Source organism: Phacochoerus africanus, chromosome 10, assembly GCF_016906955.1.
Source record: "Phacochoerus africanus isolate WHEZ1 chromosome 10, ROS_Pafr_v1, whole genome shotgun sequence".
Classification (NCBI taxonomy): domain Eukaryota; kingdom Metazoa; phylum Chordata; class Mammalia; order Artiodactyla; family Suidae; genus Phacochoerus; species Phacochoerus africanus.
Genome location: NC_062553.1, coordinates 40,854,798 through 40,998,976, shown reverse-complemented (window position 1 = coordinate 40,998,976; position 144,179 = coordinate 40,854,798). Strand labels below are relative to the sequence as shown.

Below are 144,179 nucleotides of genomic sequence, written 5' to 3'. Positions count from 1 at the left end.
AAATTATTTTCGCATACATTTTCTCATTTAATACTCTCCCAACCCACTGGATTAAATACCACAGACCTCGTCATCCCCATTTCACGAATAAAGACACCGAGACACAAAGAAATGTAAGTAACTCGTTCAAGGACATGCAACGGGTAGGTGGCGGGACTGGTTGGGATCACCTTTACGAGAAGCAGGAAAGGAGGGCACTGGGAGATGATTATACACTTGTTAGAAATCAAAACTACAAAGGCAAAAAGAAGATCATGTAAAATGCCTGTAATTCCACTTATCAGAGAGAAACACGTGTAGCACCTTGGAGGCACTACTCCCGGATATAACCATCTTTGCTTCATAGTTCACTGAACTTCAACTGCACATCACTGAGCAGGTTGAAGCAGTAAGAACGGAACTTCTGCATTCTCCCCCACCAAGTCCCAGCCCCACATCTGTGCCCACAGGCTCTGTCTTCCCTGGTGCAAAGGATGAACCGTCCGTTCCTAATGCCGCTGCCTCCATACTGAACCCCCTCCAACTTCCTTTCACCTGCTTGAAGATTCGCTCTAATGCACTCTGCAATTAGCCTCCTCTTCCTCTTCTTCTTCTTTTGTTTCTTCTTATTCTTCTTCCTCCTCCTCCTCTTCCTCTCCCTCCTCCCCCTCTTCCTCTCCCTCTCCTTCTCCTTCTTCTTCTTTTGCTTCTTAGGGTCTCATTCTGGCATATGCATATTCCCAAGCTAAGGGTTGAATCGGAGCTGCAGCTGCCAGCCTACACCACAGCCAGAGCAACACCAGATCTGAGCTAAGTCTCTGACCAACATCACAGCTCATCAGCAACGACTCATCCTTAACCCACTGAGTGAGGCCAGGGATCGAGTCCGCATCCTCATGAATACTAATCAGATTCATTTCCACTGTGCCACAATAGGAACTCCTGCAATTCGTTCTTATCAATTGTTTCCCCCATGTCAGATCATGTCCATCAGTAAGCAAACATACTGCAAGCTCTCCCACCTGAAACAAAAAAACCAATGATGAACAAACCTGAGTTGCCCGCACAGCCCTCTTCCACTCCAGCCCCATTTCTCTGCTCCCCTCTATAGCACACCATCTTTAAAAAGTTACTTAGATTCTGCCTCCTGCTGTCTCTTGAACATATTCCAGGCAGGCTTGCACCCTTACCACTCCACTTAACTGCTCTTGCTGGGGCTAAGGCCCTCCCCACATCCAATCGAATGATCAGTCCTCAGGGCTCCTCTGAAACCTGCAGTAGCTTTTGTCACCACAGATGATGCTGTCCTTGAAACGCATTCTTCCCTTGGCTTCAAGGATACCAGCTTCTCTGGGTTTTACTCTTACCTTAATGGTCACATCTCACCTTAAGAAAAACAAGCTCTCCCTGACCTAACAATGGCTCATTTCCCAGCCTTTTCACTGTTTTGTTTTCCCCTTTACATATAAATCTTTTGCATTCCCCCGTCATTACAGATTTTCGCAAAAAGTGATTTTTAATGGCTGCATAATATTCCATTGTACAAAAACACTATGGTTTCACATCTTTCCCTGAGTTTTCTTTCTTTTTCTTTCTTCTTTCTTTCTTCCTTCCTTCACTTCCTTCACTCCTTTTCTCCCTTCCTTCTTTCTTTCCTCCTTTTCTTTTTTCTTTCTCTTCCTCTCTCTCTCTCCCTCTTTCTCTCTCTCTCTCCCTTCCTCCATCCTCCCTCCCTCCCACTCTTCTTTCCCTCCTTCTTTTTTTTTTTTTTTGCTGATAATGCCACAATAAATATCCTCATGCATAAGTCTGGTCATCTCCATTTCCTTTAAGAGTTGAAAAGTCAACAATAAGATTTTTTTCAGGCTCTTGCTACATTTTGAAAAATTGACGTTTAGAACTATCATACCAATTTATTCTGCCACTGGTATCCCTAGAGTCTTATAGCTTCAAGTTGACAAAATTGGGTCCATATTGCATCCATTTGCCTGAGTGGAGGAAGTAAGTGTGTGTGGCCCCCCTGTTGGGCCACCATTTGCTCAGTGCTCAGTGTACCTGAGACCCCCATGATAAAATCTCGTTGACATCTCTTGATTGGACCTTCCGTGTCTGGTAGAGTAGAAAGTGTGCAGGCTCAGAACCACTGTGAATGGGGGAAGGAATCCTAACTCTTTCACTTGTGAGCTGAGCCACCTTGGTCCAGGTGCTTCATCTGTCTTTCACGGGAGGTGGCCACTCCCCACCTTGCAGGGCCGAGGTAAGGTCTACATGAAATGATGGTGTGAAGCGCCCGGCCAGAAGCTTGTCCTTGATCAAGACTGGTCCCCATCCCCATCCCCACCCCACCAGATCCTTCTCTTCAGTATCCACCCCCAACAGTGCCTTCATCTCGCTTCTCACAAACTGTACCAACTTGTTCTCTGTTTAGGATTCTGAGTTTAAAGAAATGGCTTAGACCTCTTTGATTTGATGTCCAAAGTCTGATTAAAGATGAGTTTAAAGACTCAGGGAGGAGTTCCCGTCGTGGCGCAGTGGTTAACGAATCCGACTAGGAACCATGAGGTTGCAGGTTCGGTCCCTGCCCTTGCTCAGCGGGTTAACGATCCGGCGTTGCCGTGAGCTGTGGTGTAGGTTGCAGACGCGGCTCAGATCCCGCGTTGCTGTGGCTCTGGCATAGGCTAGTGGCTACAGCTCCGATTTGACCCCTAGCCTGGGAACCTCCATATGCCGCAGGAGCGGCCCTAGAAAAGGCAAAAAAAAAAAAAAAAAGACTCAGGGAGAGGAGTTCCTTCTGAGACATTTCCAGACCCCCCTCCAGGCTGGAGTTTACTGCATCAGCCCTCAGAGAATAACCAGGCTCTTTGGGCTAACAGCCTCGCAAATAAACTCTTCCTCCAGTTTAAAAAGAGCCTCCTTTGGAAGTTCCTGTTGTGGCTCAGCAGTAACAAGCCCAGCTAGTGTTCATGAGGACTCGGGTGTGATCCCTGGCCTTGCTCAGTGGGTTAAGGATCCAGTGTTGCCATGAGCTGTGGTGTAGGTCGCAGACTTGGCTCGGATCCTGCGTTGCTGTGGCTGTGGTGTCAGCCGATTCGACCCCTAGCCTGGGGACTTCCATATGCCATGGGTGCAGCCAGAAAAAGAAAAAAAAGTAAAAAAATAAAAAATAACTTCTTTTGGTGAAATGCCTGCTTGATGCTTTGAAGACGCATTGAACATCTACAAACAACAGTGGAACCAATGCTGAGATATTTTTAGCCATTTACATAACGGCCACCTGTGTTCCATTTCTCTCCATTTGCAATTGCTTAACGTACGCATTCAAAATGAACTTGTGACCAAATATCACTTGGGTTCATGAAGGGTTTTGGAGGGGTGGGGGTTGGAGGGAGGCAGATTTTTATTCAACACTCATTAGATTGTTCACTTGGTGAGGGTTTATTTAGCACTTGCTATGTGCCAAGTGCCGAGATCAGCACTGCAGATCAGTGGTGAATAAGACAAGCAGGGTCTTGTCCCCAAGGACCTTGTAGTCCACACCGGAGATGAACAACAGACAATAAACAGCACACAAGAATGCCACAGAAATCATTGCATGCAATAAAATCACTATAAGAACCAGAGAGCGGGAGGGCGGTGGGGGGGGGGGTTGGCTTGACTATTTCCAAGGCACCTCACCTAGGGAGGTGGGTGACGTTGAAACTAGACCCTAAACAATGACCAGTAAGAAAAAGAGTAAATTGTGAGAGAGGTACTTTCCTAAAATTATCAGAACCGGGAGTTCCCATTGTGGCGCAGCAGAAGCGAATCTGACTAGTAACCCACATTCCTGTGGGCGGTGACACCCACCTCCCCGGTCTCTCATCTCCACCATTTCTCTTCTCAGAGATTCCTAAAGGCAGGACGTTAGCTCCCCTGTAAGATTTTAATCTGTGACTAGAAGGCTGGGAGTCCCTGTCATGGCGCAGTGGTTAACGAATCTGACTAGGAACCGTGAGGTTGCGGGTTCCATCCCTGGCCTCGCTCAGTGGTTCAGGGATCCAGCATTGCCGTGAGTTGGGGTGTAGATCACAGATGTGGATCGAATCCTGCCTTGCTGCGGCTGTGGCATAGGGCAGCAGCAATAGCTCCTATTCACTCCTTAGCCTGGGAACTTCCCTATGCTGCAGGTGAGACCCTAAAAAGCAAAATACATACATACATACAGTTAAAGGGTCAGGACCCTGTATCTCTCCCACATGAATTTCGGGGACCTGACATTCCTCCATCAAGCAGCAGAGCCCAGACTTCTCCCTTAGTTCCTGGGCAGGTCTGTATGACTCTTGTAACCAATAGGGTGCGTCGGAAAAGACACTTTGTGACCTTGGGGGTGGGCCGTCAAAGACAGTGCAGCTCCCAATCAGCCTTCCCTCTTGGGAGCTGCCCTGGGAACCCAGCCACCTGGAGAGACACCCCCCCCCTCCCCGAGGAGAACAACTGAGCACCACCTACTCCCACCCCACCCCCCCAACACGCATACACACACCGTCCTGAGACCTGGCTGGGGTGACAGCAGCAGGTGGTGAGTCAGGCAAGGGAAATGCAAATGCAGAGAAGTGTGTGGGTTCAGCCGGTGGGAAGAGCCTGGCACCCCTCTTAACAGTTCTTGTTTTCTCTGAGCACAGTTAAAGCTACGTTATCAGCCCAGAGTGAGGGAGCTTGGGGGATGGGGAGGCCTGGCATCTGTGGAGTGAGAGAGAATAAGTGGATTAGAAAGACAATAAGAACTGTAAACCAGTTATAATGGAAAAAATAAAAATCATTATAAAATTTTTAAAAAAAGATTACTGGGCTGCATAGAGATTATTGAATATTATTGAAATGAACATATATAGAATGATATCAGGGAGTTCCGAGCGTGGCTCAGCAGTAACGAACCCTGACTAGTATCCATGAGGATATGGATTTGATCCCTGGCCTTGCTCAGTGGGTTAAGGATCCGGCATTGCCATGAGCTGTGGTGTAGGTCGCAGAACCGTCTCAGATCCCACGTTGCTGTGGCTGTGGTGTAGGCTGGCAGCTACAGCTCCAATTCAACCTTTAGCTGGGAATTTCCATATGCCTTGGGTGAGGCCCTAAAAAGCAAAAAAAAATATATATATATATATATAAAATAAAATGATATCAATCTAGGAGATTTTCTTCTGGATCTCTCCATAGTTTGGGAGCAGGCACAGAGAAGGTAACAGAAGGAAGAGACCATATTTACAAGAGAATAGCTTGAAAGCTATTCTGGGGAAAGCTGAATCAAGGGAACACAGGGGGATCTGATGGAGCAGGAGAGGGGTCCAGGGGCCCAGCTGGAGTCAAAGAACAGCTTCCACGCAGAGGGCCTTCAAAAGTCAGCAGAAGAATAGGGACAAGTGGGGTTTTCACGGGAGAATTTCAGGATGGGGTTAGAACGGCTGCATTATTCATTGGCCCATGTTTGCAGCCTCATTCCTTCTTTATCCATAAATTTCTGGTGATTCTAAAGGTTTTATGGTAGAAAACACGGTTTGGTAGGAATTCTCGTCATGGCACAGTGGAAATGAATGTGACTAGGAACCACGAGATTGCAGGTTCAATCCCTGGCCTCGCTCAGTGGGTTAAGGATTCTGTGTTGCCGTGAGCTGTGGTGTAGGTTGAAGATGCTGCTAAGATCCTGCATTTCTGTGGCTGTGGTGTAGGCCAGCAGCTATAGCTCTGATTTGACACCTATCCTGTGCCCCGGGTATACAGCCCTAAAAGGACAAAAGACCAAAAAAAAAAAGAAAGAAAGAAAACATTGTTTGGTAAAAAGAACTCTCCTGCATTAGACACACCTGGGAACAGGGCCCTGCTGCTGAACTTCCGTGTGACCCTGGGCAAGATTTTTTTACCCATTTTCAGCTTCCATTTCCTTTTCTCCGTATCAGTACTGAAACAAAGCTGTAAAAGAGTTCCCGTGTGGCTCAGCAGGTTAAGGATCCAGCATCGTTGCCGCTGTAGCTTTGGTTCCAGCTGTGGCACAGGTTTGATCCCAAGTCTGGCAACTTCACACGCTTTAGGTGTGGCCCAAAAAAAAAAGTTGTAGAAATAAAATAAAATGTTGGGAGTTCCCATTGTGGCTCAGCAGTATGCATGAGGACATGGGTTCAATCCCTGGCCTCACTCAGTGGGTTAAAGATCCCTCATTGCCATGAGCTGTGGTGTAGGTCACAGACATGACTCTGATCCCACATTGCTGTGGCTGTGGCGTAGGCCGGCAGCTACAGCTCCAGTTCGACCCCTAGCCTGGGAACTTCCATATGCTGCAGGTGTGGCCGTAAAAAGACAAAAGATTAAAAAATAAATAAATAAATGAAATGGATATATTGATGGATATTCAGATATCAATAAATCTTCAGATTTATTGAATATTGATACATATTCAGATATGTTGATGAATATTCAGATATTGATAAATCCTCAGATTTATTGAATATTGATACATATTCAGATATGTTGATGTATATTCGGATATCTGAAATACATATATAGTTATTTATCTGAATACAGGTATGCAGGTATTTATATTTATCTATAGATACATTTGTAGATAGGGACATATAAATTGACATCTGTGTATTAGAGGTATACCTATTAGATGCAGATATCTATCAATAGACATCAATTGATGCATCTGATAGATACATAAAGTTTTCAGCCCACAGCGCTTTCTCCACAAATACTAGCCCATCACACACACACACATGCACACACTCCTAATCACCCGCCTTTTTTCATACTTAAGAAAGTAAGAACCAGCTGATTTAAATTATAATCCCCCGCCTGAAGAATTGGTACTTTCAAACCCTGGGAAGGCTTCTCAGGCGGCTGGGAGACAGAAGCAGTAGTGTGAGGCTTTCCCAAGCACTTGCTTTGCATCAAGCAGATGCCCACAAACCTTTCATTCATCGAGGGCCTGAGCCCAGGCTGGGGCAGCAGAGCAGCCTGGAGATAACCAGGTCTTTCATGCACTTGGACACTGAATAGAATTTCTGGGTTCCCCACCCCCGGCCTGCGGCAAGTCTACTCTTTGCAGCAATAATACATTTTTTATTTTTTATTATCATTTTTTTAATAATACATTTTTAAATGTGGGTATCGATTCAGAAAATATATCCTCAGGTTTCATCAGTGGGTACCAAAATTAGCCTCATTGTCTCTATTGTTTAGAAATGAGGAGTTCCGGAGTTCCCGTCGTGGCGCAGTGGTTAACAAATCCAACTAGGAACCATGAGGTTGCGGGTTCAATCCCTGCCCTTGCTCAGTGGGTTAAGGATCTGGTGTAGCCATGAGCTGTGGTGTAGTTTGCAGACACGGCTCGGATCCCGCGTTGCTGTGGCTCTGGCGTAGGCCAGTGGCTACAGCTCCAATTCGACCCCTAGCCTGGGAACCTCCATATGCCATGGGGGCGGCCCAAAGAAATAGCAAAAAGACAAAAAAAAAAAAAGAAGAAGAAGAAGAGAAATGAGTTCCTGTTGTAGCTCAGTGGGTTAAGAATCTGACTAGTATCCATGAGGATGCAGGTTCAATCCCTGGCATTGCCCAGTGGGTTAAGGATCTGGCATTGCCATAAGCCATGGTGTAGGTTGCAGAATCGGCTCAGATCCCAAGTTGCTGTGGCTGTGGTGTAGGAGGGCAGCCGTAACTCTGATTTGACCCCTGGCCTAGGAAATTCCATATGCTGTGAGTGCGGCCCTAAAAAGCAAAAAGAAAAAAAAAAAAGAAAGAAAAGATAATACTGATGAGGCATCTGCACATGGCAGTTAGGATGCCCAATTTCGTCAGACAGATACCCCCATTTCAAATATTTTATCTCAGATCAAAGTTGAGGTTACCTTACTGGAGCAGATGGGGTGGGGATAGGGAGGAGGCCCAAACAGGTAGGCGGGATCACTATATGGTGACAAATGGAAACTAAACTTTTGGCGGTGAGCAGGGTATATAGAAGTAGAAATAGAATGCAGTACACATGAAATTCACATAATCTTATAAAGCAATGTTATAGCAATGAAAAGAAATCTAAACACACACACACACACACACATAGAGACACACAAATACTCTCCCCTCAGACTCCCTATTTCAAATATTCTGCGAGGCTATGCATCAGGCTGTGGTTGGGTTTGGGTCTTTGAAAACAGGGTCATCAGTTAAAGACAGAGGAGGAAAGTAGGACATCCTTTTCCTCTCCAACTTAAGAGAAAATTATTTATGACAAAAACAACATCCTCACAAGCAACATGCCCAGAAATGCTACTGAAAGAAAACCTTACCCCTGAACCAAACATACCAAGAAATCAAAATGTTTTCTTTTTTTAGAGGTGCCCTTCGCCATCCCTAATTTGTGACCGATTTGTGATCAAGCATTAAAAAAACAAAAACAAAACCCAGGCAATGCCAAGGCTGTGTGAGCACGCAGACCTACACTCTCCCACCCTCTCCTCCAGCTCTTCCGCCACATACACAGAAATAAACCATGAGATGCCGCCTCTTCCTCCCCAGCCCACCTGCAGGTGGTCCAATAACCACCTGCCTCCCCAAACTCTCAATCAATCAGTGTTTAAAAACATCACCTATCGTGTGCGCTCAGCGCTCTTCTGTACACAAAGGGGGAGGGGGTGGGTGGGGAGGGATGCAGGAAAGAAAAAGAGGGCCTGGTCCTAACTCTCCAGGGGCATTGCCATGGCAACGGAAGGGGGTGGCAGAGGGGGCAGAAAAGGGCATGGTTTCAACGAGAGGCCAGGGCCCAACTGGGTTCTTGCCCCGTTTCGTGGGTACAGGACGCAGCTGCCTTCTTTGTCCTTTGTGAATCAAGCCACCGATTGTCGTTTCTAGGGCAATTTCCCAAAAGTGTGTCATGAGAAAGAGGCAAGATGTGAATGTGCAGAGCAGAAGAGAAAAAAAAAAAAAAATTCCAGAGCCAGAGTTGTTGGGACATGAGGGTTCACGAAAAACAAACAGGTTTTCTTTCCGAGGGAGATCTTTGCCTCCTGAGAGGCAGCGGGAATCTCTGCAAGGGCACAGAGGCTGGCTGCCTTTCCCAAGCTTGCAGGGACCCTGAGGACAACATCTTGGGGAAGCCGCACCTAAGAAATTCACTCTGGGGAAGGCAGGGCAAGGCTAGTCACTCTCATGCCTACCGGAGACCAGCTACCAGATTCTCCAGGGATTTCTAGGTCAGAGGAAGCCATTCCCTCACCTGCCTTCCCGTGCCTGGAAAATAGCAGATCCCACTAAGATCCATGAGGACTCGGGTTCGATCCCTGGCCTCGCTCAGTGGGTTAAGGATCCGGCATTGCCATGAGCTGTGATGTAGTTTGCAGATTTGGCTCAGATCCCTCATTGCAGTGGCAGTGGTGTAGGACGCCAGCTGTGGCTCCGATTCGACCCCTAGCCTGGGAACTTCCATATGCCAAGGGTGGGGCCCTAAAAAGACCAAAAAGAAAAAGAAAAAGGAAAGAAAGAAAGAAGAAACAAACAAACAAACACTTGGGGGTGATGATATAGCACCTTTAGAAAAGGTCTAGGGAGTTCCCGTCGTGGCGCAGTGGTTAACGAACCCGACTAGGAGCCATGAGGTTGCAGTTTCGATCCCTGGCCTCGCTTTGTGGGTTAAGGATCCAGTGTTGCCGTGAGCTATTGTGTAGGTCGCAGATGCGGCTCGGATCCTGCGTTGCTGTGGCTGTGGTGTAGGCTGGCAGCTGTAGCTCCGATTTGACCCCTAGCCTGGGAACCTCCATATGCTGCAGGTGCGGCCCTAAAAAAGACCAAAAAAAGAAAAAAGAAAAAAAGAAAAGGCCCAGGGATCCCCACTTTAAGTACTGGAAGGGAAATAAGATGTTAGTCTGGAGTACACCTGTGCAGAGAGGCCCAGAGAAGATTGAGAAGGAAAAGGATCCAATAAGAGATGCCATTTATGAAGCATCTTCTCTGCATCCCAGCTACTATTGTAACCAAGACCAACAGCAGCCCCCAAATAGAAGGGTCCAGGGCCGCCTTTCTGAGAAGCTGTGGCGATCCCAGTCTTTGCCCCATTGTCATCTCTTTCCAAATACCCTCTTCACAGTGTTATGGGGGCCTGGGGAATGAGGTTACAGAGAGCTCTGTGGTTCAGCTTCTGGGTTACTGTTCCAGGTCCCTTCTCTCTCCTTCAAGCTTCTTCCTATAACTCTTCGGTCACTCCATTCTTCTACCCTCTAGTCTAACGGTCCCCAGCCTTGGCTGCAGGCTGGAATCAGCTAAAGTCTTAAAAAATTCCAGTGACCAAGGCTCGGCCCAGACAAATGAGGTCAGAATCTCGGGCAGAGGGTGGGGTGAGACACAGGCGTCAGTAAGTTTAACAGCTCCTCAGGGGATTCCCAGTTGCAATCAATGCTAAGACAGGCTGACAGAGTCCAAGAACAGAAGTCTATCTTTCAGCAAGCCTGTCTCTCAGGAAGCAGGTTCCTTTTCATCTGGAACCCAGCCCATTCTTTTTTTTGTCTTTTTGCCATTTCTTGGGCCGCTCCCATGGCATATGGAGGTTCCCAGGCTAGGGGTCCAATCGGAGCTGTAGCCACCGGCCTACACCTGAGCCACAGCAACTCAGGATCTGAGCTGCATCTGTGACCTACACCACAGCTCACTGCAATGCCGGATCCTTAACCCACTGAGCAAGGGCAGGGATTGAACCTGCAACATCATGGTTCCTAGTCGGATTCATTAAACACTGAGCCACAACAGGAACTCCCCAGCCCATTCTTTAATTGGAGCCCCAACTGTCCTCCCCAGGATACCCAAATCCTATCTTGCTGGTGTGTCTCAATTATGACCAAAGAATTTTCTGGAACATCATGTTCTCTGATTTGAGGATTCAGCTTCACTCCAGTTCCTCTGACATCCCTACAGCTCAGTACGTTAAGGAGCATAGTTAGGCAGGCAGTGCACAGTGCCTGCTGCTAAGAGCGATGCCTCTCAATGATCCTTGCCAATCCCCAAATCCTGTTGCTAACCCCAATTTCACCATCTTGGTGCCATTAACCCACATTCCTGCGGGCGGTGACACCCACCTCCCCGGTCTCTCATCTCCACCGTTTCTCTTCTCAGAGATTCCTAAAGGCAGGACGTTAGCTCCCCTGTAAGATTTTAATCTGTGACTAGAAGGCTGGGAGTCCCTGTCATGGCGCAGTGGTTAACGAATCTGACTGGGAACCATGAGTTGCGGGTTCGGTCCCTGCCCTTGCTCAGTGGGTTAACGATCCGGCGTTGCCGTGAGCTGTGGTGTAGGTTGCAGACACGGCTCGGATCCCGCGTTGCTGTGGCTCTGGCGTAGGCTAGTGGCTACAGCTCCGATTCAACCCCTAGCCTGGGAACCTCCATATGCCGCGGGAGCGGCCCTAGAAAAGGCAAAAAAAAAAAGTTTAGATGAAACTATTCTAAATAATTACATTATGGGAGTTCCCTGGTGGCCTAGGGTTTAAGGATCCAGCATTGTCACTACTGTGGCTCTGGTCTCTGCTATGACTGGGTTCAATCCCTCACCCAGGGAACCTCCACATGCTGTGGGTACAGCCAAAATAATAATAATAATTATTATTATTATTACATTATAAAATCTCAATATACATAGAAATTCAGTGGTCAATTTGGAATGAGAAGATGGTGAAAATAGCAAAAGTTGATCAGTATTTATCCAGCACTACTGAGAAACAGTATCCTGACCAGAAGAATACCTATACACTCTGTATGTCCAGCTATTATGGCTTACATGTCAATTCCTCAGAGTTACCCTGTGCCCACAGTGATACTCACAAGGCAACCTTCTGGTAGTAGACTGACTTTCCTTGCAGACTTTCCTACAGGGAGATCACATATAAACTAGCCAACAACTGATTCCAGGTCTGTTTGGAGATATTGAAAATCATAAAATAGCCTCCTGACCTATCAGGTGGTTTGATGGTTTGGGTCCGAGTTTCTAGTAAGCTGAGTAAACAGGTCAAGTCTCAGTAGCCTGATCACCTCTGAAAGAACGTGAGACTCTGGACCTCTCAGGAGTTCTGTCCTGAGCACTATCTTAACACAGGACTTGACACATACAGCACTTAATTTGTGTGGATCCCAGAGAGACCAGGTTCTCCTAATCCATGTATGTCTTCAAGAAAAGGAAATAGGTCTCATTGTTAGGTGTTAATAGTAGAACCCCAGACACTTCAGGATACATAAATGGAAATAATCCAAATGTCCTTCTGACAAATGGATAAATAAGAAATGGCAAATCAATACACTGTTAATACAATGTACTAATATACATAGTACAATAGATTATAATACACAGATTATACACCACTGTATATAAAATGGATAAACAACAATGATTTACTGTATAGCCCAGGGAACTATATTGATATTTTATAATAACCTATAATGGGAAATAATATATATATTATATATATATAAACAACTGAATCACTTTGTTGTACATCTGAAACTAACACAATATTGTAAATCAACTATACTTCAATTAAAAATATAAAATGGGGAGATCCCATCGTGGCTCAGTGGTTAACGAACCCGACTAGGAACCATGAGGTTTCAGGTTCGATCCCTGGCCTTGCTCAGTGGGTTAGGATCCAGTGTTGCTGTGACCTGTGGTGTAGGTCACAGATGTGGCTCGGATCCCATGTTGCTGTGGCTGTGGCATAGGCTGGTGGCTACAGCTCTGATTTGACCCCTAGCCTGGGAACCTCCATATGCCACAGGAGTGGCCCAAGAAATGGCAAAAAGACAAAAAGACAAATATATATATATATATATATATATATATATATATATATATATATAATGGCTCATTTGATCATAAAAAAGAAATAAAGATTTTTAAAATTTTATTGGTGTATAGTTGATTTACAATACTAAACAATACTAAACTAGTTGTATTAGTTTCAGGTATACAGAAAAAGAATAACATTCTGATATATGCTGCAACATGGATACATCTCAAAAACATAATAAGTGAAAGAAGCTAGTCACAAAAGACCATGTATTATATTATTTCATAAATATGAAATATCCAGAATGGAAATCTACAGATACAGAAAGCAAATTAGTGAGGAGTTCCCATTGTGGTGCAGTGGAAACGAATCTGATTACTATCCATGAGGAGGTGGGTTCGATCCCTGGCCTTGATCAGTGGGTTAAGAATCCAGCATTGCTGTGACCTGTGGTGTAGGTTGGCATCTGTGGCCCAATTCAACCCCTAGCCTGGAAACTTCCATATGCCACGGGTACGCGCCCCCCCCCAAAAAAATGAAGTCTAAGATGAAGAGATGATCAACAGTTCTTGTGGGTTTCCTCACTGGGATGGTTTTCTCCTAGTCACTGTTTTGCTTCCTGAAATTGCTCTCTAAGTGCAGAGAGAAAAATCCAAAGGATCATGAGGTTCAGAGTTCCCACAGATGTCCGTACAGCTGACCACTTGTACCTCAATTCATGATAGAAAAGGTCATTGGGAGCAGAGGAATCCTGATCCCTACCTCACGCCCTCTGTAGTTCCTATAATCCCAATAAGACAGATAGTTTACAATTGGAAGAAACCCAGAAAATTCCAGCTAAGATGATAATCTGGACTTTTAAATATCCACCCAATCTGCCTAAGATTTAGAATCATAGAATTTCAGACATGGAAGATCTCACAGAATTTTAAAACTTAATTTAAGCCCTTCATTGTACAGGCAATTTGACAAGCTCCTTTCCCACATAATATGGGATAGAAACTTTCTCTGTCATCTCATCCCCAAACCTGCCCACAGAGTGGGTGTTGCCCACCTTCTCCCAGGGTCCTTTGCTTCTTCTTGTCTCTTCTCCCCCCAAATCTTCTGCTCCTAGTTCAGAAAGTTTGAAATTGCCTTCCTGTATGGCAGAAAATTGAATTTGTCATAGCCTACATTCTCCTGGTTCTTTAGTTTACAGAGAAAAAAAATTATGCTCAGTGCTCCAAGCTCTGGTACTGAATATTTAAAGAAGGGCTTTTGGAATTTGGAAGAATATGTTATTTTTTCTCTCAAGGGCCTGGCTCTTGCAATTCAATGTGTGGTTTCCCAATTACTATTGCTGCAACAGGCACCAGGAGTCTATCTTGGCCATCAAATCTTCAACTTCAACTCCTCATTTTTCTGTGCTTTCTGTCTATAAAAACTGACCATCTCTGAGGGGAGCCTCTGGTTGAATTTTTGGAAATGTACCAAATGCATCCCCAAAAAAATGGACCCAAAAAAAGGCACACACAAAAAACAAACAAACAAATAACAAACCACATAGCATTATTTATACATCTAAAAACTATCCCAGGAGTTCTCTTGTGGCACAGTGGGTTAAGGATCTGGTGCTTTCACTGCGGCAGCTCAGGTTGCTGCTGTGGTGCAAGTTCAATCCCTGACCCAGGAACTTCCACATGTCTAAATAAATTAATTTAAATTAAATTAAAAAGTAGCCTACAACTCAAGCTGTCTATCCTAATGTTTTACGATTTGATGACTTTAACCTAACCAGCCCTTGGTCTTCAGTGCACTTTCCATGGCAGTAGATTGAGCTCCCCACAACCAATTCTTCAGTCTTCCCATAAATTCCTAGGTGGAAGCTCCTCCTCCGTTCTCCCTTTCCTTTCCTCTTCTCCATACAGAGGGGCAATGGTCTTCTAAAACCATCTCCCAGTGGGTTGCCAGTGGTAGAAAGAATGGTCACATGGCCCCAAAATCGTGTGTCACAGCCTAAAACAAGTATATAAATGCTTTGAAATTGCTTGTTTTTGTCTTGAAGATTCCTGCGTATGTTCAATTCTCCTCCAAAACGGACCACTATTTCCTTTAGCTATGACAAGTATGTTTTAAATGACATATCAAAAGCACTTAGCTTATTCTCTTAATCGCTGAATAAAATTAATCCTCCAGTATAAAGCACTACTTTGATCCTTTGACTTTCTAATAGACGCTAACACATTGCTGAGGGCCTCTAGTGATGGGCACTAAATTTTTGAAAATGGGTAGATGCTTTGCCAATACTAAATCTGGGGTGCTACCAGGTGTTTCAAGCCACTGATCGTATCAGGGAGTAAAGACAATATTTGTGAAATAAATTATTTGGAAGAGAATATTAAAAAATTAGCCACTTTGAGCAGGGTTTAAGACCTACTCAGAAAATAATGAGTAAAAATTGTTTTGCTCATTGTTCAGAAACAATACCAGCTTTGCAGCATTTACGGTAGGCATATGTAATATTTGCATCTTTGTAGTATACAAAGGAATACCATTTGGGAAATGGTAAACTACTGTATTAACCTTTGATGGTCTTCAGTTCTAAGTCATTCTAGAACATTCAGGGCAGGAATCATTTCATGCCTAGAGGTTTCAGGTCATAGATTTCCTTCTTGTAGAGCAGACAGTCTTTTTCACGTGGCAGTGGGGCCACAGGACTGGCTGTCCTAGGGGAGGAAAATCCTGACCCTTCCAATTGGAAGAATTGTGGGGAGGAAAAGGGAAGAAGAGGCTGAGAAGGAAGGAAGGTAAAAGGAGCTTCCCCTCCCCACCTCGGAGCCCTGCCCCAAAGCAGGGGTCTCATGTTTGTTTGCTATGCTGGATAACAAAGTACCACAAATATGGTGGCTTCAAACAAATCTAATTTATTGCCTTAGTTTCCGTGCGTCAAAAGCCCAGCATGTTTTAGCTGGTTCTCAGCTCAGGGTCTCACAAGGCAGAAGTCAAGCTTGGCTGGCTCTATTTCTTTTTTTTTTTTTTAATATAATTTTTTTATTTTCCCACTGTACAGCAAGGGGGTCAGGTTATCCTTACATGTATGTATACATTACAATTACATTTTTTCCCCCACCCTTTCTTCTGTTGCAACATGAGTATCTAGACAAAGTTCTCAATGCTACTCAGCAGGATCTCCTTGTAAATCTATTCTAAGTTGTGTCTCATAACCCCAAGCTCCCGATCCCTCCCACTCCCTCCCCCTCCCATCAGGCAGCCACAAGTCTCTTCTCCAAGTCCATGATTTTCTTTTCTAAAGAGATGTTCATTTGTGCTGGATATTAGATTCCAGTTATAAGTGATATCATATGGTATTTGTCTTTGTCTTTCTGGCTCATTTCACTCAGTATGAGATTCTCTAGTTCCATCCATGTTGCTGCAAATGGCATTATGTCGTTCTTTTTTATGGCTGAGTAGTATTCCATTGTGTATATATACCACATCTTCCGAATCCAATCATCTGTCGATGGACATTTGGGTTGTTTCCATGTCTTGGCTATTGTGAAGAGTGCTGCAATGAACATGCGGGTGCACGTGTCTCTTTTAAGTAGAGTTTTGTCTGGATATATGCCCAAGAGTGGGATTGTGGGGTCATATGGAAGTTCTATGGATAGATTTCTAAGGTATCTCCAAACTGTTCTCCACAGTGGCTGTACCAGTTTACATTCCCACCAACAGTGCAGGAGGGTTCCCTTTTCTCCACATCCCCTCCAGCACTTGTTATATGTGGATTTATTAATGATGGCCATTCTGACTGGTGTGAGGTGATATGGTAGTTTTGATTTGCATTTCTCTTATAATCAGCGATGTTGAGCATTTTTTCATGTGTTTGGCTGGCTCTATTTCTACTTGGAGGATCGACTCTGGAAAGATCTGCTTCAAAGCTCATTCCAGAATTCCTTTCATTCTTTTCCTTGCAATTGCAGGATGAGGTCCCGAGGTCCTGCTGTGCTGCTAGGTCCCCCAGGATAACTCTCAGCAACTAAAGGCTGCCCTCATCTCCTTGCCAAGTGTCTCGCACTTCCAATCTCTCTGACTCTGCTGTCTCCAACCTCCAGATCTGCTTAAAGGGCTCATGCGAGTAGATCTGGTCCACTTGGCTAATCTCCCTCCCTTAAGGTCAATGGATCTGCGAAATCCCTTCACAGCAGCACCTAGATTAGTGTTTTATTGAATCCTAGGAGCAGGTGTGAGTACACCAAAGGCTGGGGACCCCTGGGTCATCTAAGAGTCCTGCCTATGCCCAGGCAGTCCTAAACCCCCACATATGAATGAGGAAGCCTGAAGACATCTGGACTGGTGCAAGCTTCCCCTGGCACCCTGCAGGAAGGTTCCAAGCCTCTGGGAAAAGCCCACACCTGATGCTGTCACTTCTAATCTAACAAGGGCAGTGATGGGTGTTGTGGAAAAGGCCACTATTCAAATGAGCCTGAGGCAGCCCTTCCGGTTCCCAAGTTCTCCCCATGGTGAGCAGGTGATTGGAAGTACCCAAGCTTAGAGAGTCTGCAGGGGCATTGAGGGCTGGAGACCCAGCCTGAAGGCAAAGCTAGGGGAGTGGAATCAATGGAGACTTGGAGATCAAAGAACCCAAACAAGAACCGGAGCAGGGACCCTAACAGTCTCCAAAGCTGCCAGGTCCTGCCTCCTGCAAGACAGCCAGACGGGACCCAGAGATGCCCACAGGGGTTCTCTTTACTGTTCTCAGCCCAGTGAACCACCTTCCCCATTCACCAGCATCCTCGTGGAAAGAGAGGGGAGCAGGGGGATTGGAAAGCCTGAGCAAGGGTCCCAAAGAGACTGAATCCTGGTTTCCTGGCACTAACGGGATTCCCAGACGTAGGACTTTGAGTTTTAAAAGTGGGAAAATCCTGGTGAACCAGACAGTTGGCACCTGAGTCAGAAGAGATGGTCTAAATGATTAAATTGAGCTAAGATATAAACTCCGCTGCAGCAAATTGTGTCACACACACACACACACACACACACGAGTGTGTACGTGCACACACACTCACTACCCACCTCAGAAAGATCACGTAAGTATAGAGAAATAACCAGCGGCATTTTCTTTGCTCACGTATCTTGCAGTGCTAGTCAGTTTCCACTCCTGTGTTACCATTTTCCTAAGTATTTTCACCCATATTCTCTTACTTCATCCTTGCAGTAGCCCTGTAATACAGACAGAAAGACACCACGGGGACCTCACAGGAAGGTAAGGCTAAAGGACATGGCTGAAAGCACATGGACAGTGACCACAGGGCAGGGCCAGCGCTGGAGCCAGATCTTCTGATTCCCCCTTTTCGGCACATGATGTATCTTCAGAATCTTGGAATTTTCCACCTATGCTTACCTCTTCCAGCGACTTGTTTAATTTTGTTAATACATTAAATCATGCATATTCATGAATGTTAATTACTATTCATTGAGTGTCCATTCACTGTATGGCCATGATAGGACCACAGGCGGCCATGGTCACGGCTGAACAGCAGCCGCCTGCTGTGGGCCTCACCTGCCTTCCTTTTCGTGGATGACAATAGGAAAGCCAGAACAAAGAGCAGGTCCAGCTGAGCGCTAGCTCTGTGTGATGCTTCCCCCTTGTGGCCAACTTGCTGCTTTGGACAGGAAGAGAAGAATTCTCCAAAGGTCTTCCATGCTTAGGGATTACCTACGAAGTCACTCAGGTAGGGCGTGAGGGGCTAGGTGGGGCTCCCTCAGCCCCCTGCCCCAAGATTTCACATGAAATTCCTGTCTTTTGGATAGGGAGATGGAGAGATCTGGGTGTCCAAAGATTAAGACCCAGGAAATGAAGTCTCTGACCTCCAAATTCCAGCCAGGGACTTTCTTGTTGTTCCTGGGCTGATTTTCTAAGATACAGCAGCGCTTGGCTGCCAGCAGAGGCTCCTTACATCTCGAGGATGTCAGTAGGTTGTAAGCAACAGCTGATGTCCAAGAATGGTTGGTGTGGAGGAGAATTAGTGGGTGGTTAACCACCCCACGATCTTCATCAGAGCTGCCCTCAAACCCTCCTTGGTGTTATTCTTTCATTATGTATGTATATATTCCTTCAATTTCAAATACACTCAAATAAAAGCACCTTTAGATACTGCAATTTTTGTGTGTGTAAAGAGAGCTTTAAGGCCAGTCCCCTAGGACCTCCTGCCAGCTCCCTCACCATCTCTAAGCCCCTCTTGTTCATCATCCTGGGGCCGCCACAATCTCACTTACCCATGGTGACCCAGTTCAGGAGCCTAGGGGATGGTGAATAGAGGGGCATGCAGAGCTTGGTATATGGAGCTTTGTTCTACAGAGGTTCCAATAAGAGCAGAACCAGCCTAAGGTGGCAGAGAGAGTCTGAGGGTAGAAAAATGGGCAGGAAAATGGTGGAGGAGAGACAGGCATTAACTGCAAAGTCCTCAGTTATTTTTATGAAATCAGAAGTTATGAGAAGACAGCGCCATGGTAACGCATGGGTTAAAAAAGGTTTCAACTGAACTTGTCTTAAACTTTTGTCAGCCCCAGTAAGGTTCAGGAAGGGGATGAGAGGAGGGTTGAAGCTGAGATAGCACAGATTCCCATTTAAGTCCTTGATCAAAAACTCCTTTTCCTTTCTTCTCCTTGGCGCTCCAAGACAAAGTTGGATCCCTCTTTTATCTACGCTTGTAATGCCCTCTCTTTTATTTGCAGCCCTGATCTTATGAAGTAACTATTGGTTAACTATTGGTTATGCTATAAGTTATAAGTAACTACTTGTAACTTATTTCACAAGTCTTTCTCCACCACTGAACTATAGATGAGGATGGAGAGATAGACAAATACTTTTGAGTTAATGAATAAATGAATGAAGGATTGTATCATCAAATGCAAGTGTGCTAAGTGCCCGGGGAATACAGAAAGGAACTGGACACCAGGGCCCTGTCTTCAAGGAACTTACCATTGAGCAGTTAGTTAGAAAAGTGTGGTTCGCAGCCTCATCGACTCAGATCTGGCCTTGCTGTGGCTCTGGCGTAAGCTGGCAGCAACAGCTCCAATTAGACCCCTAGCCTGGGAACCTCCATATGCCAAAGGTGCGGCCCTAAAAAGACAAAAGACCAAAAAAAAGAAAAGAAAGAAAGTGGATGAAGCCTTCAAAAGATAAGCATGGTGAGCTGGAGGAGTCAACAGCAATCTGGCACAGTTTGGGCGCACATGGATCTGAGACCTCAAATAACACATGGCAACTCACTCAATGAAGAGGTAGAGACCCAAGAAGCGAGCATTCCTGGCAGCAAGAACTGTGCATGTTGAGACATCAGAGAGAGAAAGAACTTAGCTCATTAGCGAGACCATCCTGGCTGGCCAGAGTGAAGGGAGAGTGATGCAAAGTGATTTGGGCAGGGGTAGGACCACTCAGGGCCATTTAGTCCCTGTTATTGACTTAGACTTCTCCCTAAGGACAACGCAAAGCCATTGATTGGCAGGAAGCTATGGAGGGAAATAATTGGGCTTGTGGGTTTTTTAAATAATAGTTTATCTGGCTGCTGTGTAGAGCATGGATTGGAGGGAAGGAAGAATGGCCCAGGCTAGAGCCTTGGTGGCTGTCTGGGTGAGAGGTGATGCAGGCTTGACCTTGACAGTGGTGGTGGAGATAGAGTTGGGGGGGGGGTGTTCAGGAGTAACTTAGGAAGCAGGACTTGGAGAGCATAGGGAATCAGGAGAAGGAGTCGAGTTGACCTCCAGGGCTGGGGCATGAGCAGCCGACCTGTGGGCACTGGAGGAAGAGCAGGTTTCCAGGCTCATTTGGGGGCCTCTTGAATTTGAGGGGTCTGTGTGTCCTCCAGAAGGAGATATCAAGTTGGTGATTGGCTATGTGGGTCTGGGGCCCAGGAGAAAGAACAGCACTGGAAATAGAGACCATACTGACAACATGTGAAGCTAGGTGAGTTCAAGACAGGAGAGGCGGAGGGGCTGTACCTAACAGCTACTGAATAGATAGGCATTCGGCAACTGTATTAAGACAATACAGTAACTCTCTGTGTGTAACTCCTCTTGCATTTTGTTTTCTAGTCTCTGTACTTTCCTGGGCATCAGACGATTGAATTCTTACATGTGGTAGAGGCTGCTTGCTGCCCACCCCATAGCCATTCTCCCCAGATAACAGCATAACTCTATGCTGTCAAGAGTCTCCATGTTTCCAGCTAGAAAACTACATTTCCCAGCATCCTGTGCAGATAGGAACTGTAAATGGGATACAAATGGAATTTGGGGTATAGGACTCCCAAGGGAGCTGACTCAGCAAGGAGGCATGTACATTTTGCTCTTCTACCATCCTTTACTTTCTCTCTGGAACTTGGGTCTGATGGCTGGGGCTCCAGCGGCCATCTTAGACCAGGAGGTAATTTCAAAGATAGAAGCTGCACACAGAGAGTGGAGCAATGGACAGGAAGATAGTTTCTGGGTCTCTGGTGACTGTGGGGCTGCTCTACCAGCCTAGGTGACTTCCAGGCTGGTTTGATGTGCAAATGAACCTCTAGGGAGTTCCTGTTGTGGCTCAGTGGTTAACGACCCTGACTAGTATCCATGAGGATGCAGGTTCCATCCTGGCCTCACTCAGTGGGTTAAGGATCTGCCGTTGCCATGAGCTGTGGTGTAGGTTGCAGACGTGGCTCAGATCCCGTGTTGCTGTGGCTGTGGCACAGGCCAGCAGCTATAGCTCCTATTCAACACCTAGCCTGGGAACCTCCATATGCTATGGGTTCAGCCCTAAAAAAAAAAAAAAAAAAAAAAAAAAAAAGGCAAAAGAAAGAAAAAAGAAAATGAGCCTCTATACTGTACAAGCTACTACTATTTGGATTTTGTGATTCATGCAGTCAAACGCAATCTAACTGATAGATGGTTCTTACGGTATTCAGACAAGACAGTGAACTCCAGAAGGAGCCTGTGTAGGAATGCACAGGAAAGAATAAATCAGGCTAGGCTGGTGCATGAAGGGACAAAATGTTCTTTCATATATCACCAGGGGAAATGTCCATGTTTCCTGCAACGACTTGAACTGGCAGGGCAACGACCAAATCAGATCATCCTGAATACTTCCCCCTGGGAGTCTACTAGTAATTGAGCAGCTTTGCATCACAAGGGAAGGTTCATTCTACATCCAGAAAAGAAATGCAAAAAGAGTGCTCATTGTGATTAAGACCTAACAACTATAAGTGACTCAGGGCAACATTCAGGATATTTCAGACCATTTGGAAAGTGCAAGTGTTTCCGCTGCTTGGGGGTCCACTCAAACAAAGTTCCCTCACAACATTTCCAGAAAAGAATTTTTGAAAATATGTATATCGACCTCCTTTATTCTCAGTTGCCTTTGGTCCACTAATTCTTCTAGAACTCTGTCTGCAGGCTGCTTGGCCAAGGATGTGAGTGAGGGCTGAAAGCCAGTCTGAGCTTAGCTCCAAAAGTCTACCATGGGCTCAGGCCAGGTCACCCCAGAAGCAGTGGAACTTTTCATCTTTTGTCTATAAGAGGCTACCTTTAGCAATTGACCCAAAGATGCTTGCTGTGCCAGCTGGTTCCCTGGTGGATACGTAAGCCAACCTTATTCCTGTCCTCTGAAACCCGCATGGGTTTAATTAATTATTTTTATTGTCTTTTTTATTTTAGGGTGCAGCATATGGAAGTTCCCAGGCTAAGGGTCGAATCGGAGCTGGAACCACTGGCCTACACCACAGCCACAGCAACACTGGATATGAGCCGCATCTGCAACCTATACCACAGCTGGTGGCAAGGACAGATCCTCAGCCCACTGAGGGAGGCCAGGGATTGAACCTGCATCCTCATGGATATTAGTCGGGTTCCTTACCACTGAATCAAAACAGGGTACCCAACCACATGGGTTTAGACTTCATTCAAGAAGCTGAGGAATAGGAAAGCTTATTCAGAATCCCTCCACACAGCAGAGAAGACAGATAAAGCTCTTTGAGGGGTTGATGTAAAGAAAATAACTACAAGCAGACAAATGTGGGTAATTCACAGCAGAGCTGTATACACTAAGTAAGTGTCACCCCAAATGGAAGAAAACATCTTACTTCTACCAAACCTAAGGAAATGAGGTTGCGGCCAAAAGGGGAACTTTTACAGAAGTTTCTTTAGAACTTCTGTTGCTCTCTAGCAACCCCTTGTGGTACTTGAAACAATCTGCAGTCCAGAGCCTCTCTTCCAGGCTGGGTTCTTAGTGCCAAGAGATTTGAACTCCAAGAAACAGATACCTTGAATGCATTATAGGCACAAGAATCTTCTAGACCTTGTAAGAAAAAGTTAACAGTGACCAAAATAAAGCTAACAGTGTGTCCATTTCCTGAGCACCAGTGAAACTCAATTCTTTAAGAGAACCAATATGGTTAAGAATTTCACTTCATTTCTTTCTCTCTCTTCCTCTCTCTCTCTTTCCCTTTATCTATTTATCTATCTATCTATCTATATATCTATCCATCTATCTTCATTCTCCAAATATTTATTAAGATGCTATTATGTTGGACTTCCCATGTGGCTCACAACAAGATGCTATTATACACAAGCCCAAGGATAGTGGCTCAGCTCAGTAGATGGACACAATAAAAATAATAAAATTAAAGTAAAAATTTAAAAATTACTTTTAAAAATAAAATAGATGTTTTGTAGGACAGACAGCTAGGAGATGAGCAAAAGTCAATGCATGAAAACGGTTTTATATTCTGCTGAGAAATGTCAAGGAGTTAGGGAGGCTTGTAGGATGGAAGCAAGGAAGTAGAGACAAATGCGTCATTTACAAAAGCTCATTCTGGAAATGGGATGAAGCTGGGTTGGATGTGGGTATAGGATTATGAGACTGAGAATTCAAGACAGCCTGACCCAAGGCAAGAGTAGAAGGCATAAAGAAAGAAGAGGACAAATTGAAGAGATAGTGGGAGTAGAATTGAAGGCTATAGTAGATGAGTCAGGTTTCTAACTAAAGCAGCTAAGTGGTCAATGGTGTCAATAACTAATGTTGCAAATTAGGAGGTTTGGAGTGAGGTAAGGGATTTGGAGACTGGAAGAGGGAGACCATGGTGAGGCATTTAAGTGGTTTCACGGAAAGAGCTTGAGCTCCAGAGTCAGGTTCCTGCCCTGATGCCATTTCATTCTAACTGTGTTTTCTTGGACTGTGTTTTTCTATTTGGCATTCATTCATCACAGGGCCAAACTAATGACCAAAGATGGCTACATCTCCCCTGCAATCCAGCTTCCTCAGGTGTACAAAAATCACCTTACAAACTCTCCAGCCAATTTCAAGCCCATATCCCCAACCACCTCCTTTGTCTCACTCACACACACCAGGTTGGTATTTCCTCTGTCATAAAGCAGCTGAGGGCCAGGCATCTCAGGATGGCCTCTAAACCCCCAAGCTTGCTGGAGTTATTCAAACTAGCCAATCCCAAACTATTTAACCCACCCTGCCTTGCCTTTCTGGTAGAAACCCCAATAAGGTTGTACCTAGACATTTCCCATTTCTTTATGCCTCCTGATCTTCTCTGATACTTTCCCACGTGGCCCTACATGGCATGGTGTGCGTGCTCTCTCCAATAAGGAAATGCAAGTAATAAAAATCTCCTTTGGAGTTCCCATTGTGGCTCAGAGGTAACAAACTTGACTAGTATCCATGAGGATGTGGGTTCGATCCCTGGCCTTGCTCAGTGGGTTAAGAATCCCACATTGCTGTGGCTGTGGCATAGGCTGGAAGCTGCATTTCCTATTCAACACCTAGCCTTGGAACTTCCATATGCAGCAGGTGAGGGCTTTAAAAGGCAAAAATAAAATAAAATAAATAAAAATCTCCTTTCTTTCCACGCCCACAACATGTGGAAATTCCTGGGCCAGGGACTGAACCTGGGCCATAGCAAGGACAATGCCAAATCCCTAACTTGCTATGCCACAAGGATACTCCAAAATTCTCCTTTCAGTGACACTAACCTCTCTGTCCTCTTTATAAATTAACACCTGGTCACGAATCACAGCTCTTCCTTTGTAATTCCAGACCTCGCTACATTCTTTGAATTTTCTTTTGCTCATATAAAATAAATAATGGTGGGAGTTCCCACTCTGGCTCAGTGGTAGTGAATCTGACTAGTATTCATGAACGCAGGTTCCATCCCTGGCCGCACTCATTGGTTAAGGATCCAGTGTTGCTGTGGCTGTGGTGTAGACTGGCAGCTGCAGCTCCAATTCAGCCCCTAGCCTGGGAACATCTATATGCCATGGTTGCAGCTCTGAAAAAAAAAAAAAGTAAGCAAAACATTTGAAAAAATAAAATAAAATAAATAATGTTGACCCTTGAATAACATGTGTTTGATCAAGAGTCTACTTATATGCAGATTTTTTTTCCAGTAGTAAATACTACAGCACTACATGATCTGAAGTTGATTGAACATATGGGTTGGTACAGCATATATAGAGGAAGCTGATATAAGGAGGGTCAACTATAAGTTATGTGTGGACTTTTAACTTCATGGAAGGTTGGCAGACCAAAGCTTTGTGTTATTCAAGGGTCAACTGTATGAGAAAAAGAAGTGTAAGTTCATCAGATTATCATTAGGCTTATTTAAGATACTTGATAGCAGTCTTTGCACATTAAAGTATATTCATTATAATTATTAGCCCTAAAGACTCTGATCTGCTAGTGGCTTTCCCCAGCACAATCAACTTCTGATTTTTTTTCTGAAAATGTATTTGATTGATGAATTGTGTTCATCCTTTGTAGACTCAGGGTTTCTTACCATAATCGGAGTCATGAAGAATTTCCATTGTAGTGTCATTAACATAGAGGAGCTCTATTAAGTGGCCATAATTGTGTTCATCCTGTGTAAAGACACAGGGTTTCTTACCATAACCCATAATCTGACCAAAGCAGTAGACACAGAGCTATAAGGAGCTAGATTGGTTGGTCTTTCCTAAGCCAATATCATATACACAACTCTGCATTTAAAAAGAAAAATCAGGAGTTCCCGTCTTGGCGCAGTGGTTAACGAATCCGACTAGGAACCATGAGGTTGCGGGTTCGGTCCCTGCCCTTGCTCAGTGGGTTAACGATCCGGCATTGCCGTGAGCTGTGGTGTAGGTTGCAGACGTGGCTCGGATCCTGCGTTGCTGTGGCTCTGGTGTAGGCCGGTGGCTACAGCTCCGATTCAACCCCTAGCCTGGGAATCTCCATATGCCTCGGGAGCGGCCCAAGAAATAGCAACAACAACAACAACAGACAAAAAGACAAAAAAGACAAAAGACAAAAAAAAAAATAAATAAATAAAAAGAAAAATCAGGGAGTAAAAGACTCCCCTAATGTATTTTTAAAAAAATGGGATTTATCATCATTCTAGTGAGAATTTTTCAGGAATCCAACTAAAAAGAACTTGACACTTAAAGCCTTTATTTAAACCCAATAGCTAATTTATAAAAACTTTCCCACCAGATTCTTAATTACCACTGTGATAAACATATAATGATTTGGCAACAGAAATGGAATAAATGATATTTGGGGGAAAAGGTAAGAATCTACTGTGGGGAGAGAGGGAAGTCAGAGGAAAATGCCCCTTTCCAGCAGCAAATGATATTATTGTTATTCAAAAAAAAAAAGGAGTTTCCACAGAGGGCTCTCCATAGTTCCAAGATAACTAATTTGGAAAGGCTTGTTCAAGACCAGAGACTATCAGAATCAAGATGGTGATAATGGCTTTTTTTGTTTTTTGTGTGTGTCTTTTTCGGGCCACACACCTGCAGCATATGGAGACTCTCAGGCTAGAGGTCAAATCAGAGTTTCAGCTGTCAGCCTACACTGCAGCCACAGCAATGTGGGATCTGAGCTGCATCTGTGACCTATACCACAGCTCAGGGCAACGCTGGATCCTTAACCCACCGAGTGAGGCCAGAGATGGAAATTGCACCATGAATACTAGTCAGATTCATTACCACTAAGCCACAAGGGGAGCTCCTCAAGACGGTGATACTATTTAAAGGAATCCAGAATGAAGACATTCTAGATTTCCTGGAGTATTTAATGCCAACTCCAATTGATTCAAAATGAGAACAGATTACAGTAGGACCGTGACAGAGGGTGAGAAAATTGCGATGCCAGAGTAGCAACATAAACGTTGCAACTTGGAATTTCCAGCTCCATGAGGGCCCTCTGGTCCCCACCCTACAAGGATAAAGAATTTCCATTGTAGTGTCGTTAACATAGAGGAGCTCTATCAAGTGGCCAGCCCTCAGCTGGAGCATAATCATAAGGCCGACTCTTGTGTGCTGTACTCCAGGCTGAAGCATGCCTCTATGGATGGACTGGGTTCTTTGCCAAGTAGCCCCCATCAAAACCTAACCAGAGTCTTGAGTTTGAAGAGGAATTGAGACTAAACAATGTTTGCTTATTCATACCAGAAGTGGAACAAATTCTCAATCTTAGTGAGGTAGAAGTCAGTGTTTCTGAGAAAGTCACCTCAAGTTCTGCAAATACACAAGTGTATTTCTTATGAAAATAGCCACCTCCCAAGACCACCCACGTACTTAATGGCAATAATGCTCAGGATGAGAAATTCTTCTGCCCTCTGGCTCTTCTTGCTCTTGCTTCACTCCAGGCTTGGACAGGTCATCAGCCAAACTCTGGGTTTGATTTAAAATAGGAATTTGATTGGTTGTGATGATTGCTGTTCAGCTATAAATATAACAAAATTCATTGAGTAATAAAAAATTTTTTAATTAAAATAAATTTTTAAAAATAAAATAAAATAGGAATTTAATCCTTCCCATACATCAAAAATGTATGTTATGGTGGCAAGTGGCATTCAAGGGAGGATTTGAGTTTTCTGGATTCAAGATAAGCTCTATTTAAAGTCTTTCAATACTTTTCACATGTGTCCCTGCTAAAAACCTCCCATACATTCACTATCATGTGTGTCCCTTTTTTCTCACCAGATGGGAGCCTAGCCATTATGTCAGAGATATTTTGGATTGACGCCCATGAGCAGGAGATTTGAGTTACCATCGCATTTGACTTCTACAGTTGCCAAACACTTGAGTGTTGCTTTCTCAATTTGTCTGTTGCCCTATAGCCTCCTGTAACCCCTTCCTCTGTGGATGGGGGATATTTAATAAACATTCCAGACCAGGCACAGTTCTAGGCACCAGGGATATGGCAGTGAGGAAAACAGATACAAATCTTGCCATCAGGTATCTTACTTTGTAGCAGAGGACAATGAGCTTGGGGATAAACTATACAGTGAGTTAGAATGTTACAAGTTGGAGTCAGGGGAGGGAGAGAAAGAAGAGCAGGGTAAGTGGGATAGGAAGTGCTAAGGGCAGAGCCACCATGGCTGGGGTGTGGATGGTACCAATGTCGACATTAAATAGGACAGTCAGGGTCAGCCTCGTGGAAATGAAGTTGAACAAACACATGAAGTGAGGAAATTATCCAACCATAGCTAGGAGAAGAGCATTCCCGGCAAAAGGAACAACCAGTCCAAAGACCGTAACACGGGCGTCTCCTTCTTGTGTTCTGGAAACAGCAATGAGCCCAATGGGGTTGGAAGGGAGTAAGCAAATGAGAGAATGGAACAAGCTGGAAAGGTGGCTGAGGCCAGACCTTGAAGGGCTTTGACAGCTATTTTTAAAACTTTATGTTTTACTCTGAGTAAAATGGGGAGTCATGGCAGGATTTTGAGCCAAGGAGGGACAAGGATCCTACTTCATGTTAAAAGGAGGTGCCAGCATATGGATGCTATTTGAAGCCATGAGGATAGATGAGACCAAGAAAATAAAGTTCAAAGACTTAGCCCTAGGACACTCCAACATAAATAGAGACCAGGAAAAGAGAAGGCTCAGCCAAGAGGCTGAGAAAAAGCAACCTATAGTGCAGGAGGAAAACCCAAAGAGGTTGAGGTCTTGGAAGCCCAGTGAAGAAAATACGTTAAAAATTGAAATGACAGGACGTTCCCTTCACGGTTCAGTGGTTAACAATACCCACTAGGATCCATGAGGATGCGGGTTCGATCCATGGCCTCACTCAGTGGGTTAAGGGCCCACCATAGCCATGAGCTGTGGTGTAGGTCACAGACACAGCTCGGATCTTGCGTTGCTGTGGCTGTGGTGTAGGCTGGCAGCTACAGCTCCGATGTTTGCTTTTTAGGACCACAACCGCAGCATACAGAAGTTCCCAGGCTAGGGGTCAGTTGGAGTTACAGCTGCCAGCCTACACCACAGCCACAGCAACGCCAGATCCTCAATCCACTAAGTGAGGCCAGGGATTGAACCCACATCTTCAGAGGGGTCCTTAACCCCTTGAGCCACAATGGGAGTTCCCCTCACAATCAGCCTAGATAGAAATGGGAAACTCCTGTTCTCTGTGGAGTTGAGACATAATTGTTGGATGGAACATTTGTAAGAATAGAAAATAACTTTATTTATTAATGTCCCTTAACTCCCCCTACATACCTACTCTCTAGACTTCATTCTTCCTATCCCGCTGGACTTAAAATCAAACCACTGAAATTTCTTGTCATGCTTAGGTAATAAAAATATTCTCTACTTCCTTCAGTATTATAATTATTAACTCTGAACTTCATGAGAAGTTTTTATTTCTATTTCTCCACCTTGGAGCTCCTGAAGAAACAAAAGCCGAAGCGGTGGGAGTTCTGCTGCAGCATGTTGGGTTAAGGATCTGGTGTTGCCACAGCTATGGTGTAGATGGCAGGTGAAGCTCAGATTCAAACTCTGGCCCAGGAACTTCCATAGGCCACAGATGCAGCCAAAATAAAACACTTTTTAAATTAAAAAAAAAAAATAGGATCAGCAATTAATGAATCTGACCAGCATCCAGGAGGACACAGGTTCAATCCCTGGCCTTGCTCAGTGGGTTAGGGATCTGGTGTTGCTGTGAGCTGTGGTGTAGATCATAGATGTGGCTCAGATCCTGTGCTGCTGTGGCTGTGGCACAGGCCGGCAGCTGTAGCTCCTCTTTACCCCTAGCCTGGGAGCCTCCATGTGCCACAAGTGTGGCCCTAAAAATCAAAAAATAAAATAAGATAAAATATGCTGAAGTAGTAAAGAGATGATGTGATCAATTTCTTCCCTATATTCCCCAACTAGAGCTTCCTCATTCCTATCCTACCCACTTGGTTGCCTCTGGGCCCTCCAAAGTTGGGGGATGGGGGTGATATAATTTGGGGAAAAAAGTAAAGAAGATAAGGAGTTCCCGTCATGGCTCAGTGGTTAACGACTCTGACTAGGAACCAGGAGGTTGCGGGTTTGATCCCTGCCCTTGCTCAGTGGGTTAAGAATCCGGCATTGCCACGAGCTGTGGTGTAGGTTGCAGACGTGGCTCGGATCCCGCATTGCTGTGGCTGTGGTGTAGGCCAGCGGCTATGACTCCAATTTGACCCCTAGCCTAGGAACCTCCATATGTCGAGGGAGTGGCCCAAGAAATGGCAAAAAGACAAAAAAAAAAAAAAGTAAAGAAGATAAGAGAGATTTTGACTGGTGCAATGTTGAATTAGTGCCAAGACTGGAAATTCTATCCTACTTGCAAGCTAACGAGTTGGCCCCCGACGGGTTCACGGATGCTGCCAGAAGATGCAAGCAAGGCTCCTGGGTCAGAAACAAAGGACTTTATGACTCATAGTACAGTGAATAGCACAAAGGTCATGTTGTTACCCTTAGGCCAGTTCTCCCTGTCCCCCAAACCCTATGGGGACAATGCAAAGTCACCTGGTGGATGGTATACAGGCAACACGTTAGTTCACAGCTGAAGAATCCTAAGTTTAGGAAACACCAGTCTTTTATGATGGGCTGCAAGAAATCTGAGCAAAATCTTTGTCCCAGAAGGAGACATTATCTTTATTACACAAACCATCAGACAAATCTGCCCTCTGCTCCACAGACTATCTCTTTCTTTCCTGATATCGAGATTGTGTCTATTGTATTAATTTCTTTTTATTCTTTTTTGGCTGTACCCCGGCATGCAGAAGTTCCCAGGCCAGGGATTGAAACTACACCACAGTACTGGGACATGCCAGACCCTGAACCCACTGAACCACCAGGGAACTCCTCCTCTGGCTTTTGTTACCACCAGGAAAGGACTGTGCCCTCCACCTATCACAATTTTCTGCTCCATGCTCCTCTACTGTCACAGAATGTTCCCCTTAGGTAATTAGCCGGAGGGATGCAAGTCTGCCAGCTGCCTCATTTAGGCATGAGCGTTCTCACCATCAACAAAGCAAAGAAAAGGCTGTTCGTTGAAGGAATTAATTCAACGTGACTTTCTGGGGCTGGATCAATGCATCATGTTCTCATGCACTTTCTCCATCTAGGAAACCAAACTCCAACTTTTCTAGGAAGAAAGGATGTCTAATTATCTCTGGCTAATGAAAGACACATCCACTCTGGAATTGTCCTCATACCCACAAGATATCACATGCCATCTTGTCAGATCACAAGTGCAACAAAACTAGAAATGCAATGCAAACCTCAGGACAGAGAACCAAAAGGTTTTCTTTCATTTCAAAGAGGAACTTAATGCCTCAATCAAGCCTAAAATTTTGACCCACCAAATGATCTTAAGCACCACACAGAAAATACTGGATCTGATTCTGTTTGGAGCCATCAGCATAACATGTAATGAAATTCAAAATAGACAGGATATACATGCTCCAGAGGGAAGTCATTAATACCCATGAATAATGATAAAGCAAAATACCATCTGCCAGGATAATGTGGCAAATCTTTTTAAAATTCCAATTAGTCTATAAACCAGAAACAGGGAGCAAATATGCTCCCCCAGCCACGTGAGACCATGTGTCCATCGCTTTGTATGTAGATGAGTAGGTGGTGAAACCTCATCCCTGTATGCACACATTTCGGAGGATATATTCATTATTCTTGGGGCAGGGGTGCTACTTATGTAACCGGGTGGAACACAATGTTGTAATCTGAAAATTAAGACCACATATGTATTTTCACATATAGTTGAATGGTGAGCATGAAAAACATTGTGTCTGTTAAAAACACAGTATATTCATTTTGCTGTAGCGATGTGGTCGAACTTAATCTTTATATGTACTTGGCGTCATGGATAACAAAGTGTTTCTATTGCCCTTTTATCCCAAGAAAATTACCTTGTTAATGATGGTTTCAGATATTCTAAGCCATTTGCCCGAGCTGCATTTCATGAAGCACATAGCTATTAAAATCCTAATATCCATTATTAGAACTATTGTAGTCGAGCCCAAAAAGAAATTGTTCTTGATACAAATGCATAAAACTGTTCTCCTGGTCGGCTCATCCATCACTTGTCTTTTGAAATCTTTCAAGAAGCAAAGAACTTGCTTCTTCTGAACAATGACATCTCTTAGTAACTCTTGTTTTTCCATGGTTTGTTGTAGCACAAACAACACAGCGATTCATATATGAGGGGTTTCTAATCCCAGCGCGCTCATGATGGAGCTGTGTGAGTTTTAAAAAATCACGTGGTTTCCTCAGCTTTAAAAATCTTCCCTGCCTCCAAGGGCTATTGTGAGACTCAAAATAGGATCTTTGAAAAAGTTGTAAAACCTTCTGATAGTAAATGTCATTTTTTGGGATGGTGACTGGGTGAAGTAAGCGGAATTGCCTGTGTTAAATGAAGAGGTAGAATGATACATTAAAAAGAGCAAAAAGACCTCTCCACAGGCCTGGAGCATTGATTTGATGCTAGATTAGGCAGCTATTGTTTAATCAGCAGGATTATTGTTCCAGATGATCTGCCTCCCTCCTGGGGTTGGAATACAGGCTGAGCCAGTACCAACTGGCAGCCAAGCTCCTTGCAGCTTTAACTCCGAGGAGGGATGTTTGATCTGTGGGGCACCTGAACGTGGGCAATAAGGAGTTATGTTGGAATAGGGGGCTGTATTCCAATTACTAACTACATAATCAATTTCCATTATCCTTGAGTTGAAAATAAGATACTGTGTCTTTTTTGGACAAATTCTTAGAAAGGTACAATCTTCCAATACTGAACCAGGAAGAAATAGAAAATATGACTATTTCAAGCACAAGTAATGAAAGTAAAACTACATTTTTTTTTCTTGCTGTTTTTTAGGGCCGCATCCTTTGCATATGGAAGTTCCCAGGCTAGGGGTCAAATCAAAGGTACAGCTGCTGACCTACACCAGAGCCACAGCAACACAGGATCTGAGCTGCATCTGCAAACTACACCACAGCTCATGGCAATGCCGGATCCCCAACCCACTGAGCAAGACCAGGGGTGGAAAGTACATCCTCCTGTATCCTAGTCAGATTCATTTCCACTGCGCCATAATGGGAACTCCTGAAACTATGATTTTAAAACTTCCAAAAAAACGAAAGTCCAGGACCAGATGGCTTTACAGGCAAATCAAACATTTAGAGAAGAATTAACACCCATCCTTCTAAAACTCTTCCCAAAAATTGCAGAGGAAAGAAAACTCCCAAGCTCATTCTATGGGGCCATCTGTTACCTAGATACCAAAACCAAAGACATGACAAAAAAGAAAGAAAGAAAGAAAGAAAGAAAGAAAGAAAGAAAGAAAGAAAGAAAGAAAGAAAGAAAGAAAGAAAGAAAGAAAGAAAATTACAGGAGTTTCCATGTGGATCAGCAATCTGGCATTATCGCTGCAGTGGCTTGGGTCACTGCTGTGGCATGGGTTCGATCCCTGGCCCGGGAACTAATGTATGCCATAGGTGCCGCTAAAAAAATTTTTAACTAAAAAAAAAAAGAAAGAAAATTACAGACCAATGGGAGTTCCTGTCATGGCTCAGCAGAAACGAATCTGGCTAGAATCCTTGAGGATGCAGGTTCAATCCCTGGCCTCGTTCAGTGGGTTAAGGATCTGGCTGGTATTGCTGCGACTGTGGCATAGGCCAGCAGCTATGGCTCCAATTTGACCCCTAGCCTGAGAACCTCCATATGCCATGGGTGTGGTCCTAAAAAGACAAAAAAAAGAAAAAAGAAAAGAAAATTACAAACCAATATCATTGATGAATATAGACACAAAAATCCTCAACAAAATATTAGCTAACTGAATCTAACAGTAAATTAAAAGGATCATATGCCCTGATCAAGTGGGATTTATCCCAGGGATGCAAGGATTCTTCAATACCCATAAAGTGATCAGTGTGATACACCACATTAACAAACTGAAGAGTAAAAACCATACGACCATCTCAAAAGATGTAGAAAAAGATTTTGACAAAATTCGTCACCCATTTATGATTAAAAAAACACTCCAGAAAGTGGGCATAGAGGGAACCTACATCAACATAATAAAGGCCATATATGACAAACTCACAGCTAATATCATTCTCAGTGGTGAAAAGTTGAAAGCATTTCTGCTAAGATCAGGAACAAGACAAGGATGTCCAGTCTCACCACTGTGATTCAACATGGTTTTGGAAATCTTAGCCACAGCAATCAGCAAAGAAAAGTCATAAAGGGCATCCAAATTGGAAAAGAAGTAAAACTGTCACTGCTCTAGGACACTATACATAGAACATCCTAAAGATGCTACCAGAAAACTACTAGAGCTCATCGATAAATCAGTAAAGTTATAGGATACAAATTTTTTTTCTTTGTAGGGCCACACCTGCAGCACATGGGGCTTCCCAGGCTAGGGAACAAATCAGAGTTGCAGCTGCCAGCCACAGCCACAGCCACGGCCAAGCCAGATCCGAGCCTCGTCTGTAACTTACACCACAGCTCATGGCAACACCGGATCCTTAACCCACTGAGCGAGGCCAGGGAACAAACCCACATTCTCATGGATCCTAGTTGGGTTCATTAACCACTGAGCCACGAAGGGTACTCCATCCTGAAGTCATTTGAGTCAGTGTGCATCAGAACACAAAACCCACATCTTCCCACACATATCACATCACAGTGGGAAATGCAAAGCAGAGATAAGAAACCCTAGAAAACTACAGGTAGTCAGCAAAGCATGTGATTCACATGCAGAAGTTCAAGAATTTACTATGACAATCTTATCTGAAGACTTGGGCTCAACATCAATTTATATTCTGCACATCTTTTGGCCTTTGTCATTTATTTCTAAGACTCTATCTTAATAAAATACTATTTTATGTGCACAAGGATGTATGTGCAAGGAGGTTCACAAAGGTTTTTTTTTTTTTTTTGTATTTTTAGGGCCACACCTGCAGCATATGGAGGTTCCCAGCCTAGAGCTCGAATTGGAGCTACAGCTGCGAGCCTATTCCACAGCCACAGCAAAGCCATATTCGAGCCATGTCTGTGACCTACATTGCAACTCATAGCAATGCCAGATCCTTAACCCACTGAGCAAGGCCAGAGATTGAACCTGTGTCCTCATGGATACTATTTGGGTTAATTACTGCTGAGCCACAAGGGGAACTCCATGAGTCATTTAATAGCAAAGGGTTGGAAACTATATATCTATAGGAACATGATAACATAAATTATGGTATGTTTACATAATGGGATGTTAAGCAGCTGATAAAAAATGAGAAGGGGGTCTCTCTCTATACACTTCTGACAGAGATCCAAAATATATCATTCAAACAAAACAACACTGGAGTTCCTGCTGTCCCACAGTGTATTAAAGATCCTGCATTGCTCCAGCTATGGCATAGGTTGCAGCTTTGGCTCAGATTCAATTCAACTTTCACAGGCCTCGAATGCAGCCAAAAAAAAATTAAATTTTTTTTTTTTTTTGGTCTTCTTAGCTATTTCTTGGGCCACTCCCTCGGCATATGGAGATTCCCAGGCTAGTGGTCGAATCGGAGCTGTAGCCGCCGGCCTACACCAGAGCCACAGCAATGCAGGATCTGAGCCACGTCTGCAACCTACATCACAGCTCACAGCAACGCCGGATGGTTAACCCACTGAGCAAGGGCAGGGACCGAACCCGCAACCTCATGGTTCCCAGTCGGATTCGTTAACCACTGCACCACGACGGGAACGCCTAAATTTTTTTTAAAAAATAAGAGTTCCCTTCGTGGCTCAGTGCTTAACAAACCCGACTAGGATCCATGAGGATGTGGGTTTGTTCCCTGGCCTCCCTCAGTGGGCTAAGGATCTGGCATTGCTGCGAGCTGTGGTGTAGGTCACAGATGCAGCTCAGATCAGGCATGGCTGTGGCCATGGCGTAGGCCGGTGTGGCTGTAGCATATGGAAGTTCCTAGCCTGGGAACTTCCATATGCTGCAGGTGTGGCCCTAAAAAAAATAAAAATTAAAAAAATTAAAAAGTGGACTTCCTGTTGTTGCACAGTGGTTGACGAATCCAACTAGGAACCATGAGGTTGCAGGTTCAATCCCTGGCCTTGCTCAGTGGGTTAAGGATCTGGCGTTGCCATGAGCTGTCACAGATGCGGCTCGGATCCCGAGTTGCTGTGGCTCTGGTGTGGGCTGGTCACCACAACTCCGATTAGACCCCTAGCCTGGAAACCTCCATATGCCGCAAGAATGGCCCTAGAAAAGGCAAAAAAAAATTTTTTTTAATTAAAAAAATAAAAAAGTAAAAAAATAAAACCACACGGGTGGACTCTGGTGATAATGATGTGTCGATGTAGGTCCGTCAGTTGTAACAAAGGTGGCACTCTCTGGTGGATGGTGATAATGGGGGAAGCTATGCATGTATGAGGGTTGAGTATGAGGGAAATCTCTGTACCTTTGCTCAGTTTTGCTGCAAACTTAAAACTGCTCTGTGGAGTTCCCCCTGTGGCTCAGCGGGTTAAGAACCTGACAGGTATCCATGAGGATATGGGTTTGTTCCCTGGCCTCAGTCAGTGGGTTAAGGATCCAGTGTTGCCATGAGCTGTGGTGTAGGTCACAGATGGCTCAGATCTGGTGTTGCTGTGTCTGTGGCTGTGGTGTAGGCCAGCAATTGTAGCTCGGATTCAACCCCTAGCCATGGAACTTCCATATGCCTTGGGTGTGGCCCTAAAAGGAAAAAAAAAGAAAAATTGCTCTAAAAAAAGAAAAGTTAAAAAACAAAGCACATTACAAAGCATTACATAAAGTACAATTCCAGGTAGGTAAGATATAAAGCAAAAATAGAGATGAGTATATATGTATATAAGCAGATGCACAAAAAAAAAGAGGCTGAAAAGATAAAGGAATACACATAAAAAGATACAGTTTTGCCTCTTGGAAATGCGAAAGGGACAGGGAAGAAGATATGAAAAGTCTTTAACCTATTTATTGATTTGTTTGTTTGCTTGCTTATTGTCTTTTTAGGGCCGCAGATGTGGCACATAGAAGTTTCCAGGCTAGGGGTCAATTTGGAGCTGTAGCTGCTGGCCTACACCACAGCCATGGCAACTCAGGATCCGAGAAGCACCTGCAACCTACACCACAGCTCACGGCAATGCTGGATCCTTAACCCACTGAGCAAGGCATCATCATAGATACCACTGAGCCATGACGGCAACTCCAAAAAGTATTTTTAACCCTTTATTTTACACACTCTACAATGTCTGAACAGGGCCCAAAGTAAATGCAGCCCTATATTCCTAGTTCAGGGAAAATGCAGAAAGCATGACTCTAACAATCAAGCGACAGGAAGAGTCAAGAGCCAGTCATCTTTAAGTCAAAGGCTGAGTCGGAGAATCAGCTAGCTCTGATAATGTTTAAGTCTAGAATTTTCTGTTGGTTTCATTAAAAGCAGAAAATGTAAGTTCCCATCATGGCTCGGCAGAAACGAGTCTGACTAGCATCCATGAGGATGTGGGTTCAATCCCTGGCCTTGCTCAGTGGGTTAAGGATCTCGCTTTGCCGTGAGCTGTGGTGTGGGCCACATACTCAGCTCAGATCTGTTGTGCTGTGGCTGTGGTGTAGACTGGCAGCTACAGCTCCAATTCGACCCCTACCTTGGAAACCTCCATATGCGGTGGGTGTGGCCCTAAAAAGACAAAAAAAAAAAAAAGAAAGAAAGAAAAAAAAGAATATGGCTAAGAAAATAAACAGGCTTGCTTTCATTTATATGGTTAAACTAAAGACAAACATGCTGGAACCTTAGCATAACTTTAAATTATATATCTCATTTATTGAAATATAAAGATCTTCATTTACACGTCTTAAAACAAAAACATGAACAGGGGGCATTTGTGATACAATTGTGTCGGCAGACCCTTCCTGTCGCGTTAGTTCTCGAACATTCACCACACCACCGTCTGGGGAACATTTACGTATTTTTCTCTTTATTATTTCTAAAATATAAATTTTGGACATTCAAAAGTGCAACAGTTAATGTGCCTGTGGGGAATATCACAGTTAAAAAAATATAAACAAAGGCAGTGATACAGCTTGTCATAAATGTTTTGGCAGTATTCTCCAAGTCTATATAGAAATACATATATACATATTGATGTATAACATCATTTTAATCTCACGTCCCTCTTCACACAAATAGGACCATTTTGTACAGATTGGCAGACCACATTTTAAGGACATCACCGATCATTTAAACAAGTCACAAATTGTGTTTCTCAGGCCAACTTTGATTGTCTTCATAAAACGAGAAAGCGGGAAGGATTGACACATTTTCAACTGGGGTCTTGGCAGGAGGTCAAAAAGGAAACAGATCTGTGATACCCTGAAAACACGATTTTTTAAAAAAAAGGCAGCTCCCTGTGAACTCGGGTAAGAGCATTTCTTAGGACTAGAACCTGCTGGGCTGAGAATTTTTCATCCAGCCTCATGATAACGTGCAAGGCTCACAGGACATGAAAATGCAAAGCACCAACAGAAGAAGGCTGAATGAGGGAGAGGGCGTGATAAACAGAGTGCTTGAGCTGTGACTCTAGAAACACAAATGTATTTCAAGTCTAGTGGGCGCTACAGAACCTGGTCGGGTTTTCCTGTTTCATTGGCCAATCCGGCTTCAGTCTTCACGCTTAGCACGAAAAAGGTGGGGCTTGCATTGTGATTACACCTGTAGCTAGTCAAGTACCTTGTTACTGCTTCTACCTCGTCCTAAGCATCACCTGCCAGGAGCACGCACGGTGATTGCAGTAATCACAGCCCATGTTTCATGCATACGGTGTCAGCAATTAAGGGGTATCGCAAAGAATACCAATGAGTCCACGCCAACCGGTTTGACAGTTTGGGATGGATGTGACAATCTGTCCTCCCATCTAACCCCCAAATATCACTAAAACTAGAAAGTCTGTCACAAAAATACTGACCTGGCTGTACAGAGACGTGGTGTGCTCAATTGCATCATTTTTGCACATGGCTTTTGGGGGGGAGGTTGGTGGGGAGGGAGTTCAGTTCCCCCACCCAGTGTGAAGATCTGCCAAACCAAGACTGAGCTTGCTCCGTCTCAGCCAAGACTGGAACGTTAAATTACGGGTAGCAATTGCTAGAGATATGGCATTAATTGTCAATGACCCAAAGCCAAAGCTTTAAATAGTAGGCTTCCTCCATGATTTCTACCCCAGTTTCCTAATTTCAAATGTTGGTTTTTTTTTTCCCATGGCCTCTTCCTGTCATCCACATTGGTATTTCCCCAGCGTGGCTGATTAGAACAGCCTGAGTATTTATAAAAATACAGGTCTCTGCTCCCCCAGACCTGGTATTCAGAATCTCTAGGATGGAGACCTAGAATCTGATGATTCTCATTGCCAGTTCCACTGAGGATGCAGGTTAAGGCACACACAGCCTTCACTAAACAAATGCCTTTATTGTCTCAGAGTTTCCATGTCTTTCTCTTGTGGGGAAGAGATAAAGGAAGGGGCCTCCTGTTCAGGACCCGCTCCTGACTCTTTCAGGGTTTGCAGAATTAAAAATATATATATACACATTGAGATCCACCAGAATTATCACCAGGCATGAAACAAACCCTCTGCAAATCCAGTCTTTTTGTTGATGATTATCTTTTCGACTGGGTAATAAGATGCAAAGTCACATGAGGCAGACGCATGCCTTCATATTGAGACCCTTTAGGACGTAGGGGTTTTATTTATTTCAAATCCCATCACTTCAGAGGGCAGTTAATTGTTTTTAGTACAGTGAATTAGGGAGCCTATTCAGTACACAGTTAAACACTCTTGACTTCCTGGAAGACACTACTTTACTTTGTTCTCTATGTTCAACTAAATTTAATCCACTAAAGCTACAACTGTATTTTATAGAGAAACAGATTATTTAATATAAATGTCAAACACTGTCAAACTTGTCACCTACTTAGTAAGGAATTTTTTTTTAATTGTGCTTTTTCTGTAGGGAAAACGTGTTACATGTTACAGATTTAGCGTTACTGATAACAGTCGCATTGTTATAAAGACAGATTATAATATGACAATGAATTGTTGGGCTTATAAATGACCCAAACCTAATAAACAAGGTTGGTTACTTATTATCCTTTATCTCTTCAACACTAAAAAAAAAAAAAAAAAAAAAAGTAAAATGCTAGAGTACCAGTACCTTTTAAGGTTCAAAAGTGGTTTTGCATGTACTTCGTAAGAAAGTTCAACAGCAGCTGATACCAGGTTTCAAGCGGGAAGTACATGGATGGATTGAGTGGTCTCTCCAGAAGTCCAGAGAAGATAGTTAACACAAATCAAAACACATCCTTGGTTAGAGTTATTTACATAGTTACAACGCTGGAGTTTTGTTGCCGTAAAAGTTGCGGAGGTTGGATTCTTACCAATGCCCTTGAAACACAAAGTTCATCTTCTGTGGCCCATTATCTATTTCCATGTCCATCTCCCTCCAACCTGCCTGCGCCAATGAGATGCTACGGAAGCACTGCCAAGAGGCAATGCTGGAGAAGTTCATTTCCAAATATCCCATTCATTCATATTTAGAAGGCTCCCTGAGGCCCTTGGCTGGGAACTTCTCTTTAGACCGTCATCCAAAACCTCCCTTCAAACTGTGCATTGCAATGAAGTGGTTTTCTTAAAAAGATCCAAGGTGGTTCTAGGAGTTGGAAGGTAGCCCCCGAATCTGCCAGTCACAGGAAGCTGTCCTCCACCAGGTCCGAGGAGTCTATGCCAATGTCATCCATCATGTCAATGTCCTCGATGGTCTCGTCCTCTCTCTTGATGAAGGTAGAACTGCTGGAGCCCGTCTCAATGGCACTCTCTTCAGAGGTCTGAGAGCTGGAGAAGGGCAAGAAGAGACAGATTATGGCCAGGGGTCAGGGGTCAGGGGTAAATGGGGGGGGGCTGGGACTGGCATTTGCACACTGAGGTTTACGGAATGATTGGCCAATGGGGTTCCTGCAGTAGAGCATAGGGAACTCTACCCAAGATTCTGCGATGGGAACAAAAATCTGAAAAAGAAAGGATGTGTGTATGTGTATAACCGAATTGTCTTGTTGTACTGTAGAAATTATCACAGCATTGGTTTTGGGAGTTTGCTTTTTGGTGTGTTTTTGTTTTGTTTTGTTTTTTGTCTTTTTGCCTTTTCTAGGGCCACACCTACGGCATGTGGAGGTTCTCAGGCTAGGAGTCGAATCCGAGCTGTAGCCACCGGCCTACACCAGAGCCACAGCAGTGTGGGATCCGAGCCACGTCTGCAACCTACATGCACCACAGCTCACGGCAACACCAGATCCTTAACCCACTGAGCAAGGCCAGGGATCCAGCCCGCAACCTCATGGTTCCTAGTCGGATTCGTTAACCACTGCGCCATGATGAGAACTCCTTGGTGTTTTTTCTTGAGAGTTAAATTTTACTGGGGGTAAAATTAAGACTTAAGCCCGGTAGCCCTGAGAAACGGCTCTGAGGAGGTCAGGAGGTAAGCTAGGATACACAAGTTTTTGCAAAAAAGGGAAGGTAGGAGGAACAAAAGATTTACAGATAACCAGATTTACAGAAAAAGACTGTTTCTATGGGAAGACGAGAAGGTCTGGGCTTACTCAAATCACTCCTTTGATATGCACCTCAGCTGCGGGCCATTCTTCTTTCTTTCTTCCCTGAGTTCCCTTAGGGCTGAGGCCTACCTTGGGAGTGGCTGTTCTCACAGACGACAGTGACATCTTTTGTTTTGTCCACTGAACTATAGCCCAGGAAAGGGGGGAATAGCAAGATATGAGTGATTGGATTCCCCTTGTGGCTCAGTAGTGAATGAACCCAACTAGTATCCATGAGGACACAGGTTCGATCCATGGCCTTGCTCAGTGAGTTAAGGATCCATGAGCTGTGGTGTAGGTTGCAGATGTGGCTTGGATCCTGCACTGCTGTGGCTGTGGCGTAGGCCAGTGGCTACAGCTTGGATTCGACCCTTAGCCTGGAAACCTCCATGTGCCTCTGGTGCAGCTCCAAAAAGACAAAAAAATATATATATATACATATATATATATATATGATAAAAGTGAAGGGGGAGGCGCCTGCATCCATGCACTTCTTACAGAAGTTTGCTGCTGGTCTCATGAAGGTTGCTACTAGTCACACACATCAGTCATCATTAAAGGATTTTAGTGTTTATCTACATATGAGGAGATGCAAGAATTGGGCTCATAAAATCTCCTAAAAATATGTGACTATCTGAAGACCTGTTCTTCCAGTCTTCCCAGAGCACAGAGCACCTCGCTCCTGGTCTCCACCCTGAGCTCTGCTCAGGGGGGGCTCTGGGTCGGCAGCTGCAGTGGCTCATGTTTTACTCCATGCAGAGGCTGATGGCAAGGGCCAATCTCCAGTTCACAGGGCTCCCCCATCATCATAAATTCGACCATAATCCTGGGAGGCATTTCATGACCGTTTCGTCCCACAGTGCCAGGAATGCTGATTCCCAGGTCTGGCAAAGATTTTGTTGACAAGCCATTCACTCAATGTGCTGCTACTGGACTAGGCCTTATTAATAGTAGCTAAGTCTCTGGAGTTCCCGTGGTGGCGTAGTGGTTAACGAATCCAACTAGGAACCATGAGGTTGCGGGTTCCATCCCTGGCCTTACTCAGTGGGTTAAGGATCCAGCGTTGCCGTGAGCTGTGGTGTAGGTTGCAGACGCGGCTCGGATCCCGAGTTGCTGTGGCTCTGGCGTAGGCCGGTGGCCACAGCTCTGATTCAACCCCTAGCCTGGGAACCTCCACATGCTGCAGGAGCGGCCCTAGGAAAGGCAGAAAGACAAAAAACAAAACAAAACAAAATGGTAGCTAAGTCTCTGGACCACCTGTCTTACTAGTCTGTTATGGTCCAGGAAAATACTCCCTCTTGTTACAACTTCCCATATGTTTTTTGTTTTTGTTTTTAATTTGCTTTTTAGGGCCACACCTGAGGCATACGGAAGTTCCCAGGCTGGGGGTCGAATTGGAGCTGCAGCTGCTGGCCTACACCACAGCCACAGCCACAGCCACGCAGGATCTGAGCTGCATCTGTGACTTATACCACAGCTTGTGGCTATGCTGGATCCTTTAACCCACTGAGTGAGGCCAAGGATCAAACCTATATCCTCATGGATCCTAGTTGTGTTCTTAACCTGCTGAGCCACAGGGGGAACTCCTATCACAACATTCTAAATCAACTGTACTTCAATAAAACTTTAAAAAATGAAGAGAAAGACAGAAAGAAGGAAGGTCACAGTCAGACCAACTAGACCAAGATGACGTTCCCAGGGTGGCCTCCCAAAGGCAAAGGAGCTCTCCCTGCATATCCTTGGACCTTAAACTCAGGTTACCCAGGAGGGCAAGATTCGGCCACCAGACCAGATGCAGCACCCATCACACTGCAGTGGGCAGCATGGAAAAAAAAAAAATCCAGCTCATAGGTCATCTCCACACCCCAGCTTCCTTTCTCTTCTGCCAAATCTTGCCCCGAAGGTGCTAGCCAGCTGGGACAATTTCTACTTGCCTTACTCAACCCGAGGGGAAGTGAAAATAAGCAATGCCTGATCAAAAGGTCCCGGGGAAGATAAAGCAGAGGAACCAAATCAGGGGCAAAGTGCAGCCAGGTCAGTCACCTGCTGGCCCTGAAACCACTTGGATGTCCACTCTGTGATTTCAGGGTTTCACCCCAAGCCCTCCTACCCCTCCTTTCACATCCAACACCCACCCCCCCACCCAAAACCTAAATCATGAAAGCCCAGGTGAGGGTGTCTGAGAGGGGCGTTCTAGTGTCAGAAAGCCTTAAAATCTGGAAAGCCACTTAGTGGCTGCGGGACTTCACACAAGTCTCTTAACCTCCTGAAACTTGTCCCCTTGCCTATAAAATGGGATGACAACAGGGCCTAACAATATTCCTGTCTGTTGCAGTGATTAAGGCAACAACCATAAAGCACTGAACATGGTGCCTAGCACATAAATGCTCAATAAAGGTTCGTTATGATTATTGTTGCTATTATTCAAGCTTTTACTTGAATCTAAATAGGGCCTGGCTATTAGAAGATATCAGAGGGGGAAGAAAAAAAAAAAAAAAAGGAAGAGTACCCATCGTGGTGCAGTGGTTAACGAACCACGAGGTTGCGGGTTCCATCCGTGGCCTTGTTCAGTGGGTTAAGGATCCGGCGTTGCCGTGAGCTGTGGTGTAGATCACAGAAGCGGCTCGGATCCCGCATTGCTGTGGCTCTGGTGCAGGCTGACGGCTACAGCTCCGATTCGACCCCTAGCCTGGGAACCTCCTCCATATGCCGCAGGAGCGGCCCTGAAAAAGGCAAAAAGACAAAAAAAAAAAAGAAGATATCAGAGGATAGTTGTTAATTTTCTTGGATGTGTGATCACGCTATTAATACGTGATCAGGAGCATATCCTTCTTCTTGCCAGATGTGTGCTGGAGTTGCAGAAGATTTTGTTTCAAATGATTTAGCAGGGGAAAAAAGTCTGAGTGTGTATATGTATAATACACACAACACCTATTTTATAGATACACATACTGATCTATCTATATAGCTCTTCCTAAAGCAAATGTGGCACAAGGTTAATGACAGTTAAATCTAAGTGGCAGATGTATTCTTTCAATTTTTCTGGCGATTTAAAATTTTTTAGAATTTTTGTTTGTTTGTTTGTTTTGTTTGTTCGGTTTTTTTTTAGGGCCACACCCATGGCATATGGAAGTTCCCAGACTAAGGGTCAAGTCAGAGCTGTAGCTGCCAGCCTACACCACAGCCACAGCAACATGGGATCCAAGTGGTGTCTGTGACCTACACCACAGCTCATGGCAATGCTGGATCCTTAACCCACTGAGCGAGGCCAGGGATCGAACCTGCAACCTCTTGGTTCCTAGTCGCATTCGTCTCTGTTCCACCACGATGGGAATGCCTAAAATTTTTTACAATAATTTTTAGAAAATCTTCTCTATAGTTTCCGGACTGTCACCGCTGCCTGTCTTCCCTTGTCTGAACTCTGTCTTATCACCACCCTGTCTTGTGTTGCTAAATTTCTAAGTATCTCTTTTAGCTCCAAGCAGATTATCATCAGCTGACAGGCAGGACCATGGCTTCACCCCCTCACTATGAAACCACAGCACCTGCTACAGCCACAGCGCATAAGCCAAACCATCTGCTGGGCAGACACAGGAAGGGCTCTCTCACACACATACCAAACGGGGGCTCTGAGACCTTCCAGCTATTTCCTGCCTGGCAGGCTGTCTGACCCTCGGCCTCTCTTGCCTCCTTCCCAGGTCAGTCTCCATCTCCCCCAGACTGGGCCCTTCCTTAAGACTGAGCTAGAGTTCCCATTGTGGCTGAGGGGTAATGAGCCCGACTAGTATCCATGAGGATGTGGGTTTGATCCTTGGTTTCACTCGGTGGGTTAAGGATCCGGCATCGCCGTGAGCTGTGGTGTAGGTTGCAGATGTGGCTCAGATCTGGCATGGTCGTGGCTGTGGCTGTGGCTGGCAGTGGCAGCTCCAATTCAACCTCTAGCCTGAGAACTTCCACGGGCCACAGGTGTGGACCTAAAAATACCAAAAAAAAAAAAAGGACTAGGTTTTTGCACAGTTCCTGGTTTTCACTCCACCCTCCCTCTCCACTCACTCCCTGGTCCTAGAGTCTCACTCTGAACCCCAGTCCACCTGGCTGTTCTTAATAACCATCCAGTCCTGACAGCCCCTCTTCCCAGGAGGCCAGACCAGTTTCTGGGACCTTGGCTAATGGCTAGAGGGTAGGCACAAAGTAAGCCTAACTTCCACTGAGACCCAGCACCAACCGCATCATCCTTGCTGCTCTTTGAGGCTGCACAGTGGCCCCCGTTCTGATGACTGGGCTTGTTTCTGGCTTCTGAGCCACAGGGCCCATCATGCAGCCCAGAGCCTGGCCCTTGATAGGCTCTGACCTAGCAACCCCCAAGTCGTCTATGGCAAGGCCCTGTCTTCCTCAGGCCCACTCCCCTCCCAAGGACATGCATCCTGAGCCTGAATAAGGGGGGGTCTGCAGGGCCTCTCCTGGCTGCCTAGACCCAGAGCATCCCAGCTCAGGGATCCCTCCTCACCTTTATGGGCTGAATTGTGTCCCCTCCAAATTCATATGCTGTACCCCTAACCCCCAACATCACCACTTTTGGAGATAGGGCCTTTAGGGAAGTAAGGCCAAATGAGGTGATAAGGTTGGGGTCCTAACCCAATAGGATGGGTGTCCTTATAAGAGGAGGAGGAGACCCCAGGATACCTTCCACACACACACACACACACACACACAGAAAAAGCCTGGGCGAGGACACAGCGAGAAGGTGGCCAAGTGCAGGCCAAGGAGAGGGGCCTCAGGAGAAACCAAACACGTAAACATCTTGATTTTGAATGTCCAGTCTCCAGAACTGTGAGGAATATGTTCCCATTTTTCAAGCCCCTTAGTACTAAGTATGAGTACTTAGTACTAAGTACGAAAGTGTGAGTACTCAGTACTGCGTATCATGACACAAGTACTTGTGCTTAGTACTTGTGTTGTGGCAGCCCATGCTAAGACGCTCACCATGTCAGGCTCCCTGTCAGGGCCGCAGTCTCACTGACCTGGCATAGTTATTTGGGACAGACTTTGTGTGATTTAAAGACCAAATGTGTCCCCTTTACAGAAGTTCCAGTTATCTAACACAACAACTATCAATTAGAATTGTTCTTTCTGTGGAATATATGCCAAACTCTGAAGTCCAGTCTTGTGCATCCCTAGAAAAGTCCTTGGCATCTTTCTTATGTTATTTAGACAATGCAATCTTCTAAATTTATTTAGAAGCAGAAGCCTCACTTACAGTTGAAATATAAAGCATGCCCAAACACAAAGCAACCAAACAGATGACAGATCTGGGGTACAGTACCCCTAAACCCACAGCTCAGCCTTCCTCCCAGCCTATGAAGTTCTACCAGAACTACCCAACACTTGGACAAACACTATTAGCTAAAGGAATATCAACACACTTAAAAATTGTTCTGAGGCAAAGGATAAACAGAAAGGTAAGTCAGGTCTTTTCCCCATCTCCAAATCTCAAACACGTGTCCAAAACAAAAACAAACAATTACACTTTTTTTTTTTTGGTCTTTTTAGGGCCATACCCTCTGCATATGGAAGTTCCCAGGCTAGGGGTGGAATCAGAGCTACAGCCGCTGGCCTACACCACAACCACAGCAACTCTGGATCCAAGACACGTCTGCAACCTACACCACAGCTCACCAAAAATGCCAGATCCTTAGCCCGCTGGGCAAGGCCAGGATGAAACCTGTATCCTCATGGTTACTAGGTAGATTTGTTTTCACTGAGCCAATTACACTTTTAAAATTATCTGGTGCATACAAATAAATAAGGGCTGTCTCTATCTTATAAATAAGTTGGTTGAGAGAGGTCACAATTATAAGCCTCTAAAATAATAATGCCACATGCTTCTGCCTAAATTACTATAGGTAGTTACTGAATGAAGGCAATATCCTGAGTGAAGAGGGAAAAGGAGAGAGAGATAAAAAAGAAAACCCTAGTGCCTTGTTGACAGCAAAGTAAGTTGGTGCAACCACTATATAAAATAGTATGGTGGCCCCTCAAAAAATTAAAAATAGAACTACCATATGACCTAGCAATTCCACTTCTAAGTTTTTATCCAAAGAAAACAAAAACACTAATTTGAAAAGATACTTGCACCTCATTACAGCATTATTTACAATAGCCAAGATATGGAAGCAACCTAAGTGCCTATCAACAGATGAATGAATGAAGAAAAAAATGAAGAAGTGTGTGTGTGTGTGTGTGTGTGTGTGTGTGTGTATACACACATATACACAATGAAATATTACTCAGCCCTAAAAATGAAATCTTGCCATTTGTGACAACGTGGATGGTCATGGAGGGTATTTTGCTTAGTGAAATGAACCAGACAAATACTGTGTATTTTCACTTATATGTGGAATCTAAAAAACAAAACAAAGGAACAAACAAAACAGAAACAGACTCACAGAGGCCAAACTAGTGGTAGCCAGAGTGGAGAGGGGTCGGGGGAGGGGCAAAGTGGATGAATGAATTAAGAGGTACAAACTACAAGTCGTAAAATAAATATGTTCCAGGATGCATGGCACAGCACAGGGAACATAGTCCATATATATATATTTTTTTAAATATGGAACGCTTCACGAATTTGCCTGTCATCCTTGCGCAGGGGCCATGCTAATCTTCTCTGTATCGTTCTAATTTTAGCGTATGTGCTGCCGAAGGGACCACCATAGTCCATATTTTATAATAACTTTGCACGGTGTGTAATCTGTAAAATATTAAATTACTATGTTGGAGTTCCAGTCATGGCTCAGTAGTTAACGGATCCGACTAGGAACCAAGAGGTTGCGGGTTCAATCCCTGGCCTCGCTCAGTGGGTTAAGGATCCAGTGTTGCCATGAGCTGTGGTGTAGGTTACAGATGCGGCTTGTGTCCTGCATGGCTGTGGCTCTGGCCTAGGCCGGCGGAACCCTAGCCTGGGAACCTCCATATGCCACAAGTGGGTCCCTAGAAAAGACCTAAATAAATAAATAAAATTACTATGTTGTACACCTGACACTAATGTCACACCGTAAGTCAACTGTACTTGAGTAAATTTTAAGACTATCTTTTTTTCGAAAAGAATCATCTGGGAGGCCTCTTCAAAACTAAACAGATCCCTTGGGGATTCTGCCACCGGCTCCTCCCAAGGACAGATTCAGCCCCAGGAGGGCCACACCATCTGGAAATGACTCCTCCCCTTCCGGTGTGCCTGGGGGAGGGGGGGGGCGGGGAGAGGAGAGGAAGCGGGGAGGGGATGGAGGGGATGGAGGGGATGGAGGGGATGGAGGGGAAGGAAGGACGGGAATGGGGAGAGAAACTGGCCAGAAAGCTGTGGTCCCGCGCGCGCCTCTACCTGTGTCTGTTCCTCTTGCCCAAGTCTTCCTCCTCAGGAACAGGGTCGATGTCGGGCAGAGGGATGATGTAGCCGCTGTCTGCGCTCAGCCTCTGCTCGTCCAGGCCACCCTCCCAGTCCTTCAGCTTGTCCTCTTCGTTTTTGTAGGTGACGCCGATGTAGGCATTGTCGGAGTCCACGCGCATGCGTGCCACGGCGGGATGGTCACTCTTCAGGAAGTCCAGGTGGATCTTTTCATAACTCTGCGAAGTTCATGTCACATGGTTACTAAAGGGTTATTGACAGAACTGCCAAAGAGAATGCAGATGCTCAGAACTTACTGTTGTTTAACTGTTTACAAACTAGCTCATAGATGTGGAGTTGTGAGTCAGATGGCAAATGTCCCCAGACGTGGCACAATGAAGAAAGGGCCACCAGTGGCAGAGACCTACACCACAGCTCACAGAAACGCTGGATCCTTAACCCACTGAAAAGGCCAGGGATCGAACCCGCATCCTCATGGATACTAGTTGGATTCATTTCTGCTGTGCCACAAGGCGACTCCAAGATGCCATTTTTTCAGCAATAGTTCCCATCAACATATCTTCACCAACCAGCGTGTCTGACTTTCCTATAGTTAATTTCCTTCTGCCTTGTGGCTGCCTCGCTTCCGGCAGTTGTAATGGGCAGTGACATAACCAATAAACAAAACGATTTCACTTCCGATTCAGCTACCACTGCTCTACCTTAACAAGAAGGAAGAGAAACAATATGTATGGAAAGTCAACAAGGTGACTAATCTGAATCTAAGAAATCAAGTTTATGATACAAGTGCGTCTGGGTCTCCTTCTCTGCATCTCAGCAGAAAGTTGTCTCATTCATTACCATCTCCTGCTTGGTTCCATGAAATTACATTTGTTCCTCTGAACAATCCTTCCTATTCCACAAAAAAACCAGCTGAAGCCACAGATAAAGCTGAGGTTGTTCCTTCCAGTCAGCTGGTAAAAGCCAACTTCACATGGATTTAAGTGCAGTCAAATTAGCAATTTAATGGCTGTGGATGCGCTGAGACTTCTAACTGCTCAGGAGCTTCAGATACCCAAACATCTGCAGAATAAAGTGCTTATAAGTGTTGCATACTTAGGATGAAAGGGAGCCGTGCAGGAAGGTGGGGGGCAGGGGGGTTCATTTGTCATTGCTACCAGGGATCCAGGGAGCCCTCCATGAAGCCCTGGCCACTGGATCATACCAGCTTTTCCTCCTTTGGAGAATACTACTCAGCCATAAAAAAGAGTGAAATAATGCCCTTTGCAGCAACATGGATGCAACTAGAGCTTCTCATACTGACTGAAGTAAGTCCAGAAAGACAGATACCATATGATATCACTTATACATGTAATCTAAAATATGGCACAAATGAACCTATCTACAGAACAGAAACAGACTCACAGACTTAGAGAACAGACTTGTGGTTGCCATGGGAGAGGAGGAGGGAGTGGGATGGATGGGGAGTTTGGAGTTAAAAGAAGCAAACAACAACATTTAAAATGGATAAGCAGAGTTCCCATCATGGCTCAGCTCTAACGAACCCAACCAGTATCCATGAGAATGCGGGTTCAGTCCCTGGACTCGCTCAGTGGGTTAAGTATCCGGCGTTGCCATGAGCTGTGGTGTATGTCGCAGATGCGGCTTGGGTCCTGTGTTGCTGTGGCTCTGGCATAGGCCAGTGGCTACAGCTCTAATTAGACCCCTAGCCTGGGAACCTCCATATGCCACGAGGGCAGCTCAGGAAATGGCAAAAAAAAAAAAAAAAAAAAAGAAGAAGAAGAAGAAAATGTTCCTTTAAAACAGTGTTGAACTGTACTGTCTGCTTGAATAATGACCAGCTAATTATCTCCTCCCTTTGCCCCTTCCTTAGCACCCACCCACCCTAAGGGGCCCAGACAAACCTTTTTATATTGTCCAGGCAGCAGATTCTCCACGATCTCACTCAGGTGGTAAAAGGAGGGTCTCTTCTCCGGCTCACTGTTCCAGCACTTCACCATGATCTCGTAGCTGGAGGGGCACAGGACTCAGAGTGGGCACAGGGTGGAACACCAGGGCACTCCCACCCCCACCGACCCACTGGGCGTGAACACAAGGCCCACAGGGTGGGAAGGGAGCTCACACTTCACTGGTGGCGTGGTCAGGCTTGGCCATCCGGTACCCACTCTTGATCTTATTGTAGAAAGTAGAATCCACCATCATGCCAGGGTAGGGTGTGCCACCTGAGGGCCCAAGAAGAAGACAACCACACTTGACAAGGGTGTGTGGTACACGGTTGAAACACTTGGGCTGATGATAGAGCACTTTTAAAAAAGGTCTCTGGGGAGTTCCCATCGTGGCGCAGTGGTTAACGAATCCGACTAGGAACCATGAGGTTGCGGGTTCGGTCCCTGCGCTTGCTCAGTGGGTTAACGATCCGGCGTTGCCGTGAGCTGTGGTGTAGGTTGCAGACGCGGCTCGGAACCCACATTGCTGTGTCTCTGGCGTAGGCCGGTGGCTGCAGCTCTGATTCAACCCCTAGCCTGGGAACCTCCATATGCCACGGGAGCGGCCCAAGAAATAGAAAAAAAAAAAGTCTCTGGGAGTTCCCATCGTGGCTCAGTGGAAAAACGAATCTGACCAGCATCCATGAGGATGCATGTTCGATCCCTGGCCTCGCTCAGTGGATTAAGGATCTGGCGTTGCCATGAGCTGTGGTGTAGGTAGAAAAGGCAGCTAGGATCCGGAGTTGCTGTGGCTGTGGTGTAGGCTGGTGGCTGCAGCTCCAATTGGACCCCTAGTCTGGGAACCTCCATATCCCATGGGTGTGGCCCTAAAAAGACAAAAAAAAAGAGAGAGAGGGAGAGAAAAAAGGTCTCTGGATCCCCATTTGAAGTATTGGTTCTTTCAAGGAAATTAAGTGTTTTTATCTCCTTAGTTTCACAGCCCTGCCCAAATCTTAAATTTAACTAGGACTTCTAGGCTGGTCAAGTCCAGACACCCTAGGCAAAACTTCTGCATGTCCAGAAAAAGTGCAAAAGTGCATTTCAATGTTTCTGACTACTGGATCTCAACACAAGCAAAACAGAAAAGCCAGAGAAATTCTGAAGCATTGAGGCCAAAAGAGTCATTTGCATCAGAAAGGTTCAAAGAATTAAGGCAGAAGTCTTGAAGTATCTAGCTAATTCTCTGCTTTTAGCAGATACGAGACTCAGTTAAGCCACATACTGGGGTGATCCACAGTGACATCCACAGAAGGATCCACTAGGACAGAAAAGGACGAACAGGCACAGAAAACCCATAGCTATCACATCAGGACAACAGTAGACTCATGAAACATTTCACTTTTTTGTGACCAAGGCCAGGTCAAGTTTGGTTTCCTTCCAAAATTACTCCAGGAGTCCTCTCTCTTGTCTCTGGGCTCCCACTACAATTTAAAATCGAGACCAGGAAGTTCTGTTGTGGCTCAGTAGTAAGAAACACAACTAGGATCCCTGAGGATGTGGGTTGGATCCCTGGCCTCGCTCAGTGGATTAAGGATCCGGCATTGCTGTGGCTGTGGTGTAGGTCGAAGATGCGGCTCAGATCTGGTGTTGCTGTGGCTGTGACACAGGCCGGCAGCTGTAGCTCCAATTCGACCCCTGGCCTGGTAACTTCCATATGCCATGTGTGTGGCCCTAAAAAGGAAATAAAATAAAAAATAAAATAAATAAAAAGCAAAATAATAATAGTAATATGATAAAATTGGGACCACACAGTTGATTACTAAGTGAGTAAGTCCTATCTCCCCAGGTAAACTGCACCCCTCTTGTAAGGCCTTCACCTGCCAGCTCAAGGCACCTGTGTTGTCCACTTCCTGGTGCCTCGCTGAATGAATGACTAGGTTTCTGTCCTCCAGAGAGGCCAGGACAGGAATCGTGCCATTTCCCTTACCGAGCTACTTTTCACTGGGTATCCACCACTGTAAGGTGAGGGAGAGGCAACTCTCCACTGGTGACCGCACTTAACCCAAGATCAAGGTGAAGAAGCAGCCAGTGAATGATGTCATCAGAAGCATCTCTAGTGGACCAAGTCTCTCTAATGTAGCCCAGAGGAAAGGAGGGGCAAAGGCCAGGGCTGAGGGCACAGCCCCCTAAGACCCCTTCTCAGTCTGCACAGGCGCGCACTAGCCATCAAGTGCAATTAACGTGTGATGTAAATTGGCTGTGGTGCACTTGACGCACCACAGGTATCTTGACATTGATGTTTTTTTTTTTTTTTTGGTCTTTTGTCTTTTTAGGGCCACACCCATGGCAGATGGAGGTTCCCAGGCTAGAGGCTGAATCAGAGCTGTAGCCGCCGGCCTACGCCAGAGCCACAGCAATGCCAGATCTGAGCTGCGTCTGCAACTTACACCACAGTTTACGGCAACGCCAGATCCTTAACCCACTGATCGAGGCCAGGGATCGAACCCGCAACCTCCTGGTTCCTAGTCGGAATTGTTTCCACTGTGCCACGACGGGAACTCCAATACTGATGTATTTTTAAGTGGCTGCACCTGCGGCATATGGATGTTCCCAGGCCAGAGATTAAATCCAAGCCCCAACTGTGGCAACACCGGGTCCTTTAACCCACTGCGCTGGGCTGGGGATGGAACCCACACCTCTGCAGCAGCCCAAGCTGGTACAGTTGGGTTCTTAACCCAGCGTGCCACAGTGGGAACTCCTCCTAATGCTGCTTACATCCTGGAGTTTGGGAAAACACAGCAACTCCCTTTTAGTGCAGTTCTAGAACAACCCAAACAAGCAGAGATGCCAGGCCTGTACCAAGGGAAAAGATCTCCCAGAGCAGAATGCCGTAAGACCAGACGTCGCTCAGTGTGGTGTAGAGGTTGTCAAAGATGCTCTCAGGAGCCATCCACTTCACCGGGAGGAAAGTCTGCAGGGAAGAGGAATGGACATTAAACGCAGCATACACACCGACGATCTACGGCAGCAAAAACAGAAAGGGGTTCCCTCTGGGCCGATAATCACCTGCACTAACTAGTAACCTTGCCCTACACAAAGGTCTCTGTTTAGTTCACTTCCATACCGTGGGCACTCAGCAGAGTGCCTGGCACCTAGTGGGTCCTCAATGCATATTTGATGAATGATGGATGGTTCCGGTTGCCTCTTATGCCCTCCCAAGGAATAGCAACCAAAGATATTTAATCTTGGCGTTCCCATCATGGCTCAGTGGAAACAAATCTGACTAGTACCCACGAGGACGCAGGTTCGATCCCTGGCCTCGCTCAGTGGGTTAAGGATCCAGCGTTGCCGTGGGCTGCGGTGTGTCGGTTGCAGACACAGCTCGAATCTGGCATTGCTGTGGCTGTGGTGTAGGCTGGCAGCTACAGCTCCGATTCTACCCCTAGTCTGGGAACCTCCATGTGCTGCGGGTGAGGCTCTGAAAAAAAAAAAAGACAAAAGATATTTAATCTTAAATTTTTACCCCAAAAGTGTGAGCCCTAAATAGACCCTGCCTTATTTTCGGAGTTCCTAGGAACAAAATTAAGAACAGACCCAGTGATCTGACAGCCACATAGTCACTTCCTACTCATACAAAGAGTACGGCATTAGGGTCATTTTGCAGCCTCTTTGGAGTGGCTGGTCCAAGTGTCAGTGGGAATACCAAACTGAGGCAGACACATAAAGTAGCCACAGTAGCATCCTTCAGCCTCCTAAGATTGCTGGGGAGGAGAAAAAAAAAAAAAAAAAGATTGCTGGGGAAATAATAGAGATACATGACCTTTTTGAACAGGTGGGAAATTGGCTCCACCAAGGTCCACTGATTTGTTCAAAGTGCCTAAAGCTACAGATCATGGCCAGAGAGTACAAGAAACAGAGCACAGACACAGACCAGAATCCTTCTCTAGGGAGACGTGGCAGCTCTGTGGACAGACTCACAACCAATGTGGTGGGGTGATTTGGAACTGTACCCACAGCTGGCAGATGCACCCCAAGCTACTTCATCTGCTGAGAGGTAGATGGGGTGGGGAGAAAGTTCAAATGTGGAACAAAATCACTCTCTCCCTTTTTTTTTTTTTAGGGCCACACCCGAGGCATATGGAAGTTCCCAGGCTAGGAGTCAAATCAGAGCTACAGCTTCTGGCCTACACCACAGCCACAGCAACGTGGGATCCGAGCTACATCTGCAACCTATGCTGCAGCTTGAGGCAATGCCAATCCTTAATCCACTGAGTGAGGCCAGGGATCAAACCTGCATCCTTGTGATTACTAGTCAGGTTCTTCACCCATTGAGCCACAACAGGAACTCCTGTAGAGGTTGTGCTTTTCATATTGACCCCTGGAGCCCACTCACAGATCTCATGGGCTCTGTGTTAAATATCTGAGCACTGAAGAGCTAGAAGCAACACCTGCTTTCAGAGAGTCAAGAGAGGGAGGGCGAGCACGCCAAACGAGGCAAATGCACGTACGCTGCCTTTTGACACGTAGTTCGAGTCATGCATGATGTCCCTGGCCAGGCCAAAGTCACAGATCTTCACAATCTTCCCTTGTGCCAGGAGGACGTTCCGAGCAGCCAGGTCTCGGTGGACACACTGCAAAGAAAGGGAAGAAGGAACAGGGTCAATCTACCTGCCACCAGAGAGCATCACCCCTGCAAGACTGGCCACCCCATGGGCACGCTTGAAGCTGCCCCATGCGCCTCGGGGAGGCTGTGCTGGCATCAGGAGCTCAGCCCTCTGGGCTCTAGCCCGGTCCCCTCACCAAAGGGACAAAGCAGGCCTGGAGAAAAGCAGGCACCTGACCCTGGGACTCCCTGCTCTGCTTCAGGGAAGAGGAGGCAGCCATGGCTCCTGGCTTCTCCACCACCTCCCTCCCATGCTCAGCTCACTCAGAACTGTGGCCTGGGTCTCAAGAGGTCTCTGTCCCCTGAACACACTTATATATATATATATTTTTTTAAATCTTTCTAGGGCCGCGCCCGTGGCATATGGAGGTTCCCAGGCTAGGGGCTGAATCAGAGCTGCAACTGGCCTACACCACAGCCACAGCAACTTGGGATCCAAGCTACATCTGCAACCAGCTCATGGCAATGTTGGATCCTTAACCCACTGAGCAAGTCCAGGGATCGAACCCACATCCTCATGGCCTCATGGATCCTAGTCCGGTTCGTTCCCACTGAGCCATGACGGGAACTCCCACACTTACATTTTTTGAAGCCAGAAACTCCATTCCTCGGGCAACTTGATAGGTAAAACTCAACAGATCCAACAAAGTAAGGCCATCGGAGTTATCGTCCGAAAGGAGGTTTTTGACTTCAGAGTCTGCAAAGATGCAAGGAAGTGTGTCAGTGCTGGTGGACAGTATGGGCATCGCCCACGGTGATGCCCACGAGGGCCTGGGCCACTCGGGCTGCGGAGGCTTCTCCAAAGAACATACCTAAAATCATCCTCTTACGAGTTTCTAGACCTCACGGGTGGATGTGTAAACTAGGCCAGAGGACTCTCTTTAAAAAGAAATACATCGGAGTTCCTTTTGTGGTGCAGCAGGTGAAGGATCTGGTGGTGTCACTGCAATGGCTTGGGTCGCTGCTGCGACATGGGTTTGATCCTGGCCCAGGAACTTCCATATGCCACAGGCATGGCCAAAAAAAGGAAAAGAAATGCATCTACTGAAACATATACCTGGTTTAAATGTGTGTATGAAAATACATATGTGTATATGTATGTGTGTGTGTGTGTGTCTGTGTGTATGTGCATATATGTACATGTGTATATTTATGTGTGTATATGTGTGTGTATTTATGTGTGTATATATGTGTGTGTATATGTGTGTGTGTATATTTGTGTGTGTATATATGTGTGTGTATGTATGTGTGTGTATATGTGTGTATATGAGTGTGTGTATGTATGTGTGTATATATGTGTGTGTGTGTGTATATGTGTGTGTATATATGTGTGTGTATATTTATGTGTGTGTGTGTACGTGTGTGTGTATATATATGTATACACACACACATAAGAACCAGTCTCATGAGTTCTCACACATATTTTGTTGTTGGCCTCCCAAATTTCTTTTTTCAACCCTAAGTAGCAAGTCAGCTCAGCCACCTTTAAAACACACACACGCACACACACCCTTTCCATGTTGAATGTACATGAGGGCTCTTTGAAAAATCAGCTTCTAGAATTGCTTTATTTTTTTCCTTTAAAGCTACCTCCATCGTACTTGGCTTACTTCATGAATAAAATTAGCAACCAGTCAGACTGGAGGCAGCACTCTTAAAGATCAATGCCAAAGACTTTGCATGCAGTTCCCTTTCTTCGTAACTTGTCCACGTTCCCCCCGCTGGTCCCATCTGGAAGGGTCCCAGGGTTTTCGAGGAAGGAGGCAATCTAGGCCAGCAGTTCTCAGTGCTTTTTGAACAAGTTCAGGCAACTGAAGAGGAGCTGCAGCCATTCACATTTTTCCAGCCAGAAAGCAATGGTCTGCCTGCCAACTGGGCCTGGCCTGAGCATGAATCAGGTTCCCCTGACATCTGGAGCCAGGTCCAGCCTGGAAAGCAATGTAAACTATTTTTAACAACACAGGAGAGGAGAGGAAGTGCTGATTCCGACTAGTCTTATTGGCTAATCTTTTAAAAGGTTTGGAAGTTTACCCAGTTGGCAATGGGAAGTGAATGGAACTTGGAGCTGCAGCAGTGGAAAATATTATTATGTACTACGCTTTGCAAAACAAGCACATTCTTTTTTTTTTTTTTTTTAATAAATTGTACCTTTCACTTCAGAACCCTGAAAGCATTCAGAATATGTTAGTGATTTTTCAAAACAATTTCCCTGGCAGCTCAACACCTTTTGGCATGGACCAAGGGGACACTCAAACCCACGAATACAAAACCATGGGACAAGTCATGGTCGGATCCATAGCAGCTCCCCCCCGCCCCAACTCCAGGCTGGTGATGAGACCAGAATCCTGGAGGGGCCCCCCTCCAGCAGATGTGGGGTGGTCCATCTGGCATGGACATCAGCTAGGCTCCCCGGAGTTTATAAATCAATTCAGCCCTGCCACATGCTCATGTGCTTTGAAAACAGACGGATCTTCCTTCAGACAACATTCAATGGAAACACCCAACATCCCTGTCAGGAAATATAACCTCAAACTGTCTCCTTTCCAGTTTCTATGACAGATAGGATATTAGCAAAGTTAAAAGCAAGGGCTATTGAGCTCATAGATATTAGAGATTTACATAATTAACTTAAAAAATAATATTAGGAACCAACATGGAATTGCCAGGTTTTAATTTTGCCAAGTAAGGGCACTGAGGAGAAAAACATCAATTATCACCATACTTTCAATGAAAGAAAGAAAAAGCCATCTTAACAGCAAAAAATGATGATCAATTTATCAAAATAAACAATTCTTTAAAATGAATTATATTTTAAAATGTACATTACAGGGATATAATGTACCACAGGATTAATATAATTAGCACCACTCTATGTTATATATGAAAGTTACGAGAGCAAATTCTAGTTCTCATAAAAAAATTTTTTTATTTTGTACCAATGTGAGATGATGAATGTTCACTAAACTTATTGTGGTAATCATTTCATGACATTTGTAAGTCAAATCATCACGCTGTACACATTAAAATTCTATAGTCTTATATGTCAATGATATCAATAAAATCAGAAGAAAAAAGTAACATTTAATTAATGAAATAAAATAATTACATTTAAAGTCTGAAAAATCCATTGCATTCATTCTGTCTTTATTTCTTTTTTTTTTTTCTTTTCTTTTTATAGGTGCACTTGTGGCATATGGAGATTCCCAGGCTAGGGGTGGTGGAATCAGAGCTGTAGCTGCTGGCCTACGCCACAGCCACAGCAACGCCGGACCCTTAACCCACGGAGTGAGGCCAGGGATCGAACCTACGTTCTCGTGGATCCTAGACAGATTGGTTTCCGCTGCACCACATTGGGAACTCCCTATCTTTATTCTTTTTGTTCTTTTCAGTTCACAGGCCAAAGACCTTCAGAAACACGTCATAGACCTGGCTGTGCAGTTAGGGACTGTGTGGCCTAGCAATCCTACTCACCAGGCCTGCTCACCATCTTCAGAATATTTTAAGCATCATATTAAACCACCGGAACATCTGAACACCCAAAGCGTGAGCAAAGACATCTTTCTTTACCTAGCATGGATTTCTTCTTATACGAGGCTGGGCGATCATACAGTGATCTCTGGATGTCTGAGTATTTAGAAACTTCTTTCCTTTCCAACATGGGGACATACTGGGTGGTGTCAGCTTGCTTCATGTCCATGTAGTCACCATTGTTTTCAAAAGATAAAATAACATAACTGTAAAACAGAAAAAGAAGGCTTAGCCAGAGTGCCCCCCTGGAGGGATCATCCAGCTTTGGGTCAGTGATGGCTGGGTGCCCATTGTGTGCCAGGCTGTGGGGGGATAGGGATGGCAGGGGAGCAAAAAAGCACAACCACCCGGCCCTTCGAGGGGGTGTCCAAACAGGGAGACGAGTGTTAATCAGCCATCAACACAGACACAGACCATCTCAACTCCACTGTTATGTCGTTTTTCTGCTTTCACCAGCCACAAACCTGCACCACGTGACAAATGGGCCTGGGCAGACAATTCCTGCCACTTGATAAATTTAGCACCAGTTTGGTGTTCATCGAGCTTTTTGTTTGTTTGTTTGTTTGTTTTGTTTTGTTTTTTGTTTTGTTTTGTTTTTATTTTCCCACTGTACAGCAAGGGGGTCAGGTTATCCTTACATGTATGTATACATTACAATTACATTTTTTCCCCCACCCTTTCTTCTGTTGCAACATGAGTATCTAGACAAAGTTCTCAATGCTATTCAGCAGGATCTCCTTGTCAATCTATTCTAAGTTGTGTCTGATAACCCCAAGCTCCCGATCCCTCCCACTCCCTCCCCCTCCCATCAGGCAGCCACAAGTCTCTTCTCCAAGTCCATGATTTTCTTTTCTAAGGAGATGTTCATTTGTGCTAGATATTAGATTCCAGTTATAAGTGATATCATATGGTATTTGTCTTTGACTTTCTGGCTCATTTCACTCAGTATGAGATTCTCTAGTTCCATCCATGTTGTTGCAAATGGCATGATGTCATTCTTTTTTATGGCTGAGTAGTATTCCATTGTGTATATATACCACATCTTCCGAATCCAATCATCTGTCGATGGACATTTGGGTTGTTTCCATGTCCTGGCTATTGTGAATAGTGCTGCAATGAACATGCGGGTGCACGTGTCTCTTTTAAGTAGAGTTTGTCCGGATAGATGCCCAAGAGTGGGATTGCGGGGTCATATGGAAGTTCTATGTATAGATTTCTAAGGTATCTCCAAACTCTTCTCCACAGTGGCTGTACCAGTTTACATTCCCACCAACAGTGTAGGAGGGTTCCCTTTTCTCCACAGCCCCTCCAGCACTTGTTATTTGTGGATTTATTAATGATGGCCATTCTGACTGGTGTGAGGTGATATCTCATGGTAGTTTTGATTTTTTTTTTTTTTTTTATGGCTACACCCTCAGCATACCGAAGTTCCCAGGCTAGGAATCGAATTGGAGCTGCAGCTGAAGCCTACACCACAGCAACAGCAACACCACATCTGAGCCATGTCTGTGACCTACACCAAAGCACACAGCAATGCCGGATCCTTAACTCACTGAACAGGGCCAGGGATCCAACCCACACCTTCATGGATACTAGTTGGGTTCATAACCACTGGGCCACCACGGGAACTATACTTTCTGATCTTACAGAACTTCATATCTACAGAGGTCTTTTCAGCCACTTGAGATTTCTACAGCAGGGACCATCACTTCATTGGCCTGACTGACAAGCCCAGGTTCAGCAAGGACCAGTATTTCAAGCTTGGAAATCCTCAGGATTTCCACAGAGGCATCCTTGGCCAGAGACACAATTGGAGGCCTTAAGTAGACCACTCATAAGTAGCAAACTGGCTTCCAAAACAATTCCAACTCTTACTCAAACCTATCAGTAAGCCTTCCTCCAACATGGTCATATCTTGGCCCCACACACCTGCAGACACCAGATACCTGGCAGCAAATGGCACGGGATGAAGCAGGGTGGTTGACTCTAAGTCTTGCTCCCTCCTGGCAGTGAATCTGCTGGCCTGGCCTCTCTCAGGACATGGGTTCTCTCCATTGGTGAGTCTCCTACAGCAATGATTCACAGCAGCATCTTTCTGCACCTACCTCCGTGTGCTCTCATCAGCGGGGTTCAGTCCAAAAATGTCCAGCTCCTTCTTTGGCTTCTCTGGGTGGCGGCTCAGGAAGCTGTCTCTATTCTTGTGCAAATAGTTGACCAAATCCCCATAGAAGCAGTACTCGGTGATGATGTAAATGGGGCCTGTGGGGGACCAAAACCAGTTGGAGGTGAGCATGAACATGAAGAACAGAAAAACCATGAATTGTTGCCTTTGCAGCTGCCCAGAGAGGATGCTCCGGAACAGGGAACTTTGGAGTTCCCTGGTGGGGTAAAGCTTAAGGATCCAGTGTTGCCATGTCTGTGGCTCATGTGGCTGCTGTGGTATGGATTTCATCTTGGGCCTGGGAACTTCCGTATGCTGCAGATGCAGCAAAAAAAAAAGAAAGAAAGAAAGAAAGAAAGAAAGAAAGAAAGAAAGAAAGAACAGGGAGCTTGCCTCAATGGAATCCGGTCAACAGCTCCATTCCAGGGACTTCTGATTGCTGCCATGTTTGGAGATTAAAAAGCCTGGAGAGTCTTCACAACCACAGTGTTTTTTCTTTTTTTTTGGGAGGTGGGGAATCTTTTTAGGGCCACACCCATAGCATATGGAGGTTCCCAAGCTAGGGGTCTAATCGGAGCTACAGCTGCCCGCCTACACCACAGCCACTGCAACATGGGATCCAAGCCACGCCTGTGACCTACACCTCAGCTCACGGCAACGCTGGATCCTTAACCCACTGAACGAGGCCAGGGATCGAACCCGCAACCTCATGGTTCCTAGTTGGATTCATTTCCACTGCACCACAAAATGGGAACTCCACAACCACAGTGTTCTATGACAATCCTACCTGACTTGGTACAGGCTCCCAGCAGGTTCACAATGTTTAAATGTGGCCCCAGATGGGTCATTATCTTCAGTTCAGACATGAGAGCTTGTTTTTCACTGGATCTGGCTGTGGCTGTTGAAGAAATAAAATCACCTATCAGTTCAACTGAGCTACCCACTCTCCAGAAAACAGCCCCAATGAAAGAAAAATCCTATGACAGATATCATTTTGTTTACCACCAGCCTGAAAGAGAAACAGATAGCGACTCAGTTTAAACTCTAATAATTATCCCTAGTCTTGGGTTAAAAAGAAGTCATGAAAAATAACTCTTGATTTTCCAACATATAGGCAATAAGAACAGTCTAGTTAAACCTTGAGAGTTCCAGTTGTGGCTCAGCAGTAATGAACCCGACTTGTGTCCATGAGGATGAGCGTTCGATCCCTGGCCTCACTCGGTGGGTTAAGGATCTAGCGTAGCTGTGGCTGTGGTGTAGACCAGCAGCTGCAGCTGCAGCTGCCATTCGATTCTGAGCCTGGGAACTTCCATATGCTGCAGGTGTCGCCCTAAAGAGGCCAAAAAAAAAAAAAAACCTAATCGAGTCTAATTATCTAAAAGGAGTCTAAATATACATACATAAAACCTAGCGTTGAAAAACCAAGAGCTCAATTTGTCTTAAATTTGGCATTTACTGGCTACATGGTATAGAGCAATTTATTTAATATCTCCATGTTCAAAGTAAAACCCAGAAAGGGGCACTTACGTTTTAGCATCTTCACAGCTACTTTCATGACAGGTTGGGACCGGCTTAATCCATAGGCAGTTCCTTCAACCACTTTCCCAAACGCACCAGACCCCAGGATACGACCTGTGGGCAACCAGAACCTTTAACACGGGCAGAATCAGGCAACTCAGCAGCTTCATTTACCATGGCCAGCGGCTCAGGGGTGCACAGCTGGGTCGTGTGTTTCCCATATGGAGGAAGCATAATGATTCCTCCAAGTCATCATGTCAAATCCAGAACTGAGCCCACAGGGAAGGAAATTAGTGTAATTGCTTTTGTCAAATAACATTTGCAAAGGAAAGGAAAACACAGCCGCCGGGGGAAAGGACGGCTGCAGCCCTCCCCGGTGTGAGTGCTCTGTCTACCAGCTCTTGCTCTCCGTGGCTCTGGCCCAAACTTCCAGGTTCTCTACCCTTCTGTTTTCCGAGTGCAAATAGAAGCATTTTTTGCATAAATAAGCCCTTATCCACCAGCAATACTTCAGTATTCAAGACATCACTGAGGAGTGCCTGCTATGGCACCACAGGATCAGTGGCGTCTCTGCAGCGCCAAGAGGCAGGTTCGATCCCTGGACCACCACAGGGGGTTAGAAGGATCTGGCATTGCTACAGTTTCAGCAGAGATTGCAACTGTGGTTCAGATCTGATCCCTGGCCCTGGGAATGCCATAGGCTGAGGGGAGGCCAAACAAGAAAAAAAAGAAAGAAAGAAAAGACATCACTGATTCCAAGCAGTGATGAAGGAAACTTAGGGCTGGCACCCTAACTACTTGTTTGTTAGGAAGCCTGGGAAAAGCAAAGGCTAAACATGGCCAAGGAGCACAACCCTTGGCCTGACGTTGGGAGATACAGAAGGAAATGGAAGCTATCATATCCACGCCTAAACAGCTCGCGGTCTGAAAGAGACGTTTCCCAGAATGGGCAGTCTCACTGCACAGAGCCAAGCCAGGGACGGATTCTATGGGCATTCCCCTTGTGGCGCAGCAGAAACGAATCTGACCAGTATCCATGAGGATGCAGGTTTGATCGCTGGCCTCGCTCAGTGGGTTAAGGATCCAGCATTGCTGGGAGCTGTGGTGTAGGGCTCAGACGTGGCTCGGATCCCACGTTGCTGTGGCTCTGGCGTAGGCCGGGGGCTACAGCTCTGATTTGACCCCTAGTCTGGGAACTTCCATATGCCATCAGTGAGGCTGTAAAAAGACAAAAAAAAAAAAAAAAGAAAGAAAGAAAAAGACACTCACAGCCCACACTGCCTCTGATTGCGTGTGTGCATGGCTGAAAATTGTTTCTGGGAAGGTACTGCTTCCCCAGCAACTTCCCCAATCCACAGGGACAGAGAGACACAGAAATGCCTCTTGACGTATTAGGGATGTTGTCTTTTTTCTCCTTATTTTATTATTTTTTAATTACCCTAAGCTTCTAATGCCTTTTTGTAAAACGGGAGAAAGTACCATAAAGAAAGCTTACCTCCCAGGTATACGGGATACAGCTGGGGTGTCTTGTTTGTTTTCAGTGTACCTCTCTAAGACCTAATCTGGCTATAACCTTGGAATGAAACAAATGAACAATTTAAAAATGCCTTTGGGGAGTTCCTGTCGGGGCTCAGAGTTAACAAACCTGACTAGGATCCATGAGGATGCAGACATGGCTCAGATCTGGCATTGCTGTGGCTGCGGTGTAGGCCAGCAGCTACAGCTCAGGTTCAACCCCTCGCCTGGGAACTTCCATATGCCACAGGTGCAGCCCTAAAAAGGGGAGGGGGGGAGTAGGTGGGGGAGCACCCCACCAAGAGCTTACCAAGCACTAGTCCATCTCTTGGAAACTCCCACCTCGAGTCATAAGGCAGCTGCATCGGGTCCACATAAATATATTCATGTCCATCGGGGCTGATTGACTCAATGACTCTCCAACGAATTTCATACCTGGGTTTCTATAAATGACCAGGACAGAGAACTGGTAAATGACTGACATCCGAATGTACCAAAGCTCAGCCGCAGCAGCAAAGTGACAACACAGTGAGATTCAACCATGTTCATGCATCGTATAATTCCTGAACTCCTCTGTGCCAAGCACTGACCTAAGGTTGCTCCTGTTCTCACTGGTTTCAAAGATGTTTAGTTCTTTTTGAAAATATCTACCTGTTTCCAAATGACAACCAGGACAATAAGGGAGATGATGACAATCACCAGCAACACCAGGACGGCTGCCGCCACCGTGAGTTCGGAACGCAGAGCTGGAGGGCGAGAGAGAGAGGCGCGGTGGAGAATTTGCACAAACACGCAGAGGGTCAGGGAGGCAGGGGGGCTGTTTCTGGGCCAGAACTCTCTCACTACTGGATAGGGGAAGATCAGAGCTGCTCAGCTCATTTTAGAGATGGGCAAGACCCTCTCTCAGTTATCCGTATCCAATTCTTCTCTTGGCAGCAAAAGGGACAAAATGCCATTGGGAACACAATACTGTCCCCAAAAGTGTTCTGACATTAACCTGTCTGGCCAGAATGTGAATTAGAATACAAAGACTGATCAGTGAGATGGAGAGTTATCATTAGTTCAGAAACTTCAGTTTATTTTGAAAGGTTGTACTTTGTATTGCTTTTCGCTTCATTTTTTCTTTAAGGCTCCAAACTGTCTCCAACTCATCTAAGGAGCAACAAGGCATTAGAGCCTTTTTCCCCATCCTCCATCCCCCACGCTCAGCCCAAAGAGACTGGGTAGCTATTCGGCCAGACCAGCAAAATGCCAAGGGGCCTCTGTAAGATGAGTCTGGGATCCGAATCTGAAAAGGCTCCTGCACAGATGCTCAGAGAAAGCCCTTTAAGAGCACCCAGAGCTGAATGTCTGCCAAGGGACCTTGACTCCTACAGGGCCCCATCTGGGATTCAAAGGTCTGCCTGAGGGAGGAAGGGCTCGCTGATGTCAGCGTTGCCCTGACCGGTGGGCTACTCACTGGGAGCCACCAGCTTCAGCTCTCGGCTCTCAACCCCAAGGAGGTTCTTAGCCAAGCATCGGACTGCAACGGTCTCCTCCACTTTGGCAAATGTCACCTGGCCCTCCACCGTGCTTCTGTCTCGGGGGTGGATCTCCGTGATGATATTTGAAACGTTGTTGGCCAAAATCGTCCAGGAAGTTTCATTATTACATCTGGAGAGAGAAAAGGGGCAGCGCTATGGAGCCCATTGCAGGAAGTCACAGGCATCAGTGGAGCAATGAGAATCATCTAAGAGGGCAAGCCAGCCTGACCTTGTCTGCACTGGGGGTGGTTACAGATTGATTTTCTTTCTTTCCTTTTCTTTTTTTGTCTTTTCGAGGGCCGCACCTTCGGCATATGGAGGATCCTAGGCTAGGGGTCCAATTGGAGCTGTAGCCGCCGGCCTACACCACAGCCACAGCAACACGGGATCCGAGCCACGTCTTCGACCTACACCACAGCTCACGGCAAGGCCGGATCCTTAACCCACTGAGTGAGGCCAGGGATCGAACCTGCAACCTTGTGGTTCCTAGTCGGATTGGTTAAGCACTGAGCCGTGATGGGAACTCCCTCTTTATTTTTTTAAATGATTTTTATTTTTTCCATTATAGCTGCTTTACAGTGTTCTGTCAATTTTCTACTGTACAGCAAAGTAACCCAGTCACGCATACATATATTCATTCTTTTTCTAACATTATCCTCCATCATTCTCCATCACAAGTGACCAGATACAGTTCCCAGTGCTATACAGCAGGATCTCATTGCTTATCCATTCCAAAGGCAATAGTTTGCATCTATGAACCCCAGATTCCGAGTCCATCCTACTCCCTCCCCCTTGCCCTCGGCAACCAGAGGTCTGTTCTCTTATTTTATGTGCAGATTAACATTAAAACTTACTCTCCAAGAGAGAATAACCTACATGTAGGTAAGTAAAAGTTAACTATTTATGAAGGCAAGGGAGTAATAAACAAGTTCTATCTTGGGAACTATGCATCCCAAGCCTTGAACCACGAGCAAACTGGACTTCAAGAATGTTTAACTAGGAGTTCCCATTATGGCTCAGTGGTAACAAACCCAACTAGTATCCATTATGATGCAGATTCCATCCCTGGCCCTGCTCAGTAGGTTAAGGATCCGGTGTTGCTGTGAGCTGTGGTGTAGGTCACAGATGTGGCTCAGATCCTGCATGGTATAGGCTGGCAGCTGTAGCTCGATTTGATCCCTAGTCTGGGAACATCCATAGGCTCCACGTATGGCCCTAAAAAGAAAAAAAAAAAGAATGTTTAACTAGGAGTTCCCTGGTGGCCTAGGGTCTGGCGTTGTCACTGCTGTGGCGCAAGTTCGACCCCTAGCCTGGGAAATTGCCCAAGTCATAGGAACACCAGGGGAAAAAAAAAAAAAAAAAAGGATTTTTAACTATCCCAACATCCTTCCCCTCAGAAAAGGCCTGGTGCCCTCCCATCTTTCCACCAACACTATAAAGACCCCCTCTGGTATCACTAGAGTTGAACCTAGATTCTGGCTCCAGTTAGGATGCAAGTCCAGGGCCTTTAGGCCCAGGAGGGGATAAGTCGAGGAATCTCAGCCTCCAGGAGAAGCTCCAAGGCTTCTAAGCACAGCAGGCACCACAGTGGGCATTTGAACATGCCACTCACATGCCCGCTGGAGAAGGGTGAGGGATGGGGGCGAAGGAGGAACTCGGGCATTAACTCCTACCACCATAGCAGGTTGGGAGAGGTCACTTTCATTTATGGTCATGGGCCAGTCTAGCCACCAAGTAAAGTTCGCCTTATACAAAGTATGTTGTGAAAATGTGGGCTAGGGTAGTAAAAATCCTTAGAGTAGTTCTTTAAAGACCCTTTGAGGAGTTCCCGCTGTGGCTCAGTGGTTAATGAATTCGACTAGGAACCACAAGGTTGCAGGTTCGATCCCTGGCCTTGCTCAGTGGGTTAAGGATCCGCGTTGCCGTGAGCTGTGGTATAGGTCGCAAATGTGGCTTGGATCCCGCATTGCTGTGGCTGTGGTGTAGGCCGGTGGCTACAGCTCTGATTAAATCCCTAGCCTGGGAACCTCCATATGCTGTGGGAGTGGCCCTAGAAAAGGCAAAAAGACAAAAAAAAAAGAAAGAAAAAGAAAGACCCTTTGAGAATCTGATGAAAGTTGTAGACCTTCTTACAGCTATTCATGAACATAAAAGTGCCTGTACATGTGTGGGGAAACACACACACATACACACAGAGTCCATGTTTGGAATCCTATCTTATAGTTTATGAGATGGAGGCCAAATAAGAATCACAAGCACCCCTAAAAATGGCCAGCCAAAGAAATAAAATGCATTCGAGGACCTTTGTACCAAGGAAGAAACAGTCTGACCACAAACGAAAAAGGAACATGTGGTTTCCATACTTCTTAATATCCTTGCAAATCATCCACTCGATATCAGGAAGAGGGGTCCCTTCAGCCGTGCACCTCACAGTCTGTTCCCCATTAGAGCCGTGGTGGTCGTCAACCAAGTCCAGAATAGACGACGGAACTGCAAGAGGTGAAAAGAAATCAGACTGAATGGTTTGTGTCCTAGAACTTCTGGGAACCACAGTGCAAGGTGAGTTCAAGCTTGTCTGCGTGAAATTCAAACCTCCAAATCAAGCAACTACCCAAGAGGGTGCTGAGACCAGTCGTGTGCATAAAAACATTCCAGTTTGGGAGCTCCCATCATGGCGTAGCAGAAACAAATCTGACTAGGAACCATGAGGTTGCAGGTTCGATCCCTGGCCTAGTACACTGGGTTAAGGATCTGGCGTTGCCGTGAGCTGTGGTGTAGGTCGAAGATGCGGCTCAGATCTGATGTCGCTGTGGCTGTGGTGTAGGCCAGCAGCAACAGCTCCGATTAGACCCCTAGCCTGGGAACGTCCATATGCCGAGGGTGCAGCCCTATAAAGACAAAAATACAAAACAAAAAAAAATTCCAGTTTGGACAGACCCACTTGGTTAAGAGCATGGTCATGGTTTCAGTGTTTTGGTATTTGTGTCCTGCAGTGTTTTAGATCTGGAGAGATGAAAGCACAAAGTCCCTTTGGTTATTTGGCTTGAAAGGCAAGGAGGCACTTAAAATTATATTATGGCTTGGGAGTCATCTAATGGATTCAGCTAAATGGTATAATCTAAAGCAGCATTTACCAAAGTGCATCTGTGGGATATTATTAGGTTATAAAGACTTTTTTTTTAACCTATGATCAAATAAGTTAGAAATATGCTAATACTTATACTACCTATGACAGTAGCATGGCCCAAGGTAAATACTCGATGAGAAGGTGCTGAACTGGACTGTAAATAGACTTGGGCACTGATTTCTGGGAAGGGCCCCTGTATAGTAAGGTCTACAAGAAAAGCTAGGAGTTCCTATCATGGCTCAGTGGTAACGAACCCGACTAGCAAGGGAGAGAACAAAGGTTCGATCCCTAGCCTTGCTCAGTGGGTTAAGGATCCGGCATTGCCGTGAGCTGTAGTGTAGGTCACAGACCAGGTTCAGCTCCTGAGTTGCTGTGGATGTGGTGTAGGCCAGCAGCTACAGCTCTGATTCAACCCCAAACCTGGGAACTTCCATATGCCATGGGAGTGGCCCTAAAAAGACAAATAAAATAAAAAGGAATGGAATGAAATGAAATGAAATAAAATAAATTTAAATGGAATAAAATAAAATATAAGAAAAGCTAAGCCAAAAGGCCAAAACACTCTAGAATAATCTAAGGTCATCTAGACCAAAAAGGATCCTTTCACTCTTCCACCTACTAGAGGTACCAGATTGAGAAGCAGGTGGTAAGGAAACTACTAGAGCCTAGGAATTCCCAGTCAGACTGGCCCATGGCAGCCTGGAACCTCCAGGAATTATGTGGATTCACAAATCCAACGAAGCTATCCCTGACATATGACACCTACAGCCCCTGCTTCTCCACTGAAAGAGCTGCTTTGCCCTCCATGAGCTGGGAGAAAAGCACTAGGCTGTCCTCTGTGACTCTGTCACCCACCAACGGAGCTGGCATTACCTTTATACGACCCTTACATACCTTGGGTTAAGAGTTCAAAAGTATAGCTCTTGACATCATCTTCATTCTGAACTACAATAGTATAATGGCCACTGTCTTCTTCCTTAGCTCGGATCAGCTTTAATTTGCTTCGATACCTTAAGAGAAAAGACCTTTGTTTCAGCAAGAAGTAGTCAAATAAATTTCAATTGTTTAAGCAATTATCACATGCTGTTTAAATTTTGTCTTCAGGGAGTTCCCGTCGTGGCGCAGTGGTTAACGAATCCGACTAGGAACCATGAGGTTGCGGGCTCGGTCCCTGGCCTGCCTGGCTCAGTGGGTTAACGATCCGGCGTTGCCGTGAGCTGTGGTGTAGGTTGCAGACGCGGCTCGGACCCAGTGTTGCTGTGGCTCTGGCGTAGGCCGGTGGCTACAGCTCCGATTAGACCCCTAGCCTGGGAACCTCCATATGCTGCGGGAGCGGCCCAAAGAAATAGCAAAAAGACAAAAAATAAATAAATAAATAAATAAATAAATAAAATTTGTCTTCATTGGAAACAACCTAAATGTCCATCACAGATGAATGGATTAAGATGTGGTACACATACACAATGGAACACTACTCAGTCATAAAAAAGAACAAAATAATGCCATTTGCAGCAACATGGATGGAGCTAGAGACTCTCTTACTAAGTGAAGTAAATCGGCAAGAGAAAGATAAATACCATATAGTATCACTTATCTCTAGAATCTAATATAAACCATAAATGAAACTTTCCACAGAAAAGAAACTCATGGACTTGGAGAACAGACTTGTGGTTGCCAAGGGGAGGAGGAGGGAGTGGGATGGACAGGGAGTTTGGGGTTAGTGGATGCAAACTACTGCATTTGGAGTGGATAAGCAATGAGATCCTACTGCACAGCACAGGGAACTCTATCTAATCATTTGTGAATGTGAGAAAAAGAACATATATATATATGCATATGTGTATGACTGGGTCACTTTGCTGTACAGTAGAAATTGACAGAACACTGTAAATTGGCTATAATGGGAAAAATAAAAATTATTAAAAAATAAAAAATAAATTTTATCTTTATAAAAAAGCAAAAACATCTTCTTTTTCTTGCCCATATCATCACTTTTCTGGGATTTTTGATACACCTTCTATGCACTGAAGGTCTGAGTTATAAGCACTTAATTCTTTTTTTTCCCCTGCACCCATAGCATATGGAAGTTCCTGGGCCAGGGATCAAATCCAAGCTGCAGCTGTGACCTACATCACAGTTGCAGCAATGCTGAATCCTTAACCCACTGTGCCACAGTGGGAACTCCTAGACACGTAATTCTTGAACAGAAGACCAGACAATCTGAGATGAGCAATGGCTTATGTGGCTACAGGAGCAACCAAGTCTGCTGAGGCCTGACTTCTAAATGGGAATAAACACATCCCATTAACTTTCCTTTTTTTCTTAAACCCTTGATATTCACCTTAAAAAAAAAAAAAAAAAACTTGGGACGTTCACATCGTGGCTCAGCAATAACGAACCCAACTAGCATCCATGCAGCCTCGCTCAGTGGGTTAAGGATCCAGCTTTGCTGTGAGCTGTGGTGTAGGTCGCTGAAGCAGCTCGGATCCTGAGTTGCTGTGGCTGCAGCATAGGTTGGCAGCTGTAGCTCCAATTCAACCCCTAGCCTGGGATCCTCCACATGCTTCCAGTGTGGCCCTAAAAAGTGAAAAAATAAGAAACACATCCCTTCATACTTCATTAAAGAGAAGTTTTCCCAAAATATTTCTTACACAAAAGATATTATGAAATGACATTTGGCCACGTGTGTGTGTGTGTGTGCGCGCAGGCATCTATGTGTGTGTATGTCTGTGCATCAATTACTTGTTTGCCTGGCTGACTGCCCTTTACAAACCAGCACTGTGTGGAACAGCAGGCAGCTGGGGGAGGAAGAGCACTGCTCACAGAGGCAGTAAACCTTAGACATTGCTAAAATTCTCCAAACCTCACTTTGCTCATGCGTAGCATGAGATAACTGCATGCATGGTGTCATTTTGAGAATTAATTATATGAAATAATCTGTATGAAAGCATTGCAGAGGCTCTAAAATACCCTGCAAGGCGAATCTTCTGGCCTGAGATGCTGGGCACCAGGAGCAGGCTCAGCTGGCTTTCCCTGACACGCTTTCGGAGAGGATTCCCCTAAGCATCCCCGGCTGCCGACGACCAGCTGGTCTTCTGTCATTCATTGTCTGCATTTGTTCAGCTGAGGAAGCTGGGGGATGCACTAGTTCCAGGTGAGCCAGACACCCCTCCATCACGTGCCCCCTCCTGTTCCCTGGCACATCCTGGGAACCCAAAGGTGTGCTGGAGGAACTCACAAAGCACCTTCACCAGCAGCTCCCCCGAGCTGCTCAGCTGACAGCCACCGGCAGGCCACCGCTATTGACGGTATAGCTTGCTGACAGCGCTCTGTCTCCAGTGGTGGCTGTGCCAGGCTGACCCCATTCCTCTCTGGCCTCACAACCTGGGGGAAGGTTGGCCACTCCCCACTTCTTTGTGTACCTCCATTTCCTGTCATCAGAAAGCCTTCCAGATTCAGTCTCCCACGTCCTCTTCCATCACTTTGCCACAGAGGTTGTCACATACCATTGTCCCAGACACCGCTTCTCAATTACACATGGAATGTGGTTCAGAAAGAAGGAAGCAAATCCTGAGGTTAAGTGACCTGATGAGAGAGGTTCTGTTTCTTCTTCCCTGAGGGCTTGAAAGAGAGGATTTTGTCTCCCCGGGATGGTTTCTGACAAAGGCACAGGGCTGGATGAGCTGGGCCCATCAAAAGGTACCTTCTCTTCCGGGATTCCTCTCTCTCTCTCTCTCTCTCTCTGTCTTTTTAGGGCTGTACCCACAGCATACGGAAGTTCCCAGGCTAGGGGTTGAATCAGAGCAACAGCTGCCAGCCACAGCCACAGAAACACTAGATCCTTAACCCACTAAGTGAGGCCAGGGATGGAACCTGCGTCCTCATGGATACTAGTCGGGTTCATTACTGCTGAGCCACGACAGGAACTCTCCTCTTGGATTCTAATCAGAACTTAAAACTGCATGAGACCTCAAGACAGCATCTGATCCAGCTTCTCACCTTGAAGGACATGAGGTATTACTAACCCTACGGTACAGATGAGGAAACTGAGGCTGAATGGTGACTTAGCCCGAACTCCACCACTAGTTAAGAGATCACAGCAGCCTACCGTAGTCTCATCAAACTCTTCACTGTGTGTTTTCCTCTAACTGCATTTAACCAGACACTACTCTTTTTGGGGGGTGGGGGGGCTTTTTTTTATGGCCGCACTCCCGGGATATGGAGGTTCCCAGGCTAGGGGTCTAATCAGAGCTACAGCTGCCAGCCTACACCAGAACCACAGCAACGCCAGATCCAAGCCATGTCTGTGACCTACAACACAGCTCATGGCAATGCCATATCCTTAATCCACTGAGCAAGGCCAGAGATCAAATCTGAAACCTTGTGGTTCCTAGTCGGATTTGTTTCCAATGTGCCACAATGGGAACTCCCAGACACTACTCTTATTTCTCCTGGTGGCCCCACTGGGGCAAATGCATTTCAAATCAAATGAATGATGTTTTGTTTCACATAGGTTTATGTAATAATTGCCCTAGAACTGGAATCAGCACACACGTCTACTTGGAATATAGCCAATGGAGATGAAGGAATATATATTCAATCCAAGTGGGTCCGATTTTCCTCTTTTTGCTCCACCCTTTGCTGAATCCAGGAAACTGTCTTTCATTGGCAACAGAGATTTTTCAGGTCTTCTTTCTCATTTCATCATGCATTACTCACCAAGACAATATCGCATTGCAATACTATGGGGAAAGATACATGATTTCCGGTATCTCCCATTTCTGATGATAAATCTTCTATATCGACGCTTGGTTTGGGTTGTAAGACACACACAAACCTCAGTCTATGTAGGGACACACAATAAAAAGAAAGGGCATGGTCAGGAAGGGTGTTTCTTTACCTTATTTCCTGAATCCTTTCGATGTCAGTGGTGATCTCCGTGAGATTCTCGGTCAGTGTCAGGTTGTCCTTCAGCCAGGCTATCCTGGGAGGCGGGTAGGCCTGCACGTCCACCACAAAATGTCTGACTTCATGCAGGTTGACAGCTTCCAAAGGGCTGAAGTTGGGTTTGATTTCAATAAACCCTCTCTCTGCACAGGAAAGAGTTTCCATTAAACAAGGATTAGCGCCTAGAGGATCACAAGCAGCATGGCCACCCGACGTGTTACAAAGAGCAGAAGGGTGGGAGGGAAATCCTATAAAATTGGATTGTGATGATCATTGTACAACTATAAATGTAATAAACTCATTAATAAAAAAATTTAAAAATCATTTTAAAATAATAATAATAAAAAAAAAGAAAGAGCAGAATGTACCGTGGACAGAAATGGTGACTTTCTTCATTTCTTTGACCTCCCTGGTGGCCTGGCGGGCAGCACATTCGTAATCTCCACTGTCTTTGACCGTGGCCTCGGGGACCATCAGCGTGTACACCAATTTGATGGACGGGACCTTGGTTTCCTCCAGCATGGTGATGCCTTTGCCTTTCTACAGCAGAAGGGGGGAAAGCCGACCTTAATGAGCTGGTTTCTAAGAGTGAATCCTCGTGTGAGCTGTGGACTCTGGGTGATGATGACATGCCCAAGATGGGTTTGTGGACTGTAACCAGTGTACCGCCCTCTAGGGATGCTGATGATGGGGCAGGGGTGGGGGGCAGGGGGAGGCAGCTAAGGGTGAGCCCAGGAAATCTCTGTGCTTTCCACTCAATTTTGCTGTGAACCTAAAACGGCTCTAAAAAATAAAGTCTAATAACCCAAAGGATCTACTATGTAGTACAGGGAACTCTACTCAATATTCTATAATAACCTATAGGGGAAAACAATCTGAAAAAGAATGGATATATGTATATGTATAATTGAACCACTTTGCTGAACACCTGAAACTAACATAACATTGTAAAGCAACTATACTCCAATTTAAAAAAAAGGAGCTGGGGGGAGTTCCCATCGTGGCTCAGCGGTAATGAACCTGACTAATATCCATGAAAATACGGGTTCAATCCCTGATCTCACTCAGTGGGTTAAGGATCTGGCATTGCTGTGGCTATGGCGTAGACCAGCAGCTGTAGCTCCAATTTGACCCCTAACCTGGGAACTTCCATATGTAGCAGGTGTGGCCATAAAAAAAAGAGAGAGACCCCCAAAAAAGGCTAATAAAAAAATTTTTAGGCTTGCTCCTTTGAAAATCCCATTTAAAAAGGATATTTAGTGACATAGTGCTTGTGCTATACTGTCCAAAAAATGAATATGTAACAAAATACCACTTAAACATAATAGTTACTAATGTTACATTTATAAAGTATTTAAAGGATTTATTTCCAAAAATTATAATGGGAGTGGTCTGGGAAGTGGCTTGTCCTCTGTCTCTCTAATTTCATAAAGTTACACAATAAGCCTGCATTTTAAATATCAAAGAAAAGTATGATTTATAAACCAATACCTTGATTATATATTTTAGAGCCAAACAGCACACAGTTTGGTTTGGGTGGGAAAAAATGTCTATCTTCAATAAATGAAATGTTTATGTTTTAAGGATTAAAGGCAATAGAGTATGCATAGAAAACTCAAATAGCAGAGTTCCCATCATGGCGCAGTGGTTAATGAATCCAACTAGGAACCATGAGGTTGCGGTTCAATCCCTGGCCTTGCTCAGTGGGTTAAGGATCCGGCATTGCTGTGAGCTGCAACCGGTGTAGGTTGCAGACGCAGCTTGGACCCCACGTTGCTGTGGCTCTGGCGTAGGCTCGTGGCTACAGCTGCGATTAGACCCCTAACCTGGGAATCTCCATATGCCGTGGGAGTGGCTCTAGAAAAGGCAAAAAGACCAAAAAAAAAAAAAAGAAAACTCAAATAGCTTGACACTTAAAGGAAGATGTTCACATACTGGTCTATGAATGTCTCTTCAATACCTTAGGTTTATAAGGCGATGTGTGAAAATGCCCAATTGCAATCAGATTCCCTGGAGAGAAAGGAAAAGGGGCAGCGAAAGTATGGGAGAGAGAAATGAATAAAAGGAGAGACACTGTTGAATGCCAAAAAAAAGAGCAAGGAGCAGAGAAGTCTGCAAACCAGGAGTGACAGGGGCGGGAGTAGGGGTGGGGAAGGAGGGTGGTGGAAAGCATCAATATTGGAGTTCCCAACATGGCTCAGCAGAAATGAATCTCACCGGCATCCATGAGGACGCAGGTTCAATCCCTGGCCTTGCTCAGTGGGTGAAGGATCTGGTGTTGTCGTGAGCTGTGGTGTAGGTCACAGCATGGCTCGGGTCACGTGTTGCTGTGGCTGTGGCCGGCAGTGGAAGCTCTAATTGGACCCCTAGCTTGAGAATTTCCATATGCCTTGGGTGCAGCCCTAAAAATTAAAAAAAAAAAACCAAATTTTTTTTAAATTAAAGAAAAAAAAAAGAAGGGGGGCAGGCAAGCAACATTGTCAAATGTCAAATGCCTCACACCCAAAGGCATGGAAGTCAAGAAAAGAATTCATGACTCTCTTAGCAACTAGTGAGTTGGGTTTTTTTTTGGGGGGGGGGAGCAGGGATCAGGTCCAAGCCCCAGTTGCAACCTGCACTGCAGCTGTGGCAATGCTGGATTATTAACATGCTGTGCCAGGCTGGGGATCGAACCTGCATCCTGGCACTGCAGAGACGCCACTGATCCCTTGCACCACAGAGGGAACTCCAATCAGTGAATCTGAAAATCCATTCTTTTTCTGTTTTCCTAATTTTTTGGGCTGTTATCTCATAGCCATAGAACCTTCCTATCTCTTTCTGGCTTATGAGCATGAGGGCACAGTGTACAATCTCTCTGCCTTCTGAAGGGCATGGTCCAGCTGTCATCATGTCAAGTTCTCTCACTGTTCCAAGAACATAAAGTCATCTGATCAAGAGAGCATGGGGTAGAGAGGGGAAGCTGAGGTTTGGAGAAGGTCAGTGTCATGCCCCATCAGTGATGGGTTAATGGAGCCCCCCGGTCTTTGAAGCTCCAGGCTACCGGGAGCCATAAGGGTACCTACCACTTGTCCAGGATAAGTCCACTGGAGGTCAACCACCTCGTTGTTAAAGACGGCACAGGTGACCACGATGGATTCTCCAGCCTTGTATACAGTTTTAAGAGCTTCCATTTCCAGATCAAGTTCTGATGTTGCTATCGAAGAAAAGAAAGAACACAAGGACCTAAATATCTATAGTATTGTTAGGCTCTTACAGGATTTGGTTGCTTTTTTTTTTTTAAGAAAACTCTGAGGGGAGTTCCCATCATGGCTCAGCGGAAACACATCTGACTAGCATCCAAGAGAACACAGGTTCGACTCCTGGCCTCGCTCAGTAGGTTAAGGATCTGGCATTGCTGCGAGCTGTGGTATAGGTCGCAGATGCAGCACAGATCTGGTGTTGCTATGGCTGTGGAGTAGGCCAGCAGCTACAGCTCCGATTGGACCCCTAGCCTGGGAACTTCCATATGCTGCAGGTATGGCCCTACAAATATTAAATAAAGAAATAACAATCATAAAAGTAAATTCCAGTTAAATAGGACATCTCATTCACATGCCCATGCACTGGGGTGAGTTATGACTGTACTCTTTTGCAATCGCCTTTGCTGATGGGCCACTCACTTAACCAGCCAGCCTCTGCTGACCTGCCCTCTGCTAGGCACTGGCTCCCACTCCATCATTTATTCTCCTCTTCTCTCCCCTCCCCCTCTGCTCCCCAGTTATTCTCTGCACTTTGAGCACCTAGCTCAGAGCCTGGCCTAAAATAAGCCCTGCACAAGAGTTAAAGGGTACATTCTCGCTAATGCCACCCATACACTTAAGTCTTCCATAAATCTGTGGACTCAAACCTGGTTGATACTTTCCCATTCACGCTAACCACGCTTCATCAAAGGGATGAAGTCAACAACTACCAGCTTTTCTCAAAATCAAAATCCCTTTCCTTAAGTTGCTAAAATGAACCTAGGCCTCCAACCCCCAGAGGTGTGTGTTTGTTGTTGGGGCTTTTGTAGTCAGGAACGTGACTCAAACTGTAAGAGGCTTATGCAAGACAAGAATTCCTTACGGTATTTTGAAATTGACTGATGAGACAGGAAATCTTACAGTGGTAGGAAAGCGGTGGCCTTTGGTTATGCTAAGCTTGGTATAATGACAGCCACACAGGTCAGCTTAACATTGTAGGGCAAAGGTGGCCTAAGTCCCCACATCAGAACTCAGGGTTTTCCTCACCAGGGACTAGGATTAAAAAAATAGATCCTACATGCATCTGACTATTTTGCCTGGAACTCCTGTTTAAAGAAGGAAGGAGGGGAGATCCCATGGTGGCTCAGCAAGTTACGAACCCGACTAGCATCCATGAGGATGCAGGTTCGATCCCTGGCCTCACTCAGTGCGTTAAGAATCTGGCGTTGCCATGAATTGCGGTGTAGGTTGAAGACTCAGCTGGGATCCCACATTGCTGTGGCTGTGGTACAGGCCGGCAGCTGTAGCTGCACTTCAACCTCTAGCCTGGGAACCTCCATATGCCACAGGTGCAGCCCTAAAAAGCAAAAAAGAAAAAGAAAAAGAGGGACAGGGCACAAGTACCTTTTTGTTTTTGTCTTTTTGCCTTTTCTAGGGCCACTCCCACGGCATATGGAGGTTCCCAGGCTAGGGGTTGAATCGGAGCTGTAGCTACCGACCTACGCCAGAGCCACAGCAACTTGGGATCCAAGCTGCGTCTACGACCTACACCACAGCTCATGGCAACACCGGATCCATAACCCACTGAGCAAGGCCAGGGATCGAACCTGCAATCTCATGGTTCCTAGTCGGATTCGTTAACCACTGCGCCACGACCGGAACTCCACAAGTACCTTTTTTTTTTTTTGGTCTTTTGTTGTTGTTGTTATTGTTGTTGTTGTTGTTGTTGCTATTTCTTGGGCCGCTCCCTCGGCCGAGTCTGCAACCTGCATCACAGCTCACGGCAACACCGGATCGTTAACCCACTGAGCAAGGGCAGGGACCGAACCCGAAACCTCATGGTTCCTAGTCGGATTCGTTAACCACTGCGCCACGACGGGAACTCCCACAAGTACCTTTTAAAGCATAGACGTTGAAGGGGATGGTCTGGAATTTCTTCCCTCTGACGGTGGCCTCGCAGATATAGGGCCCGACGGTGAAGGTTCCATTAAAGCCCTGTCTGCTGTCATAGGAGGCGTGCACCACCCCATCACTGCTGAGCAAGGTCACCGGGGTCTCGGGATCAGTCGTGCGACACGGGATGATGGCAGAGTCATCGTCCTCCACGATGACCAGATAATCTGTCATTCCTAGAGGCACGAAGGCTACATCCGGGTCTAAGGTTTGAAAAAGAAAGAAAAACATTAAGGATTCATTTTACCTTGATGCACAGGTGCAGAAAAAATGACACCAATGGCACTGATCGTATTAGGTGTAAATTTTACCTTCACACATATAACTGCAAGTGTCACCCCATTAACATTAGGCAGCGCAACAGCTAGAAGGTGACTTTAACGTATGAACAGTACTAAGTTGCCTGTCCCTGATAAAAAATACTGATGATATAAATAGATAAACATAAACACTAGTCAGGAATTGAGGTCAAAATCTAAACAGCTACAAAAAGCAAAAAAAATGGACAATAAAATAATCAGGTCTGCTTAGAACATGAGAAGATACTCATAAATTTAAACGTATGGGAGTTCCCGTCGTGGCTCAGTGGCTAAAGAATCCAACTAGGAACATGAGGTTGTGTATTCGACCTCTGGCCTCGCTCAGCGGGTTAAGGATCTGGCATTGCCGTGAGCTGTGGTGTAGGTCGCAGATGCATCTCGGATCACGCATTGCTGTGGCTCTGGTGTAGGCCGGCAGCTATAGCTCTGATTAGACCCCTAGTCTGGGAACCTCCATATGCCTCAGGAGCAGCCCTAGAAAAGGCAAAAAGACAAAAATAAATAAATAAATAAATAAAAATAAATAAAGTATGAAATGCGGAGTTCCTGTCATGGCTCAGCAGTAATGAACCCAATTAGTATCCATGAGGACTGGGGTTCAATCCCTGGCCTCGCTCAGTGGGTTAAGGATCTAGCGTCTCTGTGAGCTGTGGTGTAGGTCGAAGACAAGGTTTAGATCCTGCGTGACTGTGGCTATGGTGTAGGCCAGCAGCTACAGCTCTGATTTGACCCCCAGCCTGGGAACCTCCATACGCAGTGGTGTGGACCTAAAGACAAAACATTTTTTAAAAAATTCATACAGTTAACAGGAGAGATGGGGGGGACCAGCTGGGCTCACCTGGCACATAGATGTAGATGGCCCTGCCCTCAATCTCACTTTCTTCTCTCTGCGTGTGGTTGTAATAGCAAGTGTACAGCCCCGTGTGGGCCGCCGAGGCACTGACCACTTCCAGCACTGTCACAAAAAGGCCACTGTTGTTCTCCTCACTTCTGATTTCCACGTTGGGGTTCTCTTCTTCAGACATGGGGTACTGCCAGCTCACTTCACTCTCCCCAAAGCATCTCAGAGAAAAGGATGCATTCAGCTGCACAACCTTCTCATTTTCATTTGGCAGGATGGAGGGTAGCGAAAGCTGGCAGAGGATGAGGCTCGGCCCTGGAAAAGGCAACTTGCTCTGAACAGGGTACAGCCAAAAGGACAGTCTCACCCAGAGCAGCTTCTGCCAACAATGACCACTTCTACGCAAAAAGCCCATTAGCCTGGATGCCCGTGAGACCCCCCCACCCCACCCAGCTCCCCAAGTTCTAACAGCCACTGCATCTGCCGGGAGCAGCGAAGGCTCCAAAGGCCCCACCAAGCCCCCCGAGTCCCCCATTCACCCTCCAAACACTCAGAGAGAGAATGCCTGACTCCGATTCCATATTTTCAACACTTAAGTGTGACCATAAAATATCCCAGGATGGCACGGGCTCCAGCATATCTGGGTTCTTTACTGTCCACTTTCCCTGCTGAGACCCGGGAGGAGAGCAGGGCCAGGGAGCCAGGTTGCACAAAGCACAAGGCAGAGCTCTGCTCAGGGATCACGCATCTTCCCTTTCTCACAGCATCCTGGCGCACCTCCTCTCTAATGACTTCCAGAAAATGAAACCGGAGGATGCAGACTTTGATTCAAAGAGAAGAAGACAAGCCCAAGAGTGAAAACTCAAGTTCACCTTAGAACCCCAAATGTCAGTCTAGCTCCCCTCTTCTAGAAAACTGATAGAAGAGATAGGAGTACATAATGATTAATCGATGTGCTCCAGTCTCCCTCGGAGCCTGATGTGGGAATCCTACCTAACTTTAATATGTGTCCATTATGATTGGTAAAGCTTCTTCTTCTATTTTTTTTTTTTTCTATTTAGGGCTTCACTTGCGACATATGGAAGTTCCCAGGCTAGGGGTCGAACTGGAGCTGGAGCTGCAAGCCTACACCACAGCCACAGCAATGCCAGATCTGAGCCGCATCTGCGACCTGCACCGCAGCTCACGGCAACGCTGGATCCTTAACCCACTGAGCAAAGCCAGGGATCGAACCCACATCCTCATGGATCCCGGCCAGGTTCATTACCGCTGCACCACAATGGGAACTCCTCGTGCAGCTTCTTCAGAGAGAAGTTATAAGCGCTTCTGGGTCACGAGCATCCAGGAAACAGGGTGCATCAAGTGGAGTTCCCAACTCCTACATCACTTACTCAATTTCACCATGTGCACCTAGATAAGACCCAGAGATAAACTAACAGGCTTAAGCGAACTCCTCAGACTAGAAAAACAGTGGTGTCTTGGTGAACATCTGCAATTCATAAAAATATCTGGATACAAACTAAGAGACGCCAATAAATATTTCAACAAATGGCCCCAATGGCATCCTCCTGGTGGAAAAGCGTTAGTAAGAATCCCCAAAAGTCAAATAGCCTTCCAAGTCGATTCCAAGAGCTCTAAGATTTTGCAGCAATTAAAGCATCTTCTGCTTAATTGAAGGCCAGTATCATTTCCTGGATGAGGACTTTTTGGTTATTTGTTTCCTTCGAACACTCTTGAATTTCTCTGGACCACCTCACCTGCAAACCCGTGTCCCAGGAAACGGAGAGGGTGGCAGGCAAATTTAGACTCTCATTCCTAACAACATTTCAACGCCCACGATTACACATATACTAAGAGTGCCAATGGTGAACATTCTTTTTTGAATTGGAATTATTGCAATACGGCAGAGGGAACTGAAGGTTTGCAGTCATTCTAGAGTTATCTCTAGATCCTATAAGTTTCTACTCCTTTGCTCTTTTGGACTGTTTCCAGAAGTGCAGTGTACAGGTATACACCCTCCCGACACCCCCAGAGCACAGACCTCAAAAAGCAAGATGTCCCCCAGGACAACAAACTCAAGGAGAATTAGGATCTGTACCTGTAAGGAGACAGCCTAAGACCAGCAGCATCCGATGGGAAGTCCCCATGGTTCTGGAAAACTGGAAAAATAAAAAGTCAAACAGAAACAGTGTGAGCCAATAAAACTAACCGGGAGCCTAATTCTTTTTGTGCTTTGTGCTATGGAAAATATGAACAGCGTCATTTTAGTCAACAACATTCTGGTTTAAGATTCAAGGTTAAAACAGTTAAGATGCCTAAAGGGTAGGAATCATGAGATCCCGCTGTGGCACGGTGGGTTAAGGATCTGACATTGCCACAGCTGTGGCATAGGTTGCAGCTGTGGCTCAAACTCGATTGATTCCCTGGCCCAGGAATCTCCACATGCTGCCAGTGGCGGGGGCATGGGGGAGGCAGGAATCGGCCTGATAGAGCCCCAATCATGACACCAGCCATCTAAAGACAAAATCCTTTTCGATTGCATGCAGCTTTCAAATTCCACAAAGTCTTGCTTTATTGTCTTGGACGATGTCCAAAAGCACAGGAGAACTGTTTCTTTTAAACCATTTAAATTAAGAATGCAAAAACCAAACATATGTATTTACTCAACTTCCAAACCTGAGCTGTTTTCACTCAAAATGGGTTGTCATTTGCTTCATGTTTTGATAACAGAAAGTCACATCCTCTGCAACCTCAGAAAAAGATGCTTGGGCTGCCAACAAATAGTCTTTTTTTTTTTTTTTTTGGTCTCTTTAGGGCTGCACCCGAGGCATATAGAAACTCCCAGGCTAGGGGTCAAACTGGAGCTGCAGCTGCCAGCCCATAGCCACAGCAACGCCATATTCAAGCCGCACCTGCGACCTACACCACAGCTCATGGCAACGCCGGATCCTTAACCCACTGAGCAAGGCCAGGGGTGGAACCTGCGTCCTCATGGATCCTAGTCAGGTTCATTACCACCGAGACATAAAGGGAACTCCCTGCCAACAATATCTTAACACTTAAGAGCCATTCTGGTATAGAGGTTGGGGAAGTTGCACCAACCAATGTCACTTCAAGGATGTCACTTTGCGACACACCAACCTGTACCAAGCTCAGGCCCGGGCCCCCAGCCCAAGTTCTCCCAGGACCTGCTGCACTCACAGTCCGGCTAAATAAGGCATTGAGAGCCCAGGGCATGGGCATGGAAGAAGAAACAGTAAAGGAAGTGAAGAAAGGAGAGCAAATGAGAGCAAAAAGGGTGATCAAATTCCTGGGTATCAGGGACACAGTAAACCAGAGGATAAAATTCAACGGATGAGTCATTTCCACATGGGTAACGGTAACTGCAGAAACCAAATTCTCCACTCTGATTTCCTGCAACAAATTCTGGGGAATGAAAGAGAAATGGAGGGATGCAAACTGGGAAAAGCAGTGGGAAGGATGCAGGATAAAGAAAATTGAGGGAGGGAAAAATTAAAAGAGGGACCCATATGGAGTTCCCATCATGGCACAGTGGTTAACGAATCTAAGAACCATGAGGTTGCGGGTTCAATCCCTGGCCTTGCTCAGTGGGTTAACGATCCGGTGTTGCTGTGAGCTATGGTGTAGGTCACAGATGTGGCTCGGATCCCGAGTTGCTGTGGCTCTGGTGTAGGCTGGTGGCTACAGCTCCGATTGGACCCCTAGCCTGGGAATCTCTATATGCCGCGGGAGCGGCCCTAGAAAAGGCAAAAAGACAAAAAAAAAAAAAAAAAGAGGGACCCATGGTGCCCTGCAATAAAGCCACCGAAGGTCCAGTCTCTGAAAAGTCCCTTTTTCTTTTTTCTTTTTTTTTTTTGTCCTTTTAGGGCCGTACCCGTGGCACATGGAGGTTCCCAGGCTAGGGGTCCAATCGGAGCTGTAGCCGCCAGCTACAAAGCCACAGCAACTCGGGATCCGAGCCACATCTGTGACCTACACCACAGCTCACAGCAATACCGGATCCTTAACCCACTGAGCGAGGGCAGGGAGTGAACCCAAAACCTCCTGATTCCTGGTCGGATTCATTTCCGCTGCACCACGACAGCAACGCCCAGACCCCTTTTCTTGATCCTTATCTTTTTCTTCCTTTCCTACCAAAGTTATTGAGACATAGATCTTCTCGAAGTGGATGGGAACGAGCTTACAGGTGTTGGGGGCCGCTGAGCACCCAAGTTTCAATGGAACAGGCTCCACTGAGGGGTCTGGGCAGGGGCGGGTGTAAAAGCATTAAGACGATCCCTAATAAATCACCTCGGCCTTGGCCTGGGATGTGCTGGTCTCAGAGTTGCTCAAAACTCCGACTCCTGCAGTGGCATGAGTTCCTGGGACTTAATTTGTTCCATTACTGATTTTGGAAACTAAGATGTGTGTACATGTTTTGGTTTTGATTTTTTTTTTTTTTTTGATTGCAGAGGATCCAGTAGGTATTAGCCCTAGTTGTTCTAGTTGCTTTTAGCGGAGCCTGAGAGCCTGATCGTGTATTTTTGCTCGGAGGTGGCAAAGTGGCCTATGTGCAGATGTCAGATTGCTGCCTCATTAAATTCTACCAGTTAAATGGAGGAGGAAGAAAGAGTGAAAAATGGAATGCTGGTAATGGGGAGGGAGTGGTTAGACAGGAAAAAACAATGATAATGTTGTTTTCTCCAAAGCATGAATCAATGTTTCCTAAGCCAAAGTGGTCCTGTATATACCACGTCTGTTAATAACTCTGTGACGTATTGGATTTGATTTTTTTTTACTTTTTTTTTACTTTTTATTTATTTATTTATTTTTTTTTTTTTTTTTTAACACTATCAGCATATGGAAGTTCCCAGGCTGGGGGTCAAATCTGAGCTACAGCTGCTGGCCTACGCCACAGCCACAGCCACATCAGATCCGAGCCATGTCTGCGACCTACACCACAGCTCATGGCAATGCTGGATCCTTAACCCACTGAGCATGGCCAGAGATCGAACCCAAACCCTTATGGTTCCTAGTCAGATTCGTTTCCACTGGGCCACAATGGGAACCCCTGGATTTGATTTTTTTAAAGTGCCACTTGAGGCTCAGAGAGGTTTGGCAAATGACGGGATGTCGCGCAGCTGGTGGTAAAGCCAGGACTGTGATACCAAATCTGTGTGATGCAAACAAAAGCCACACTCTGTCTCATCCACCATATGGTCTCTCTCAAGAAAACGTCAGCATTTCAACCCTGTGTGTTCCCCACCACCACCCCCAACTATTTCCTAATGCAAATCGGGGCCCTGAATCTCCTCCTCCCACTCAGGTGCTATGAACCCAAAGGCAATCTGCACAATGCAGGCCAGCCGATGGCTTCTGAGGATCCTGCCATGTGCCCGGGGATGCAGGGATTGGTGACGGGCACAGCGGGACCCAGAGCCAGGGTGGCCAGTCTGACTTACCACAATTAGCAGTAACAGCCTGTCTGTTTGTACATATAAATATCAGCCTCCCACTGATAATCCACTTAGCAAACTTCAAAGCAGCTCTCCAGAGCCAGCTTGATGTCTTTTGGGTTTTATCACATCTATATCCTGCATTTCTTGAGCCGGGCTTTTGCCAATAATGCATCTTTAAAGCATTCCCCAGCTTATGAGAAGGGCTCGCTGCTCTTACAGCTCAGGCTCAGAGGAGCGTTTTGCCTTGGCCAGGTCCCGCCAGATTTCCTTCTGTGCATCCAGATACAAGAGATCCACTGCCAGGGAAGATCACTTACAGACACACAAAGTGGGCAGTGAAAATAGGGCTTCAGAGCAGTGGATAATGATGCGCATACTGAAAAATCAGCATGTGTTTGCCTATGCTTTCAAACTCCCTTCTCCGATATCCCTGGCTAGAAATCCAGGCGTAGTTGTGAAATTTTATGTCATTATTCATCCATCACTCAATTTACTTGTGAATAATTGCCGAGTGTGAGCCTTCCAGGGAGGTAATGACAAACAACAGGAAAGACTGGAGGCTTCTCTGCCTACTGACCCTCGAGTGAGAATCTTTTTGCTGTTGTTGTTGTTGTGCTGTCTTTTTAGGGCCACACCGAAGGCACGTGGAAGTTCCCAGGTCGAATCAGAGCTGTAAGCTGCCAGCCTACACCACAGCCACAGCAACGCTGGATCCAAGCCATGCCTGAGACCTACACCACAGCTCATGGCAATGCCATATCTTGAACCCCCTGAGCGAGGCCAGGGATCAATAGTCCTCATAGATTCTCGTCGGGTTGGTGACCTGCTGAGCCATGACAGGAAGCCCTGGACTGAGACTCTTTAAGGGTCAGTCTTGTTGCTTCCACTGCTTTTCTACTCTGAGAGTAAATGCTCATCCTTAATCAGAAACCCATATCTTGGAGCTTATCCAAAAGTCAGGAGTGCAATGTAAATAAGTGAGGTTACAGATTCAGAGAAACACAGCACGTTGTAAGTCAGCAAGAATAAAAGAAATCACTTTGCAAGGAGAAACAACAGATTTCATCCCAACCTTTTTTTTTTTTTTTTACAAATTATAACCATTGTTCTCACACCAACTATATGTCTCAATCCTCTATAATCCCAACTCACTGCCACAGGTTAGAGAAACAACCGGAGAAAAGAGACCTCTGCCCTTCCCACTCAGGCAGGTGACAGTGGCCTCCCCCACCCCACCCCCATCCTCTTGTCCTTCATGCCTGCTCTCAGAAGACGTGATGCAAATGGCACTGATTAGGCTCTGATCCCACATCAGACACCTAGGAAATAGAGAAACAAATCTGTTGGCAGCCGCTCTCTTCTGCTTTAACAGGCTGCCATCTCTGTTCCTGCAAACAGAATTGAAGAGCCATTAACTAGGACTCTGCAATCAAAGACAACACGCTAAGCTAGAAAGGCAGCAGAGGGCAAGCCAGGCAAAGGCACTATTTCCAGAAGGAAGCATGGCCTTCTTCTCCTAAAGCAGAGAGCTGGCTTCCAGCTCACCAGCGGCACAACGCATCCTGTGACAGAGCCACTGAACTATTGAATTTCGCCCCACCCTGGCATGATTAGAGGCCACGGAGGACTCTCTCACAGTCCCCAGAGCCACTAACAGCTTCAGGCTTCAGATTTCTGAGGTTCGGTTAATTTCAGCTCTCCCCAGTTAATTCTAACTGTGAAAATTATAGATGCTGGGTTTTTTTCCCTGTGACAAACGTTCTGGAACTTCAGCCCAGGCAATCCGAATCCTGGTCCACCCTGGTGGCAACGTCAGCTTGTTTACTGGGATTGGCACCTCACTGGGGCCTGTTCTGTTGTTTTTATTTTTTTTTTTTAGGAATTTTTTTTTTTTTTTTAGGGCTGCACCCACGGCATAGGGAAGTTCCCAGGCTAGGGGTTGAATTGGAGCTGCAGCTGCCTGCCACAGCCGCAGCCACAGCAACACCTGATCTGAGCAGTGTCTGACCTACCCAGCAGCTGGCAGCAATACCGGATCCTTAACCCACTGAGCAAGGCCAGAGATCAAACCCACCTCCTCATGGATTTTAGTCAGATTCTTAACCCACTGAGCCACAAAGGGAACTCCTGTTCCGTTGTTTTTATCTCCTTGAGTTCCATTAGACATTCCAGTGATGGGTGGGGGCCGGAGTATTTTTATGGGGAAACATTTTCTGGGACAGTCTGAGCTCATGAACCTTTCTGCTCTCTCTGCACCAGATATTTAACCACAGGAGACTATAACGTCACTTTCTTTTGATTGTCACCAAATTGGTGTGGCACCTAATGGGGCAACCTTAGGTGCAGCAGCTTGGAGTCTACTTGAGCTCACCAAGCCCCCAACACTAGGGCTTCACTTGTAAGAGGAAATGCAAATCTTCTAGCCTCTCTTCTCCACAGGCTCTGCTCTGATAATCAGACGTGGGAGGTCAGCACTTCCCCCTTCAGGTAAATATAAAGTTTTAACAACTAAAGCGAAAGAGATACCCAAAAGTCCAGAGAATATATGTTGTCAGCCCCAATGATTCTTGCAACTCCATAGGAAAAGAAAACAGACATCCTCTCTCACTCGGTCTTACAAGGCAGGAAATGGGTCTTCCCGATGCCACGACTTGCCGGGAATCTCTGCAAAGCCCATCTCCCCCCTCAGCAAAGGGTCGTTGCAGTTTTCAAATGACACCAGCAGGTGGCAATATTGGTCCAAGAGACAGGCGGTCTGGGGTGGGGGTAGGGGACGCAAATGCAGCTGCAAGTACTGGGCTAAAATGTCCCAAATCTTAACTTCCAGTCTCTTCTTGACATACTTTTAGGTTTCGGGGTGACCTCCCTTCAAAACCCACAGAATAGAAGCCGGAGTAGGGCAACTGCCGAAGAAAAGGCTTAACGTCCCGCGAGGCCACAGGAGAATTCGCTGAGGGACAGACACCATCACCTACATCCCTGCTAGCGGGTCCTCCGGGGCGGCTGGGCCTCGGGAGCCAGGAAAATGGCGCTGCCATCCCAGGTCGCAAAGGTTTGGAAGGTTGAGCAGGAAAAGCCATTCAGGAGGAGGTTGGGTGGGTCACTTTTTTTTTTTTTTTCCCTCCCACCGGTGCTCTCCCACCTCGAAGTTCCCGCCCACTTCAGGAAGGGAGACCACCTGGGCCTCGTTGGGTGGGGGCGCCCGTTGCCATGGCTCTGCCTTTGCTGCCCAATCTGTTCGCACGCCGTTGTCACCCCTCGTAAACCCCCCGGCAGGGGCCGCGACCGCCGCGCAGCCCGGGAACTACGGGCTGATTGGAAACGACTGTTCCCATTGCACAATAACGCGGGGTTGTAAAACAAACAAAACAGTAACAGGCTGCCTGCGCGGCAGGAGAACTTTCGAGGGGCTTGAAAACAAAGGTCGCCGACAGTAAAAGCCCCCAAGAGCGCCTGAGACCCTGTATCCTCCGCCTTCCTCCGCTTCTCCCACATTTAATTATGATGACGCCCTCACCCTCATCCCCAAACCAGGAGACCTCCGCGCTTCTCGCCAACCGAGCGCCTCCCGGGCACGCACAGTACCTGCGAGGCGTCTATCCAAGGCCTCCAGAAGGGGGCAAGGTGACCTAAGTTGGCCTTCCCCCAGGTCTCAGCGTTGCGCTCCCACCCCGCTCAGGCGCCGACCGCCCGAGGCTGACGGAGCGGGACGGCGCCCCCAGATGCCCGCTAGAGGGCGCGGCAGCCCCACGAATCTTACCCGGCTCGGTCCCAGCTCTCGCTGGCCGCTCAGGCTCCGTGTCCCCGACAGCGCAGCGGGGACCCCGGCTCGCCCACCTTCGCCAATGAGGTTCCGCGCTGGCACCGTCAGGCCTCCCGCCCCGCCACACCCACAAGAACGCGGAGCGGGCTGCTCCCCGTCCCGCGGGTCCACGCCCTCGGCGGCTCGGTCACCCCGAAGTTGGGGACAACGACCGCCCGGCTCCCAGGTTTAGTGTCCGTGCCTGCCACACTCCTAGCCTCAGAGCTGCGGCGGCCGCTGCGCCCCAGGCATGACGCTTGGCGTTTGCATTGTTTTCGGCTGAGACCTGAGAGGGGGCCGGACAGGGTGGAGGGAGAGGGGCCGGGCGGGGTGGAGGGAGAAGGACCGGGGGGTTTAGGGTTACAGCCGCGCGCCAGCGCCTCCTATGGGCCGGAGAGAACCACGGCCGCGGACAGCTGCTCGCGGAGAACACAGCTTCCAGCCAGGGCTGCGCCCCCTCCGCCTTTAAGAACACAGCCTCCCCCGGAGCCCCGGCCCGACGCTCGCTGTGCGGAAGCTGCCCTGAGCACCCCGGCGCCGCCTGCGCCTCTCACTCCCCTTTCGCGGGGAAGGGGATGACTGCAGTAGTCAGGAAAGGAAGCACCCCAATTCCGAGGTCCTCCATCCCCTCTAATCTACTTTTCCAACGGATCCCTGGCTCCCTGTTCAGTTTAAAACAAAAGGAAATGCCACCGAGCCACTTCAGCAAAAGACAAGCACCGGCAGAGTCCGGACTAGAGCGCCGTAGAGAAAAGCCATTTGCCCTGATTCTGCATCCCTCAGCAGGATACGAGACCGCGAGATCTTCCCCACTCGCACCCCGACGGCTGTTGCTTCTTGCGAACCCCGCAAGCCTAGACACAAGGGAGCGCGAGAGCCGCAACTTTAGGCCACCGAGCAAGCTTTTAGCCCCCCACCCCCGCCCCCCAGAATTCCCACTTCTCCATCAGCAATATGTAACCTGGTCACAGCTCCCCAGAAGCCAGAGAGAGTCCCACTCGCTGGGGTCTGCAGGAAGGCGCCAGCCACCACGTCCCCAGGACGCGTCCCTGGCACTGCGCGCCGCCCACGGCCGGTCCCCAGGAGGCGCAAAACGGGCCCGCCTCGGCGCCAGACGCGTTTGCAGCTGGAAAGCCCGGCCCAATGCCCCTCCCCCTTCACTCCCCCTCAGTCCGCATCCCGAGGGGAAAGCGGACCTGGGCCCGGGAGCCGGGGCTTCTCTTCGGGTGCCTCTCAGTCTAAGGGCTGGTGCAAGGGACGAGGGACAGCCGAGGTGCCTTCCCCCGTCTCATTTTTCTGTCTCCTACCCGCCACTCTTCCTCGCTCTCGGGACTCCAGTCCGGCCACGCTTGGGTCAAACCAAAAGCAAGACTGTCCACAAGCCCCGAAGCAGGGACTCACCAGGGTGTCAGTGAGGCTTGTCAGTCCTTCTCTTGTCGGGGAATGGGGAGGAAAGGCCCCCTTGACTGTGAGAATTGTGGAGAATAGGAAGCTAAGGGGAAGGAAAGAAGGGAGGGACGCAAAGCGGCAGCACCAGGGTCCGAGTGGGTCAGATGGAGGTGGGGAGTGGGGTGGGGGAGGGAATGTTAAAACCAAAGCCAGCGGGGCAACTAAAGAAGTGCGCAGGTCCGGGGCAACCCTTCCTCACCTCCAGCGGCCCTGGGGCTCTCTAGTCTCTGGGGTGTTAGTCCCGTGAGCTGTGCGGGTGATGGTCGCACCCCATTTGCCGCAGCCTCTCTCCCTGCTCTAAAAGCTGCCTAGTTCTGTTGGAGAGCAACCGTGAGGCGAGACAAGTCGGTCCAAAACGTTGAGCAATTCGGTCGCGGAGCCAAAAAGCCATTTCCCACACAGCGCAGCCCAGGGCTTTTCCAGGCGCGGCACAGGGCAATTCGGACCTAAGGGTCATTCACGCTCCCTCTCTAGCCCCGGTTTGCCTCTCACCCTTGGCGATCGAGTAAGTGGCTTGCTCTCCCAGGCGCTCTTTCTACACATCCTGAGGGTCTGGCAGGTCCGGGCGCTCTGGCTGTGGCGGAGACAGACAGCGGGCAGGCAGCCCAGCGCTTCCTCCAAGGCTGAGACGCATGGCCAGGCCACCGGCAGCTCCTTCACACCTGGCCAGGTAGCGGAGATTCCTGGCCCCCTGAGGCGGCGGTACTCCGGTCGAGCCACACTCCCTCTCGGTCTGAGTTGGCCGAGACCCTTTCCGAACAGAACCGCTGATTCCAGTTGTTTCTGAGCCAAGGGGACACCGCCCGCTCCCCTGGCGCTGCCTGCCGAAGTTAATCTCACGTATAAAAGCCGATTTCCATGGGGATAGACGGTGGAAGAAGGAGGCGCGCGATGAGACGGCTCTGAAGCGGGCAGAGAAGCCGGCACAGGGAGTGGAGTAGATACAAGGGACCCTGGAGAGTGTGAAGCAGCGCAGGACGAGTGCGGGCAGCGATTGCCACGCGTCCCTGCGCGGAAAGTGCCACGCAAGGGGGGAGGGGTGCAGGGCTCGGGTGCCCCAGGAAAGTAACAAGGACAGCTCGCTTCCCACCTTCCTGTCTTACCTGAGAAACAAGTTTCTCCGTTCCGAGTTGTCCCTAACTTCCCCCACAAGAAGTTCTGCACTTTTTTTGGCGACCTTCCTTCTTTCCTTCCTGCGGCCAGGACTCGGCAGCAGCAGAGCCCTGGGCTGTGCAGGAACCGTTCCGCGGAGGAAGGGGGCGCGCAGAGATGGGTGGGGGTGGGGACCACTGCGCACAATGAGGGCCCCTTGGAGTGCAGTTCGAAATTCCTCAAACCCCAGTTGCTGGAATGCGAGGCGACGACGACTTCTTCACTCAGGGCCAAATGTGTTTGTCATTACTCCAGACCGCCTGCCTGCCTGCCGGCCCGCCCGCGCCGCCGTCGCCCCCGCGCTAGGGCGCACAACCCTAGCGCTCTGCGGGGCTGGCGCCCGTTCTCCCTCGCACTTCACTGATCCTACCAAACCACTGGGGAGCTCCCCAAATCCGCGCCCCCTCTGCTTGTCTCGCAGTCGCCACGGTTGTGCTGAGTCTGGCCCAGGCTCACACCGGGCGCAGCGCCGTCCAGTAATTACGCGCTTTGGGTCGGCGCCATGTGCACCCGGCGGGCACCCAAGGTCCGGCCCTCTCCAGCCGAGCCCTTCACGCCTTCCTCCTCCTCAACCCCTTCCGCGCCTCACTCTGCGCTCTTCGCTCCCCACCTCCCTCGGTCCCCGAGCCGCTCTCCACACCACCGGCTGCAGCGTTGTCCCGCCAAACCGCGGGCGAGGAATGAAAATACTCATTAAAAACCTGTCGCCTTCCAGGACCCACTGCCAAGAAGAGGGCAAACACCTCTGCCCCTACTCCCAGCATTACTTGGTGCTCGTCCCAGTATACACGAATACCACCCCCAACCCCCAAAGAAACCTCAAAAATGTAAGCCTAAACAATTTCTTTGGAAGGCCAGAGAGTTGTTAGAAAAACAACTTTTGCATTTAAAAATAGGTCTGGAAAATGTGTTTTGTTTTGTTTTGTTTTTAATCCCTAGACTTTCGAACTCTATGGTTATCTTCCCTCCAAGTGAAGTTTATTCAAAATAAATTACTCTCTGGACACACAATTGGAATTCGACTCCAATTTTTTTTTTTTTTTCCCTCATCGCCCAAGGTTTGAGTGAAGTTACTCACTTCTAGCCCAAAGGGCCTGATTAGGGACTTCTCTTGGAAACAAAAAATTCTTTTTCTCCTCCCTTACCTTCTCCTCCTATGTCAATTCGCAATGAAAATCCTACACATGGAGCAAAAAGTATGTCCACGGCCTTCAGTTTTGTCCTGGAGTCCCCTTCTCTGTTTCTCTCCCTCTAGCTCCAACTGTAATGGGCTCAAAAACCGCGTTTTGTAATTGATTCAATGTTATAGTCCATCCTTCTAAAACTAATCATTTGCTCTAAGTAAATAGCTGTCAGGAAATGAAGCCCCCCCCCCTCCCCTTGGCCTCTTCAAAATAAAAGTTTCTCTCGAACTCCGTGGGCTCAGTATCTTCCAGCCTCCAGATTGTGCCTTGGCTTTTCGCTTTTACTCAATCAGGGGGTCCAGCCCCAATCCCCAGACTTCGACAACAACTGGGGGGCGGGGAGAAGCAGACCAGATGGGGTGGGGTGGTGGAAGGGGGAGGTGTTGACGGTCTGCCGGGAAAGAGGTTCGTGAAAATACACACTGCCCATCATTTCCAGAATGTTTGCCTCCAGATTTGAGGGATATTTTCTTACGCTGCTATGTTGCTTTGTATTGCCTTCGAAAGGAAGAAAAAGTACACGTAAAATAGCAGTTAATGCTCAGAGAGAATATAAATCTGGAATCAAGAAGTGTCCCTTCTGGAGAAATTCCTAGCCCAACAATAAATGGGGCCATCAGGAGAGGTTTCCAAGCGGTTGTGTGATTTTGAACCTGGGGTCTTTCAGGGAAAGTGCCGTGCAGTTGCTAATCCTTTAATGGGATTAGGCAAACTGTTGAGTCTAATATGAAGATGATGGGTGTTTTGGGGGTTTGTGCGTGTGTGTGTGCGCGCGCGCGTGTGCGTGTGTGTGTTTAAACGGGTATGAAGGAGGGTACAAAGAGTCGAGGGTCTGCGTAGGTTTGGAACGTTCTCCGACAGAACGACCTTTACTCCCTCGGCGCACTTATCTTGTCATGTCTTTGTTTTCATGGTTATCTGGGCGAGGTTGTCCTGGCTTCTATCACGCACACAAAAAGGCTCAAGCTTGAGCGTTTGGAGAATCGTCTACAGCCAGCCTGCCACCTCTGCGTTCAAGGGGGGAGGGTGCAATTTGACTCCCCCAGCGCTCCCTCCTGCCTTGTGGGTAGGACGGTACCAATGCCCTAGAGTTGAGAGCAGAGCCCCAAATTATGGGGCGGGGAGCGAGGCAAGGGAAGGCACCGAGAGGGAGCGATCCTGCTCGCGAAGGAAAGGGGGCGCTGACGCTCCAGGAACCAGACCTGGATGGAGTGGGGCTTCCGAGCCAGGGCGGGGGGAGGGGAACACACTCACCTTCCCCGCCTTCTCTAATTTTGAATTTTCTTGTTGGGTAAAGGAACTCATCCTTTATCCCTACTCCCCTGGTCTCCCTCTTCCACCCACCCCCGCTTCTGAGAATGGCTAGGGCAGCCTAGTTCAGACTGGGACGTGAGACAGCCATCACCTCCCTCATCAGGAGGGTGAATACCAGCCTTCGGGAATGGTCACAGAAACGTACTGTAAGGGGTGCTGTGTTGAACTGGGACGGGTTCCTGGGGGGTCAGGCTCGGGAAGACGGCATGAGGCTGGGCTTGGGGCCTCATACCCCCAGCCCTTCTGCTCAACCGCCTCTCGTGCATCTTCAGTCCGGGTGACTGCGCTGCTCACTATTACTTCCACATGTTCCTTCAGGAAATCATTGAAGGCGAATGTATGAACAGCCCCTTGTTCGGAATGCTAACAGGATACCGTAATGTTTGTAGATAACGAACGAGGGACTAAAGCCCCCCCCCCCCCCAAATCCGAGTGCGGAATAATATGGGAAAAGCGGCTGCCGACTTTAAGCTATTAATAAAGTCAGGCTGAGATCTAAGTTTTTATACCAAGTGCCCAAAAGGGTAGAAGGCGAGGCGAGCCTACCCAGGAAGGCCTGCTTTGCCGCTGCTAAACTGCCAGCCCGGTCACGCCGGGGTCTCCTGAACGCAGGGCCTCAGCGCTTCGCGCCCGCAAATGGTAACTTCACAGTTCATTTCAGAGTCGCTTAAAGGGGCTCGGATAGCGGACAGGGCGCTGGGGGAAAGCGGGGGCGGGGGGGGTTCGGCCGTAATTCCTCCGAGTTTAAAAGCAGAGAGAATGGATGAGCAAGTGAGCACCCAGTTGTCCTTCTGGTAGTAATTACCTGCCTAATTTGAATGATGCCTTTGTTATGATCATTAACAAACATTTGCTAAAGGTTTCCATGTGTGACATTCCAGAAGGTTTAAAGGCCTGGGGAGTAGACTCCCGGGAACTGAGCACCGGTGGGGGGTGGCGCAGGAAAGCAAATGGTTGGGGGAAGATTTCGCAGAGTCTGGCCCGAGCAAAAATGGAGAGAGGTCAACAGCTGCCTCGCCTGCAAAAGCAAAATAAACCCAGTGGTCAGAAGCAACCTCGGGGCCGCAGGCCCTGGAAAAGAGGCGGTCTGTTCCTTAAAACGAGTCCTGCCCACCCGCCACTCCCACTACTCATAGGCGGGTTTGAATCCTGCTGTCCGCCCTCCGCCGCCCGGCCGAAGCTTGGAGAGGTTTGGTCTGCTCGCAACAGTCCGCCCTGGGCGTCGCGGGGAGGTGGGGCGAGCAGAGTTTCGATCTCCTGGTGTTGTTCTAAGATCCTTCCAGATTGCTCCCCCGACGCCCGGGATCCTGGGTGGTCCTGGAGCCGCAAGAAGCGCCTCCTGGCCGAGGCGGACTGAGGGGTCTCGTTGGCTTCTGCCCGGTGCATCTCTGGGGACCAGGCCACCCTGTGCGCCCCGAAGAGTAACCTTAGCAGGCCTGGGCAGCTGGACCTAGGTGTCTGCCTGTACCCTGATTTTGATTTTCAAATTGTTGTGTTTTTCCGTGGAGGGATCATCACGGGGTTAAGAATGAGGGTTTTCTCCCCAAACCGGGAGTCGAGGCGGCTTCGATCCTCTGGGACGGAGGCCCAACTGGAGAGCTGAGTCCGGCGCGCACCTTTGGGGAGCGCAGTGGCTCTGGCGTTGTCTTGCGCATCTAGGCCCACGGGCGACAAGGAAATTGGGGACAAGGGTGTAAAGAGATGTAGTAGAGCCAGAGAGCCCCGCAAAGTTTTTTTTACAACCAAATCAAAACGGTCACTAAAAACAACAACAACAAAATACCCCCCTCCCCTGACTCCCGGGGCCCCCGTTTTCGACCCCCACCCCACTCCTGGGTGATCGCAGCCGCAGCTCCTGGCGGCACCACACCTTCGGCCTCCGGGGGCGTTTCCAGCGGAGTTGGCTTTTTGTTTCTTCCCTACTCCTCCCCTGCGCTCCAGCTCCACCCCCCAATTCTTCTTTCCTTGGAGAATTCAGAAGGTCCTTGGGCTTGAGAAGACCTAGGATTGCAGCCGTTGCCAAAGCCGTTAGTTGCCAAAGTCACATTTAAACCAACTTGCGATGGTTTTTTTTCAAATGAAGTTGATGGGGTGGGGCTACGTTTCTAGCTCCCTAAACTGAAAATGAAGGGCCATTTGGTGGTTGGGGGGGGGGGGGGAAGAGAGCGCTAAGTGTCCCCTTTCCCACTCCCCTTCAATTCTCGACTGAGCCTGAAAGGGACGCCTCCCTGGGCCCAGCAAAGGGCCTTTCATAGGGAAGGCTCGGAGGCTGTGGATGTGGCGCACAGATGTGGGGTCCCTGCGGGGAGGCCGGCGTGGACCCCACCCTTGCCTTGGGTCTGTCCCAGCTGAGGTTTGGAAGCTTGCTCCGAGCCTCCAGCACACTCAGAAGGCAGAGGGGCCCCAGTCTTAGAAAAAGGAGGGAGGGAGGGAGTTCCCGTCCTGGCTCAGTGGAAACACATCGGACTAGGAACCATGAGGTTGTGGGTTCGATCCCTGCTGTGGTGTAGGCCGGCAGCTGTAGCTCTAGTTTGACCCCTAGCCCAGGAACCTTGATATGCTGAGGGGTGCGGCCCTAAAAAGCAAAAAAAAAAAAAAAAGAAGAAGAAGAAGAAAGAAAAAGGAGAGGAAACAGTTCTCCGAAAGGGTCCCAAACTGGCCTGTGTACCTTGGGGTAACGGTTCTCTCCAGGACCCGGGGCACCCCTCCTCTTCCGCGGGTTGCTGGCCAGCTCAGGATGCAGTCGGGCTCCTCCAGGCTCTTTCTCCAGAGAGTTGGCTCCAGAGAGAAGAGGAAGCAGTTCCCCCGTGGCTGGAGACCAGAGGCGCCCTCTCCTAGGGTCCTTCACATCTCAGCCTGCTTACCGGCCTGGGGACCACAGACAGTGAGCTGCGTTTCCAGCCCAGCCCAGCCCAGCCCACAGGGGGCCTCCTGCTCAGAGCTGGGAAAGATGAGGTCGAACTGGACCCCCGCTGGATCTGGATTTTTTGGATACTCTTTCCTAGGAGAGGGCCCCACTTCCTCAATCTAGGGATGCTTTTGTGTCTCCCACCCCCCTCTCTCTCTCTCTCTCTTCGGTCTTAGCTTTTAGTTACTTTTAATTTGAAAACCACATGAGGGGAGCAAGGGGAGGGGGAGGGAAGGAGGAGGTTGGGAGGTCTGCTCTTTATTAGGGGCCTCAGCATCCAGCTTTCCAACACACAGCTGTGGCTTGGGAGGGGCGGGAGGGCTGGCTCTGTTTAGGTCAGCTTGACTGAAGAAAGGACCTTGTCCTCAGGAAGTCTCAGGAGTACCGCAAGGCCCAGTGATTTAAAAAAAAAAAAAAAATTCGGCAGAAAAGTTGTGAAATGGAAAACCAGTGGAACCACGGTTCCACAACTACATTAATTATAGTACATCAGTTTGAATGTGAGCCACATTAATTAATCACACTATTATTTTATTTAATCCCCAAGACAACCCTGTGGTTGTGCGTAATTACCCCCATTTAACGGAGGACCAAATAAAGTCCGAAGGGTTAAGCAATTTGCCTACAGCAGTGCCAGAATCTTCCTAACCATGTCCTGGTTCCAGTTACTGTGTGATCCAGTCAAGACATGACATGTCTTTGAGCCTCAGTCTTCTCCTCTGTATGAATGGGCATAATGTCTGCATTGCATCCCCAGACGGTTGTGAAGCTTAAATGTGGTGAGGTATAAGAAGCCCAGGAAGGACTAGAAAAATTTCATCTTTCTCTTCTTTCTTCAGGCTTTTCCAGAGGCATAGTCACGGTCACACACATCTCCAGTTCCTTGCTTCCCTTGGTTTGGCCCCAATGACTAGGGAAGAGCCAGACCAGTTTTCTAGTTCATTTTCTCAATTCAGGGTGAGGCAGGGGCATCTTGGTTCCTAGTTATTCCCCTCAATGTCTCAGACCCTCTCAAAAAAATGGGCCATAGGCAGGAAGATGGGGCGTGCCAGGAAGGACGAGACAAAGTGACTGAAATAAGAAGGCACGCCTTACAGATCAACCAGAAAGTTTGTAAGGATGCCAGAAAGAAGAGAAGCTGAGGCCTTGGCCTCAGAGAACCCTTGTGGGGTTGTGCACTGGATTGCAGGACTTTAAGAGGATGTACTTGGTTTAGTTTTGGTGTTGTTTTGCTTTTTTAGAGCTGCACCCGTGGCAAATGGAGATTCCCAGGCTAGGGGTCCAATCGGAGCTGTAGCTGCCAGCCTACACCACAGTCACAGCAACACAAGATCCGAGAGCCATGTCTGTGACCTACACCACAGCTCAGGGCAACGCCAGATCCTTAACCCACTGAGCGAGGCCAGGGATCGAACCTGCATCCTCACTGAGCCACAATGGGAACTCCCCTTAAGGCCTTCTTAAGGCGGACGCCTTCTCTGTGAACCTGAGGGGAATAAAGATCTAGTTCAGGAAGAATCTCCTGTGCACAGGTTTGGCGATGAGAGAAAACGAGTCTTCAGCAGTGAAAGGAGTTTGCAGGGACTGAAACGAGGAAAGTTCCAGACAGGGAGAAGCAAGAAGGAGGCCAGATCTGCAGCTCTGCCTGGCCACGCTAAGAGTCTGGATTTAGGGAATTCCCACTGTGGCTCAGCAATAACTAGTATTCCAACATAGTATCCATAAGGATGAGGGTTCAATCTGTGGCCTCACTCAGTGGGTTAAGGATCCGGCGTTGCCAAGAGTTGGATAGGTGTAGGTCACAGATGCGGCTTGGATCTGGCATTTATATGGCTGCGGCGTAGGCTGGCAGCTGCCGCTTTGATTCGACCCCTAGCTTGAGAACTTCCATATTCCCTAAAAAGACCAAAAAATAAATAAATAAAGTAAAAAGTCTGGACTTAGTTCTCTGGAGGTGCTAGAATCAAAGCAAGGAGAAGCAGGGCTGGAACAGAGTTGAATTTTAGGCAAGATTAGCCTGGATGATGCCGAGAGGCAGGGAGGCTGCGTCTTGGATCTGCAAGAGCAGCTACATCCCTGGCCCCGGGGGCTGAGGGCAGACAGTTTGGAGAAAGTGAACCAGAGAGAGAGAGAGAGAGAGAGAGAAGTTGAATGAGAGCTATAAGGAAGAGTGGAGTCCTGGGCTTAGGCCCTAGCTGGTGCTTTTGACTAAGTTTGGGGACAAAAGGAACACAAATTTGAGAAGGAAAATGAACTTAACCATGATAAACTCAGGAAAAAAAAACGAGGAGAAAATCCAGAACAGAACCTTGAGTAACTCCAGCATTTTCCAGTGGGCAGAGAGACCCTTGAGAAACAGCTAAGAATCCTTATCTCCTGAATATTCTGTTATTTATTGTCTTTTTAAAATTTTTTATTTATTTATTTATTTTGTCTTTTTAGAGCCTCACCCATGGCATATGGAGGTTCCCAGGCTAGAGGTCTAATCGGAGCTGTTGCTGCCGGCCTACACCACAGACACAGCAATGCCAGATCTGAGCCGCCGTGTCTGCGATCTACACCACAGCTCATGGCAACACCGGATCCTTAACCCAATGGGCGAGGCCAGGGATCAAACCCACAACCTCATGGTTCCTAGTCGGATTCGCTTCCGCTATGCCACGATGGGCACTCCCTGAATATTCTGTTACTGTCTCTGAATCCATACAGTGGGCTCTGGTTGAATTTAAAGAGCACTTACCATCTAAGTTCAACATTAAAATTTGTGGCCAGACATCTGCTGATTTTCTATTTACGAGTCATATAAATATTCTATGAAAACATGAGAGCCTTAATTATTATATCACTGGCAATATCCAATTATTTTTTCCTCATTCATACTCTTAAATATAAATTTGTGTCCACATTTGGATTTTGGATCACCCAAAGACTCAAGCAAGGCTGAAGCCTGATCCTTGTCCTAAGGATACTTTGTACTAGCTGTGTATCCCCACCTCCAGTCTTTGGCATGCATTGGAGCAATTAAGACAGGGCTCACTTTTAGGGGAAAAAAATGTTATGATTCCAGTGACAAAGATTGCACATTGTCCTCCAGTAATCATTCTCCCTTCCTACTCAGTAACTGAGCCTCTGTTTGATTCTTGGGGGTTTTTTTCCTGGGGAAAAAAAAAAATCTTCCTTCCACTGTCTTTCTTGCAGCTAGATGTGGTCATGAAGATAAGTTCTGGCCAATGGACTGTAAGCAGAAAGTGTGGATGCAACTGCCAGGAAGTGTCCTTCATGCTAAATGGCCTATCCTTCTCAATCTGGTCTTTTTGCTGGAATGGAGGGTAGGTGTGTGACTGGAGCTTCAGCATCCATCTTAGACTGTGAGGCAACCTTGAAAATGGAAACTGTACACTGCGATGCAGTTAAACAGAAGGCCTCTGACCAGTGAAGCTCTAAACAACCCCTGATAAACTCCTTACTGTCTCCTTGAAAATATAGGAGACATAAAATTCTACCTTGTTAAGTCTCTTTTGAATTTTTTCTGTGACTTGCAGCCCAAGCTTGATCCTAACTAATGGAGTCAGAAAGGTTGTTCTCGCTCTAACTGCAAATACAACATGAAAGTTGTCTGGGGAGAGAAGAGCTGAAAACACGTACACAGCTGTGTGACATCCCCATGAAGCATACCCAGACTGAACGTCTCCGTGCCGATGTGCTCACATTTACAAAGTTCCTGCTGGATTCTCAGTGTGTGTGTTTTACTTATTTTTATTTTATTTATTTATGTATTTATTTTTGCTTTTTAGGGCCATACCCACAGGCATATGGAAGTTCTTGGAAGTTCCTAAGGCTAGGTGTTGAATTGGAGCTAGAGCCACTTGCCTATGCCACAGCCACAGCAATGCGGGATCCAAGCTGAGTCTGCAACCTACACTACAGCTCACAGCAACGTTGGGTCCTTATTCCACTAAGCAAGGCCAGGGATCCAACCTGCATCCTCATGGATCCTAGTTGGGGTTCGTTAACCACCGAGCCAGGAAGGGAGCGCCTGTGTGTGTGTTTTATGACACTCACTTAGACATGCTGCTTGTTCAACTTAATTTGTCTTTGGATAATCAGTGACACACAAGGAAAGGGGAAGGAAACAAAGGGTAGACACATTTAGCTCTTTTTCCTGGTGTTCCTATATTCTGGTTTTCTTTTCTTTTCTTTTTTTTTTTTTTTTTTCTTCCTTGGCCATGCCTATGGCGTGCAGAAGGTCCTGGGCCAGGAATCAAACATGGGACACTGCAGTGACAATGCCGGATCCTTAGCTGCTAGGCCAGCAGAGAACTCCCTATATCCTGGTTCTTACCCTGCATCATATTCTTCAGTCTTCGCACTTCTGACTGCTTCCTGGTCCTAGACATATTTATATCCTCCTTTGATTTTTAGTGCTTTAAAAATATGCCACCAGAAAGGTAAACTTCATACCCACCTTTTGAGGTCATAAAATGATCCTGCTGGTAAACCATCCACAGAGGTGAGGCCAACTCTCACCAGGCTCTTGGCAGAGACATGCAGCCCTGCAATGCAAGGAGATGATGATTCCTGTTGATTCAAGAATGGAATGCGAGAGCTCTGAATTTCTCCTCTCTCTGCTCGAACGTAGCTACAGATGTACATCAGCATCTGGGAATTAACTCAAGTCTCCTCCTACCCAGCTATCACTGAGTCTTTCATCATATACTTTTTTACCAAAAAAAAAATTATTTCATTTTATTGTTTTCCTTTTTTAACTCAATGAATTTTATTACATTCATCATGGTACCACGATCATCACAACCCGATTTTACAGCATTTCCATCCCAAATCCCCAGCCCAACCCCCACCCCCAACCTGTCTCCTTTGGAAACCGTAAGTTTGGTTTTTCGTCTTTTAGGGCCACACCTGTGGCATATGGAGGTTCCCAGGCTAGGGGTCTAATCAGAGCTGTTCCTGATGGCCTATGCCACAGCCACAGCAACACCAGATCTGAGCCACGTCTGCGACCTACACCACAGCTCGTGGCAAGGATGAACGAGGCCAGGGATCGAACCCAAAAGTTCATGGTTCCTGGTCGGATTCATTTCCACTGTGCCATGATGGGAACTCTTGTAAACCATAAGTTTTTCAAAGTTTTTCAAAGTCTGTGAGTCAGTATCTCTTCTGCAAAGATGTTCATTGCGTCCTTTTTTTAGATTCCACGTGTAAATGATAGCATATGATGTTGGTGTCTCGCTGTCTGACAAAATTTCACTTAGCACGATAATTTCTAGGTCCATCCATGTTGCTGCAGATGCCATGATTTCTTTCCGTTTAATGGCTGAGTAATATTCCATTGTATATATGTACCACATCTTCTTGATCCACTCCTCTGTCGATGGACATTGAGGTTGTTTCCATGTCTTGGCTATTGTATCTAGTGCTGCAATGAACACTGGGGTACATGTGTCTTTTTGAGTCATGGTTTTGTCTGGATAGATGCCCAGGAGTGGGACTGCTAGATCAAGCGGTAGTTCTACTTTTAGTTTTCTGAGGAATCTCCATACTGTTTTCTGCAGTGGTTACAGCAATTCACATTCCCAAATTTTTTATTTTTAATTGAATTATAATTGGTTTACATTGTTGTGTCAGTTTCAGGTGTACAGCAAAGTGATTCACTTATACATATACATATATCCACTCTTTTTCAGATTCTTTTCCCATATAGGTGATTATTATTTGTTGCCTATACTGTAACAACAGTAAGTCTTTATTGTTATCTGTTTTACATATAGTAGTGTATATATGCTATATATTTTACATATAATAGTGCATGTATGTTAATTCCAAACTCCTAATTTATCCCCCCAACTTTTTTTTTTAATTTTTTCTTTGTCTTTTTGTCTTTTCTAGGGCCACACCTGAAGCATACGGAGGTTCCCAGGCTAGGGGTCGAATCCTTAACCCACTGAACAAGGCCAGGGATCGAACCCAAAACCTCATGGTTCCTAGTCAGATTCATTAACCACTGAGCCACGACAGGAACTCCTCCCCCCAACTTTTTAATCATATACTTTTTCTGCTCATAATTTGAGTGAAGGGGTCTTAAAATAAGAATCAAAATCAGCTTTCCTCTGGGCCCTGTCTGCTCGGGCTTTACCCCACTGGATTGTATCAGTCAGCTGAACCTTTTTTTTTTTTTTTTGGTCATTTTTTTAGGGCTGCACTCGAGGACATGGAGGTTACCAGGCTAGTGGAGCTGTAGCTACCAGCCTACATCACAGCCACAGCAATGCCAGATCTGAGCCACATCCGAAACCTACACCACAGCTGCAGTAATGCTGGATCCTTAACACAGTGCCTCAGGCCAGGGATTGAACCATGCTGCTTCAGAGACAACACTGGATCCGTAACCAGCTGTGCCACAGTGGAAACTCCCTGCTATGATTTTTAAATCATTCAGAAATTTAGGTCCCACAAGAAGTGTATGTTTGGGCAGTTAAAAAAAAAAAACAGCAAAGCACACTCTCTTGTTTCTGGAAATGACAGTTTTTAGCGCTGCCAAAGGAACTGTGATTTTCTGCTATTCAATCACAAAATGATTGAACACGCTCACCTAAGGAATTGTCCTTGTTCAAGAGATAATCTGGGCCCCTGGGATTGATTATCATGAAATTTGAATGTAATCCAGACTCTCATGACGATCCCCAAACTGGTTCTTCGGTCATCCTGGGGTGGAGTTGTCTTGAGGAGATATAGAAGTGTATTCTGTCATCCAGCTCCCTGAGCTAATGTTTCACAGGCTGACAATGACAGAGCGATTGCCTTTGATTAAGGCACATTTTCGATTATCCATTGAGTACATACAGATTGTAAGAATCTGTCCTACCAAAAAAAAAGCCACGGCCCTTCAAGGATCCCGCAGGAGGTTCCAAGTTCCTGATTATGTGTGCATTTGGCTAATTATTTTATTGCTCCCTGAACGTGTTTCTGAAATGACTTCCCTGCCTGGCGGATGTCTAAATGGTTAATGCGGATTCCTCCTTGGAGAAAATCCAGCCAGTTGGTTGAGCTCTAGCACTGCCCACTGTGACATGAAACCACCAGAGGGCGCAAGAGGCCAACTCAGAATCTAAGTCCACCCACAGTTAGTACCTGAATCCAAGCCAAGGGTCCCCAAGTGTTCTGAAGAGAAACTGGGTCAGGGCCTCTCCCTTCCCCGAAGACTCCCCAGTCACCCACTGGAAACCCGCTCAGTTTCAGTCCAGCATTTAACCAGCTGAGGTTCCCCTGGAAGATCTGCCCCTGTCTGGAGTCTTCCTTGGAACACTAAGGTTTATGGGTCAGTACAAGGGGGAGGGGAAGGATGAGACAAAGAAAACTACAGACAGTTTCCTCCCCAAACAAGTGTCAGGCTCTATGTTAGGCAGACAGGTAATTTCTCTAAAAAGATCAGTGACATCATAGAGGTGCAAATATTAAGACCATGAAAGCACAGACATAGGGGGCTTCACTGAACCTCAAAGGTTAGGAAAAGCTTCCTGGGATTGTGTGCTAAAACCTGAAGAGTGAGTAGAAATAACCTCGAAGAAACATGGGAGACGTGTTCCTTGCAGAGGGCGTAGCTTAAGCAGAGGCATAGAGTCTGTAGGGGGGGAGGCCATGCACCCCATCAGAGGCAGGGTCTGGCAGCCTTTGGTTTTGTGGTCAGCTCTAGCAGATGCAAAATCCAACAGCCCCCTAGGGAACTCAAAGAGACAACTCAGGACCTGAACTTAAGTTCAACTCAAATTAGAATATCCCAAATGGACTCCTGCAACAAATATCAGCGCCTCATTATGTTCAGTCTGCATCGATTGCTGGGATTCTCAAACTCTAAAACAAAAACCTTAGCTGCCGGCAAGGAATGTCATGGTAAGGTCTGCATTTATCAGCACAGACACAATACTTCAAAGACCATCCTGCATCATGGAGCTAAAAGATTTAACTTTCTGAGGCTCTCCCATGGAGATAGTACTCTAACATCGGCAAGCATCATGGGAAAGACTTCTTTTTTTCTTTTCTTTTTCTTTCTTTCTTTCTTTTTAAAATCTTCTTTTGGTCTTTCTAGGGCCATACAAGTGGCAGATGGAAGTTCCCAGTCTAGGGGTTGAATTGGAGCTGCAGGTGCCAGCCACAGCCACAGCCCCAGCAACATGAGATCCAAGCCATGTCTGCGACCTACATCACAGCTCATGGCAATCCTGGATCCTTAACCCACTGACAGAGGTCAGGCGTGGAACCTGCATCCTCATGGATGCTAGCTGGGTTCTTTTCTTCTGAGCCACAATGGGAACTCTGGGGAAATACTTCTTATCAAGAAGTTCTGGAGTTCCCATCGTGGTGCAGTGGTTAATGAATCTGACTAGGAACGATGAGGTTGCGGGTTCGATCCCTGGCCTTGCTCAGTGGGTTAAGGATCCGGCGTTGCCATGAGCTGTGGTGTATGTCGAAGACACAGCTCAGATCTGGCGTTTCTGTGGCTCCGGCGTAGGCCAGCGGCTACAGCTCCGATTGGACCCCTAGCCTGGGAACCTCCATATGCCACGAGAGGGGCCCAAGAATTAGCAAAAAGACAAAAAAAAAAAAAAAAGAAAAGAAAAGAAAAAAGAAGTTCTCCATGGCAGCCCTGTGAAATACCTGATATGATAACTGTTGGGTTAGCCCCGTTAGTAACTTGGGAACATCAAGGTCAATTGAACCAAAGTGATAGATCCACTAAAAGACTCGTGTTTTTATGGGTTAAGTCATGTTACCATAGACACGAATAACACTTGACTGACACATGCACACATCTTTAAGAAGAATCTTGATAATTCAGATCCAATACTTCTTTCTATTCTGGTCAAATTTAGGCATGATTGTGATGACTTCCCAATATTTGAATTTAATTCTCAACTACTAACCCATCTTCTGCTAAGTCAGGGTGCAATGGTATGATTTTATTTGTTAGAATACATGAAAGTAAAATTTGTTTTAAGATAAAACAACAACACTCCTCTCAACACTCTTTGAGATAATTAAAGACACACCAGACTATTGCACAGGTAAAAAGTAAAGAATGGTTAATGTAAATTCCATCAAAGATATCAAAGATTCCCAGCAGTGGCTCACCTGAATTTGCCAGGACAGAATCTGGGTTAGATTGGGAACAGCTCTGGCATTCGGGTTTTGTTTGGTTTGGTTTGGTTTTGGTTGGTTTTGTTTTGTTTTTTGATGTCACCCACCCTCGATCAGGGATCAAACCTGAGCCACAGCAATGACAACACAGATCCTTAAGCGCTAGGCCACCAGGGAACTTCAACTCTGGCATTTGTAACTCCTGCTTCTGTAAATCCAAAATCAGTTGGACATCAGCAATTAGTATGGTTAAACCTAATACCTAGTCTATCATTGCAGATAGAAATTCACATCATACATTTATTCTGCACACCAGTAAATGAATTGTCTATAGTCAGGTGCTTGAATATTTAATTTTTACTCCAGCCTTTAAATGAGATGAAATGTATTTTCAAATTAAAGACAACTTAAAAGTACAGGCTCAGACTTCAAAGAGTGGTTATCTTATCTACCTGAGTGCTGTTTGCTTTCTCTTAAGCCGTCAATAAAACCCGAGAAAGTAGAATTGGCCACTCAAGATTCCCTGCCTCCACCCTACCTGGAAGACAGAGAAAGAGCGTGTCTGATGGGTGCTGCTTAATCCTTGGTATTTGAGCACAATGACTTGCCCAGACGACTGGTTAAAATGCTCAGCCTGGAGTTCCCGTCGTGACACAGTGGTTAACGAATCCGACTAGGAACCATGAGGTTGTGGGTTCGGTCCCTGCCCTTGCTCAGTGGGTTGATGATCTGGCATTGCCATGAGCTGTGGTGTAGGTCGCAGACATGGATCAGATCCTGCATTGCTGTGGCTCCTGGCATAGGCCGGTGGCTGCAGCTCCGATTAGACCCCTAGCCTGGGAACCTCCATATGCCGAGGGAGCTGCCCAAGAAATGGCAAAAAGACAAAAAAAAAAAAAAGCTCAGCACTCTTGGTGACTATTGCAAGTTTCATTCTAATGCTGTGAAACAAGTAGCTCATCCTTATATCCCAATCACACATAGGCTTCACAGGATAGAATCCCTGAGTCTACATGTTACCTGAAAGAGGGATGAAAAAAAAATGTTTCACTTATCTTGAGCTTTCAAAATCCTGACGAACCACTGGATTTCACTTATCTTTCTTTTTTTTTTAAATTTGAGTTGTTCTATTCCATTTTATTTATTTGTTTATTTATTTGGCTTTTTGGCTTTTTAGGGCCACAAATACGGCATTGGAAGTTACCAGGCTGGGGGGTGAATCAGAGCTGCACTTGCTGGCCTATGCCACAGCCACAGCATCTCTGGATCATTAACCCACTGAGTGAGACCAGGGATGCAACCCACATCCTCATGGATATTCATTGGGTTCGTTTCCACTGAGCCACAACAGGAACTCCTGTTCTTTTTTTTTCTGTCTTTGTCCTTTTTAGGGCCGCCCCCACGGCATATGGAGGTTCCTAGGCTAGTGGTCTAATTGGAGCTGTAGCCACCAGCCTACGCCACAGCCACAGCAACGCCAGATCCAAGCCGCATCTGTGACCTACACCACAGCTCATGGCAACACTGGATCCTTAAGCCCCTGAGTGAGGCCAGGGATCAAACCCACAATCTCATGGTTCCTAGTTGGATTCGTTTCTGCTGCACCACAGTGGGAACTCCAGGAACTCCTGTTCTATTCCATTTTAAATGACTCCATACTCCATGCCCTTTTATACTTTCCCAAAGTGTTTCTGAATATGCTAGCTTAGCTGACCCTTCACAGCCACCTAACATGCAGATCCAGCTGCCACTCAAGCTCTTCAATTGTCCTCCAATATTGTAAGATCAAGTCCTCGAATCCTTGGCACCACCTACAGTGCCCACCTAGACCCTGATTGCCTTCCCAGCCTTGCCCTGGACACGCCTGCCTGTGCCCTGCTGCCATCAGCATCCTGTTATTTGGGTCCAACCTGGACAACTCAGTAAACACTCTTACTTTTTCTTCCCTCTTATGTTCTCTGGTTGGTATTTGGGTTCCTTTCCCTGCCCCCCTCACCCCCTCCAGGAGAAGGCTTTTCTTTCACTGCATCTCTCTTTGAACTAAGGGGAAAAGATGATAATTTTCTACTTTCTGGCCAAGAGAGAATAATGTTAAGGCAGTTAAGCTACCCTTGCTGCCTTCCTAGTGGTGGGAGTTTTCTTGTTGCTCTAGAGCTACAAGGATGGGAAGAAATTGGAGCGACTGTGGGCTCCTAGGACGGACAGTATCCATCCTGAAAGGCAATGTTCCTTCTTTTTATCTGGAGAGTCCAGGACTGGCAAAGTCATAGGCGTTAATTTTTTTTAATTTATTTTTATTTTTTTATTTTTATTTTTTGCTGCACTCACAGCATATGAAGTTCCTAGGGATCGAACTCATGATAGCAGCGACCTGAGCTACTGCCATGACAATGCTGGGTTTTTAACATGATGCACCACAAGAGAACTCTGGTTAGAAGTGTTCAGAGTCGTTTTGACCTTCTCCATGTCCCTGGGGTTCAGCCTTGCCCTTGATAGAGGTGGTGAGAAGTCTTTTTTTTTTTTTTGGCTTTTAGGGCTGAACCCACAGCATATGGAGGTTCCCAAGCTAGGGATTCTAATTGGAGCTGTAGCTGCCCGCCTACACCACAGCCACAGCAACGCCAGATCCAAGCCATGTCTGCAACCTTCACCACAGCTCTGGATCATTAACCCACTGAGCAAGGCCAGGGATCGAACCCGCAACCTCATGGTTCCTAGTTGGATTTGTTTCCGCTGCACCACAATGAGAACTCCCCAAGAAGTCTTGATTCACAAACCATAGATTTTCACCCAAACCTAATTCTCCCTTAGTCTTTCCCACCTCAGGTACCACCAGCCACCCAAGTCCCAAGGCTAGGAGTTTGCTTTGTTCTTGCTCCTCTCTTAACCCCCCACATTCAGCCATTGGCAGGTTTTATTGGTTTTTACCTTCCAAGACTATCTCAAATCTGTGCATTCATCTCTCTCAACTGTATCCACTGAGTCCCAAGGGATTCCTCTCACCAGGAATCACCTTCCACTTGCTTCTCTGTATATCTACTCTTGCCTCCTGTCATTTCACTCCCCACATAGCAATCAGGGTGCTCCTCTTAAAGTGCAAATTCTTTTCGATTGTGCCTCTTTCGGTTTTTGGTTTTTTAGGGCCACATTTGTGGCATATGGAAGTTCCCAGGTTAGGGGAAAATGTAAGTTCTTATTATTTATGCAAATGAAGTATATGTTGTTGAAATACAATGTGTATACAAAAAGAACACAAACCCTGGTGTATAACTCAGTGACTTTACATAAAATGAACACACGATCAGCATCTCAGAAATTCCCTCATACCCTTTCCACACTACCCCCCTTCCAAATGTACCTGTATCCTGGGAGTTCCCATCGTGGCTCAGTGGTTAATGAATCCCATTGGAACCATGAGGTTGGGGGTTCGATCCCTGGCCTTGCTCCGTGGGTTACAGATCCGGCCTTGCCGTGAGCTGTGGTGTAGGTCACGGATTCCAATCGGATCCCGCATTTCTGTGGCTCCGGCGTAGGCTGGCAGCTACAGCTCCGATTGGACCCCTAGCCTGGGAAACTCCATATGCCACCGTATGGCCCTAGAAAAAAAAATAAATAAATAAAGTACCTGTATCATAACTTCCAAAATCATAGATTGGCTTTGGCTGCTTTACAATCTTATATAAATAGAATCATACAGTATGTTCTGGCTCCTTTCACTCAACATTTTGTTAATGAAAATCATCCATGTTGTTGCTTGTAGTGGTGGTTTGTTTATTCTCATTTCTGGGAAGTATTCCATTTCATGAATTCACCACGATCCATTTGCCCTTTCGACTGCTGATGGATACTTGAGTAGTTTCCAGTTTTTAGCCATCAAGAGTAATACTGCTACAAACATTTTCATGCCTGACTCTTGGTGAGTCTATATATGTATTTCCATCAGGAATATACCCAGGAGTGGAATTCCTGGGTGGTAGAAGTGCACACTTTGGTAGATATTGCCAATTTTCCATGTAGTTTGATGGATTTAGTCTCTCACTTGCACACCATTTGCTGTGCACCTTTGCCATCTCTTGATGTTTATTTTATTTTATTTTTTTTTGTCTTTGTAGGGATGCACCTGTGGCATATGGAGGTTCCCAGGCTGGGGATCGAATCGGAGCTGTAGCCACTGGCCTCAGCAACAGCAATGCCAGATCCGAGCCTCGTCTGCAACCTACACCACAGCTCATGTCAATGCTGGGTCCTTAACCACTGATCGAGGCCAGGAATCGAACATGTGTCCCCATGATTACCTGTCAGATTCCTTTCTGCTGAGCCATGACGAGAACTCCATATCTGTCTTTTTAATTTTAGCTGTTTCCATGGGCAGCGTGCTCTTTAATAAATCTGGCCAGTATCACCTCCGACTTAATGGCCTTCAATGGCTTCTCATTGAATTTTTTTTTAAAATGTTTATTTATTTATTTTTGGCCTCACCCGAGGCATGCGAAAGTTCCCAGGCCAGGAATCAAACTTGTGCCACTGCAGTGACCCAAGCCACAGCAGTGGAAACACTGGATGCTGCTGTGTGACCAAGGAACTCCAAAATGTGGAGTTTTGACATCCACTAAAGGAAGGAGTATTTTCCTGGGTGCATGGAAAAAAACATGGCCAGAAGTGAACAGGGGAAGGGTTTGAGAGATGAACCAACAACAACACTTATTCAAGCAGCCAAGAGCTTGTCTGTGAGTGAGGAGTCTCCAGAAAAAGAGAGAGTTTACCTAAAGAAGGGTACAATGACTTAGTCCCTGAGGATAGGTGTGGGTATTCCAGTAAATGAAATTTTTACTTATTTATTTATTTTTGCTTTTTAGGATTGCACGTGCATTATATAGAAGTTCCTAGGCCAGGGGCTGAATCCAAGCTGCAGTTGCTCCATAGACACATCAATGCAGGATCCGAGCCTTCTGCCACCCATGGCACAGCTCACGGCAACACCCGATACTTAACCCACTGAATGAGGCCAGGGATCAAACCTGCATCCTCATGGATACTAGTTGGATTCATTTCCACTGCACCACAATGAGGACTCCAATAAATGAAATTTTTAAAAGAATCAAAGAGCCCCCCATATCCCCAGGAAGCACTCCAGTGTCTTTCAAGATAGAAGGCCCTTTTCTTTTTTTTCTTTTTGTCTTTTGTCTTTTTAGGGCCGCACCTGCTGCATATGGAGGTTCCCAGGCTAGGGGTCCAATCAGAGCTGAAGCTGCTGGCATACACCACAGTCACAGCTACGCAGGATCCAAGCTGTGTCTGCAGACTGCACCACAGCTCATGGCAACACCAGATCCTTAATCCACTGAGCGAGGCCAGGGATTGAACCTGCATCCTCAAGGGTACTAGTCAGCTTCATTAACCACCGATCCATGATGGGAACTCCGGAAGACCCTTTTCTTAAGGGCTGAAACAATTCCTAGGGAGTGGTATAGACATTAGCTGGCTCAGATCCTAAACCCAGTAACTTTAATGAAAGAAAGAATGTGCTTCAAATCTTCTAAAATTGCAGGAGTTCCCATCTTGGCACAGTAGAAACGAATCCGACAAGGGACTATGAGGTTGCCGGTTTGATCCCTGGCCTTGTTCAGTGTGTTAAGGATCCAGCGTTGCCATGAGCTATGGTGTAGGTCGAAGATGAGGCTCAGATCTGGCGTTGCTGTGGCTCTGCTGTAGGCTGGCAGCAGAAGCTCCAATTAGACCTCTAGCCTGGGAACCCCCATATGCTGCGGGTGTGGCCCTAAAAAGACAAAAGACAAAAAAATAAAATCTTCTAACATTTCAATAAGAACAGGGACAGAAGTTGATAATGTGAAAAAGTGTTCCTGGCAAGAATTTTGAGAATACACTAATTATTATAAGTTGCTAATTTTGTGTGTTTCCTAAATAAGCTCAGTCTCTCTTGTGGAACCTGAATTCCCTCTATTGTCTATTCCATCAGATAGCACCCATGTGACAACCACTCTGTAGATTTCCTACTGGACTGGAGAGGCTAAGCATCCTCTGGATGTGAGTACAATAGAAAGTACTGAGAATTTAAATGAGAACAAGAGCAGGATTTCTTGTGATTTTCATTTAAAATTAACTTTTCAGATTATTGGAAGGCATTCATCCTCCATAACACATTCATTTAAAAGGCTGACTTGGAGTTCCCATTGTGGTGCAGCAGAAACGAACCCGACTAGTATCCATGAGGATCCGAGTTAGATCCCTGGCCTCACTCAGTGTGTGAAGGAGTCAGCATTGCCATGAGCTGTGGTGTAGGTTGCAGAGGCGGCTCAGATCCTGCGTTACTGTGCTGTGGCTGTGGTGTAGGCTGGCAGCTATAGCTCCAAATGAACTCCTAGCCTGGGAACCTCCATATGACGAGAGTGCGGCCCTAAAAAGCAAAAACATAAAAAAATTAAAAAAATAAATAAAGGGTTGACTTTGGCTCCAATAATCCTAGTGATTTAGCCACAAAAGTATGTTTCAAATAACGAGCTGCATGTTCAATGTATCTTAGCATTACATACACATGCATTTCTGTAGGGCATATGGTATTTTTTTTCTTTTACATATGGTATTTTAAATTAAATGTAGTCATTTTGTTATGCAAAATGTCCAATTTCAGGGGGAAAAAAACCTTGGTGGGAGATCATCTTAGTAAGCCCTTGATGGTTTTCTAGGTGCTCAGGGTAAAAAGATGTCCAGGGGAGTTCCCATTGCGGCACAGTGGGTTAAGAACCCAACTAGTATCTATAAGGATGCGGGTTGGATCCTGACCCAGATCAGTAGGTTAAGGATCTGGGGTTGCCACTAGCTGATAACGGCTCGGATCTGGCATTGCATGGCTTCGGTGTAGGCTTCAGCTGCAGCTCTGATTCAACCCCTGGCCTGGGAACTTCCATATGCTGCAGGTGCGGCCGTAAAAAGAGGAAAAAAAAAAAAAAGATGTCCAGGCAGGTCTCTGGCCTCAAACAGCTTATACTTAACAAAGAAAAAGATGGTTAAAGAGACAATTGAAGTAAAAGTACTAAGTGTTACCCCAGGGAACTGGAGTTGATGTAGGAGTGCGAAGAAGGCGTTTACCCCAGAATGGGTGGGTAGGGGTCACTGTCACAATCTCTAGAAAGCTGTTCTCTCTTACTTGACATTCCTTTCCCTGCAATTTCTGAAATTCAGCTCAAATGCCAGTACTCAGAGAAGCCTTCTGGATCCCTAGGTTGGAATGTTCCCAGAGTGGGTTTTCTTACTCCCCCCTGAAGGCTATACTTGTGTGGCCTCCTCTAAGTATATTTACATATGGATCCAATTTTTTTTTTTTTTTTTTTGCTTTTTAGGGCTGCACTTGCAGCATATGGAGGCCCCCAGGCTAGGGGTCAAAACAGAGCTGCAGCTGCCGGCCTACACCACAGCCACAGTAATGGGGGATCCGAGTCGCGTCTGCAACCTACACCACAGGTCACAGCTATGTCGGATCCCCGACCCACTGAGTGAGGCCAGGGATGGAACCCACATCCTCATGGGTACTAGTCAGGTTCGTTACTGCTGAGCCACAATAGGATCTCCCCTGAGAGGGGGCAATTTAATGTCAAATCAGGGGATTGGACTCTGGGTTCAGACAGCCTGGACTGGAATCATGGTCTGCTTGCTATCTGTGACACCTTACCGATCCCTCCTGTGCCTTGGCTTCCTCATCTGTGTGAGGATTAAGTGGGGCGGGATGAGCAGAGCACTTAGAACAGTGCGGGCATGGGGTAAGTGCTCAGGAAGAGTTCTGTTACTGCTCCATGAATGTCTTGTCTCTTTCACCTCATCGTACATTTCTCAGACGCAGATACTCTGCGGTTCATCTTTGTGTCCTACCCATGAGCCCCAACCACTCTCCACCCGCTCCAGTGTCTGAAAAGATCCCTTGTACATTTCAAGTGCAAAACATAATATTGCTGTAATGGCTAAAGTTCTCCCAGCTGTCAGGTGGATCAAATTTGGGTTCTGTAGTTTCTGTCATGGCTCAGCAGTTAACAAAACTTACTAGCATCTGTGAGGAAGCAGGTTCCATCCCTGGCCTCGCTCAGTGGGTTAAGGATATGGCGTTGCCGAGAGCTGTGGTGTAGGTCAAAGACGCGGCTTGGATCCCGCCTTGCTGTAGCTGTGGTGTAGGTCAGCAGCTGTAGCTCTGATTTGACTCCTAGCCTGGGAACTTCCATGTGCCCCGGGTATGGCCCTAAAAAAATAAAAATAAAATAAAATAAATTTTATATTATCTAGGAATTTCCCAGTGGCATAGAGGGTTAAGAATCCAGCTTTGTAACTGCTGTGGTTCAGGTCACTGCTGTGGCGTGAGTTTGAACCTTTGCCTGAGAACTTCTGCATGCCATGGACATGGCCAAAAAATGATTTTATATTATCCAAATGCAACATACTTAGATTATATACTATTTCAAAGCCATTTCTTTCTTCAAACTTGCTGTAATTATAGTGATATTGTACTTCTCCATGTTATAATTCTAAAATTACCATGTGCATACAGGGGAGATTCCTTTGTACTTTCATAATAGGAGATTTTTTCCACCACTCTCAAGAGTGCACATACACAAATGCACAGTCAGCTACGTTGTTAGAATATATTGTACAGGTCAAACCGTAATTAAAATAATTATTATTTACATAGCACCGTAAATGTATCCACTACTTGAGTCATAATCACTGTAGTTAGAGACAGAAAACAGCAATTATATAATCCAGTCAACCCCAGAAATGTATGTCAGCCAGGATCCCAGCAGAGAAGGTCTGAGAATGAATTTCAAGCAAAAATAACAGGCACAAGGAATCACACCCCAGTCTCAGATTCCCATTCTCTTCCCTGTACTGTGGTTTTCATTCATTCATTCACTCATTCATTCATTCATTCTCTCATTCATTCAACAAACTTCTTTTCTACATTGTTTACCACATGCCAGGCCCTTTGCTAAGGAACAAATATCTACAGGAATGAGAAAAGTTTCCTTCCTGAAGGGGTTCTTTCTTTCTTTCTTTCTTTCTTTCTTTTTTAATTTCTTTTATTTTTTTGTCTTTTTGCCATTTCTTGGGCCCCTCCTTCGGCACATGGAGGTTCCAAGGCTAGGGGTCCAATTGGCGCTGTAGCCGCCGGCCTACACCAGAGCCACAGCAATGCAGGATCCGAGCCGTGTCTGCAACCTACACCACAGCTCACGGCAACGCCGGATGGTTAACCCACTGAGCAAGGGCAGGGATCGAACACACAACCTCATGGTTCCTAGTTGGATTCGTGTAACCACTGTGCCACGATGGGAACTCCCCCTTCTTAGTTATTTAAAAAAGACAAAGATGATTACACTCAGAGTCTGCCTCCAAGGGACTTAGAATCCCATGGGAGTGACTTGCTCTGTGTGTGAAACATATGAAACAATAAAAACCTGGCAATTATGGAACTTACTACATGGCAATTACAGAACTTTTACTCTGTGCTAGATGCTTTATTTTTTTATTTATTTATCTTTTTAGTATTAATGTGAGGTCATTTATTTTATCTTGGCAGCAATGTGCTAGATGCTTTAGACATTATTTTATTTTACCTCCCCCAACTGATTATTAGGTAGAAATGATTATTATACCTTTCTTTTATGGTTTTTAGGGCTGCACCTGGGACATATGGAAGGTCCCAGGAGAGGCATCCAATCAGAGCTGCAGCTGCCAGCCTACACCACAACCACAGCAACACTGGATCCTTAACCCACGGAGCGAGGCCAGGGATCGAACCCGCATTCTCATGGATACTACTCGGGCTCTTTTCCACTGAGCCACATTGGAAACTCCAGGAGTCATATTATTTTGAATGCAAGTTAATGCTCCTTGATCCCCATGGGTTAGTATTCCATTGTGCCATTGTTTGGGTTTTAGTGTTAGCTTCACAGAATAAATATAGGAGAGACAAAAACAGACGAAAATATCCTAAGGAATGTGAAACAGTCACAAGGTCCTCATTTGAAGGTGTTCTTAGCCATGTTAGCTACAAACGCAGAAGGATCTCACTAGACATTTTCTGTTGTGATAAGAAATTAAAATAAACAGGCTACATTCGAATGAAGTTTTATTAGGAAAAATCCTGTCCTGCATACATGTTTGGAAATAAATGGTAGGGTTTTTTTTCTCCCCCCTTCTACTTTTCTACCCATCGAGTTATTTGCTTTAGAATAAGCCTCTGTATTTAATAAGCTCCATTAGGAGGACATCCGCCAAAGGGTATTAAGTCCTTGAGGGTTTATTTTAAATCTTATGTTTCTTGGCCACACTGACAGAAACCCAGCCCAGGAACCCCCCTCAACCCGATTCCTGAAGAACTTCACAATGTCAGTTAGTTATCCACATCAATGACTTCATTCAGTACCTGGCCGAAACTTCGCGATCATTCTGCATCAGAACTATGTCTGAGCCACATCTTGAGAGGGAAGGAATCAGGAAAATTACAGGAGGACCCAGGCGTGGACATGAACCAGCTGAAAGTTTTCCAGGAACATTTGAAACATTCTTTTTACACTTGTGACAAGTGACATGGCTTTTCTTAATGAGCACATGCAGCCAAAAATCCCAGTTCATACGCTGGAAGGAAAACAGTCCCGCAAACAGGCTGCATGGCTCTGAGAAATGTTACCAGACCCAGATGCTAAGAGCTGGCTTCTAAACACTCTGTTCTCAGACCACCTGGGTGTGGTGTCCGGGCCTCACCCTGACCTCTAGAAAAATCTCAGGGCCACCACTCAGGGTGGCTTGTCAGCCACCGAGAGCAAGCAACACCGTTAGCTTGAAGGAAAATGCAACGCGAAGGCTTCTAGCAGAGGAACTATATAAAGAATAATATTTTCCACATGGCTGCATTAAAAAAAAGCTCATTTAAAAAAAAAAAAAACTTGCAACTGTTATGGGAAATTCCAAGGTAAATGTACTTAAAATCTGGTAAATATTTTGCTGGGAAATTCACACTTTAAAGAAACGATCTTTGAGACTCCTGGGGATAGAGGGCATTCACCTGACATATTTTCAAATCAAAACAGCTGCTCTAAAAACATATACCTTCCAAGGAAACAGAAGGGATCCCTCCTTCCTGTGCTGGGGACATTTACTGCACACTCACAGTCCCTTGCCTAGATGTCAGATGCCAGCTGGCTCGAGCCCTATTCCTATTGGCCAGTGGAGAAAACTGTTTTGCTTTGTTTTGTTTTTCAGATTGTGATGGTCTCATCTGTTCCTTATTTTTCCTCTTCTACCAGGATTTTGTTTACAAGGGTCCCAGAAACCACAGGGACCGTGGATCTCCTTCTTGGCAGGGTCTGCACCCTAAGGGGCCAAAGGCGGGGTGTTCAGAACAGCCGCCCGTCCTCACCAGTGACTCAGGCTCAGGAACTGCCGCTCAGACTGGAAAGGATCCGGCCTTGTTTAAGAAGCTGCAGAGACACACATGCAGCATTTCCACATGCACATTCTCCCTCATCACACAGAAGGTCTCTGTTTTGCAGGAGGCTCTCCAGTGGCTCCATCAGCCACCGTTCTGCCGGTTCATTCTGATCTTCTCCTTTCCTCCCTAGGCTGCAGAAAGTCAAGGTCAGAGCAGCCTTACCAGTCCCCCCAAATCATTATTTTTTGGTAAGATGCTTTGATAGTGGAACGAATGCCTGCCAAAGGCAATCTGGAGCCCTTACCTAGACACCCACACATTTGAGAGCACACCTATGACTTTCCAAAATAGAAGCCAGGGGAGTTCCCATTGTGGCACAGCGGAAACAAATCTGACTAGGAACCATGAGGTTGAGGGTTCAATCCCTGGCCTCGCTCAGTGGGTCAAGGATCCAGCGTTGCTGTGAGCTGTGGTGTAGGTCGCAGATGTGGCTGGGATCCTGCATTTCTGTGGCTGTGGTGTAGGCCAGCAGCTGTAGCTCTGATTCAGCCTCTAGCCTGGGAACCTCCATATGCTGCTGGTGCGGTCCTAAAGAGAAGAAAAAAAAAAAATAGAGGAGCCAGGGAGTTCCTGTAGTATCTCAGTGATAACGAACCCGACAGGTATCCATGAGGATTCTAGTTCCATCCCTGGCCTCGGTCAGTGGGTTAAGGATCTGTCATTGCTGTGAGCTGTGGTGTAGATGGCAAACTCATCTTGGATCCCCCATTGCTGTGGCTGTGGCTGTGGCGTAGGTTGCAGTCGCAGTTGCAGCTCAGGTCTAGCTTTGCTGTGGCTATGGTGTAGGCCAGCAGTTGCAGCGCCAACTGGACTCCTGGCCTGGGAACTCCCACATGCTGCAGGGGTGGCCCTAAAAAGCAAAAAAAAAAAAAAGTCAACCACTTATTTTAAAACATTTGTGTTATAATCTCAGTTTTTCCTGTAACATTCTGACTGTTTTGTTGGGTTTTATTTGTTTATTTGTTTGTTTTTGCCTTGCCAACAACATGTGGAAATTCCCGGAACAGGGATCGAACCCATGCTGTAGCAATGACCCAAGCTGCTACACTGACAATGCTGGATCCTTAGCCTGTTGCACCCCAAGGGAATTCCAATATTCTGATTATTTTTTAAAACAACTATAATTAATTGCAAATTCTGCTTCTCTTCTATTTCCCTTGTCTCCCCTCCCCCCCACCCTGCGATTTAATATTCTCACGCTTATGTACATTTTTGTCCTTTTATAATCATGATTTATATTCATAAACAAAATATAGTACAGTTCTACAAATTTTAGAAGTTTATAACATAGTATTATCTTAAATCACAGTATCATGGTGTTTGTTTTTATTTCCAGTTTTGGTTTTTTTACTCAAAATTGTGTTTTTGAAAATTGTCCATTTTGATGCAGGCAGCTCAAGGTCAGTCATTTTAACTGCTGAAAGCTGCTCCACATTATGAACATCTCACAGTGCCCGTATTTAATTTCCTATTGATGGGAGTTCCCATTGTGGCTCAGGAGATCCCGTCGTGGCTCAGTGGTTAACGAGCCTGACTAGTACCCATGAGGACGCAGGTTCCATCCCTGGCCCCACTCAGTGGGTTAAGGATCCGGCGTTGCCATGAGCTGTGGTGTAGGTCACAGACAAGGCTCTGATCTGGTGTTCCTGTGGCTGTGACATAGGCCGGCAGCTACAGCTCCAATTAGACCCCTAGCCTGGGAACCTCCATATGCCAGGGGGTGCAGCTCTAAAAAGACCAAAAAATAAAAATAAATAAAAATAAAACTTCCTATTGGTGGGTATGTCAATTGTTTTTGTTTCTTCACAGTCACAGACAGTACTGGAATAAACATTGTTTGTCCCCTGGGGCCCATGTGCAAAAATTTCACTAGGGTATGTACCCAGAAGAATTACTGGGTGTGAGGGTAGGAATATTTTTACCCTTGATATAAACTGCCAAATTGCTCTCTAAACCAGTCATATATATTTGCACACTCCCCAGCCTTTCACAAGCAGTTCCATTAGTCCACAGCCCGACTAATATGTATTATTCCCAGACATCTCAGTTTTGCTAATCTTTTCTTTTTTTTTTTGTCTTTTTGTCTTTTTGCCATTTTCTTGGGTCACTCCCGCGGCATATGGAGGTTCCCAGGCTAGGGGTTGAATCAGAGCTGCAGCCACTGGCCTACGCCAGAGCCACAGCAACGCGGGATCTGAGCCGCGTCTGCAACCTACACCCCCAGCTCACAGCAACACAAGATCGTTAACCCACTGAGCAAGGGCAGGGACCGAACCCTCAACCTCATGGTTCCTAGTCGGATTCCTTAACCACTGCGCCACAGTGGGAACTCCCAGTTTTGCTAATCTTTAAAAATAAAATAAAATAATAAGCCCTGGCTGGTTTTATTAAAGACAAATTGTGCATGATTTCCTCTTGACCAGTCTATCCTGGCATGCTTCTGATATCAGAATCACCTGGATCAATGGTAGCCACTGTGCATGCTGTGTAGTATTTTCCACATGCTGTGCCCAATTCAATATTATTGGCACCACAGTGATGGACACCAGTTTTGGCCAACTCACCATAATTCTATTTCTGTAATTCTATTTCAGATTTCCTCAGGGCTGGGCAGTTGTTGGCAAGGATGATCAGTTTCCCTTTGCCTTGTCAGATCATTTTCAGAGTCTGCTTGTACCCCAGCACCTACTTTCCATTTTTCATAATGAGCTGGAGCCAACAATTGATTGCCTCCAGCAAATTTTTTGTCTTCTTTTCGGCCACCATCTTCCTGCTTTAGGTGTGGGACGCCCCCAACCAAAAGCAGACGTCAAGACGGCCAGGGAGCCAGAAAGGTAGGAGTCCCCATAATGCCAAGCTCTTCGCAATGGACAGTTTTGCTAATCCGTGCATTAAACGATATCTTATGACTGTGTAGTTTGCATCTCCCTTGTTATAAATGACATTGAGGAATTCCCATCGTGGCTCAGTGGTTAACAAATCCGACTAGGAACCATGAGGTTGTGGGTTTGATCCCTGGCCTCGCTCAGTGAGTTAAGGATCTGGCGTTGCCCTGAGCTGTGGTGTAGGTTGCAGATGCACCTTGGATCCCATGTTGCTGTGGCTCTGGCATAGGCCAGCAGCTACAGCTCTGATTCAACCCCTAGCCTGGGAACCTCCATATGCCACAGGAGTGGCCCCAAAAATGGCAAAAAAAGACAAAAATAAAATGAAATAAATGATATTGAAAATCTGGGAGTTTCTGTCTTGGCGCCGCGGAAGCAAATCAGGTAGGAACCGTGAGGTTGCAGGTTCATTCCCTGGCCTTGCTCAGTGGGTTAAGGATCTGGCGTAGCTTTGAGCTGCAGTGTAGGTCAAAGATGCAGCTGGGATTCCATGTTGCTGTGGCTCTGGCATAGGCTAGCAGCTACAGCTCTGATTCGACCCCTTGCCTGGGAAGCTCCATGTGCCTCGGGTGTGGCCCTAAAAAGACAAAAAGACAGAAAAAAAAAAAGAAAGAAAGAAAATCTCTTCGTGTTTATTGACTATTCAGCTTTCTTTTTCTCTCTTTTGCTCCTTTTTCTATTGGGTTGTCTGTCTTTTTCTTTTCTTTTCTTTTTTCTTTTTTTTAGGGCTGCATCTGTGGCATATGGACGTTCCCAGGCCAGGGGTCTAATCGGAGCCACACCCTCCAGCCTACACCACAGCCACAGCAATGCCAAATCCTTAACACACTGACTGAGGCTAGGGATTGAACCTGCATCCTCATGGATACTAGCTAAGTTTTTAACCCACTGGGCCACAATGGGAACTCTGTCTTTTTCTTGTTGATCAGGAAGTTTCCTGCATATTCCAGATACTGATCCTTTTGGGTTATGTGCATTGCAAGTATCTTCTCCCAGCCTATGGTAGGCATTGTCATTGTTTGGTGACATCTTTTGTTCTTTTATTATTCTTTGCCTCTATGGGCCAATAGGCTCTAAGTTCTCTAGGATGAGGCACCATCCAGAGGACAATCTTGTCCTCTTCTTCTACCCAGTGCCTAGACCAGGGCCTGGCATCTAGCAGATTTTCAGTAAATATTTGGTAAATGAATGAAGAAATAAATTCATGGATAAATGGTTTGTGCATTTCATATCTTAATACATCCTTCCCAAACCCTGTACTTACAAAATACATATATATATATATATATATTTTTTTTTGTCATTTGTCTTTTCAGGCCACACCCGGAGGTTCCCAGGCTCGGGTTTGAATTGGAGCTACAGCCACAGCAGCACCAGATCCAAGCCATGTCTGCAACCTGCACCATAGCTCACGGCAACGCCGGATCCTTAACCCACTGAGCAAGGTCAGGGATCAAACCTGCAACCTCATTTCCACTGCACCACAACGGGAACTCCATACAAAGATATTTTTTAATATTTTCCCCTAAAACAGTTTTTGTCTTTGTTGTTGTTGTTCTTTTTTACAGCCGCACCCTCAGCATATGGAAGTTCTCAGACTAGGGGGTCGAATTCGAGGTGCAGCTGCCAGCCTACACCACAGCCACAGCAACTCCATATCCAAGCCACGTCTGTGACCTACACTGCAGCTCACAGCAATGCCAGATCCTTAACCCACTGAGCAAGGCCAGGGATGGAACCAGCATCCTCATGGATCCTAGTTGGGTTCTTTACTGCTGAGCCATAATGGGAACTTCTGTTTTTGTCTTTAACCTACCGAGAACTGACATTGAATATGGGGTGAAATAGGAATCTACTTCCCCTCTCTCACCTCATTGATTGAAAAGTTCCTGACCCTTGTTTTCCACTGTGTGAGTTTTACACATCAGATGTGGAAAAGAGACTTAAATTGCCTTCTGTTTCAGATTCCATTACTGGTTCCCAGCACTACAACTTTAAAGGAAGTCTGTTTCAGAAGGCTCCCTCCGGGAGTTCCTGATGTGGCGCAGTGGTTAACGAATCCAACTAGGAACCATGAGGTTGCGGGTTCGATCCCTACCCTTGCTCAGTGGAATAAGGATCCAGAGTTGCCGTGAGCTGTGGCGTAGGTTGCAGACGCCGCTTGGATCCCACGTTGCTGTGGCTCTGGCATAGGCCGGTGGCTACAGCTCCGATTAGACCCCTAGCCTGGGAACCGCCATATGCTGCGGGAGTGGCCCAAGAAATGGCAAAAAGACACAGAAGGCTCCCTCCTAGTGGAACACAACTGAGTTCTCCAGCAACATGGCACAAACTTTCCATATTTTCATCAGACCGATGGTGGGTTGTTGAGTCCAATAACCTCCTGCTCTGCTTCCAAAGTCGTAAAGACAGAAACATCTATGCCTGGCATAGAGTAGTCACCTATTACATGATGATTATTTCTCAATAAATAGTATTTGGGAACGTCTGCAGGTTGCCAACCTATGACAGAGATAGAGCTAATCACACAAGTTCCCAGTCTTTAAGCACAAGGCAAGATTTCCCTTTTGGAGTTCCCTTCGTGGTTCAGCGGTTAACGAAACCGACTAGGATCCATGAGGATGCGGGTTTGATCCCTGGCCTTGCTCAGTGGGTTAAGGAACCAGCGTTACTGTGAGCTGTGGTGTAAGTCTCAGACTTGGCTCAGATCCCACGTTGCTGTGGCTATGGTATAGGCAGGCAGCTGAAGTTCCCATTGGACCCCTAGCCTGGGAACTTCCATATGCCTCAGGTGCGGCCATAAAAAGCAAAAAAAAAAAAAAGGGGTTTCCCTTTCCAGGCATCCTTCATCCCTGAAATTAGAAACGGCCATATGACTTACCTTGGCCAATGAAACGTAAACAAGGGTAATATGTTACACTTCTGGGAGTCCTGTCGTGCCTCAGCAGTAACAAACCTGACTGGGATCCATGAGGATGCAAGTTTGATCCCTGGCCTCGCTCAGTGGGTTAAGGATCCTGTGTTGCTGTGAGCTGTGGTGTAGGTCTCAGACACAGCTCAGATCCCATGTTGCTGTGGCTGTGGTGTAGGCCGGCCACTGTAGCTCCAATTGGACCCCTAGCCTGGAAACTTCCACATGCCTTGGGTGCAGACCTAAAAAGACAAAAAGAAATTACACTTCCAAAAAGATAAATTTTAAAGTCATCTCTCCTTTCCTTCCCCTGAGACCTTCAATTATGTGTCAGGGTGATGCCTCCATGATCCTGACTTGTGGGATGACTGACCCACATTAGACATTTGGCTTAAATGTTTGGTTATGTTGAGCTGTGTTATAATACATTGTGCTTGCTTATTTTAAGCCACTGGGGCTGCTTATTCCCACAGCATGACACAGTCTACCTTAACTGATACTCCACTAAAACCAACTCAACATTGCTAAAAACAAATAATATCTTACCACCAAAAAGTTCTCCCCAGTTTTCATTCAGCTTGAGTGGCTTTTTTTTTGTTGTTGTTGTTGCTGTTATTATTTCTTTTTTTTTTTTAGAAATAAATTTTTATTGGAACAAAACCATGCTCATTCTTGTATCACCTGTGGCTATTTCTTGCTGTAGTGGCAGAGCTGAGCAGGTATAACAGACTGCGTGAACCAAAAGGCTAAGGTATTTACTACATAGTCCTTTAAAGCAAGGGCCAATACGTTTTGCTGACCTCTCTCTAGACTATACCTCATGGTATAGTATTACTAGAGCAATGCTCTAATCTAAACATACCTCTCAGAGTATCTCTGCAAAATTCTTCCTTCCCAATTTAATTATCTATACATGCATTGAATGTTTTATGTGGTTCTGTCATGAGACTTGCTGATTTCTTTTCTTTTTTGTCTTTTTAGGGCCGAACTCGCGGCTCATGGAAGTTCCCAGGCTAGGGGTTGAATCGGAGGTACAGCGGTCTGACTAAGCCACAGCCAGAGCAACACCAGATCCAAGCCTCATCTGCGACCTACGCCACAGCTCACGGTAATGCTGGATCCTTAGCCCACTGAGTGAGGCCAGGGATCAAACCCGCATCCTCATGGATCCGAGTTGGGTTTGTTACTGCTGAGACACAACGGGAACTCCGATATTTGCTGATTTCAGTATTTACAATATTCCTGTCAATATCCAGACCTCTCATTTTCTTGATCTCTTCACCTGTAATGATTGTGTCTCTGTCTTACTTCAGTCACTCACTGCCAGGGCCATCTGTAGATTCTGTCATGTCATACTTCTTTTTTTTTTTTTTGCTTTTTAGGGCTGCACCTGAGGCATGTGGAAGTTCCCAGGCTAGGGGTTGAATTGGAGCTATAGCTGCCAGCCCATGCCACAGCAATGCAGGATCCAAGCCACGTTTGCAGACTACACCACAGCTCATAGCAATGCTGGATCCCTGACGCACTGAGTAAGGCCAGGGTTCAAACCCACATCCTCATGGATACTCATCAGATTCATTTCCACTGCACCACGATGGGAACTCCCTTGTACTCTTTTTGTTATGCATCCTTCCATATTCTCAGTCAAGCATCTCCGTCTCCAGCCACCATTCTACAGTTCCAGTTCATGCCTTCCCTTTTTCAGACCTCCATTGTTCTGGATCCTCAGGCCAAATACCTTGGAATCATCCTTGCCACCATTCTTTGTGGCAAAGGAGAGGAAATTGTAAAGAAGAACAAAGCCCGATAACCAAGAGGTGGGGTGATATGAATTCAGGGAAAAGCAATTGTAGGATTTTCCAGTAAAAGGTCATCAGTGAGCTTGCAAAGAGCAAGGTTTGGGGAGGGTGGGAAACAAATCCTGATTAAAGCACTGTAAGGAAACAATGCAGTATTTCCCCTACAGTTTACTGGAATGTGAATATTCAAAAGACATTCATTAACCAAATGATTGGGCTAATCTGCTCCTGGAGCCATTTTGGAAACGCTTGGAGCTTTCGCCTTGAAAGTGGGACCCATGAGTTGATACTCTCTTGGACACTGAAGGTCTTTTAGACTGAAGGTCTTTTGCATTCGGAAACTTATTCAGGCAGAAACTGGCACTCTGTATCTTGATGGGTCAGTTAAGAGGCTACTGAAATCGTCCAGCTATAAGCTAATGAGGTACAAAAATGGGAGGTAGGGGGCCCAGAAATGACACTGGGAATCAAAAGGAGAGACCCTTGTAAAATGTGCCTCAGAATTAATCAGGTTTGGGACTGACTACATGTGGGTGAGAAGAGAGAAGAGTAAGCCAAAGACAGCCAGGGGTGGAGTTCCCATGTGGCACAGTGGGTTAAGGATCGGGCATTGTCACTGCAGCGGCTCAAGTCACTGCTGTGGCACGGGTTCGATCCCTGGCCTGGGAACTTTCCTATGTCCAGATGCAGCCAAAAAATAAATAAAATAAAATAAAAGACAGCCAGGGCTGTTTGACCCTGGCTCCCTGGGAATCCTCAAAGTGGGAAGAGACACTGTTCCTCAGAACTAGTTTAAGGGGGAGATGATGGCTTTGGTCTCCAATATTTTATTGTTGTTTTGTTTTGTTTTGTTTTTGTCTTTCTACCATTTCTAGGGCCACTCCCGTGGCATATGTAGGTTCCCAGACTAGGAGTCGAATCGGAGCTGTAGCCACCGGCCTACACCAGAGTCACAGCAACTCGGGATCTGCAACCTACACCGCGGCTCACAGCAACACCAGATCCTTAACCCACTGAGCAAGGCCAGGGATCGAACCCGCAGCCTCATGGTTCCTAGTCAGATTCGTTAACCACTGAGCCACAACTGGAACTCCTGTTCTCCAATATTTTGAATTGATAGAGCTGGACGACAGCCTGGAAAAGGTGGCAACTGGAAAATGGCCATGGCACTAGAAAGAGTAATTGAAGCTGCAGTTTAGAGAGCTGTGTAGAAATGGAAAGTTGAAACCCTAAAACATGATGAGATAATAAAAATCCTTCCTTTTATTGGGAGCTTACTCTCCGCCAAGAACTACCTTGAATGTTGTAAATATTCCTTTTCCCGTCCTAACACTGCATTGTAAGTCATTAGTAAGCAGGTTTGGTCTGTATTACAGACCAGAAAGCTAAGATTCAGGGAAGTTCCCTTGTGGCTTGGGTCGCTGCTGTGGTTCCGGTTGGATTCCTGTGCCGCAGGCGCAGCCACACACATAAATAATAATAATTTTAAAATAATATTTTTAAAATTATTTTTTTATTATTATTATTTGTCTTTTTAGGGCCGCACTCGTGGCATATGCAGGTTCCCAGGTCTAATCAGAGCTGTTGCTGCCAGCCTACGCCAGAGCCACAGCAATGAAAAAATAATAATAATAGTAATAGTAATAATGTAACCAAGATCAGGAAAAATTGTTGGACTTCCCAGAGGAGGTTAGACTGCATTGTTCTGAAAGTCAGAGGGCGATATGCCAGGCTTGTCTTGGACGTCAGGGTTTGAGCTTGGAGCCTCCTAACCCTGGGTTTCTAACAGGTGAAGTGTTCCTGGATGCCAACCTCCCAGCTCCTTTGCGAATCTGCAGTGGAGTATGGGATTCGAGTCAGACACTTTAGGTCATAAAGCACAGTTCTGCAGTTCTTGTGAGACCATGGATGTGACAACCTGTCTGAGGCTCTGTGTCCCTTTCTGTGAAATGCAATAACACCATTCCCTTGCTTGGGCTGGTGGTTGCACAGGTACAGTACGGTGGGTCACAAATTCGCAAGCATGCACTGCTTTTAGCATTTCTTCCATCTCCTGCTTAGGAATTTTCCACTGGATCGCTGTAGCCTAGGAATATCTCTTCCCTCACTCGCTCCATCTGCTTCTGTCCTGAGGTGTAATCCAGGGTGACCCCAGACCTGTGGCCAGGCATGGAGGTGGGATGGGATCATGGAAGTCCATTTAATGGCCCTGCTACTGAGAGCTGGGCTTAAAACTGGCATCTGGGCATCTGCTTCCCTTTCCACAGCCAGTAGGGGCCTAATGATGTGCCTTTGGGTACCAGCAGGGAAAAAGTGAGATTTATATATGTTTCTGTAGGACTCCAGACTCTAGCACAGGAGGTTTGGGGTGGGAGTGGGGGTACAGCAAGAAGATGGAAAACCAAGAGTTCCCATTGTGGCTCAGTGGTTAAGAACCCAAATAGTATCCATGAGGATGCAGGTTTGATCTGTGTCCTTACTCCATGGGTTAAGTATCCAGGATTGCTGTGGCTGTGGTGTAGGCCAGCAGCTGCAGCTCCGATTTGAGCCCCAGCCTGGGAACCTCCATATGCTGCAGGTGAGGCCCTGGAAAAAAAAAAAAAAGAAGATGGAAAGCCAGAATAAAACAGGGATCACAGCAACAGCTCAACCATTATTTCCTTAAGCTGGGCTCTTGGCTTCCCCATTCTATGCTTAAATTGCATTTATTTTTTCAGAAAATTTTTCTGTATTTGAAGTGTGAGTCTAGTTCATCCTCCTCAGGGCAGATCCCCCGCTGTGCTCCAAGGAGAATTCCCGTCAGACTGACAGTCTGACTTCCAGGAGCTCTGGGAGGAATATCTGATAGGGAGAAAACTGATAGGGAGTTAGACGGGCAGGGCTTATCTCAATAAACAGAATTCGAATTCTTCAAAAACAGAAGTGTTTGGAAATCAAACTGATAGCCATCAAGAGAAGATAAAAGAAGTCCTCTCCTTTCCTGGAAGAAAGGTTTTTTTTTTTGGCTTTTGTCTTTTAGGGCCACACCCGCAGCATATGGAGGTCCCCAGGCTAGGGGTCCAATTGGAGCTACAGCTGCCAGCCTATGCCACAGCCACAGCAACGCCAGATCCAAGCCACATCTGACACCTACACCACAGCTCACAGCAATGCCAGATCCTTAACCCACTGAGTAAGGCCAGGGATGGAACCCGAGTCCTCATGGATACTAATCAGGTTCGTTAACCAGTGGGAACTCCAAGAAATGTTTTTTGATTGCTAAAACTCTTTATGAGGAAAAAATATAGGCTGTGGGCAATTAGAAAAATTAAATGTGGTATCAAATTAAGCTTCTCATTACTGCATAATCAGACATTGGTATCATCCTTGCCATGCCTTAACCAGAATGGTAAGATTCAAATTCATAATCTGACAAGTGTCAGTACACCACTGTAGCTAAATCTACTGGCTTTGGATTCAGAAATCCAGGCTTGTAATTCTAGCTCCCCTAGCTGTGTGACTGTGGGCAAGTTACTTAACCTCTCTGAGACTCACGTCTCCACTGTATAAAAGGAATAGTGAATAACGGTAAGTACCAATGCCTAGGATTGTTGTGAGGCTTAAACAATATAATGTAGGCAGGGTGCCATAGTAATATGAACAGAATCAATTATTATCATTAAGAAGACAAAAATATCTAAAATTATGTTTAGTATATTTTGAGGGTATTTAAATGCAATGATGATGTGCTAATTTAAAAAAACCTGATTATCTGTATTTGACACAGGTTTACCAAGTGAATCAAGAGAATGAAATCAGCTCGGATTCTGGTCTCTCCCATCTTCCTATAGCACAGCTTTCAAACCTTAGGGAGCTCCCATCGTGGTTCAGGGGTAACCAATCCGATTAGTCTCCAGTGGGACTCAGGTTCGATCTCTGGCCTCGCTCGGTGAGTTAAAAGGATCCGGCGTTGCGGTGAGCTAGATTGTAGATCAAAGATGAGGCTCAGATCCCGCATCACTGTGGCTGTGGTGTAAGACGGCAGCTACAGCTCTGATTCGACCCCTAGCCTGGGGAAGTTGCCAGCAGTTGCAGCCCCCCAAAGACAAACAGAAAAACCCATAGCTTTTTGAACAACGCTCATGTGGCTAAAAAGAGTTAATAAAGATTTCCAAGAATCTTCCTTTACCACCTAAGAAAAGCTTAGGTGCTGGAAGAATCTGATTCATTCTTCCATTCAGTTCATTCAGTTGAACTGAATCTGTTAGTTCAACCAAATACAAAGGTTGAACTAACAATCAGCCCACATTTTCTTTTGATAAGTGGTATAAATTTTATTTTTAAGTGCATTAAACTAAAATTTAGACTACATTTGAAAGGATCTTATCAAAAGAAACCACATGTAATGACAATTAGTAAACGTTTATAATTCAAATTTTTAACTTATAACATTGTAGTTAGCATTTGCCTCTTTATTTACACCACTGATCGAACTTCTCTTGTCAGCAATTCCCTCCGCTGTAACAAATAGGCACAAAAATAGAAACATGTTTGAGAGGCTTGAGAGTTTTTACTTCTTTGCTTTTCCAAATTTATTGCCTCGTAAGAAACTTATTTAAATAATGGGTTTTAAATAGTCTTTTAAAGAGGGCATCTGTATGCTCTTCTTTATTTTATAAGGTAGATATGTATTTTAAGAAATTCATTTTATGAAAAATATTTACCTTGCTTTTAAGCTTATTTCTAGTTCTTTATGTTTGCATAAACATAAAATTTTAATTATTTATGTTTTTGTTTTGGGGTTTTCTTTTTCTTTTTAGGGCCTCAGGTGTGGCATATGGAAGTTCCCAGGCTAGGGGTTGAATTGGAGCTGCAGCTGCCGGCCTACACCCAGCTACGGCAACACAGGATCTGAACCTTATCTGTGACCTACACCACAGTTTATGGCAATGCCAGATCCTTAACCCACTGAGCAAGGCCAGGGATCGAAACTGCATCATGGATACTAGTCAGGTTGGTAATGCAATGAACCACAATGGGAACTCCCTGTTTTTAAAATTTTCATTTTATTTTCAATAGGAAAGAAAGTTTTAGAAAAGCAAAGGTTATAAAACAGACACGGTCCCCACCCTCATGAAACTAAGGTTCAGGAGAGTAGACAGACATGGAAGAGGTCATCACAACTGTGATGATCCTTAGAAAAAGTGATGTGCAAAGAGACTGGGGTAGGAAGAGGTCAGTCAACAATTTGGGGGCATTGGGGAAGGAAGCCTGTGCTGGGCCCCTTGGGTTAAAGCAGTGGAAAGTAGGAAGAGGAGATCACTGATACAGAAAACAGCCTCTGTACAGCCTAAAGACAAGAGTGTGCTGAGTGGGGTTTAAATAAAAAAAAAAAAAAATACAGAGTGGTCCCAAAATGAGGTTTAGAGGGATAGGCTGGGAGACAGGGGCTGGCTCATCAGAGCCTTATGGACATGGTATGGATTTGGACTTGATTCTAAGAGCATTGGAAAGTCATTGAGAAGTTGTATACAAGAGAGGGGCATGACCATATTTTGTATTTTTCTTTCTTCCTTCCTCCCTCCTTCCTTCCTTCTCTTCCTTCCTTTCTTTCCTTTCTTTCTTTTGCCTCGCCCCTGGAATGTGCAAGTTCCCTGGCCAGGGATCAAACCCATGCTGCAGTTGTGACCTGCAGCACAGCAGGGGCAATGCCTAATCCTTAACCCAATGCACCATGCAAGAACTCCCCATGTTTTGTATTTTTAAAAGGTAACTCAGGTGGAGAAGGGGAATAAAGGAGCCAGAGCAGAAGCAGGGAAATGAAGTGATTAGTTTAGCAGACCAGCAGACAGATCATTTGGGCTTGTCCCCAAAACTATAGTTTTGACGGTGGGAAACAGAGAGATGGTCTGAAACTAGGCGAAGTCTGGTTGAAGGCTGAGATTTAGGAGTCCTTGGCATTTAAAAGAAATTTTAAGTGCTGGGAGTTGATGAGATGCCCAGCAAATATATATGGACGAGAAGATCGACAGTCCTTGAACACAATCTGGAAAAACTTCAGCATGTAACCACTGAGTAGATGGAGATGCTGGGAAGAGGAGAGTGTGGTATCACAGAAACAAGGGAAGAGACATGTCTTAGGGGAGGGCAATGGACAACGTTAAACACTTCTGAGTTATCAAATAAGAAAAAGAATAGCAAATATCTTCTGTACCTGCCAACGTGGAACAGAGGCCACAGGAAGCCTTAAGGAGTATAGTTGGCATGCACTGAGTAGGCACAGAATGTTAAAAGATGTTGGTTTTTCACACAGTGGACACAGGGAACCATTGCCATTTCAGGGCAAGGGATATGATTATTGCTGTGCCTAAAATGTATTAACCCAGTAACAACGTCTAGATCACAAAGACACAGACTGGGAGTAGGGAGGGTAGTTAAAAGGCTACAGCAAGCAAGATGACAACAAGCTCCTGAATTAGAGGGAGCTTGAAGCAAAATTAGATGAGAGGTTGTATCAATCAGTGACCTTTCAGTTGCAAGTGAAGAAAACAACTCATTGAGGCTGAAATAATAACAGGGCTTTAGGAGCCATATAGGCAAAAATTTTACTGACCCTTCCAAGTTGGTCCCCAGCAAGGTCCTCCTGCCCAGTGTCACTTGTGCCAAGAGCATGAGACTGAATTCAGTTCAGAAGCAAAGGAAGTTTTTTGCTTTTGTTTTGTTTTGCTTTGCTTTTTAGGGCCACACCTGCGGCATATGGAGGTTTCCAGGCTAGGGCCGAAGTGGCTGCCGGCCTACACCACAGCCACAGCAATACCGGATCCCAGCCGCATCTGCAACCTACACCACAGCTCACAGCAACACGGGATCCCTGACCCACTGATTGAGGCCAGGGATGGAACCTGCATCTTCATGGTTACTAATTGGATTCATTTGTGCTGCACCACAAAGGGAGCTCCAGGAAGGTTTATTCTTGGATGAAAGCGAGGAGAGCTTTGGGATCCGTCTCTGCAAGCTCCGCCCCACAGGCTGTGGGCGGGGCGGCTTTATAAGGATCTCCGGTGGGGGTGGGGGTGGGGGTGGGGGTGGGGGTGGGGGTGGAGTTCTCGCGGGGCTTCCACTCCAGATCACGGGGTCCTGCGCAGCTTCTGCGTATGGCCCGCCTCCGCCATCTTGAATGGAGGTGTTGGCACCCGGAATTCCAGTTTGAAGCAATAGGTGTGAGGCCTCTGCATGCGGAACACCCTGTGAGCAAGTGAAATTAGATTAAGCCCAGAGAGAAAGAAAAAGGTTAGACTTTATTTTGCTACCCAGGTTCTGTTTTTATTTCCGGGGAATTGTTAGCAGGCCAGTCCCTCCTGTCTTTTGTCCTGCTCCTCCGTTCTTGAGGGGCATAAGTCTGTTGTCTGAATTGGCTTCTTCCTGATTTGGGGCATTGTCATAAGCCCTGGTGGAGGAACACAGCTTCTCCCCAGCTGCCTTTAGAAGCGTTTCTTGGAGTTCCCGTTGTGGCTCAGTAGTAGTAAGCCCAGCTAGTATCCATGAGGACACAGGTTCAATCCCTGGCCCCACTCAGTGAGTTAAGGATCCAGCGTTTCCGTGAGCTGTGGAGTAGGTCACAGATGCAGCTCGAATCTGGTGTTGCTGTGGCTGTGGTGTCCTGCTGCAATTCGACCCCTAGACTGGGAACTTACATATGGCACAGGTGCAGCCTTAAAAAAAAGTGTTTGTCTCCCAGAACTCAGCTCTGACCGTTCCTTTTCTTGACCAGCGACCATTTGTGTAACTTTTGGAGACAAAGGACAGCAGGTGATTAGGATGCTTGGCCCACATATTAGCAAGAGAAGAGTGGTGGTTAAAGGGCCCAGGAGGACCTGTTTTACCCCCTCCATCTGTGTTTGGCCAGATGAGGCTGCCTCCTTTCTGCAAGCCAAGTTGCTTTTTCCAGCAGACTGTCTGCACTTTCAGATAAGTCGTTTGCATCAATATAAAAGCAGTGCACAGGTGCCCCCCTGTCAACTAACAGATAATCTAGGGCAGCCATTTATCCAGGACCTTACTGGGCAGTAAGTCAATGGACTCTTATATAATAGCTTGAAGTTGAGACTGGTCACATTGGCCGCCATCATCTTGGTGGCTGTTGCCTTTTTTTGGCTGTGGTGCCCAGCAACTTGATGTGGGATGTCAGTTCCCAGACCAGGGATCGAACCAGGCCACAGTGATGAAAACACCAAATCCTAACCTCTAGACCACCAGGAAACTCCCTGACTGTTACCTTTTTTGATGATGACAGTGTTATATATGGTTCCTGTGGCCAAGGTCATTAGCACCCTTGTGAGTGTAATGACTCCTGCAATTTGTAGTCTTCTCTTGTGGGATGTAATTTTATTACTTTTCGGAAGAGAAGTTTCAGGTTCATACAAGGAGTCAAGGGGGCCCATTTATCCCAGGTTGTCTTTCCGAAAGTTGGAGCTTGGAGGCCTCCTCACTAGCGTGTGATGTGCCCATGGAGCAATCCTCGGCACGTTGGGGCAGAGTGGGTCATTAGGACCACTAGGTGGGGGTCCGTTCCACTTGGTAGTGAACTGATCTTGCTGGCCGCTGTCTTGCCAGGTTTTTAGGTCCATGCAGTCTCTTGGGCCAGAGGGGTGGAGGGCCAGGTGGGTGGGTGTGGGCAGCACCTGGTCATGAGCGCTTTTGTGATTTTTTTGTGATTTCTCCACTCTGGAGGGCACACTAGAGTTTCCATTTCAGGGGGGCCAGGGTCTCCCTTCTCTGGTGTGGGAGCTGGATCTACCACCCAGGAGTTCAAATGCACGTCACTTTGACTTATCCCTTGGGGTAACTGCCTGCGGAGCAGGACATCTGGGAGTCCCTTGATCCAATTTTCCTGTGTTTCTCTGACAGAGCTTGGCGAAGGTTGGTTTTAAGGTCTGATTGGGTCTCTCTACTTTCCCCCCCACAATGGGGTCTCCAGGCCGACTGCAAGGTCCATTTTATGCCCAGGGCCTTTTTTATCCTTTTTGTCACTTGAGACACGAATACTAGGCCGTTGTCACTTTGTAGGGATCCTGGGAGCCTAAACCTGGGAATGTCTTTTTATGAATACTTTAGCCATTTTGGCTGCCATTTCATTTCCAATGGGGAATGCTTCTGCCCACCCTGAGTATACTTGGATGAGCCCTCCTTCATCGGGGTCCTGCCTCAAAGATAGTACTTTTCCTAGTGGTTTTTTCTTTTTTTGTTTTTAAGTTTTATGGAAGTAAAGTTAATTTATAAGGTTGTGATAATTTCTGCTGTACAACAAAGTGACCCAGTCATACACATACATATACACATACCCATTCTCACAGCAATGTCAGATCCGCAACCCACTGATCCCGGCCAGGAATCAAACCTGCATCCCCATGGATACTAGTCAGGTTCACTGTCACTGAGCCACAAGGGGAATTCTATGAATCAACTATACTTTTATAAGAAATTTTTTAAAAAGCTGTATCCAGGAGTTCCCGTCGTGGCTCAGTGGTTAACGAATCCGACTAGGAACCATGAGGTTTTGGGTTCGATCCCTGGCCTTGCTCAGTGGGTTAAGGATCTGGCTTGCCGTGAGCTGTGGTATAGGTCTCAGTTGCGGCTCAGATCCCGCGTTGCTGTGGCTCTGGTGTAGGCCAGCGGCTACAGCTCCGATTAGACCCCTAGCTTGGGAACCTCCATATCCCGAGGGAGCGGCCCAAGAAATGGCAAAAAGACAAAAAGAGAAAAAAAGCTGTATCCAGCCCCTCAAACAATGTTTCTAAAGATGCCCCCCCCCCCCAATCTGCTTTCTATGGTGTGGCTTCATCTTCAGGCTCTGTTTTGGCCCTCTGGCAAACTTAATAGCTTCCATAATTCCAGGTCTTATACCATTCAGAAAAACAGGTAAGTTTCTCCTCATAAGTCCAACTGGCATCTCCCTGAAACTTATTGGCTTTGACTGTGTGGTGCTTCACCCCAGAGCCAATGCAAGTAGCCATGGACATAAGCCAGTCAGCCTATGCATGGAATTTGTAGTAAAGTTATTCCCACCCAAATCACATGACTGGGGGAAAGAAATTTTGGAGTAAAGATGAATGCCAGGGAAGTGATCAATAAATGATCATGACAAATACAAGAAATTACCTTTGATTGCTTTATTTGAAATTCAGCTTCAGTGGCTATCAGGTCAGTCCAATAACTGAGTTAATACAACCCAATTAATTACAGTAGAACTACTCTAAGATTAATAAGCTAGGAAAAAGTAGAATTAATTTATATATGAATTAATTGAATATTTTAAAAAAACATATAGCATGTAGAACCAACAGCTGAAATAAGAATTCACTTGTAGGAAGGATGGATTTCAGCAGAGATTAGCCTTGTTTATAATAATATTCAAAAATATGCTAAAATTATTGGAAGTATATTTTCCTCTTCAGTACGTTAACCGTATTCCTATATCCATTCAGTGTGTGTTTTCTGTTTCATTTATTTAGAGCATCCAACCTGCATATCAAAATCTGTCCATAAATTCCATCATCTTCTCTTTTGAACTCTATCCCTGCAACTGCACCTACCTCCCTGTAGTTAAAGGACATAAAAGAACAGCAACCAGAAGCCCTCAAAATCCTTCAGCAACTTGCACCACCCCCTGTCACTCATTAGTCATGGAAAACTCAAAACCCTTGTGTAGGCAAAAGGCTAAAGTCTTGTGATACAGGCAACTCTGCTGATCTTGGCTGACTTTCTCACATGTTGGAGAGTTGGTTGGCTGCAAAACTGTTCTGGGATAGCCTTTGTTCACAAGGCTAACTGGACTCTCCTCCACATGGTCTCTCAGCCTCCAGCAGGCTAACCCAGGCTTATTCACAAGACCTAGTATACAAAGCTCTGGAGGTGTAGGCTTGGAACTAGTACGCTGGCTCTTCTATGTTCTGTTGCTAAATCAAGTCACAAATTCAGCCCTGCTGCAAAGGACAGAAGACTCCACTTCTTGGTGCAGTTGTTGCAATAACACATTGCAAAGGCTATGTATACAGGAAATCACTAAGGAAGCCACTCATTGCAATCAATTTGTCAAGGCTGCAAGAATTTTATGTTCAATTCCTATCGTGGAGCATCTAAATTGTGTTCCAGGGCAAATAGACTTTGCGAGTGATGGTGGTGGCAGCAGCAATAGTCGTGTCCATTCAGGTGTTGGGCATATCTTTAAAAATGTAGAACATGCACCTACTTTGAAGAGTTTTCTTTTAAAAATAACACATAAGGAGTTCCCATCATGGCGCAGAGGAAACGAATCCGACTAAGAACTATGACATTTCAGGTTCAATCCCTGACCTCCCTCAGTGGGTTAAGGATCTGGCATTGCCCATGAGCTGTGGTGTAGGTTGCAGATGCGGCTTGGATCTGATGTTGCCATGGCTGTGGTATAGGCCGGCAGCTACAGCTCTGATTAGAACCCTGGCCTAGGAACCTCCATGTGCCATGGGTGCGGCCATAAAAAACAATAATAATAGGAGTTCCCGTCGTGGCGCAGTGGTTAACGAATCCGACTAGGAACCATGAGGTTGCAGGTTCGGTCCCTGCCCTTGCTCAGTGGGTTAACGATCCGGTGTTGCCGTGAGCTGTGGTGTATGTAGGTTGCAGACGCGGCTCGGATCCCGCATTGCTGTGGCTCTGGCGTAGGCCGGTGGCTACAGCTCCGATTCAACCCCTAGCCTGGGAACCTCCATATGCCGTGGGAGCGGCCCAAGAAATAGCAACAGCAACAACAACAACAACAAAAAAGACAAAAGACAAAAACAAACAAACAAAACCCCAATAATAATAATAAAATAAATAAATAATAAAAATAACAAGTAAGCCAAGAAATCTGAAAACAGACTACGCCTTCTAGAAGCATGCTTTTCTAAACCATCTACATTATTATCAATATTTTTCTAAACAGTTTGTCAAATTGAATATTGCATTTTTATGGAAACTTCCATACTTGTTTATAATTTGGTAGAGAAATTATATCTTTTTCAAAGAAAGGAACAGGTGCATGCTTACCTTCTTCTCATTGTAAATGGTTCCAGATGGTGACTATTCATTTCAGAAGCGTCTCAAGAAACATCTGTTCACAATATTTATATTTGACTTTATTATATTTTCCAAAAATTGCATTTTAAATACAGTTTCCTTTAAATTAAAAAAAACATTCATTTTTTCCTATTCATAAGAGGAGCCTTTGCATTAGTTTAGTCTCACTTTGTGCACAAGCTTTACATTATTATATCACAAACAAAGCTAGATTTAAGTGATAACTTTGTGAAAGAAAAAGGGAGAGGAATACAGGGAGTCTTTTTATGGTATCTAATATTGTCATGCACAAATTAATTATTTCTCAATTAAGAGAATTAAATTGGTTTCAGTTTTCTCTTTCAATTGCTATACATCTGAATTTTGCAACTTATTTTAAATATTCTCAGGAGGAAAAAAACAGGTCATGCTGGAATATTGATAGTAAAGCTGGTCATTCCTCTAGTTGTATGAAAAGCTTTTATGACAAAATGCATTCTCCCAAAACAAAATACATAATGATTATAAATGCAGCAAAATTGCACACTATGAAAAGCCAAAATGCAATGAAAGAAGAAAAAAAGAAATCCTTTTCAATATTTAAACAATAGTGTACTAAAACTCTGAGGACTCATTGTAAGGAGCAGTTTTCCTAAGGATTTGTAAGAATTCTAATGTGATGTGACCATGATAAAGAGAGAAGTGGACAGTAGATTTATTATTTGGTCCGGTCAGTCTTTAGAACAAGACAGTCCTGGATTAGTCAGGTATTCAGCCTACACCTGGTTGATCTCCTGGTCCCCTCTGCTTGTCCAGTCCGCCTTCACTTATTATTCTGAATGAAGAGGTTCATATTGTGGGCTGGTGTGAATATGGGTTCTCTTAGCCTGTCCAATGTTGATTCACTCTTCTTGGAGTGACAGTGTCCCTCCTTTTTCTCTGGATATATTACCCTTCCCTCTTCAATCTTGCAATAGAGATGAGTGGAGTTGACCTTTAAGACCCAACCAACCAAAGCAACCCCACACCTCGCCTAGCTCTCCAGCCATGATGACTGGTTCAGGGATAGCACTCCACCCAGTTAGTCTGACTCTGAGCCAATCCCACAACTTTTGCTAAAGGGACCAGGCGATGAGTACTCTCTGTGCTGCTAAACTCGAGCTATGAAGATTAGGCTGGCCATTCTGCTGGTCTTCCCCTTTCCAGCAAGGGCTTGTTGATAGCAAAGTCAACACAGGGAAAAGTCTAGCCAAGAGAACTGGACTCTGGTGATATCATTTAGGAGCTGAAATCCAGCTGTGTCCTAACTCTTCAGTGTTAAAAATCAGTGGAGGAGTTCCTGTCATGGCTCAGCTGTTAATGAACCCAATAATTATCCGTGAGGACACAGGTTTGATCCCTGGCCTCACTCGGTGGGTTATGGATCCAGTGTTGCTGTGACCTGTGGTGTAGATCACAGATGTGGCTCATATCCCGTGTTTCTGTGGCTGTTTCATAGGCTGGCAGCTATAGCTCTGATTCAGCCCCTAGCCTGGGAACCTCTGTGTGCCATGGGTAAAGCCCTAAAAAGACAAAAAAAAAAAAAATTGCTGGAGTTCCCCAATTTGCCAAGGTCAATTTTAGTTAGAGTTTTTGTTTTGTTTCGTTTCCAAGCAAAATAGAAAAGAAGAAAGAAGAAACGAAAAAAAAAAGGATAAGCTGCATACCACAAAGAGAAAGAGCACGTTTCTCTATGCCCACCCAAATCTCACTGGGATAGGGACAGTGCACTTGGTGGCACTATATTCCACATACTATCCACATTATTTTCTAGAACTTCGGTACACATACACGTGCACTGATATGATTTACCAGCAAAGCAGGAGGAAAGGCAGCCACTTGCTGTCCATGTGGTATGCAGTAGAGGTCTGGTCAGTGAGTTAATATGGGCAGAAATGTCCAGGCACCCCCTGCAGTGCCTTTTTCTGCCAGCCTGAAATACTGCCCCTGCTGCGCAAAAGGATTTCCCTCTACTAAGCAGGATGGGCACTCTTTTATTTATTTTTTTTAAGAATTTTATTTTTTCTATTATAGTTGATTTACAGTGTTCTGTCAATTTCTGCTATATAGCAAAGTGACCCAGTTCCCCCCCCCACCCCACCCCCACACAATCCTTTTCTCACATTATACACCGTTAGAAGCACTCTTTTATGACCCAACACGGTTGCTTTTGGTTGTTTGGTTGATTGGTTTGGGCTGTTGGGTTTTTTCTTTTTTTCCTTTTTTTTGGTCGGGCCCACAACATATGGAAGTTCCTGGGCCAGGGACTGAACTCACACCATGGCAGCTCCTCATTTTGCTGCAGTGATCACACCGGACCTTAACCCACTGCGTCATAAAAGAACTAGCAGCCTGATTGTTAACCGTGCTTTTTGTGTGAGGAAACACAAAAAAACAGGATTTTTTAGAACCAAAGAATCATTAAATGTCCAACAATCCCAGAAGGGAGAAAGTCATGTGTATCAAGCATGACTTTACATCATCTCTTTTGAGGTGTCTCTTGTAAATGTATCGTGAGGAACAGAGCTGAAAAGGAAATAAAGGGAAAGAATCATGGTGTTGACTGTCACATCTAAAGCATGACTTTATGATCATTTGTTCCACCTCTTCTTGTGGTTGAGGAGCTGAGGATGAGCAGTGACATTATGCCCAAGGGTATGCAGCTGATTGCTGGTGGGGCCAGAACTCAAGGGACTTCTGCTACCCCCTGCTTTCTCCATATTTTGACAGAAAGAAAATGCCAGGAAAGCTGTTCTAAATGTACGCCCTAGTAGTATAAAAAGACCGGGGAGGAGTCCAGTAAAATAAGTGAGATAAAGGACTAAAAAACTTGGCAGTGTGGGACAAACCAAGCTTTCCCTTTCCCATTAATTCTTCAGGTTAATGATCCCTAGAAGGGAAGTCTGGGCTTTGCTAATGTTCTCCATAGTTTCTTTTGTTCCTCTAAAAATGTTTGTCAGGTCATTTTACTTCTTGATAACCATTTCTTCCCTTGTAAAATAGAAAGTTTCTTGGTCTATGTGCATACTTCCCTCCCTATTCCATAGGGCTGACAGTGAACTTGGCCAGAGCTTCTGGAAGAAACATTACCTACAATACAAATTATTACCATTACATTTATCCACAGGAAAGTAAAATTGTTTGTATTTTCTGGTAATTGAAGGGCCTCAGATGACAAGCATTTTAACAAAAGCATTTATTTCAAGCAATAGTCTCATTTTAAAGAGGCCTAGATTAGTGGGTTATTGCCATAGCTAACATGGATGAGAATTTTCTAACTTAATTTCTGCTTCATTAGGTTACATAAGCTGAAAAACCAAAGCAAATCTGAAACATGAAAATATTTCGCAGGCAGTTTCCAAAGGAAAAAATATATATGTTTATCAACTCTTGAGAGACTTAGAATATAAAGACATGTGAAAAATATTTCACACTGTCTTTTTTCCATATCAAAGTAGAGCTCTTCTCTTTCTTATCTGATTTTTTTTTTCCAATGCTACTGTGTTTCAAATACATGTGTCTCATGACTCCATTTGCCGGCAGCTGCTATTTTTGGGGAACAGCATTATATGACCACACATTTGAAAATAAAGATGAAAATTTGGAGGGAAAAAAATAGCAGTCCTTTGCTTCAAAACACATTAACAATGTGTTTGCTTCAAAACACATTAACACATTAAAAATAGCAGTCCTTTGCTTCAAAACACATTATCTCTGTCAGCTAAAGAGATTAGATTACGAATTTGAGGAAGGCAAGAAAGGAGAGGAATTGGGAAAAAATGGAAAGGAGAAGAGACAGAAGAAGACAGAATAGAAAAAGCATCTCAGGGGAGTTTCTTGGGGCTCATTGGGTTAAGGATCTGGCATTGCCACTGCTGTGGCTAGGGTTGCAGGTTCTATCCCCAGCCTAGGAACTTCTGCATGCTGCAGATGGAGCCAAAACAAAAAGAAAAGGCATCTCAGTATCATCCATGTATCCAATAAATGTATGTTGAGTACCTACTGAGGGCCAGGTTTGGACCCTGATCTTGCGGAGTTTATGGTATAAACTTCAATTCAAATAACCTATAAGCAAATATAAAGGAATTCAGTACCCAGATGGTCTATTGGAAAGACAGTAGGAAAAGGGAGGAGAAAGCATTAGAGTGGAACCATCACAAATGCTGAATTCCAGGGCTGATGGGAGGCTGGGATGATAGAGGTGCCCGAGATGATCCTGCCTGGGCAGCACAGAGTACAGGAAGCATAATAGATTGAGCCCTTGGGCCTTTATTTCAGAGGTGGTCAGCTCCTGGGTTTCCAATCCAAATAGGCTGAGTGGAGGGGGACTGAGTGGCAGACGACGCTCAGAAGGCAGGTGAGCAGGTCAGGTCATCTGGAATGGCTTTCTTGGATTCTATCCCTTGAACTATAGGGCAAAGCTCCAGCCTCCTATAGCTGGCCAGGGGAAAGCAAAGCTGCAGATGCCCAGCTCTGGGCAGAGGTTTAGAACATGGTTTCAGCCTGGAGGGACTGGGAATTCTAGACCCGGACCAGGGCCAGAGGCAGAGGTAAGGACAAGCAGTCTGGGAGAACTGGGACTGGGGAATCTGGGGCTAGCCATCTCTCAGGTCACTGGGCTCAGGGCCTTGGGTTATTAGGGATTCAAGATACATGGAAGAAATTTCAGACCAGAATTTTTTTTTAATTAACAAAATGAAAATTAGTGAGTGGCAATTATATGTTATAAAATGTTGCTTTTTGCCACCGTCACTTACTATTGATTAGTATTCACAAGTATTTCACCACATTTGAAAATTAGTTTTAGGTTAGACTTTATCATTTGTAAGACTTTCCTGATAAGCCTAGTGATTGTCGAAAATTCTTAGTCCACCATACATTTAATGAGACTTAGAAAAAAAGGTTTCGCCATGTGTGAAATCACATGGAGAGTGGATGATACTATGACGGTGGCATTATACAATTACCCAAACCCATAGAATGTACAATACCAAGAGTGAGCCCTAATGTAAACTAAAGATTTGGGGTGATGGTGTGTCAGCGTAAGGTCATCAGTTTTAGCAAATGCACTGCTCTGGTAGGAGATGTTAATAATGAGGAAGGCTATGCATGCATTGGAAAGGGAGCATATGGGAAATCTCCATGCTTTAGATTCACTTTTGCAGTGAACCTAAGCCTGGTCTAAAAAACTGTAGTCTTTTTTTTTGGGGGGGGGGTGTTTGTTTTTGTCTTTTTAGGGCCACATGCAGGGCATATGGAAGTTCCCAGGCTAGGGGTTGAATCAGAGCTGCAGCTGCTGGCCTACACCACAACCACAGCAATGTGGGATCTGAGCCATGTCTGCGACCTACATCACAGCTCACGGCAACACCAGATCCTTAACCCACTGAGCAAGGGCAGGGATTGAAACCACATCCTCGTAGACACTACATTTTTTTTACCCATCTGTTGATGTCCATTTGAGTAAACAAAGGGTAGTATATACATACAATAAAATATCATTCAGCCTTAAAAAGGAATAAAATTCGAGAGTTCCCTTGTGATGCAGCAGGTTAAGGATCCAACATTGTCACTGCAGCAGCTTGGGTCACTACTGTGATGTGGGTTCAATCTCTGGCTGAGGGGTTTTGGTATGCACCAGCACAGCCAAAAAAAAAAAAGGAATAAAATTTTGACACATGCTAAAACATGAATGCACCTTGAAGACATTGTGCTCAGCAATGTCAGATCTGAGCCGCATCTGTGACCTACACCACAGCTCACAGCAATGTTGGATTCTTAGTCTGCTAAGCGAGGCCAGAGATCAAACTCTCATTCTCATTCTCATGGATACTAGTCAGGTTCATTACCACTGAGCCACAATGGGAACTTCTCCATTCTTTTTCATATTCTTTTCCCAAATAGATTACTTAGAATATTGGGTAGAGTTCCTTGTGCTATACAGTAGGCCCTCATTGATCATCCATCCCATATCTTTTTATTTTTTTTTTTGTCTTTTTAGGGCTGCACATTTGGGTTGTTTCCACCTTTTGTCTTTTGTGAACATGGGTGTATAACTATCTATTCTAACATTTCTTCTAGAAACCTTTATATATATTGTGGGTGTGGCCCTAAAACAGACCAAAAAAAAAAAAATTCTAGAGACTGATGGTGGTGATGATTGCACAACAATTTAGATGTATGTAATACTACTGAACAAAACATTGAAAAAATGGTTAAGATAGTATATTTTATGTTGTGTATATTTTACCACACCAAAAAAA

General features: G+C 45.9%; 1 protein-coding gene, 1 long non-coding RNA gene, 1 other non-coding gene and 1 pseudogene across 8 annotated transcripts; all 4 read right to left on the bottom strand.

The window, feature by feature from the left end:
* Positions 1-37,840: 37,840 nt before the first annotated feature.
* PDGFRA (platelet derived growth factor receptor alpha) lies at positions 37,841-93,503 on the bottom strand. 6 transcript variants are annotated; one of them, XM_047799576.1, is made up of 23 exons: positions 93,324-93,503; positions 82,415-82,475; positions 80,314-80,631; positions 79,098-79,358; positions 77,047-77,177; positions 74,353-74,524; positions 73,938-74,127; positions 69,932-70,047; positions 68,274-68,400; positions 65,847-66,040; positions 65,039-65,133; positions 64,698-64,830; positions 62,882-62,986; positions 62,142-62,252; positions 61,299-61,452; positions 59,233-59,399; positions 56,247-56,362; positions 55,511-55,633; positions 53,862-53,973; positions 51,200-51,299; positions 50,982-51,087; positions 49,054-49,295; positions 37,841-40,923 (listed from the first exon to the last, which is right to left on the bottom strand). In XM_047799576.1, the coding sequence occupies exons 2-23, from the start codon at positions 82,461-82,463 to the stop codon at positions 40,776-40,778; spliced, it is 3,270 nt and encodes a 1,089-aa protein (XP_047655532.1). In that variant the 5' UTR covers positions 82,464-82,475; positions 93,324-93,503; the 3' UTR covers positions 37,841-40,775. The 6 variants fall into 6 exon arrangements, with proteins under 6 accessions (XP_047655532.1, XP_047655534.1, XP_047655531.1 ...); XM_047799578.1 differs by lacking the exon at positions 93,324-93,503 and adding an exon at positions 92,130-92,586; XM_047799575.1 differs by lacking the exon at positions 93,324-93,503 and adding an exon at positions 91,519-91,733.
* On the bottom strand, positions 48,280-48,386 carry LOC125110454 (U6 spliceosomal RNA). Its single transcript, XR_007130628.1, has one exon. It is a non-coding gene; the product is annotated as a U6 spliceosomal RNA (small nuclear RNA).
* A 1,931-nt stretch (positions 93,504-95,434) lies between the features above and the next one.
* Positions 95,435-97,723, bottom strand: LOC125138251 (uncharacterized). Its single transcript, XR_007137610.1, has 3 exons — positions 97,345-97,723; positions 96,547-96,677; positions 95,435-96,331 (listed from the first exon to the last, which is right to left on the bottom strand). It is a non-coding gene; the product is annotated as an uncharacterized LOC125138251 (long non-coding RNA).
* Positions 97,724-99,033: 1,310 nt separating this feature from the next.
* Positions 99,034-120,994, bottom strand: LOC125137386 (60S ribosomal protein L30-like; annotated as a pseudogene).
* Positions 120,995-144,179: the final 23,185 nt, after the last annotated feature.

Coding starts and splice junctions, on each gene's coding strand:
- PDGFRA (XM_047799575.1), bottom strand. CDS start 91,569: ATGTGTAGAAAGAGCGCCTGGGAGAGCAAGCCACTTACTCGATCGCCA. Junction 62,987..64,697: donor AAGAGATGGACTAGTGCTTG/GTAAGCTCTTGG, acceptor GGTTGCCCACAG/GTCGTATCCTGGGGTCTGGT. Junction 55,634..56,246: donor AGTTTCTGGCTTCAAAAAAT/GTAAGTGTGGGA, acceptor CTTTCTTTGCAG/TGTGTCCACCGAGACCTGGC.